Source organism: Crocuta crocuta, unplaced genomic scaffold (genome assembly GCF_008692635.1).
Source record: "Crocuta crocuta isolate KB4526 unplaced genomic scaffold, BGI_CrCroc_1.0 scaffold197, whole genome shotgun sequence".
Lineage (NCBI taxonomy): Eukaryota > Metazoa > Chordata > Mammalia > Carnivora > Hyaenidae > Crocuta > Crocuta crocuta.
In genome coordinates, this window is record NW_027532002.1 from 8,648,006 (window position 1) to 8,792,184 (window position 144,179).

A 144,179-nucleotide genomic window follows, 5' to 3' on the forward strand; every position below is an offset into this window, starting at 1 on the left:
CTCTCAGAAATAAATAAAAACACTAAAAAATTTTTTAAAAAGTTTTTCCTTCCATACGTAAGTCTTTTGTTCATCTGGAATTGATTTTTGTGGATAGTGACGTTGGGTAAAGAAAATCAGAGAGAAGAAAAAACATCTTTATTTTTTAAATGTTTTTATTTATTTCTGAGAGAGAGAGAGAGAGACAGTGTGAGTAAGGGAGGGTCAGAGAGAGAGGGAGACACAGAATCTGAAGCAGACTCCAGGCTCCGAGCCGGCAGCCAGCACAGAGCCCAATGCAGGGCTCGAACCCATGAACCATGTGATCATGACCTGAGCCAAAGTCGGAAGCTTAATCAACTGAGCCACCCAGGCGCCCCTATTTATTTATTTATTAATGTTAAAAAAAAGGGTTTTTTTGTTTTTATCTTTTAAAAATTATTTTATTTTATTTTATTTTGAGAGACAGAGAGCAAGCAGGGGAGGGGCAGAGAGAGAGGGAGACACAGAATCTGAAGCAGGCTCCAGGCTCTGAGATGTTAGCACAGAGCCCCACACGGGGCTTGAACCCACGGACTGTGAGACCATGACCTGAGCCGAAGTCGGACGCTTAACAGACTGAGCCACCCAGGTGCCCCCCAAAAAAGTTTTTTTTAAGTTAACTCTACCCATGATATGGGGCTCAAATTCATGACCCAGAGAGCAAGAGTTGAATGCTCTACTGACTGAGCCAGGCAGGCGCCCCAACCTGGTTCCTTTAAAATTATTGTTCATAATGAAAAAATAAAAAATAAAATGTTCATAATGATCCCACATACACCCATGACCTACTTTACCATCTATTAGCACATAAACTTCCAGATATGTATCTCTAAACTTGGATTCTCCATCTGGCCAATTGCCCCTGGACACATCTACCTCAAACCCAACATAACCCAGTTGCCCACATTGGGCAATGCCACTTTCATCTCTTCAGTCACCCAAGCCAAAAACCTAGGGTTCCACCTAGAATATTTCTCTTTCAAGCATGCTTCAAGTTCCGGAAGTAACTGGTAATAACAGCTTTGCCTCCCAGATATATTTCACACCTGTCTTTTTTCTCTAGCACACGGTCACTGCCAGCATGATTAGTTCCTGGGCATTTTTTATGCCTTAGTTTTACTATGGCTATGGCTCTCAAAACTCACTGTGTAGCAGCATCTTTTGAAGAAATTAAAAACAAATTTAAATGCTCTATGACTTACTCCAGAACCTACTTGTGGACAAGAAGTGACCTTTGGTATTTTGAAAACAGTTTAACATGCATTTGGGATTGCAAACCACTGATTTATACTCTTTCCAGATGATTTGGGCCAGGCGTAGAAACAAACTGAACAGGAAATATCAGAGTGATTGAAGGCTACCAAAATTACTTCATGGGCCTCTGGCAATTATATCTTTAAACAAAACCAAGCTAAGCTGAAAATTTCTATTATTTTTGTCATAATTGACATATGGCATATTGACTTTTTTTTTAATATTTTTATTTATTTCTAGGAGAGAGAGAGAGACAGAGCAGGGGAGGGTCAGAGAGAGAGGGAGTCACAGACTGAAACAGGCTCCAGGCTCTGAGCCGGCAATCAGCACACAGCCTGACGCGGGGCTCGAACCCACAAACCGCGAGATCATGACCCAAGCGAAAGTCGGACGCTCAACCGACTAAGCCACCCAGGCGCCCCGCATATTGACTTTTTTTAAAGTTCAGTTTGACATATTCCTAGTGCTTGGTATGATGAATGAATTTCAGTGGAAATAAGAATGTTTGGTATTATTATACTTTGGATCTTATGTAAACCACCTGTTAAGCTGGCTTCTCCTGACACTGCATTGGCAAAGGAATAGAAAGGGCATTGTCTTTGTCAATGTTGGGTAAGGGTAGAAGTGTAGGTTCCCTATTCTGCCCATGTAGACATTGATGGAGTAGGGGTGGGGATCCTCATTATTGGTGGGCTGGGGTAGGAATTCAACTCCCCACTAGGCTTCCACTGATACTTCCTTAGCTGGGAGGGGTGGAGGGCCTCATTACTGCTTCCTATATGGCCTCCACTGGTACCATAGTGGGGGGTGCTTGGCCTCCTTACAGGAGACAGTGGTGAAGTTCCCAACTCTTAACTCTCCATTAGGCTTCTCCTCTGACTCCATCTCAGCAGGGAGGAGGAGGGGTGTCTCATTACTGTCAGGCAGGGGTGGAAATCCAGGCTCCCCAGGTAGTCTTCAATGGCACTGTGAGGAAAGGGATGGGGACATGTGTGTGGAGGGGTACTCAGTATAATTCAGCAGTGGGGATATAAGTCCTGGCTCCCTACTTGGCCATCTCTGACACCACACCAGTGGGATTGAGATATAGGGGTGTTGGGGTGTTAAGATGTTGGGGTATTTAATTATAGCCTATAGAGTGTGCAACTCTAGGCTCCTCGCTTGCCCTTTGTAGGAATGGGTAGGCATCACAGGTTTTGACTATGTGGTGTTTGTCTCATCCCTTGCCTACAGAGAGTAGCCTTTTACTGGGGCAGTTCTGTCTGTGCCCATTGGCATTTTTGGGTTTCTAGGTTTTCGTTTTTGTTTGTTTTTTAAGTAGCCTCCACACAAAGTATAGAGCCTAACATAGGGCTTGAACTTACAACCCTGAGATCAAGACCTAAGTTGAGATCAACAGCTGGATGCTCTACAAACGAAGCCACCCAGGTGCCCCAAGGTTCTAGTTTTTGGCTTCTCTAGTAACCAGTATGGGAGCATAAGGCGAAATAAAAACCCAGGAGCTTACCTCTGTGTCCCTCTGTGGGTCCTGAGGTCCCTAGATGGTATGCTGTTTTTTCTGCACTTCTCAGAGTTTCTTAAATTTGTTTTAATGTATAATGTCCAGACTTTTTAGCTGTACTTTTTCAGAGAGATAGAGAAAAACAGACTTACTCCTTCTTCCCAGAAGTAGAAACAGAAGAGCCTGTAACATATTGAAATGCAATTTCAAACAAAATCACGTGGCAGAGATCTAGGGAGAAGGTGTAATGCCCTTCAAACAAAGATATCAGGAAGGCAATCAAATATCAGGCCAGCAATAGGCAGTAACAGCCTTTGCAAATACAATAATATCTGCAAGCACCTTCAGATGGTGATTGTTTAAAAAAATCATTAATGCTTATTAGAAACATCTACGAAAATCCCAGAGCCTTAATTTATGAATCAGTATAGGGCTCCTGGGAGGAGATATTGAACTACACGATGTAAGGATACAGAGAAACTGTGACTTATTCCCTGGTTCTGGTTGAGGAAAAAAGTCAAAATTTCAAGGCACTCATTCCCTTTTCAAAGCCATCACATTAATTTTTTAAAAAAAGAAAGCACGAATTAAAAAGACCGCATGCCCAGCTTTAGTTCTGTTTGCTCCTTTCTGAGCCCCTTCCCCCTCTCTCCCTTTTGAGTCCTAGCAAACTGCTGTTCATAGGAGGCAACCTGGTGTAAAGAAATACTCATTTTCAAGAGAAGATCCCTATAAACAACCTAGAGAAACAAAAACAGTAGCTCACAATAAAAATGACAAAAACAATCTGATTGGGTATAAAATCTCAAGAGGACTGGGATATAAACTTTAGGAGCTGGAGATCAATTGATAGATAGGTTGTCCCGTGTTGCAACTAGCTCTGCTATGTGGGTTGACATAGTTGAAAGGCAGAGCACATTTCAGCAGTTAATTATAGAAACCCGTTGGGCTACATTTATTGGTTGCAGGAGGCTTATCCCAACTAAAACCTAAATAAACTGCGAAGAGAGTATCTGATAGGACATGCTCCAGAAACCAATAAATAGATTTGGGTGGGAACCCAAATCTAGGAGACCGTCCCAGTAGCTGGAATGATTTTTCCTTCCTCTCTTCCCGGCTTCTTCTTCTTGGTTGGTGTGGGGTAGAGGGCTGGGGTAGAGAGACAGCCAAAGAAGGCAAATTGTTTTTGTACCTTTACAAATCTGAAACCTTGCACTCTATCAGTTCCTGGAAACACTGAGAGAACCTGCTTGGAAATTATTCCGTTTCTTTTCTTTCCCTGTAGGCACTTCCAACTCTTTGCTTTGGAGAGAAGCAAAAATGAAGGTCAAAGTCAAATCTGTTGATTCTGCTGCTTAGATCAAAAGGTTGGGTGAGCACAAGCTAGGCAAATGATGAAGCAGAATGAATTTGGGGTGGGGGGTGGACACCCTGGGATTTCTATTCTCCTAGCCACTCCTATTTCTCATCCTGTACTATTTTTCCAGCAAAGATTCTAAGTCTTGCTTTGAATGTCTCACAACCTTTTGCTGGGGTCAGTGGAGGTGGGAAGCTCTGCAATTACTGCCAAAGGGTTCTGAGATTCAAATAGTACACCAAACACAGAAGAATAAATCTGACACATATATGCGTTGAGACAATTTTCTGGATTTTCGTTTAACCTTAGCTATTGCTTACGAAATGCAGAATTTTCAAACATTAGAGAAATACATATTGGAATAGAGACTACACGTTCTACCCTTCAAAGAGAACAATGTTAGCAACTTGTTTTCCTACTATTTTTCATATTTACGGAGAAACTGTGTTAAATAAAAGGAAATTAATTTAAAAGTTATTACATTTATGGTGGATTTCTGTTGTTTCTCAACGAACAGACGCTAAAAGTACAAATACTAACATCAGGAGACCGACAAATGACTGAAGTTAAAAATGGGTCCCTATACTTAGAAAAGCTAGGAATTTCTGCACTTGCCTAACAATTGCAGCAGCTGCTGCGCATTAAAATGTCCCCGTCTCAGAGGAGACAACACACGTAGTTACACCCTCCGAGGGGGCGGTTCTGGGGGGGAGGGGGTGTCGAGAGCTCGTTGGAGGCGGCAGTGAGGGACAGCCACCGCCTCCCAAAACCCGCTGCGTTTCGACAAACAAGGAGACTCGCGCCCGCAGTCTGTAAGGGAGAGAGGAGATTGGGGGCGGGGCCAGGCCTTTGAGGTGGGTGGGGTTCGAAAAGGGTTCCTATTGGTAGTTAGAGAAGTGCGGGAACCTGAGAATCTGATTGGTCTGGTCCCCTGTCCATAAGGGGACTGACGACCCCTGGCTCGCCGGGCCGCGCCTCTCGGCGTCGTGCTCCTCCCCTCGCGGGTGGGTGCCGACCCCGAACTGCAGAGCGCGTGCGCGCGCGGCCCCACGCCGCGGCGTTTCCCGCCCGCTCCGCGGCGCACCCTCGCAATCAGTGGGCGAGCTGGGAGCCGCGGAGGTCACCGCAGGGAGGCGGGGCGGGGGCAGCATGGCAGCCTCCTTATGGCTCCGTGGAGCCGCCTCCGGCCTCCGGTATTGGAGCCGCCGGCAGCGCCTGGCAGTGGCCAGCCTTGCAGTGGGTAAGGACCTCGCGCCTTCTCCCCCCGTCCCTCCTCTGGCTGCCCGCTTCTCGCGCCCTGATGGCAGAAGAGGTGTCTTCACGGGAGGCGCGGCGGTTGGGTCCGGGCTTGAAACCCCCAATTTTGGCTGGTCCCAAGGCCTGCCCTCTCTGCGGCAACCTCTCGCACAGCTAGTGCTTCCCCCTACTACCTCCGCCCGGGATCCAGATGAATGGCGTTCTGCGTCTTTTCCGAGACTTAAGGGGTGGGAAGAGCTTAGGATAAGGGAGGAGAATTTGGTTCCGGGGCGTGCTTTTTTGGAGTTAGGGCCCCGAGGACAATTGGAGGGCCCAATTCCAAGGGCGACTCGGCACCTACCCCTGCGACTCCTGGGCTTAACAGCTCTGGCTGACCTTTCAACGCCCCCCTGGGTGCTCCCTGGCTGGCTTGCCCTCGGGCTGCGGGGCTTGATTTTTGTTTAACCACTTTAATCGCATAGGGTGGTCTGATACAAGTGGTTGTGTGTACAAACCAGGTGGCAAGTCCAGCGAAGTTTTAAGTCACTTTTGACCTGCAAGGCGGGCCGCCCCTCCCCAGCCCCTGTTTCTTTGCACTTCTGTCAAATTATTAACCAAGGCACTTTCAACGTCCTCAAAATTGTGAACTGAAGCTATTCTGTTACTCCCCCGCAGACCATTTTAAGTGATGGCAGCTAATCATCGACTTAGGAAGAGGCAGGTTTTAAATCCTCAGAGATTTAATCATTGTCAGTTTTCCGGTGACGAACTGGAGTGAATTAGGGTTATCCCAGCAGAATCTAGAAAGTGGTTCTTGATTCTTCCTCATTCCTTCAGTTTCTACTACACCAAGATTCTTATTTAATTGAAAAATTGGTGGTTTTGTGGGGACACTGCCATTGTCTTTCTGTACAAGTTTGAGAGTTTTAACAGTGCCTTGAGCAGTTTCATACTCGGGAATTTTTTTTTTTTAAGGCCTTGGTATTCATTTTTTCTGTTCACTTAAAAAATAGCAGGCCGGGAACTTAGTTCTTAATAGCTCCCCTTCCTCCTGCTCAGTAAACCTAAGCAGAACAGTGAATTTCCTCTCTGGCTTGAGACAGGCTGACTCCCTGTGATTCAAGAGAACAGATGTCTGATACAGAATCACGGTAACAAGATACAAACTCGCAGAATCTGCTAAACTTGAGTGTAACCACTATTTGAGCTAACATTTATTTACTGAGCCACACACAAAAAAATGCCTTCCACTTTGGGAATACTTAAAAAAATGTATACATATAATATATATGTATATTAGTCACTTCTCCACTCTACTAAATGCACCCCTTTTCACATGAATGCCATTCTTTCCGTTTTGATTAGTGAGGGAAGACATATGTGCTGTTAGTGGTTTTACAAGGTGTTCTAATGATACTTTAATGAGCCTTTGATGTACCGTTTAGAGTTATGAAAGTTCTTTCAATTCATGCTGGAGGGCCCAATGCCTAAAACTGTCATACTTGCCTCTTAAACTGGATTGGTCTACTTCACAATGCTGGCTAGGCATACAATCTTGTTCTTTGGGTTCTTTGACCCAAAGGTTTATGAATATAGATTTATGATAAATTTTAAATATTTCATTCTGTGATGATTACTTAAAACACTTCAGTTGTTTTTACTCAGTGGACTTGTTTTAAATGTTTCTGTTAACTTTACTAAATTTACTTATGCATTGATTTTTTTTGAAATTGGAGTCTTAAAAATTTTTAAGTTTTACATGCAAATTTAGAGTCTAGGGACGTAAAGAAAAACAGCGTGTTCAAATAGTAACATTATTTAGTGCCCTGAATTGTGTGGGACATGTTTCCTTATTATATGTAGAATGGTTATATCATGGAAGATACCATTATAAAGATCCATACAATTTACTTACTTTAAAAAAAAAAAAAGAACAAAAAGATCTAAAGGTTGCCAATTAATGGCATATTTTTTTTTTTTTCTTTTTTTTTTTTTTGAGAGAGAGACAGCGTGAGTAGGGGAGGGTCAGAGAGAGAGGGAGTCACAGACTGAAACAGGCTCCAGGCTCTGAGCTGGCAGTCAGCACAGAGCCCGACGCGGGGCCCGAACCCACAAACCGCGAGATCATGACCTAAGCGAAAGTCGGACGCCCAACCGACTAAGCCACCCAGGCGCCCCGATTAATGGCATATCTTAATTTAAAAATGTTTAAAGCATCAAAAAGAAAAAATAAAAGAAATATTAAGCTATACCATATATTACTATTTTACCACCATTTATTAAGGAGTTTTTTTATTTCGGTGTACCTGGGTGACTCAGTTAAGCATCTGACTTCAGCTCAGTTCGTGATCTCAGGGTTCATGGGTTTGAGCCCCACTTTGGACTCTGCACTGACAGTGCGGAGTCTGCTTGGGATTCTCTCTCTCCTTCTCTCTGCCCCTTCCCCACTTGTGCTTTCTCTCTCTCAAAATAAATAAACTTATAAACGTAAATTTAAAAAAATTTGTTAAGTTTTGTATTTTATCTTGAAAGGTAATTAGATTTATTTAGACTTCTTGAAACAAACAAAAATTTCCAGTTATAGGCCCTTTGTATTTATTGTGATTCATCAACATGTACATGGAAGAGTAATTTCTATCAGAGCATCTTGAATGACCGTTCCACCGACCTGACCAAAGGTGGAATGGGAAAATTAAACACATCATGTGCAGAAATGGGAATAAAATTTTTTAATTATTGGCCTTATTGTATGTATGAAATCTATTTTCAATTTCAAAATATTCTCTATTTTCAAAGCAACACATACTATAAATGAAATATATGGCATTTTCCCCTTTAAGCCTCTAGGATTGTACACGAAGTTCTGAAAAGCTCCATATTGTCCTTGGACCATAAATTGACCTTAAGCTTGTAAGATTACATAGGGAGGGCATGTATTTTTTAAATATCTTGACTGAGACAATAAAGGTCTTTATAGAGTAAGTCATCACTCTTAGTTTGGTAATTCTTAGTATTAAAACAAATAGAATAGTTCTGATATAATGTTAAGTGATAAAGCAGGATACGAAGTCGTATATACCATATAATCTCACAATATAATGAGGAAATGCACTTAAAAGACTGGAAGGCCTATGCAAAGTGCTAATAGTGATTATTTTTGTGTAGTGAGGTTAGCTTTTTCCCTTACCATGATACTTTTCATATTTTCCAGTTTTCTGCAATTTTTGCGTTTTGAAATTTAGACTAGCCTGGTTTGGGGGAGTACTGAATGTTACCAAGTCATGAATAGCTTTGCCCCTGTCTCATTGGAGAAAAAGAATTTACATCTGTGGATTTAGAAACTAATGTTGCCAAATTGTGTTGCTAGTTTCTTTATCATTCAACCAATGTCATCTCTCTATTGTGTTGACTGATTTTCTGCCAGCCCAATTATAGCTTTGGTCTAATTCTGCTATTTCTACACATTAATGTGTGTGGCTTAAAGGAAGATATATTATTTAAGTTTGAAAGCTTTTAGGGTAATAACTCTATGATACTCATTTGAATACCCACCTCATTGAGAGCACATTCTTTTTTAAAAAAAAAAAATGTTTATTTCCTTTGAGAGAGAGAGTGTACACGCAAACACACCGGTGCAAGTGGGTGTGGGTCAAAAAGCGAGGGAGAGAGAATCCCAAGCCCTGACTCGGGGCTTGATCCTATGAACCATGGGATCATGACCTGAGCTGAAATTAAGAGTTAGATGCTTAACCAACTGAGCCACCCAGGCACCCCAGAAGCATATTTTATATTGTCCAAGCACTCCTAATGTTTCACTTTAACTAAGAGCTTATTTCCTTAGATAGAGAGCATCCCTAAAATACACTCTATCCCTTTTTCTACGCTCTGGCTCTTCTTACCTGATAGGCAAAATGGGAATTTGGCATAGGATTTTTACCCCAGTGCTGCTGTTTGACTACTGATAGTGAAAGTAGCAGATACTTATGGACTAACATGTGCCAGGCACCATTTGACACCTTATGCGTATTATCTTAAGCGTTACATACCAAGCGTATTATACCAAGCGTTACACTTGGTCCTGTGACCCCTTTTTCTCCCCCCTAATACATAGACCTACTTTTCTGCTCCCTCATTTCATTAAGTCCCTCTCTAGGTTTGTCTGTATCCAGCCAAGACCTCAGACTTATTTATAATCAGGGATTTCAGCAATGCCTTTGATAGCATTCTGGGTATTATTTTTTCTCCACCTCCTGCTCTTACTCTGGGTAACTTCTATTGTCTGTGGTCTGTGTTCTCTTGGCTGCCACTTAAGTAGAGTTACTGACAGTCACAGAAATTTGCTGATTAGATACAATCTTTTTGCTAATTTCTAGTTCATTTCTAGTTAATTTCTCTGCTCCATATTCAGATTACCCACAACATTTCCAGATATTTTATTTAGGGCTGTCAGTCTGTGGAACCAGTCAGATGTAGAGAGATGGCGGGGCGCCTGGGTGGCTCCCTCAGTTAGCATCTGACTTCAGCACAGGTCATGATCTCATGGTTCGTGGGTTCAGGCCCCGCATCGGGCTCTGTGCTGACCGCTCGGAGCCTGGAGCCTGGAGCCTGCTTCAGATCCTGTGTCTCCTTTTCTCTTTGCCCCTCCCCTGCATGTGCTCTGTCTCTCTCTCTCTCTCTCTCTTAGAGATGGCATCACAATGATTGTTTTAGTTTATTTTTAAGCTTATTTATTTTGAGACAGAACAAGTGAGGGAGGGGCAGAACGGAGGGAGGGAGGGAAGGAGGGAGGGGGAGAGAGAGAGAGAGAGAGAGAGAGAGAGAGAACGAACCTAAAGCAGGCTCCACACCACCAGTGCAAGCCTAATGCAGGGCTTGGACTCTCACACTACAAGATCATGACCTGAGCTGAAGTTGGGATGCTTAACTGACTGAGCCACTCAGATGCCCCATGATTGGCTTAGGTTATTTGGAACTTGACCCTGGGTCTGGGAGAAAGGGATATTAGAGAGTCAACCTGCAATGTTTAATGGTTGTTGCGACACAGATTATCTTTGTTGGATCTACTTTATCACCATCTTTACACTGTAATTGCTTTAGAACTGACTTTTATCCCCATATGCCCATTTGATGAAACCTCTCTCTAGTCATTCACTAATAGAGCATTATTAAACATTCACTATATGCCAATTCATTTATTTTATTATGAAAGTAATTACAAAAGTTAAATGCAGTTGGTAAAAACTCAAAAGATTGTAAAACATAGCCTTTTATCTAACTCTGACCCATCATTCCACCTCTCTAGATGTAACTACTGTTTCTTACATATTCTTATAGAAGCTTAGTAAAAGTTAATGCCTTTGTATTTTTTTCTCTCCTTATACATGGCATGTTATTATATATAATGCTCTTTATCTTTTTTTGACTTAATAACCTATCCTGGAGAATTTTTCATTATATTTTTAGATAACACATTCTTTTGAACATCTGTATATTCTGTCACTGTATTGATTTTCTATGGATTATCAAGTGTCCTGTTAATGTATATTTAGTTTTTATGAGTCATTAAGTGTTCTCATAATGTGTATTTAGTTTACGTTTTTTCTGCTGTTACAAATAATACTATAATAAAATACATTTTTTGTTCAGAGTTTATGTATAGTAGGAATCAGCAAATTCGGGCCTATATCTGGGCCCCTGTTTTTGTAAATAAAATTGTATTAGAATACAAGCACAATCATTTGTTCATAGCTTGTCTCTGGCTGCTTTAAAAGTATAGCAGAAGAGTTGAGTAGCTGTGACATAGGCCTCTTGGCCCAGTAAGCTGAATTTCTACCGGACTCTTTAGGAAAACTGTGCTGAGCACTCAGTATAGCATAAATTCCTAGACATGGAATTATTGGGTCAGAGTATATGCTTTTTAAATTTAAATTTCATAATAAAATTCAATTGCAGATCACTTTTTTCCAATTGCCATCCAGAAGGCTAACCTAATATGTAACGCTACAGTGTATGAGTACACATTTTCATCTGTCCTTCCTTGCTGGATGAAAGGTTGTTCATTTGATAAGTGAAAAATGGTATTACATTGCTTTGTTTTATATTACAATTATGACAGAATTGAGTGTACTTTTAAAATTTTGTCATCTACGTATTTTCTGTTAACTGTTGTTTTGTGATTTTTGTCTACTTTAAAAATGAGTTATTCATATTTTTCTTCTAGATTTTAAAGTTATTTGCATATAAACTAAAGTAATGCTATTTCTATTTTGTGTTGCAACTGTTTTTCCTTGTTATTTATCTTTTGTCATGTTTGTGATATTTTTTCCGTATAGATATGCTAAGATTTTTCCCCTTTGTTTTATTATGAAAAATTTCAGGTAAAAATATTGAAAGAATAATATAATGTATAGCTACGTACTCTTTGCTTAGAGTCAACAATTATTAACATTTTGCCATATTTGCTTTATTTCTTTCCAAATATATTCATATCCTGCCTGTACCATTTAAAAGTAAAATGCAGATATCATGACACTTTAAACCTTAAATAATGCAGAGTGAATCTCCGTAGAATAAGGAGGGTCTCCTACATAACCAAACTATCACTTAAGGCAATTAGCAATTCCATGACATGCTTTTTTATCCAGTTCATATTTAAATTCCATAATTTTCTTTTTTTTAATTTTTTTTAAATTTATTTCTGAGAGAGAGAGACAGTGTGAGCAGGGGAGGGTCAGAGAGAGAGGGAGATACAGAATTTGAAATAGGCTCCAGGATCTGAGTTGGCTGTCAGCACAGAGCCTGATACGGGACTCAGACCCACAAACCGTGAGGTCATGACCTGAGCAGAAGTTGGACGCTTAACTGACTGAGCCACCCAGGTGCTCCACATGTTGGCCTTTTAAAAATAGCTTTATTGCAGGGCGCCTGGGTGGCTCAGTCAGTTAAGTGCCTGACTCTTGATATTGGCACTGGTCATGATCTCATGGTCACAGGATCAAGCCCTGTGTCAGGTTCTGTGCTGAGCATGGAATGTACTTTGGATTCTCTCCTCCCTCTCTATCTGCCTCTCCCCTGCTCATACTTTCTCTCTCTCTCTCTTTCTCTCTCAAAATAAATAAAAATAGACTTTAAAAAAGCAGCTTTATTGCAATATAGTTGAATCAGAACAGACTGTACATATTTTAAGTATACAATTTGGGACGCCTGGGTAGCTCAGTCGGTTAAGCGTCCGACTTCAGCTCAGGTCATGATCTCGCGGTTCGTGAGTTCAAACCCCATGGCTGTTCTGTGCTGACAGCTCAGAGCCTGGAGCCTGCTTCATATTCTGTGTCTCCCTGTCTCTCTGTCCCTTCCCATCTCATGCTCTCTCTGTCTCTCAATAATAAACATCAAAAAAATAAAACAAAAATAGTGTATACAATCTGGTCAGTTTTGACATAATGCATTTACCTGTGAAATCATCACCACAGTCAAGATAGTGAACATAACTGACACTCTTCCAAATTTCCTCCTGCCCCTTTCCATACACAAATACTTGTAATTATGTACTTTCACTAGATATAGATTCCTACCTTGACAGTTGTTTCAGCACTTTAAAGATGAGGCTATACTGTGTTCTCACTTGCTTTGTTTCTGACAAGAAATCTGCCTTATCTTTGTTCCTCTGTATATAATGTCTTTTCCTCTGGCTGCTTTTGAACATTTCAGTTATGAAGTGTCTTGGCATAGTTGTGTTTAAGTTTCTGGTCTTGGGAGTCATTGAGCTTCTTGGCTTTTGTGTGGTAGGGATTTATAGTTCTCAGAAAATTTGAACATTAAAATTTTTTTAAATATTTCTTTTTGAGAGAGAGAGAAACAGTGCAAACAGGGAAGGTGCAGAGAGAGAGGGAGACACAGACTCCAAAGCAGGCTCCAGGCTCTGAGCTGTCGGCACAGAACCCAACGTGGGGTACAAAATCCTGAATCGTGAAATCATGACCTGAGTCGAAGTTAGATGCTTAACTGACTGAGCCGCACAGACGCACCAATTATTTTCATCTGACACATGGTCATTTTCACCTTGCATAATTTGATTTTGAGTCTTTGTATCTTCCATGCCTCTACTTTTAGAACACGTGAACTGCATTTCTTTTAATATCCTTGTCCTCTAATTTTAACATCTTTGTGGGTTCAGGATCAGTTTCTTCTTTTTGCCTTATAAATGTTGACATTCCATCAGGCTTCATTCTGCAGCCTATTTATATATATACCTATATATAAATAGGAGAAAGAGAGAGAGCATGACAGGGGCAGAGAGAGGGAGAGAGAATCCCAGGCAGGCGCCACACTGTGAGCTCAGAATCTTGACATGGGACTCGATGACATGGGACTCGATGACATGGGACTCAATCTCACAACCATGAAAGTATAACCTGAACCAAAACGAAGAGTCACACATTTAACCAACTGAGCCATCCAGGCACCGCTGTTCTTCAGTCTCTCTTCAATACTCTCATTTGGCAATTTTATCAACTGCCACAATCTCAGTTCTCACCTTAAAGCAGATTATTACCAAATACGTCTCTTTTTTCTCATTCTATCTCTGAGATGATTATAATTGGTTATAATATTTCTAAGTCTGTGGGACATCTTTCAGCTCACTGACAGTTCACAGTTATTCCATTTAAAATGGAGATGGCTCGGGGCGCCTGGGTGGTTTAGTCAGTTAAGCGTCCGACTTTCGCTTAGGTCATGATCTCGCGGTTCGTGGGTTCGAGCCCCGCGTCGGGCTCTGTGCTGACTGCCAGCTCAGAGTCTGGAGCCTGTTTCAGTCTGTGACTCCCTCTCTCTCTGACCCTCCCCTGCTCACGCTGTCTCTCTCTCTCTCTCTCTCCTAGAAATAAATAAAACATTAAAAAAAAATAAATAAAAAAAAAATAAAATGGAGATGGCTCTTTTTCAATTTCTCCACTTAGGTTATTGATAGCACTATTTTCTTTCTGTCATCTTTGATCTTTTCCTTATTTTAGCCCATAAGCCAATCTATTGCTATGTCCTTTTACTTCTGCCTTTGAAACATTTCTCATATCTATCTTTTCTATGGCCACCATCTATTATTAACTCTGTCCTTATTTATGAACTGAATGTTTGTACCGCCACCCCACCCCTCATGTGTTGAAATCCTAATCACCCATGTGATGGTATTAGGAGTTGGGGCCTTTGGGAAGTAATTCTTCTGAGGGTGGAGTCCTCACAAATGCGATTCTCGTGTCCTTAGAGACAAGAGTGCTCATCCTCTCTGCTCTCTACCATGTGAGGATATAAGAAGATGGCCATATACAAGCCAGGAAGTGGGCTCTCCCCAGACACTGGATTTGTTGCCACCTTGATCTTGCATGTCCTGGCTTCCAGAACTGTGGAAAATAAATGTTAGATGTTTAAGCTATTCAGTCTATGGTATAATTGTTATAGCAGCTCAAATGGACAAAGACAGACCTATAGTAATATTACTATTTATGTTAGTCTTTAGTAGTATTACTATTATATTTATATTAGTCACAATAGTTTATTTTTGCTTTTGTTACCCTTCCATATCCGGGAGACATATCCAGAAAAATGTTGCTAAGGCCGACGGTATCAAAGAGATTGCTGCCTGTGGCACTACTTCTTGCTTACAAAATATAGTCAAATTGTTTAGCATGCTTCTCAGCCTTCCACATTATGGTTGCATTGTTTGTTTCAATCTTAATTTTTCTTGTTTTGTTTCTTTGTGCATCCTCCAGGAAGAATGGAGGGCAGTGTCATACAGTGGTTAAAAGTGAAGAACCTAGAGTCAGATTTGACGGGATTTGAGTCTTGGCATTGCAGTTTAGTAAGGTCTTGCGCATTTTATTTAAATTCACTAAGTGTCACCGCTTTCAACTGAAAGGCATAATGATAAGATAGGATGATAGTTCTATTTATAAAATGCTTAGTAAGTATCTGGAAAATAATCAAATTGCCAAGACTCTTAACTTTTACTGTTACTAATTTTTTCTTGGCTTTCCTATTTCCTTGCATATACTCATGTTCCTTTTTTATATGGAGTTCCCTGCCTTCGTACTCATGTTTCCATTTGAAATCCTAGAATACTTAGGTCAAATGCCATCTACGTTAAGTGCCAACCGGATGAATTCTTTATGTCAACACTTTTTTATACTTTATCCTTGACTTTCTTGTATTAGTGTTTGTGTACATAGTTTATTTCCTTTTGGATTTTAAGCTTGTTGAAAGCGAGGACTATATATCATTGTGTGTCCTGTGGCATCTGGCATGGTACATGAGAGAGTTGCTTGATATTTGTTGAATGTGTGAATGAATTGTGGTTCTACTTTGCCATACTTACTGTTTGACCTAGAGTGAGTTGCATATTAAATGAATTGTCTGTAAATCACAGTCTTCCTAATTTCTTATGTTTTTAGTAAATTATACCTTTCCAAGCTTAATACCTTTGTCTGGCACAATAGTTATTAGCATTATTAGTTATCAGTGTTAGAGTTCTCTTACAAAGTATACTTCTCATTCTGTTTAATATCAAAATAAAATTTCAGTTAGGTGTCATTTCTGTCATTGAACCTCTTGTGGACCAGAAAAAGTCAGACACAGGACCCCTATTATACCCACTGTGTTAAACTTAGTAGTACTGGTAAGATGATGTTGGACAAGAATACCACCCATATTTAATGGAAATGGTAGAGTCAGGTCATCAAGTTTAGGGATTAAATATGCTTCTCACCCAAGAAGACCTCTAGTTCTTTTTTTTTTTTAAGTTTTTATTTTTAAGTAATCTCTACAATATGGGGCTTGAACTCACAAGATCCAGATCCAGAGTCACACTTTCCACCAACTGACCCAGCCAGGTGCCCCAGAAGACCTCTATTTTTTAAGCTTTAGGGCTTCATATAATTTGCTTTTCGTCAGTCTAATTCTATTTAGATTAAATTGAAGGAAGAGCAGGGATTCATTAGTTGAGAGGAGCTGAAACTGAAAGGGAGGCTGTGATTAGTTGGTGCACTGCACAGTTTTATAATGGGAGTCTTTGAAAGACAGGAAAAATAATGCTCGGAAAGACCGGGGAAAGGGCAAGTGGAGTGATTTCTTCTCTGACTAGACTGGGAGCTTTTCAATGGCAAGGACTGTATGTGTCTTACTTCTGTCCATCTTTGAGCTCCGTGACAGTACTTCATGCAGTGAATACTTGTTGAGTGGAGTTCTAAATCTAGAAGTGAAGAAAGAGCATCTAAGGTTATTTTCATGGCAATGCAAATCTCTCTTTCAAAATGCATTACTTTGAATTGTGTGCCCCAGCATGGTTTCAAAAGGCCTTTTATGAAAAAGAAAAAAATAAAACAAAACTCGCATGCAGCTCTTTAAAAACATTTTCCCCCCTATAAATGGCAATGCCCCTTCTCTGAAAGCGCATGGACTTGTTAGCCCCAGTCACTGAGACTATTACCCTAGCCACTTAAAGCCTATGGAAGCCTCCCTGTCTTCTTTCCTAGAACCCACTTTCTAAACTGGTGACTTAGTTGAAATACATGCTCCTGGATTTAACATTTTATTAACATTTTTCTTAATACCATTGGATGGGGTGCTTTCCATAAATGTGGGTGTAGGAAGGTAAAAAAACTTTTCCATTCTCGGACCTCATCCGAGATAGGTGTTTTATTGAATATTTTCAGTTTTTCATACACATTATTAAAGGAGATAATATAGAATGGGGAATCTAGAATACTTGATATATTAGGTAAAGTACATAACATTTTAGAAACGATAACCTTATAAGATTTATTGTTAAAAATGGTAAAGGGACGTTATAGAGATAGAAAGCAGGAGAGATGGCTTAAAACTATATAGTTGTTTCCTGCAGACCTAAATAATAAGTTTGTCTGTATATGGTTGATGTCTTTATTTTTTAAAGTTTATTTATTTATTTTGAGGGAGAGAGAGAGCAAACGGGAGGGGCGGAGAGAGAAAGAGGGAGAGAGAATCCCAAGCAAGCTCCACACTCTCAGTGCAGAGCCCCATGTGGGGCTCAAACTCATGAACCATGAGATCAAGACCTGAGCTGAAATCAGGAGTCAGATGCTTAGCTGACTGAGCTACCCAGGCTCCCCCATGGTTGATGTCTTTAAATGTGATTAGATCATTAGTTTGAAACTAGCATTTTAAAGGTTTATTTTTTAATAGAAAACATCTAGGGGGCTCCTGGGTGGCTCAGGTTTAAGCGTCCAACTTCAGCCCAAGATTAAGATCTCACTGTTCGTGAGTTCGAGCCCTGCATTGGGCTTTGTGCTGACAGCTCAGAGGCTGGAGCCTGCTTCGCTTTCTGTGTCTCCTCTCTCTCTGCCCTTCCCCAGCTCGCACTCTGTCCTTCTCTCTTTCAAAAATAAATAAACATTAAAAATTAAATGAACATTAAAAAAAATAGAAAACATCTAAATAACAGTTGACTTTTTAATATTAAATGCATGTTTACCATACAAAATGTCACTGCCTCTATTGAAAGTAATTTATTGAAATCAGTGTATTCTAGGTCAATGGCATCTAAGACTCCAGTTGGATTCATTGGACTGGGCAACATGGGGAATCCAATGGCAAAAAATCTCATGAAACATGGCTATCCACTCATTATTTATGATGTGTTTCCTGATGCATGCAAAGAGTTTCAAGATGCAGGTGAACAGGTAAGGCCTTTTCTTTATATTTGTTCTAGATTTTGATGTTTAAAAATAAATCTACATTCCAATAAGTGACAACCTAGGAGTATACCGGAATTGTAAACCTATTTCACTGTTAATTTTACATGTATTATGTATTTGTTTTATATATATATACACACACACACACACACACACACACATACATACATATAGTGTTGTTACCTTTCATCCAACATCCAGGTGTGCAACAAAGGTTAAGAAAGACCTATTCCTTGGCAGGTGACTCGGAGCATTTCCCAGGTTAGGTCAAAGGGGCTTGCTTTGGCTATGGATTAATTTTCTTTTGGCAACTTTATGGACTGCGCTGTGAAACCAGAGAGTTTGGTGGAAATAGTTTCCCATGTTATTAAGAGGCACAATTTGTCTTAGGACAAGAATAGGCTCAGGCAGTATCAGCAATAGCCAAATCATGGAACGAGCCCAAATGTACATCACCTGATGAATGGATAAAGAAGATGTGGTGTTTGGGGCGCCTGGGTGGCTTAGTCGGTTAAGCATCCGACTTTCGCTTAGGTCATGATCTCGCGGTTCGTGGGTTCGAGCCCTGCGTCGGGCTCTGTGCTGACTGCCAGCTTAGAGCCTGGAGCCTGTTTCAGTCTGTGACTCCCTCTCTCTCTGACCCTCCCCTGCTCACGCTGTCTCTCTCTCTCTCTCCTAGAAATAAATAAAACATTTAAAAAAAAAAAAAAAAGAAGATGTGGTGTATATATACAATAGAAATACTAGTCAGTGATTAAATAGAATGAAATTTGCCATTTACAACAACGTGGATGGAACTGGAAGGTATTAGGCTATGCTAAGCTAAATAAGTCAGAGAAAGACAGATATCATTGTGATTTCACTTATATGTGGAATTTGAGAAACTTAACAGATGCAGGAAGGGAAAGAAAAATAAGGTAAAAACAGAGAGGGAGGCTCTTAAATTCAGAGAATAAACAGGGTTGATGGACATGGGAGTTGGGAGGGGGAGGGGAAAATGGGTGCTGGGCATTGAGGGGGCCTCTTGTTGGGATGAGCACTGGGGGTTATATGTGAGTAATAAATCATGGGAATCTACTCCTGAAGCCGAGATGACACTGCATGTTAGCTAACTTGAGAATAAATTAAAAATAATAATAATAAAATAAAATAACTTCACAATTAAAAAAAAAACGAGAATAGGCTTAGGGATAGGAAACTTGGTTTGAATCCCAGCTTAGACACTTCCCTGCTGTCTTGCTGGGGGCAAGTTATTTCACCTCTGCTGATTTCCTCCTCTGTAAAATGGGAATGCGGACAACCTATGCCATTAGATTATGAGGCTTAAATGAGAGAATATATGTGAATGTGAATAAATGTGAATATATGTGAATTCATAAATATAGTAGCAGCACTTTATGAATGAATATGTTATTGGCCATAAACCAGGAGACAACCTAGAACCGCTGTGTGCCATAATGAATTACAGAGCTGAGTTAGGACAGACCTCTCGTGTTTTGTTTTTAGGCTATCATTTCAAGAATTTTTGGACTAGAATATATCCTGTTAGATGATAGCATCCACTGGTCAGGTCATGTTTGGATCTGTTAAACTTGATCAGTAACTCACATGGCGGGAAATCATGTATTAGTAACTGAATTTGGACTTTTGTTTTTTTGAGACATGGAGGAAATTCATATACAAGTTGTAGAATGGTAACTCGGGGTTGAGTGTAATCCCAGAATGGGGAGAATCCTAAAAATTTCCTGAGAAATACAGAAAACAGTGAGAGGAAAACTAAAATTAAACAGCTCACTTCTGGATGATAGACCGGAAGTAAATACTAAAAAATGTATTGCCTATGTATAGAGCAAGTTTAGGTTTCTAGAGATTTCTACTTTAGGGCAGCACATACAGATTGAATGCCTGCTGTACGTCTGGCAGTGTACACAGGGCTGTGGAGAATGAAACAGCTTGAGTTGGATGTGGCAAGGGAATAGGTGTGTCTTAGGTGGCAAGACTAAATGATATTACAAGGGAGCTTCTTTAAAATTGTGTTTTGACTCTAATAAAGTACTGAAGCAGTTTTCGATGAGGAAAGAATAATTAACTGTGAAGAGTCCTTTCATTTCACACAGGAACAATAAAAATATTGTATGTAATCTTCGCTTACCTCCAGACAGAAATGGCCTAGTCTGAAATGAAAGTCACAGAGACAGGGTCTCTCAGAACGCTAAATAGAAATGAGAAGATTCTAGGACAGAGTGCTCAGTCATTGGATTTTCCTTCCCCCACCCCTTGATGTATAAGTGGGTGTGAGGAAGAAAAGAAAATGGACTCTGGGTAGCTGCTCCTCCCAGATTAGTGAAGAGTGAAGACTTCCCTTACTTCTTGTCTGCCCCCAGCACATGGTGGGAAAAGTCCTGTGGCTGGTTCAGACCCAGGCAGCAGCCTGGAACAGAGAATGCTTTTTTCCCACACCCTCTCTCCCTTCCATCTCTGGTTCCCTTAAGATCTTGGCTCTGTGAGGTCCTCTGAGTGTTGATTGGAAGAGCAGTGGGCAGTGGGAGAATGTAAAACTTGGGTGAATGAAGGGAGGAAAAATAAAGGCTGAGACAACTTTGGGCCCGAGAGGAAAGTACCGTGCTATAATAAAATGAAAGTGTTTGTTGATAAGTGATTTATGCTGGCAGCCTAAACAACGTTTTGAATGGTGGCAGTGTCATTTGAACAAGTGCGATTTCCTCAGAGTGTTACTTTAAAAGGTAACATTAATTTGAATGAATAAGTTCTGGGATATGGAAATGTCATTATTATTATTTCATAGCTATATTTAAATTTGCAAAATGTTGGGTAAAAGAAAAACTGAGTTTTATTCTGCTACTGAAAGACAAAGACCAGACTTGGAGTGGGATGGAAAAATGTAGGTGAAAATCTTGAAACTTCTTGCCATTGTGCACAACAGTGTAATGAAAGGTTTAACAGTTTGACAGTTCAGAGCCTGTTTGTGTTGATGCTTCCATTTTGAGGACACGTGTCCCCTACCTTTCTCCCAATATTACTATATCAGGTGAAGCTGATAAAATGGCAGCCAAAGAAAATAAGTTTTTCCACCCAAAGATTGTACAGACTGGCTTGTTGATTTCTAATGTTGACTGTGCTTTCAGTGGGAAGCATCAAAATAGGGATATCTGGATCCCTAGCAACAGTTGGTTCTGAAGATCTTTGGACATTTCCGTGAAGAAGTGCTTTTTCTTTTTTACAAAGCAAAAAGTGGGGATTTGTTTGATGTAACCGAAGAGTTGGGGAGTGGTTTGACTGAGGCACGGTCCAATTTTGGGCACAAATGTAATTGGATTCCTTTCTGTCTGCCTCTTGTCTCTACTTTGTTCAGCAGCTCCCCCACCCCCTTAAGGTGCAAAATGGATACCTGCAGTTTCAGGTGAAGAGATGTTTCAGAATATTCTGATCCTGGAGCTTTTCTTCAAGCCTTAGCTAGTAGTAGAGCATACTAAATGGGTTATGAAGGAAATAAAAACATGACATGATAAAAATCTTTGACATGTTTGATGGTATTTAATCAATATGTTTGTGCCTTTAAATGTTAATCTATTCTAGGGGTACCTGGCTGGCTCAGTCAGTAGAACATTTGACTCTTGATCTTGGGGTCATGAGTTCAAGCCCCATGTTGGGCCCAGTTTATTTAAAAAGCTTAACCTGTTTTGAAAGGGCATTTATAATTGGTTAAGTATGTTATTTGTGGTCATTTCCATAAAAAATGTGGGCATTCATCTTTCAATATCCTTTTCTTATATCCTTATTTCTGTTGGAAACTCAGGTTTAACCTACAATGATGCCTCATTTCAGCTTTTAGAATCTTTTATAAGAATGTAATCCATGGTAATTATCAAGCCTTTGTATGTCAGAAATCATGACTTGATAAGTTGTGAATGCAGTGGTATAAAAACATACACCCTGGAACCAGACTGCCTGGGCTTCAATCTCAGCTCTCCCATATGCTGACTGTGTGACTTTGGACAGATTATTTAATCTCTCTCTACTTAAATTTCCTCATTTTATAAACTGGGGTTAATAGTACTACCTTTTTAGTCCTGGAGAACCCGACACATAGAAAGTGCTGTTTTTGCTGCCATTTTTGTGATTGTTATATCCCTACCATCTCTCTCCCAAATCTTTATTCCCCAACACTACACACAGAAACACACCACTGTCATTGTATCATCACCGAGTCCAGAGTGCTTTGGAAGAGAGCTAGAGACATATTTGTAAGTTAAAGAATGATGGAAAAAATGAAAAGCAAACTAGGAGGTAAAGTGATTTGATGGCGTCCCAGTTTGAGGACGTATTCTGCACTGTCCCTTCTGTCCCACTTTTATTTTACAAAAGAACATGATTTCTCTTTTTAAGCATTAGCATCAAGGGCATACAAATTGTGCCTCATTTTCATTTTTGTTGTCTAGGAATTTCCTTGGAGATGCTGCTGGTCTATGCCAAAAGGCTTGGGGGCTTACACCATTCCTGTGTGAGTTTCTTGCTGGATGAACGAGGCTTAACTAAATGGTCTTTTCTTTTGTTTTCTCTTTAAAAACTTGGAAACTATCTTGCTGTTCCTGGGTTGTAAGGCTGAGCATGTTTGGTTAAGTAATTCTCTTGGGATCTAAGCTGGCATCCACTTGCTTCTTGTTAAATGAAGACTCTTGCTGAGTGGGCTCCATCATTGTTGACCAGATGTTTCAAGATGTAAGCACAAACTGTTTTTGTCAGTTTTTCAACTGGAGTGTAATTTTGAAGTAAGTGTGCTTTTCTACTTGGAAAGATTAAAAAAACATGGAGTGGATTGTTGTCAGCTTCCGATGGACATGTAAAAGGGAGATGCCATCCCTTCAGATTACTCTGGGCCTGGATGCTCTCATCCTCCCCCTACCCAGCAAAGCAGATTTTGCCTTTAATTCATCTGGTCGTCTTCTACTCTTCGTGTTACATACCTGCCAGTGATGAGAACTGGCATATGGATGAATCTAAACCCAGAGAAATTGGCTACAAAAATTCTTAAAGACTACGGATACTGTGATACACAAGGGAACCCCTCTCCTGTAGTTAAAATTGAGATAATGGAAAAATAGAGACATCTTAATTCATAATACTTTAAGAGTGAGGCACTTAGAATTAGCAAGAGACCCGTCTGCATGGTTATGGCGGAGCAGAGCCATGGCCCAGAGCCAGCCAGGTCAGCGACTGTCTACACACAGGGAGGTATAGAAGCATCTTGCTAATGCTGGGCCTTTGTACTGACCACTGTAGATGCAGCCTGTCCTGGGAGCCCGTTTCCACCGAGGCTGTGCCTTCCTAGAACTTAGGGTTACTAAATGTGAAAAATTACTTCAAGTAGGATTCCTTTCTACTTTGGAGATAGAAACCTTTAAAGATAACTCAGATGATTTTGTAGATTCAGAAACTGAAGCCAGAGAGGTTGAGTTGATCTGCACCAAATCACACAACAGCTTAGTGGCTGAGCTGCAACTAAACCTGGTCTCTGGCGGCCTGGGTGGCTCAGTTGGTTGAGCATCTGACGTTGGCTCAGGTCCTGGTCTCACGGTTGGTGGGTTCGAGCCCTGTGTTGGGCTCTGTGCTGACAACTCAGGGCGTGCTTCGGATTCTGTGTCTCCCTCTCTCTTTGCCCCTCTCCCGCTGGTGCTCTCTCTGTTTCTCGCTCGCTCGCTTGCTCTCTGTCTCAAAGATAAATAATAAACATTAAAAAAAAAAAGTAAACCTGGGTTTCTGACTTCCCAAATTAGTGTTCCTTTCAGTGATCCATGCTGTCTTTGCTTATCCATTCAATTAGTAAATGTAAGTGAAGGGACTCTAATTAGTTTGGCTCCTAAAGGCTTCTGTGGTTAGTGTCAGACTGGCAACAAGGTTTGTTCCCCTTCCCAACCCCCCTCCCCAAGCTTTTGAGTCGTAGCCAAATTTTGTCAGTCAATTATTTCAGAGTCTTGAAGACATCACATGGAAGTCAAAATGATTTGAATAGCTAGGCACACATGTCTGTCTGTCTGATAAGCATGCCTTCTGCAGTGCAAATTAGAGACCCTGTTATTACAATGTACCAAGTATATATAGTCATTAGATATGGAGCAGTTGTGGCCAGTTAATGGTGACATTCCAGCTATCACTATCATTGTGTGTTTTTTCCAGACCTGTGAGCTTTGACACCACTTTCCTATATAATTGTGGGGTTAGCAGGACTCTGGCAACCCAGGCATCCCAAAAAGCAGATGCTAGGGATGCAGGGGGCTGATTGGGCACCCCATGCACTTGGCAGTTGCCTGAATTGGCACTGCCAGTTCATGGGTATGAGAAGCTTGAACGTGTGAAGTACACTTAGATCTGGGAACTAATTGTCAGTGTCCCTGAGGAGTTCTCTAGGTGGAATTGCCCTTCCTTCAATGGAAGAGACTCACTGAATTCCTAAAAGAAAGTCTGAAATTGACTCTTAAACCTCAGGGCTTACCGAGGTCCCTGAAATATCAAGAGGAATGGAGTTGATAATGGAAGGAAAGGCCACTGAAAGGTATGCCATCATGCACCATGTGTGTTACTTCATTTAAGGAGGGATGAACGGATGAGGCTCTCTGTATAACCCATATTTTTGGTGCAGTCCAGGAGTAGAGGAATAGGACGCCTACAGCTTTTCCTTTTTTTATACTCGTCTTACTAAGCTCTGTTTTTCCTGAGTAAACTTGAACTGTTTGCCAGCAAATAGTCCCCTCCTTTTGAATCTCAGCAGTTATTTGGGCGTAGGAAAGGTTTTTATTGAACTGAAGTATTTCTTCGTAATTACATGGAAAAAACATTTTTTTTCAGAATTTTGGGGGCAAATCCTGATGATGTATCAAAATGTACATGTTGAATGTGCTGCACTGTAGACTCTAAAGTGCCATTTTGCCTTTAGAATGAAACATTAAAAGAGAGAATATCTGCTTTTTTTTTTTTGTCTTAGGGTCTGAGATATTTTATGTCATTTAATATTAGTACACAAAATGCTAGGATACTAATTTCGCCTGAAATTTTAAAATATGACAGGAAATTCTGTTAAAACTGTATCTAGAATTTGATTTAGGAGCTAATAGTCTTCTAGGGAAAATTGAATTGTGGTCAACTCTAGCTCGTAATATTTAAACCACACACTGTTTGCCTTCCCATTCTTTCCCCCTCGTCAACTGCACATCGAAGACGAAAGGAAGGCATTAGCTGTAATTCTGCCCTATGAAAAGCAGAGGCATTCCCATTCCCAGGATGCTTACATTTCCTAGCAGAAAATATGTCCATTGTTAACACCTATGTTCATTATTCTACAGAGAAATCTGCAGTTATCCTCCAGGTAGCCCTTTGTCTTTTTTTAAAAGAGAACAATTGGGGTGATGGAGTCTTTCTGTTAAAGGAGAGTTTGACTCAAGACGGGAGCTCCCAGTCTCTTCTGACCTCTTTGGTTGCCAGTGTATCAGGGTGCGTGTGTGAGACAGAGCAGGGGTTTGCAGGAACGTGAGTGAGGGCGTGTGCGTCCGTGCACGCACACACAAAGGATGGACCGTAACTTTCCTGTACGGTATGCTTGTGGCCATCATAAGGCAGAAATGAGGGCAGAAGTGAGAGCGTACCTTGATGCCTATTTGTATGTCTTGTTATCTGTAGTTTCTACGTGTATCCTGGGAGCTTACACACTCAGCCTTTATGGTGGGATACTTACAGCTAGTACAGTAAGTGCTCATGTCCTTGTCCTGACCTTTTCTTTTCTGTACAGGCTTAATTTTTTTTTTCTTTGGAAATGGAGACTAGAGAATGGTGGTGAACGGGACTTGAAAATTTACTAGGGGGTTTTGCTGCCTATGAAATCACCGGTGAATCCTACACTTTAGCTACCATCCCTGTTGCACAAGGATGTTTTTCTTAGTCAAGCATCTACCAAAAAGTATGCTGTTTAAGAATCCAAGTTGGAGGAATCCATGAGAAGTATGTCTGTTCCCAGGACTGTTGGGTTTTGCCCTTTTCCCCTCAACTCACTTCACACTTTTTAAAATAAACAGTGGATTTGATTCCGTAGAAACTGCATCTGTATGTATGTAAGGGATAGACTCTTTATTTTAGGCAGTAAGCTTTTTTTTTTTTTTTTTTTGGTCATTGGGCAATAAATTCGTTTTGTTCACTGTCAGTGTTGTCAGCATGGCTAAAAAGTGATCCTACTTGTGCTTTTGAAACTGCCTCCATTTTAATTTATGTGCCTTTGTGATTTCTTTTAAAGGTAGTGTCTTGCCCAGCAGATGTAGCTGAAAAAGCTGACAGAATTATTACAATGTTGCCCACCAGTATCAATGCAATAGAAGCTTATTCTGGAGCAAATGGAATTCTAAAGTATGTATCTCTCAACTATGGAAATTTTCGTGTTGTGATAGTTCATGAATTTCGTATTTGTTAACATTATAGGAAATTACAGTGATGTTTGTTAAAACTTTCTATACTGTTTTCTTATTTCTTAAAAGTGAATGGTGTGGTTTCTCTCTTATTGTAAAGGGTTTCTTTTTTCACTAAAAGCAAGTATGTGACTTTGGGGAATAATATTTTTTGCTTCTGTTTCTTTCCTTAACTCTTGCATTAAACTTATGCTTTCATTGCTAACATGTTTAAGAGACTTTTAAAGCTTGCATTTTAAACCATACAAATGTTACAAGCATAATTTTCTTATGGTTTATAGAAATTCAGGGAAAGGTTTCTATGAAAAATAAAACCAAACATTGGAAAGAACACCATTATTTAACATTTTATTATATTATAAAAAGTTATTGTATGTCCTCTGGGTTAGTACATCTGTAGTAAGAACTTTGAGAAGTTGAAATTAAAGGTTAGCAGTAGCTCTTTAAATAAAATATAATTTGGGTCAGAGTTTTCTAGCCAGTGCTTAGCTTCCCTGGCTTTGAGAATCTTTTGGTTACTTTCTGCCTATTGCCAAATCCTTGTGGTTGTGTTAGAATGACAGTGGTTGAATTTCCAATTTAATTTTCTGGTCTTCCTGATTGCTGTTTATAACTTGTTTTGTTGTTGTTGAATTTCAGCAAGGAGAGGACAAACTGGTAGGTCTTGTAGACATACGTAAGGCCAAAAGAAGGGATTTATCATTTCATAAAACTCTTATACATGAACTTTGACATGTCTGGACATTGAATTGCCTTGGAAAACTAACTTGCAAGCAAAGACACTTGGATATTAGGCAGAAAACTGATAAGATAAATGTTTAGATTTCAGGGAAGATTGAAAGACACTCATTTTGGACGGAGCCGTCAGGCCCATGGTGTGTACGGTCCTGAGGGGACTTAGTGGTCTCATTATCTAGTCTGTTCCAATTACAGCCCTGCTTAATTGCCTGCTTCTTTGCCTCTTCAGGGAAAGTCACCAAAAATTTGTGTGGAGACAAAATGTTTATTAATATTCTTTACTAAGGACTGTGGTGGCCAACTAGCAGAGCAGTTTTGTCTAGGGAGTGCTTTCATATATTGTGGCTTTAGATTGAACTATAATTTGCTTTTTACGGGTGGTTCTTTATTTTCTTCTAGGTCAGGATCATTTCCCCATACCCAGTGCATATGTAATTTTTAATACACTTTCCCATTTGCTTCAAGATTTAAGACCTTTGGGGCGCCTCGGTGGCTCAGCCAATTGAGCATCAGACTCTTAATTTCAGCTGTGGTCATGATCACAGCGTTGTGGGATCGAGCCTTGCACCAGGCTCTGTATTGAGTGTGAAACCTACTTAGGGTTCTCATTCTCTCTTCCTCTGCCCCTCTGCCCTGCTTGTGCACTCTCTGTCTCTGTCTCTCTCTCTCTCTCTCTCAAATTAAAAAAAATATATATTTAAGACCTTAAGAATGTTAATATCACATAATATTAATTATTGCTAAGTGTAATACTTATGTTTTAGGTTGTATCAAGTGAAACTGCACATATTTCAGTGACCTATAATACAACACGCTATTTCCTTTCTGTGGAATATATCATTGCATTTGGGCTAGATCGGTTCCTATGTTTAAAACGGTTTTTTATACCATTTTGCATGCTATTTTTTCTATAGAAAGATTTTTCTTTCTTTTAATAGTTTTTTAGAAATGATTTTTGACTTCTTTCTTCAGTATTTATATATCTAATTTTCCAATCATAATTATGATTACATGTCATCTGGGTTAGTTGATCTGTAGTAAGGACTTTGGGAAGTTTGAATGAAAGGTAAGCCATTGCCCTTTAAATAAATTATAATTTAAGTCAGTTTCCTAGCCAGTGAAGATAGACATAGATTATAAGGGAACCATGTAGGTAGATATAATCTGTCCTTACAATACAAACAAAATTGTCTTATTATAAGAATGCCATTTAGCATTAGTGTAAAATATGACAGAGGAAAAGACTGTTTCCCTGTTTTGCCAATGTGTGTGTATGTGTGTGTGTGTGGAACACATACATACATTTACCATAAAAAGCAAAAAAAATCTCTATTCATGAGATTTCCAGGTTCATTCCTATATTGTCCTTTCTGCCTCTTTGATGTTTTATTTTGTCTTTAAAAAGCTGTAATTATTAAAGAATATACCACCCTGGAGCAAATGGCTAAATTTCAGTGGCTTGTGTTTATTCTGCCTTGTGGAAAGGACATGGATATGTGGAATTGGCAACATGGCTTATTAAAGACAAATAAAATACTTTTTAAAGAGCCCAGCTATTTTACAAACAAAAATTCAAATCTTACCAAATAGACCTTTTAAAGTTAACAGGTGTTTTAAATTGCTTACCTATATTATTATGGTATTGTGTGTTTCACCCGAAACCAAAATTTATAGCATGCGGTTTATTAGATTATTTAAGTTTGTTTGAAAGAGTTTAGGTTTACTTTGAACTTTAATTGATCTGAAAATTAATTTGAGATTTTTAACCAGTTCTAATAATGTTTTTAATATTAAACCAAAGACCTCCTTGATACCTGGCAGCTTTTAGTAGATTCTAATTCTGTAGGTGGCTGCATGAAATGTTTATTCAGAATTATAAACGCTATTTTTAAAACGATAAACCTATAATTAAACTATTATTTTTATCTGTTTACTTAGAAAAGTGAAGAAGGGCTCACTATTAATAGACTCCAGTACTATTGATCCTGCAGTTTCGAAAGAATTGGCCAAAGAAGTGGAGAAGATGGGAGCAGTTTTCATGGATGCCCCGGTTTCCGGTGGTAAGTGGCAGCTAACATCTGTGCACACCTACTTCTGTTTGTCAGAAGAAGCGATTACAATTTTGTGGTACCCACGACACATCCAGTTATTTTTAGACCTGTTATTAGTGTCTCCATTTCCTCCCTAAAAATGAAAACAGAACAAAACTCACTTTTGTTATTTAGTACGCTCAAAATACATTGCTTGTTCTAAGTTCAGACAAAACCATGTCACAACTTTGAAGAGTTATGAATTTTTGGTCCAAACTGCTGTGGGTAGGGATAGAGCTATTCCTAGAAGATGTAACTTTTCAGAACAGATTCAAGAAGTAATTAGCTTGAATCATCTTTTAACTGTTAAAGAAGTGAAGGGAATGGTAAAAAAGAAAAAATCATTTTACAAGGGGAACTTTAGGCCCAGATGATTCTTTATAGATGAATGTTACCAGGATTTCAAGGAGCAGGTAATTTCAATTTTTACATGAACTTTTCCAGACATTAGAAAAAGAGGAGACACTGTGCAACTCATTCTGGAGACCTGAGTAACTCTGATGCTTCAACCAAAAAGAGAAATGAGAGAGGAAAAATTTTAGGTCCATATCAGTTATGAGTACAGAAGTAAAAATTTTTTTTTTTAATTTTTTTTAAATGTTTTTATTTATTTCTAGGAGAGAGAGAGACAGTGTGGGCAGGGGAGGGTCAGAGAGAGAGGGAGTTACAGACTGAAACAGGCTCCAGGCTCTGAGCTGGCAGCACAGAGCCCGACGTGGGGCTCGAACCCACGAACCGCGAGATCATGATCTAAGCGAAAGTCGTATGCTTAACCGACTAAGCCACCCAGGCGCCCCAGAAGTAAAAATTTTTAAAAAGTATATTAGCAAACTAAATCCAACCATATATAAAAGAGTTCTTTCCAATTTTAGTATATGTGCTGCCGAAGCAAGCACTAAAGGAGATCAAGCACTACTAGCAGGTTTGTTTTATCCTATACGTACACAAGTGACTTAACATTAGAAAATCTATAAATACATTTCACCACATTTGCATACTTAAAAAATCATATGATCATCTCAACCAGAGGACAAGGATTCTCACTAATAAAATTCTAAAAGCATAGTATTATATCAGGGGCGCCTCGGTGGCTCAGTCAGTTGAGCATCTGACTTTGGCTCGGGTCATGATCTTGCTGCTCGTGGGTTCGAGCCCTGTGTCAGGCTCTGTGCTGATAGCTCAGAGCCTGGAGCCTGCTTCAGTCTGTAACTCCCTCTCTCTCTGCCCCTCCCCCACTCACACTCTCTCAGAAATGAATAAATGTTAAAAAAAAAATTTTTTTTAAATAAAATAAAAGCATATTATTATATCAAATATTAATAGTGGGTATTTGGGTATTTTGGAATGATAGTATTATAGGTATTATGATTTTCCATAATTTCCAAATTTTCCAAAATTACTCTGTAATCAGATACCATATATATACATGCATGCACACACACATATATGTGTGCATATATACACATTTAATTAGTAGTTGAAGACTTGTTTCTAGTGGGAGGCTTTCTAGAAAGGCTGGACTGAAGAAACCAGTCATTTGCTCAAGACCAAGACTAGATTTTTAAAAATTATTTTCTGTAAAGTTCTAATTTAATCGAAGGAGGAAAAAAATTGCTAAATGGAAGTTTGTCCTTTAAATTGTAAAATCATCATCTCCTTACAGTGCTAAAAATACCTAACAGCTAGCGTAGTACATTGTTACAGTAATGACCTTTAATGACTCCCATCTCTGAATCTGCTCTGTGTATCCATGCATGTATCCATGTGCTGCGTTGACTCTGAACTATCTGACTTGCTTTGGCCAGTGGTGTGTTAGCAAATGTTACACAGGGATAGACCTGAAAAGCACTTTGCCCTGTCTTGCTCTTGGGGACTCTTCTGTTGTCACATAGAGAAGCCTGGATTAGCCTCCTAAAGATGCACTAACCACCAAGTATCCAAGTGAGGCCATCTTGACCATCTAGCCAGAGTCAAGTTCCCAGATGACTGCAGCTGCATTACTGAGCTCAGGCAAATGAACTGCCCAGCTACAATAGTCCAAAATGCTCACCTGCAGAACTGTGAGCAAATAAACCCACGAAGTTTGGGGTGTTATGTAGCAATGGAAAACTGATGGAGCCAATATAGTTGATATTTCCATTATTATGTAGAAGTGTGTGTTGCCTAACGTATCAATCAGTGTGCCACCTGTGCTTATGTAGTCTAAGTGTTCTAAAGCCTTCCTGAAGAATGATGGTACCACAGTTAGCATAAAGGCCAACTATAATGCCAAAGCTAAGTCTCTAAAATGAAGTTTATTATTAAGCCAGTCCAGAAGAGTTTTGTTTGCTGCCAACCGGTCCCTGACTTCTATCTGTATATTCCTGATTACAAAGGAGAATGCTTGCCTATATGCTACCAAAGTAGCCACCCTGGTGAGCTGATATGAGATACCTATATTTGGTAAGATCTGGAAAAGTAAGTTGGTAAAAATTCAGTAAATCTTGTTATGGTGTTTTCATGGACTTGCTGGAGTTAAATAGTATGTCTAGCTTTTAAGTGTCTTTTGTGCTCTTAGAATTGAGTTTTATTAGTAGAAGGGACTTCAGTAATAACTTAATTTGACTTTCTTATTTTATACATGAGAAATTGAGACCCAAAGAGGTTAAATGATTTGGCCAGGATTCTCTAGCTTCATAGCCAATCTAGAACTAGAATCTTACTCTCCCATCTCAATCTTAAGATCTTCCCACACACTGCCACACCTTTTTTCCCTTTAGTCCCACCCTGTGGTGGCCTTTCTCTTTTTCAAAGCCTGTTAACACCATTTCTTTCTTTCATCAATGTGTTGTTTTTTTTTTTTGTTTTTGTTTTTTCTGAGGGAGAGAGAGACAGCGTGAGCAGGCGAGGGTCAGAGAGAGAGGGAGACACAGAATCTGAAACAGGCTCCAGGCTCTGAGCTACCTGTCAGCACAGAGCCTGATGCGGGGCGGGGCTCAAACCCACGAACCACGAGATCATGACCTGAGCCAAAGTCAGACGCTTAACTGACTGAGCCACCTAGACGCCCCATGTTAACACCATTTCTAACAGTTTTATCTAGTGCTGGTCCTCTGTCTTCTCTCTTGCTAGCTAACTGGCACTGGCCTGTAGTGAAACCTTTGGTGGGGAAGTGAAGAGAGAATTACCTTCTTTTCTAACTCTCAGAGATTGGCTTCTAACCCGGAAGAGGCCTAACATTTCTGTTCCAGTCGTTTGAGAAGAAATGGTTAAGAAGACATAATTTTCAAACCTGGGGACCTCTGCAGGGATCAGATTAGTCCTATTGTATTGACCCCATCCCAAAATGTTTATTAGCTGGCTTATCAGTAGTCTTTTATTCTGCTGATGAGTTGGGATAGAACCAGAGTTTTGGGGGTCTTTCATGTTTTGGATCCACTGGCTGATGCTGCTTAATCTAATGTCCAGAAAAAGAGACAGTAAAGTAATATTTTGACACATCCCTGACATGTTTGAATTTGACTAGGATAGGATCTGTTCTAAGGTTTAAGGAAATGGAGTTGATAGGATTATAACTGAAGGCAGTGAAACTATTTTCCATGCCCTTCTGTGTCCCCACAGTATAGTATCTTTGCTACTGCAAGAACATGGTGTCCTTGTTTGTGCCCGTTTCTTCCACTGCTAGACTCTGAAGAGAGCAGATGCCATGTCTTTCTCTACTTTCTATCTCCAGTGTATATCTCCTGGTGAGCATGTAATAAAGTGTGATTGATCGAATTAAAGATCTTCTATATTTTTATTTTCAAGATTAATGTTAAATAATTTGAGCTTTCCTGCAGTTATTTCCTCATTCCCAGGCTGTACTCCAGTTTATTTATTTCCAGATCATTGACCTCTCTCTGAAGTTCAAGTATCTGCCCTGAATTCTAACATCAGTAATATATTAAGTAATTACGGTTTTCAAAATGCTGTATTGTAATATTAGATGCCATTGGGAAGTATGATTATGATCACAGGGGTGGGGGTAGGATAAACGAAGTAGAATAATATTCAGAACAACTTAGAGGAAGTTCTTACATTAGAAGTTTATGATTTAGGGAAGCATACAAATAAAAATGATGAGTGAATAGTTACAAACTGCAAAATAATGTAGCACAGCAGTCTTCTCGGTAATTAGCAACCAGAAAGGAAACTCTACACTAACAATTTGATCATACCAACATGTCAGGCATTGTAAAGAAATACTGTCTTTGTCCTTTCTGGGATGGCTGCTAATACTTTGACTTTTACCTGCATGGGTATGTAGAGAAAGAATAATACCAGATTAGATTTATACAGTTGATTCCGGGGCAACAGTAGAATTTTTAGTTCTGGAAATGGAAAATTTATATTAAAGATTAACGACAAACCTCATAGATGATTCCCAGTTCCATCCACGGGAATGAACCAGTGGAATTTGGAATTAGATTTTATAGTTCATTAGTGACTATTCTTTAAGCAAGGAAAAAAGGAAATTGGTTAGTTCATACAATTCTCTTATCACCTTCAGTTTCAGTTTTTGTTGTACTGTTAATAAATTCAAAATTCACTTGATATTAGGGATAGCCTAGAACTTTTAGGGAAAGAAAGGAACTCTACAAATGAAGGTTGTAAAAAAAATAAAGGTCTTCAGTGAAATGTACTTAAAATTATTATATAATCCCTGCAAGATTATATATTGTTTTCTGATTACACACTCTTTTCTTTATATTCTGCTGACAGTACCTTGATTGCAAGAGACAAACTTCCCTCTTCATTTCATGCAACAAACCTTTACTGAGTACTTTTATGTGGTGGGTATGGTCTAGGCACTGGAGTTAGTGCTTTGAAAATAGGCAGTCTTTTGCCACATGGAGTTTATGAGTTAGGAATAGAGAATAAACTAACAAAAATAATTTCAATGGTAAGTGCTATGAAGAAGGGAAAAAAAAGGCAGAGTAAACAGGCAATGAAACAGAGACTTAAGGGAGTGGACAGGATGCCTTCTTTGGGGAAGAGGCAGTTAGGCAGAGATGTGAAGGCACAAGTCTAGGGGAAGGGTGTTCAGCAGAGGAAGCTGCTCTCAGGGCCCTGAGGCATGAACAACCTCAGTATGTTTGTGGAACATTTATCTTTGTATCACTAGGATGTGGCAGGTAATTGCACTCAGTGTTTATTAAATCGACTCCCCCTATGCCTCACACCATGCCTTCATTTATCCGTTTGTGGGTATCAAAGTAAAGCTAACTAGGGTTTCTGTAAGTTAGCCCTTGACACTGGCCTCAGATAGGATGCCTTAAATCTATTATCGGTCTTGTGCAAATCACATCTTTATAAAAGCTGTAATCTTTTAATAGTCAAATGTTGTTTAGTCATACCATTTTGGATACATGCTTTTTTTTTTTTTTTTTTTGAGAGGGTCTGCTCCTGTAAGGTTAGTTCCAATTTGATCAGCAATCATGTGTAATGGATGCTAGACATAAAGCAGATTAAAAACAATTGTTTGTGACTAATGACCAAATACTATTCAGTCTGTTCCAGGGGCATAATTACAGCACTTAACTGTGCTTGAATAATTGAAGAATAAACTCACTGGCTGCCTAATATGTCTGTAGAGTTGCCCAGAGACCTTGAGCTGAAGTGACTCTGAAGTGGCATTTGTACTTAGCCCAGGGCTGTCTGAGCCGGCAAGCCTCATTGATTTACTGCGCTGTATTGCTCTGGTTAGGGATTAATGTCAAAATTAAATAATTGAACTGATGTGTATGTATTTGCCTACCAGGAAACCAAATTTTATACTCATTTGGCTGGGTTAAGTTTCAGTAATTTGTTCGAGGTGTTCTTAGAACATGGGGTAGTGAGCACAAAACCTATTAAGGGATTTCTGTTAGAGCCCTGCATTCGCTTGCTCAATTCCTCAATGAAAGTCTCACACACACTCCTTTATTGTTTTTAAAATCAAGTGTGTAGTCTTGGCCTCAACTGCTCAGTGAACTGGGTATCTACTGTTTTTCCACTAGATCTGTATCTAATTTAGGGTAAAGGGACCACAAAAACAAAAATTATTTCTGTTTTGGCACCTAACACCATTATAGTTAAGGATTTGTTGGCATTTCATTAAAACGTTTTCTTAGAGAGGTTTATAACTTGGCAGATTTACTTGCCTTTGGGCTGAAACATTGCTATTTCTGTCCAAAAGTAAATGCTTTTACCAAATTTCATACAACTGAATTTGTGTTGCTATATAATGTGTGGAGAGGGAAGGGTGTTCCCTCTTTCTTTTTTTCATGTTCTCACAAGCTGTTTGATTAAACGGTAGTATTATGTGTGGCATTTATTCTTACATTTTAGTCTTAACTCAGGAAGATTTAATTTTTTTAATGTTTTGAAATGAGTTGATTTAATATGGTTAAGATAATTCATTTTCATGAGTACTTCCCTTTAAAGAATTGTACTACTATGATTTTTATTTCTTGTTACATTATTAGCTTCTATTATATAAAATTTGAAAGCATTTTGTGGCAGGGGCGGCTGGCTGGCTTAGTCGATAGAGCATGTGACTCTTGATCTTGGGGTCGGGAGTTCAAGCCCCATGTTGAGCATAGAGATTACTTAAAAAAAAAAAAAAAAATTGAGGGGCACCTGGGTGGCTCAGTCAGTTAAGCATCTGACTTCAGCTCAGGTCATGAGCTTGCAGGTCCTGGGTTCAAACTCTGCGTTGGGCTCTATGCCTGGAGAGCCTGCTTCGGATCCTCGGTGTCCCTCTCTCTGCCCCTCCCCCACTTATTTTCTCTCACTGTCTCTCTTTCTCTTTCTGGAAAATAAACAAACATTTTTTAAAAAGTTTAAAAAAGCATTTCATGGCATTGACTTTTGTATAAGAGACTTGAATTACTCTGTCTTGAAAAATATTAGCTAAAATAAGCCTTTTTTTGGTCGGTTCTCATGTTGTTTAAAACGTTGGTAACTCAAATAATTAAAATTTTCTTTACCTTTGTTTGATGGACAAATCCATTTCCTTAAAAGTGACCTAAGATTCATCAATACCAGTGCACTAGAAATGGCTTAATTATGTCAGCTGTTCACATTTGCCTATAATTTTACTTATCACTTTGTATTCATTAACTATCCTTTTTGTCTCTGGAAGATACCTTTATTTTTGCCTAGGATTTTCTCCAGTTTGCACAAGTAGTTCAGAAATTTTTGGTAAATAAACTCCAAGGATTTCTTTGAAATTAGTCCCTAAGAAGAGGTACCCATAAAAACCTCTTTTTACATTCTTTGGCAGGCTTAAGACTCCCTACAACATGTCACGGACAGGAGCCCCTATATAAGGTGTTAATGAGTTCTTAGCACGTTTAGAGAAGGCGGCTGCCTCACTGCCCAAGGTAGCATAGTTGAGGCAGCTTTAATAATCTGTCTCTTAAGAAAATAGTAGAAGAATGGGTTCGAGAAGGCCAGGTCATCAGTTCACTTAGTGCTTGTGTTACTGTTATCATTTATTGTTAATAATAATTATTATTGCTAATAACAACCTAGTTTATTTCTAAGGATTTACTCTTGCAGTTTGCAGCTCCCCCATCTCTAAGTCTGCAGGCTAGGTTTTAATTGCGGCGCTTTTAATTGCATTGACATTTTCAGTCAGGTAACCATTACCAGGGTTGATCCTGCCAGGCTCTGTCCTGTGGTGGGGGGACACTGTGTTCTCTTCACATGGTTATGTTGGAAAGTGCATGGATAAGGCAGGGGTCCTGTCTGAAGTAATCCTAGGGTATTTTTAATGTCCTTTAATTGCCATTCAGGATGTAAGTCAGACCAGACACAATTGAGTCTGGTCACAGTTCAGAACTGCTTTGTGGTGTTTATATAAAGGTAAAGTATATTTAGCAAATAAATCCCCTGCAGCTATTACTTATATATAATTTATTTTTTATTAACATCTGTTGATTCCTAAGCAGTGTGAAATTAGTTCCAGTATACCTGGTGTTATTATGCCTTTGTTTTGTTTCACTTAAGCATTGGGGGTAAAGTGGGAGGAGGAAATGGAATTAAGAATTTGACAGGGGCCTTGCCATTGCCATCAAATCATTATCAGACTTGCTTGTGGTTTTCTAGATGTCTCATTTTATTTTCTTTCTTAGATGTCTGATTTTCTTAAAGAAATTTGATAATGTTAGCAAATGAAAAGTATAGTAAGTTGAATTTAAATCCTTCTCTCTCAGTATTTGCTGTATGATTCTATTTTGTTTTGCGTTGCTTTGGGTGGTTCAGTTGTGAAAAATGTAAATTTAGAGGCCCATTTCATAGTAAGGACCCTTCCTTAGGGCCAGTGAAGGGATGGTAGCAGTTTTACTTACCTTCTCTTCTTGCTTGCAAGTGATTTTAACTTGACCCAAAAGTAGAGGGTTTTTGTTGTTTTATATGTAGGTCAGATTACTTTTATCAATATGAGAGATGTGGACTTTTTAAGAAGAGTATTAAGAGTTTTAAGGTTTGTCCCTGACATCTTTTTTATTGAATTATTGACTGTCAGTTATGGTCATCAGAATGTTTATCCACTGTGGTCTCTGAGATGGCATCGTTTTTGGGGAAGTTTTAAAAAATGGAACATAATACGAGGCTGGGCATACAAATAGTTTTATCATTAAATGCACTTCATTTCCCTTAATTCTTATGTGTTAGGGTAAGGCTTGTTCTCAAGTGACCAACATTTTTAATGTACTGTGTACGTATATTAAACGAGTAGAAAAATAGTCTTGGCAGACACTGAAATGGTTAATTGGCTTTTCCAGCCAAGATAGGTTTGTAAAACTTTCTGAAAATTAAGAAATAGGAGGGAAAGAATTTCTCTTCTGCATTAATGCCATGTTTTATTAACCCTTTACCTATAAAGTGTATTTTTAGGCTATAAACATTTTTGTGCAGCACTTTTTCATTAGACAAGCAGCTAGAAGAAGACTAATTGATTTACTGTAATTGTCAAATATTTGCCAACATTCCAATAGTTAGAGGAATTATTTTGACATAAAATCCTAAGTAGAGATGAGATTTTTTCCTAAAAATAAATGATAAATTTGAGAAAGGAATACAAGCAACAGCATAATAATGACTTTGAGATCTGCTATCTTTAATAGCAAACTTTTAAAAACAGCATTAAGAAATACTTGATGATTTCTCATGATCTTCAGTTGGGCTTTATTTTATATTCTTATTAGTACTTGTGTAAAATCCACAGCTTTTCATGATAAGGCATTTACATCTTAAATTTTGCACGCGGCTCTATTAGGAAATAGATGGCACAACACTGGGTATTTTACAGTTATTTGGAATAGTCCATATTTGATTCAGAAAAGTTACTTTATAGAACATTCAAGGGCTAGTGGACAAGGGCAAGAGAGAGGAGAGAGAGGGAGGCAAGGCAGGAGCACATGGGGGAATGAGAGAGAGAGATGACATGTCCTTTTCCGTTTTAGCTAGGTAGTTTGGAGTAAAACCGTAAAGTTAAACTTTTTGGAATTGTTACTACCCCGAGTGGGAATATAAACTATATTGAACAAAATTTATTTAGCCTGTTAAAAAGTCCACCTAAAACTATAGTTAATTAGTTTACATTATTACATCGCTTCTAGTAGAGTCTCAAACTGGTACGGAGAAAGAGGGGCCCTATCAGGTGAGCTGACTGCTACCCATATGGGGCTTGCAGATAATGATGAGTTTAAATTTCCTCTTAGAGCTAAGTGAGAATAAAACTGGAGGCAATAAATACTCTGGGCCAAAGCCATTAAATGAAAAAGCTGGGAATTCTCCAGCTCTTGACTTAAATTGTTTGTTTATCAGCTGGCGCCTAGTCTGGAGTCAAGAGCTGGAGATTTCTATCTGTGACAGAACTTTGAAACTCTTGCAGGACACTTTCGTTTCAACTTAAGGTAACTTGAGTTTATAGCTTTGGCTTTAAAGATTACTAATGATTTACTCATTTCCTTACCATTTAACCAGAGTGGACTTTTTCCCAGGAAGGGATCTGTGTTTATTTAGGGCCTTTGTCTGCGGAGGGATTAAAAGGCAGCCCACCAGCATTGTGAACTTGATGGTAATAAAAGGTCACCAAAACACACCATAAAAACATTCTTACCATGGAATTAATTATACAGTGTAATTTTACAAAGCAGCTCGGTTACTCCATCCTTGCTGTCCCCCTACCCCCGTTCTTAAACATTTCATCTCTTAAAAATTAAAGCTTTGGTGTAATTAAGGTTTTTGAAGAAATATTTTGCTGCCTTTATGGTATTTAAACATGGAAGCGATTGTCACTTCCATTTAATTCCTTATACATTTTAAAGTGTTTTAAATAAAAATCATTGTTTTTAAACTGTAGGATGAATGACTTGTTTCGAGAGGGTAGAGTAGTCTCAGGGATGGCTGGGCTTTCAACAGCTCGGTTTCTGAAAACCTAAGACTAGTTAAGAGTTTTTTTTGTGCCACCAGGTGGCATTGCATCCAAACCTGCTTGTGATAAAGGGAGGTTTTTAAAATAAATTCTTTTTTGTTCAAGAGAGGTCTTAATAGTTTTTCTAGATTTTACCTTTGAAGTTGGCTTAAAAATAGCTCTAATATCAAGATTGATTAAATGGCTCCAAAGACCTGAAAAGATTTCTGAATGCTGCAAATGTTTGCTTTTAGGTGGTTAATATTGAAAGTAAAATGTTGAAACGTGGGCAGAGGATTGCTTTTTTTTTTTTTTTTAAATACAAAGAACATTTAACAGTTGGTTATTTTTGTTTTACTTTTCTAAACACTCGAGAGAGGATCCTGCCTATAAAAACCCTCACAAATGTTGCAGAAACCCCCTAGTCCGGCAAATCACCCCTTCCCCCAACACACACACACACACACCCGCCCCAGCCCTTATTAAAAAAAAAAAAAAGTGTCANTGAAAGGTACAAGTCGGTCCTTTTCACAAGCCTAACTATGAGATTCATTAGGCAGTTCATGCTCATGTCTTAAAAGCTGCTTTTGGGAAAGTAAATTCTTGCAGTTTCCTGTACTGGTTTTGAGGGAGTCTTTATAGTCTTTTGAAATAGCTCATTTTAAGAAAGTGATAATGTAAAAGCAAGGGAAAAAAAACCCTCATTATAAATTTCATAAAAGTATGATATTTAAATTCAAATACACATTGTTCTATTTTTATGAACCTGCACATATTAATAAACTGTACAGAAACACATTTAATACAACTTGTCCAGGTGCTATGATACGTTGTCAGAATAAATAAAGTTCAGTGTACACTCTATTGATTTCTACCCTTTTAAAAAATGTATTCACCATGGGAGATGTTTAATGCTTAGCTTTGATCATTTATCAGAAAGCTTTATGAAATTTTACTCATTTTACATTCTTGCCTCTTCTGTCGAGGCTTCTTAGAAGTGTACACAGCCTGTTTCAGAAATGTATGTTTTCAAAGTAAATGTTTGACCCCCCACCTTGATGTTCCTGCTTTTAAACACACACAGGCCCGTAACCCCTCCTTCTCTATATTTTGAATAACTTGATTGAAATGGGTGTTGTACTAAAACTAAATACATACAAACTTCGGAATTACAAAAAGAGAATTATGTTATAAAAAGTTATAAAAATTTGAAAATAGTCTAGACAAAGGTACTCAAGACATTTGACCCTGAATATTTTACTTTTAAACTTGATACAACAGTCTGTTTCTTAGCTTTGTTGTATGCTGATATTCCTACTTATTTAACATCAAAAAGCTGTAGTGGTTTCTCTTTATAGATTGTGCCTGTGTTCTGGAATTGCCTCCTGCTGTCCATGAATTGCTTCTTGGCTTGTTTTGTTAGAATTTCTCACCAGGGTTTTTGTGAGCTATGTAGCCAACATTAAAAAAAAAAAAAAAAAGAATTTGATACAGTAGGCTGGATTAGTAAAAATTATACTTATTGTTCATAATGATAACTGAGTAAACCTCTTGCATCAGTCTATCAGTTTTATGTAATGAAAGCCCATGCAAATATCATGTAATAATATGCATATATAAAACTGCCTACGATGTGTCTGTTTTTCTGTAATATGAAATGACTATTTTTTGCAGAAATTCCAGAAACCACCTTTTTCATTAAAAAAATAATAGGAAAAAAATCCTTACTCATTTCAGGGTGTGTGTAATTTGGTAACGGAGCATTTAGATTTTGGCTTCTTTCATTTCAGTTGGAAATAGTATTGGTGTAAGTGAGTGTTGCCATGGGAACCTCCACATAGATATAAAAGGCAAGACTGTCTAAGTGGAGGAGGAGGGGCGATGTACTAAAAAACCACTGACCTAAATGATCTATTTTATATGTGTGTTGGGGATGCAGGGGGAGCTAGTTTGAGAAGAGAAGAAAAAGCGATGCAGAAAGTAAATGCTAAAAAAGTTAAAATCATGTATTCATACTTAGGGAATCACATAGCAGAAGTGTTGTAAATTGGAAATGTGATTCTCAGTGATTTGCGTCATTTGCATATGCTGGAAGTCTTTGCATACCTTATTTTTAAACTGTGTTGAAAGAACATGTTTAACTTGATTTTAGGTTAAATATTTAATAATGTGAAATTTGGTTGGAAGTTTAGGATTTTGGTCCCTGGGATGGCTTTAATTATAAATTTATTAAAGATAATCATCATACTTTATTCTTTTGCAGATAGCAGAAAAAAATTTTAATTCTACAATTTTGGGGGACATTTGGCTTTCAAAGGAAAGCTGGCTTTAGAGTATTTTTAATATTCTATTTCAAAATTTAAATAATTTTAAATATTACTTGAGGAAACAGTGACTTACTGTATTTGCACGAATAATGTATGGTTTTCTACAAAAAAAAAGAATGGAAACAGCAAAAGCAAGCATCAAATCCTTTCCTATCCTTTAGGAGCACATGTGTTGCTATTAATAAAGGTGATTAGAGAAGAGCCAACTTAACTGCATATAAGATAACCTTTTTGTTTTTTGTATATTTAGGTTACAAAGAACAGTGACATGGTGCCCAACATGAGTTAGCGTGGTAGAAACGCAACATCATCATTGTACCTCTAACACCATGGATTCTGGTTGTCAGATACATGTGTAAGAAAAGACAAGACACTAACCTGAGAAAAACTGTTTAAACTTACCTTTTTAGTCAGTCCAGAGAAAAAGTAAAGCTGCCAAGGTAATAAAACGTCCGGAAGTTTTTAAAATAAAAAGAGTAATTTAAATTAAAAAAGGGAGGCGGGAGCGGGAGAAGAAAGAGGGTAAAAAAGACGGGACTCTGCTCCCCCGGCCAGGCAGCATCTGATGTAAATTAACGGCAGTGGAAGCGTATTGTTTCCAAGTCCACACAAACAATGCCGGGCGTCTCTTCCAGAGGCGGGGTGTTGGAGGGGAGAAGAAGGTGTTGAGAAGTCGAGAGTGAGAGGTTGTGGAGAGTTTAGTCATCAGGGCATTCCGTGGCGTGGAAAACAACAGGGCTGAGCGTAAAGAAAGAGAAAGTATGTTTGCATGTAAAGTTAACCAAGTTTGACCTTCAAGAGGTATGAAGTAATTCATAACTGTGAGAGAATGTTGAGTTGTGCATAATCTCTTAAAGAGACAGACCTTAAACTAAAATGTTCAGCAACCAAGACACCCACTTTGAGGTGTGCTTTGGCATAGGGGTACCTATTCAGTTTCAGACCTGACTTCTTAAAACAAACAAAAAAACATAAAAAATGTATTTCCTGGAAAAATAGATAATAAAAGCGATAAAATGTCAAGCTTCTCAACAAAATACCTTAAGAGAATTGAAAGTAGGGGCAACAACATCTGTGTTGTTTTTTCTCTTTCAGTTTCTGTCTCCCACCCTGGTCCCCCATCTTCCAACTTCCTTGGAAAAAAATGTGACCGTCTTAGAGTGGAAAACATAAAATTGTAAATGCCTTATCAATAAATGGATTCAAAATAGCATTGCTTTAATCACCTTTAAAAAGTTTCATAATATAGAATCTTCTAGAAGAAAGCAACTGATATTTATTATTAAGTACCTTTGGTGCTTCAGGCTATCATGCTGGGTAGTTTATGTACGCTAAACCATTTAATCCTTATAGCAGCCTCATGAAATGCAGATTATCCTCATTTTTCAGTGAGAACACTGAGGCTTATTTAGGAAGGGTTCACATGACAACAGGTACTTACTGTAAGAATTGGCCTGATGTAGCAAAAACAAGGCATTTTACGTAGAAGATTTTAGAGTATTGTCCTAGGACTAGTATTTTCAAGTCTAGCACTTGTTTAGTCAAGTGCTTTGATTGTTTATTTAAAAACAGAATCAGTAAAAATACTTTCTCATGCTCCATTTTGACTCCATTTCATGCTCCTTTTCAACTAAAAAAGTCCATTCAGTCCATACAGTTTTGTTTTTTGTTTTCATATGCTTGAGTCTAGTCAACCACAGAAATAAGAGACCAGAAAATGTGGAACTGGAAATAAAAACTGTTAAGTTTTAAACCAAAATAACTTCCTTGGACAGTCTTTTAGAAGTTGGGTGTTAAAAAGAGCCGAAGGGTATCTTACTTAGTTAGAGTATGAGTACACAGCATAGTTTCACAGGTGATTTCTCTTTTAAGCTGTGTTTTAAATTTTTTATTTTCCAAAATAAATGATATAGTCACAACTTTTTAAATACCAGAAGTTGGCCTTTATAAAATATCAGTTTTCAGTGTGCATGTAGCCTTTTTTGATATATTTATAGTATTCAACATTAAGACTTGGTGTTTACTGAATTATAATGTGTTGGGAATTGATGGTTTTTATCTTCTCAATATTTTTAACCCTTCTCAATATGCACAGTTCTTCACTCATATTACTAAAGAAATCCCTGTCAACTGCTTTAGGAAAAGGCCTTTAATAGTAGCGCAGGTGTGTGTGTTTGTGTGTGTTTATGGGTGTGTGCGTGTGTGCATACTTTAATAGTTTTATCCCAAAGGTAACTCTGTGAAAGATACTTTCTGTGCCTAGTTCAGATTATTTTTAAAAAAAAAATGAACAAACAAACCCATACTCATCATAGTCTAACTATACGACATAGGTTTTGTTGAAGGCTGTAAGAAGATGTGAGGTCTTGCTTTGCTAGTTTTTCTCTGAATTTTATACAAATCAAGTTTGCTTAAGTTGGAAATGCTAGTGCATATTTGGAAAATAAACAGAACCCTGAGAGTTTTAGATGTTTAAATGCTCTGATGTGTCTGATTTCATCCTGATAGATTTCTAGCTCCATTCGTGATTGGCAGTAGTTGGGAAAGAAGAATAAAGAAGAGGAGCTGTTTCCCTTATATTGGCGTGTTCAACAGGGAAAGACACATCACGACTTGTTACCATAGCTTGGGCACTAAAGAAGAGCCTCATACCAGTCCTCTGGTGTTTTTGGTAGTCATATGAAGCTTTTTTCATTTCAGTTTGTTCTCTTTATTCTTAATATTCCCAGCTTGTTATATCCAAATTGTTTCTAGAAATGCTTACTAGATAGATTGTTGTGAAAGGAAAAGGTAGAAAAGGCAGAGCAGAGAATAGTGGCAAGAAATTTCTGGAAAANCTGGGGTTAAGTTCCAAGGGAGTAAGGATTATTACTGGTCAGAAAATCATCCAACTGGATAGTAGTAAAAACTGGAGTTCAGCCAAATTTATTTTTGTGTGTTTTTCCTCTTTTCCTGTTTTTGGTTGTATTACGAGGGACCTTTGGTGGGTCATCTGATTATGACAGGATGAAGGTCAAATTTAGTGTTCCTTAACCTCAGTGATGTTATCTTTCTAACCAAAGTGGCCTACGATAATGAGATTCTTCATCAGAAAAAAAAAAATGAGCAATTCTTGCTCTTTATCATTGTATCAGTTTTAAATGATGATGTGGTTTTTGAAGACTGAGGTTGTGATTTTGAAAGGGTAAACTGTGATATTTCGGGAAGTTTGCTAATGTGAGCATACAGCAGTGTTTTCATGATGGGAAGGTGATATGGGAAAACTGAAGTAATGAGGGTAAAGAAAAGTGAGAACCCCAAAAGAAAAATGCCCATTTTGTTTTTGTTAAGGGAGAGAACTAGAGAATTTATAGGTACTAAAAATTATATGTGGATGTAAAGTTAAAAAAAAATAGGGAAAGAAAGCGCTGATTTTGATGTCCATGCTGAACACCATTATTAAGTATATTTAACAGTTGAACACCAAAATAAACTCAAAATAATTCCAAAGTAAGGAGTTGCTGATTTTTATTTTAATTTGCCATATGTGTCATGTGGATATGAGGATCACAACTGGGGAATGAGTTTTGGGAGAAGGTACTGTGGAAATGAGCTGTTTGTGGTTTCACGCTCTAACCATTTAGTATTCCCACTTATTCTCCATTGAGAATCACAGACGCGCGTCTGTGTGGATGTCGATCTTCACCTGGCACTTCTCTCTCCTGCCAAGACAAAATGCTGGCCTGTACGAAGTAGGGGGTGATTTTCCTGTTATTTCCCTCACATCCCATAGTAACTCAAGCTGAAGTTTTTTCCCCATTGATAACAAAAAGGAAGGTTGATAACTCTTTAACTTATGTCTGAATTTGAAACATTCTTGAATTTTTTAGATCCCACAATATGCACAATTACAAAGAGAGGAGCAACAAACATCTACTTACAGTTTTTCATGCAAACCTTTTGTTTTTCATGCAGACTTTTTTTTGAAGGGAGAGAAAGACCTTTCTGAATCCACCCCCCATTTTCTGAGTCATTGGTACCGTAGTTTTATTTGCATTATTTTACTTTTCCCTGCTGAATTTTAATCCTAATTTTTAAAACTTAAAAAAAAATGTAAATGTAAAGGATTCAAAATAAAGTTTAGGATGTAAAATGTATCTAATTGCTTCTGGGGGTTTTTTTGTTTCTGTTTTTTCCTACTGAAATTCCTTCCTTTCAACTCTTCTTTAAATTGGACCCGAGGAAGGCATTAGTAAACTTTTTTTTTTCTGGACCCCAAACCACAGCCTTGATCGACTCTTAAGTCATCTGCTCAAATGTGAATCCATGGCTTTGATATCATGTTTGCTTTATGATGGGCTCCTTAATTATTCTTTCCCAGTAATGCTTTAAAATGAATGAATGGAATCATTTTCCTCTTCTGTTAAGGTATTCTGTATCTGATCTTGGTTTTACAAGGATGATTGCGTTGTTGTATCTCAAGTTTGAGTCGTACTTACTTTTTCTTGGTTGTGCTTCTGAGTGGGAATACTCTTTGCTTTACTTTTCAGTGTTCACTCAATACATAATTATTGAAATGAAATGACAATAAAGCTTGTGTGGGAAAGAAGTCCCCATTTCCTGTCTTTGTTGGCACTTGTGGGTTCCTAATCTCCTAAGAGTCTCGGGATGTAGATCTGTACATCACAACTAGGGGTGGGTAGTTTTTATGGTGAGGAAGAGGGAAAAAGATAGTATTGAAGCAATTCCTGTCTAGGTCTGCAAAGTGCAGATTGCATTTCTCTTTCAGTGGTGTTAGGTTTATGGCCCTTTTTTTGGAAAGTGCCATTAAGTGTTTGGAGACCTTTATCTTTCTCTGTTTTGTTGTAGCAGATGGAGTTGTCCTCTGGTGGTTTTGCTGGGTATGATAAATGTTGTACTAAAACTGCTTGGTGGAAGTTTGATCTGGAAAGATTACTGTTGTTGTTGTTGTTGTTTTCAGTTTCCTGAAGAAAATGGAACCATAGTATTCAGACTGTTGGAGGGCAAAAAGCCCATCAGCAGATCAGCAATAATAATATGCACTTTTCATTGATGCTTGTGATTTTTTTCCTCTTCTTTTAAAAAGGTTTAGGAATAAAAATGAGAAATGACGATTGGTTTTGTCTGAAATAATGTAAATGGTAGAAATGATCAAACCTTTTTCCTCAGAGCATACAGGGAACGATGTCTACATGATGAAGAATTCTTCCTATTTTGCAAAATAAGAATGGAAGCAAAGAAGTTACCCAGTTCTCTTCTGGTCACAGAAAGATTATTCAAGAGACATGGTGTCCTTAGTTTTATTGCTAAAGAGACTTCTTTGTGCATATTTCTAATATGCTAAGAGGCATGTGTCTCTTTGCCATACTTTTTTTTAGTTTAATTCTGATTCATTTGACTAGTATAACTTTTATAATTATCTACGTCTAATAGCTTTTTTGCAGATCTGTGGTTTATCTATACTGGAGTTGAGCGATATTAGCCACCACTTAGATATTGTATTTAAACAAATGCTTGATGAAATCCTTTTTAGAAATAAACTTGTTTCCAGAAACATACAGGAGATTCTACTTGGCATTAGAAGACATTTTTTTTTTTTATTTCTTTAGGGATTCTTGTTCTAGATCAACTGAATGCAATCTGGGTATAAAGTTGTAACCTGAACTGAATCTGTGGGGTGATTTGCAAATATCATCCTCAATTTCAGTTACATTAATGGAGCATTAATTTAGGGAATTAAAAACTACTAGTTTTTGTATCTGAAACTTTCTTTCCTAACTCCTTTATCTTTTATGTTCTAGCTTTTATGTATTCCTAGCTTTCATGGAAGCAGAATAGTGAAACATAGGAGTGTCCACAGTCTTGAGCCCCTTCTTTTCACCAGTGTTGAGGAAAAGTGGTGAACCATCATTGGAATACTAGGTAGTCTCAGTGGTGTCTGAAGTGCACTCATGTCTTTGACTGTGTTAAAGCACCTGAGGGAGAGGATGCAAATGAATCTGGTTTATTCTGGCAGCACCTCCCACAGTGGGGGACAGCCTGTGTACCTGTTGGAAGGTTACTGGCTGCAGTATCGACTTGTCCTTTTTACTGATGCTGCTAGGAAATCAGAGGTAGATTTTGGCACTGACTAATCCATCATTATTCTCTCAACCTTCCCTCTTACTGTGTGGTGTCCATTCCCACTTGTAGCTTTAACTTAATCATGTATTTATTTAGTCCTTACTGTTTGCTATGCACTGGGAATACGTGGTGACTATGAAAGACCCGCTTTCCTTCCTCTTAGTGCTTATAGTCCACGTGTTTATATCATAAACTATCTCAGAATCCTTTTTTGGAAGTAAGGATATGCATTAATGTGGAGTAATATTAATTAATATGGATCCCCAAGGCCATCAGCCTTTCTTACCCCTTCTCTCTATTTAAAGAAATCTTCCTCTGTATACCTGTATTCCTCCTGCTTTTATTTTCATTTTCTTTGCTTACTTTTTCTCCAAAAATTTTTCATGAAATGAATACTCTTATCTCCCTTTTCTTCCTAAAACTTTTGTATATTCTAGTTGAAGATTGCATCTTAATATTTTAAAAATATTTTATTACACGATTATGCACATGCACACTTCTGCAAGACAAAAATGGGATTCTTTTTTTGCAACTTGTTTTTCATTTAATGTAATTTAATGGGTCATAATATATAAAGGATTTATTTTATACTTTTTAATTATTAGCATTCTATTAAGTGGACAGACTTCTGCTATTGTGAAAAGGCTACCTTGAAAAGACATACATCTTTTTATGTACAGTATATGTGAATTTATCAGTAAAAGAAATTTTAAGAAATGGAATTAGTGGGTTAAAAGTTTGTGTACCTTAAATTTTGGTCAGTGTTGCCAGTTTTTCCACCAAATTTTAATCTTCTGTTAATAGCATAGGAAACTATTAATGCTCTTGTCAACACTATCTTTACATTTCTCTTTCAGTCTGATAGTTTAAAAATAGTAAAACATGGTTTTGATTTTCTTTCTTTCCTTTTTTTTAATTCCAAATTATGAGTTTGAGCTTTTTAAGAACGATTCCTGACCATTGATTTGTATTTTTTTTTTCTTCTTACCCTTTAAATATCCTCATTCATTCAGCAGATATTTGTTGAGTACTTAGGGTGTGCTCAACACCTGAGTACTTAGAGTACTTAGAGGTACTTAGTACTCAGTACTAAGGTACCTTAAGTACCTGAGTACTTAGAGGGCACTGTGCTAGGCATTGATCTCTTCCAATTGATGTATATGAGTGTCAAATACTCATTCATTTATTCAACAATATTTATTGACCCTCTACCATGTACTATTAGTCTAGGCCTGGGAATACTCAANTATATTTTAATGAAAATGAGTGTAAGGAAATATATATGTTACAAGTTTATTCTGCCAGTTCTTTTTTCTTTATTCATTTTGTTTATAGTACTTTTTGAAATATAGAGGTCTTGAATTTTTATGTCATTGAATTTGTCAGTCAGTCTTTTTTAGGGCTTCTGACTTTTATGACTTGTTTAGAAAGGCCTTACCCTCGCCAAGATTGTAAAATTAAAAGAAAAAGATTTACACATTTTTCTTTGCTTTATGATTTCATTTTTAAACATTTAAATTTTTGATTCATTTGGGATTTATTATGGTGGAAGGAATGAGGGTAAAGATCTAGATTACTTTTTCTTTTTTCTATTTTTATTTTTCTTTTTAAAAAATGTTTATTTATTTATTTTGGAAGAAAGAGTGAGTGAGAGCTAGTGGGGGAAGGCCAGAGTCAGAGAGGGAGAGAGAGGATCCTAAGCAGGCGCAGCACTTGTCAGTACAGAGCCCGATGTGGGGCTCGATCCCATGAACTGCAAGATCATGACCTGAGCTGAAACCAAGAGTTGGCAGCTTAACTGACTGAGCCAGCTAAGCACCCCTAGATTATTTTTTTCTTTTTTAAATCAATTTATTGAAAAACCCATGTTTTGCCATTAATTTTAAAAACTCCATTAATTTCATACACTCAATTCCCATATGTATTTGGGTCTATCCTGAACTCTCTCTACTCTTGTATTTGTATCTCCTTGTTCATTCTTTCATAAGTAGGACATTTTTACTCTGTGTTGCTTTCTTTTCCTGTTTACCCTACCTGGGAGGGTGATCTTTTATTGGCCGTTTTTCCCTTTCAGAATTCTCCAGACTATTTTTGCTTGATGATTGTTCTAAATAGACATGAGAGTCATTTTATCATGTTCCTCCCCAAACATTCTACTAATATCTTGATTAGGATTACATTGAGCATATGGATTAATTTATGGAAAATTGATGTATCTACATAAGTAAGTCTAAGTGTAACATTTACTCATTTTTGGTATCTTTTATATCTCTACTAGGATTTTAGTTTTCTTCTTGTATATTGTAAACATTTCTTGTGCAGTTTATTCCAAAGTCTTTTTATCTTTATTATTGTTGTTGGTATATGTGGAGCCCTTTCTTTTCCTTTTTTAAAACAAAAAATATTTCCAGCTGTTGTTTGTAAATATGGGAAGCATTGATTTCTGCATATTAATTTGAACTCACTGTCCTTTTTGAATTCTCTTATGTTTCTAGTAGTTTTTCAGTTGGTTCTCTTGGATTTTCCAGTTCTAAAAATGATAATTTTGCTTCTTGTTTTCTAAATTTTAGATCTCTTATGTCTCTCAACTAATTACATTGGTTGATAGTTCCAGAACAATTTTAACTAATAGTAATAATAACATTTGTCATGTTCCTCATATTAATGAGAATGCTTTTATGGGTTTGGCTTTGATCATAAACACAATGGTAGCATTTGGTTTGAGAGAGATTAAAAAAGAATTATGTTAAGGAAGTATGCCGTGATTCTTACTTCATGTGTATTTACATTATTCATTTCCTCAACAGGTATTTACTGTTTCTAGTATGGGCAGACACTTGGCACTAGAAAGTGAACAAGCAGAATAGGCACAGCCCCTGCCCTAATGGAATTTATAATCTAGTTGAGGGGAGACAGATGCTAATTTTATCATGAAAAGCTGTACAGTATTTTTGTTACTATGATCCAGTGGGGATTCATTGGGCTAAAGGTGTATACAGATAGGGAGATTCTCTTGGAGGTGAGGAAGGTCTTACTGGACAAAGTAATCATTGACTTGTGACCCTCCAGAGGGGATGAATTAGGCACAAGAGAAAAATATTCCAAACAGAGGGTGGCACATTTGCGGGGAAGCATGGTGTTGGATGAGGCTAAACAGTTCGGCTGGCCTAGCAAGACCCTTTGAGTCTTGCTACTAATTTTGTTCTTCATCCTGACAACACTGGCAAACCTTGAACATTTTAAGCAGAGAGGCAGCATAATCAGATTTGGATTTTCTAAAAGAGAGTAAAAGCTGGGAGACTGACTGAGAGTCTGTCACCATAGGCCAGGCACATGAGGATGGTCGCTTGAGCTAGAGTCATGGTTTTGGGAAAAGCGGTAATACGATTGTGTATTCGGTTGTTTTCCTCAAAGTACTTCAGATTTAGGCATTACAAGGTCAGTCCATGAAATTGCCTAAGAGTAACTCCTAGCTTGGATGGAGCCAGGAAGAGGTTCAGCTTTGGGGATAAAAAATATCCAAGTTGGTCCCAGTAGTTTGCTTTATTGTTTTTATTCCTGTCCTCCATTTCTTCCCATCTTGTCTCTTTTTGTTTCCGGATAAAAATCCAATCCCTTTTCATCACATTTCTATTCTTTATTCTTCCACATCCTTTCATCCAGCAGGCATTTATTGAGCGGTTCCTGTGTGTGTCCTGTACTCTGCTGGGTACTGGGAAGGAGATGAAGGGGCCCTCAAGGTCATCATAATGTGTTATATGAGGCAGATGCATATTCATAAAGCCACACATTGTAGTAAATGTAACATATACAACATTCAAAATGAAGTTAGGGCATCTCCTGATTGACTTTTTGGAATAAATGAGGTCTAAATTACATTTTAAAAGATAAATAGAAATTTGCCAAGGGGAGAAAAGGCGGCCTGTTAGGCCCCAGGAATACAGCCTATGCAAGGACACAGAAGCATGCAGTCACATGATGTTTTTGCTGAGCTGTGGCAGTTTGATATTTCTGAATTTTGTCATTTCTGGTGGTAAGGGGAGGGGGAAGTGGCAGGAATGAGATGGGACAGGTTGGCAAGATACAGGAAGTTTCTTCCACAATCGCTGTATTCAGAAAAGCATTTACAGAGATTGGGGGGAGCGGGTAGAAAAGGATAGTATGAGAAATTAAGGGAGCAATATATTTAGTATTTGGAAGCCCACAACTCTATTTTAAAAAGGTAATGTCTCTTTTCCTAGGCTAACAAGCAAGTTGTTAGACTGTTTCAAGAAGGCAGATTTGGATATACTTTGTAGAAAAATACCATCTTTGTAAATGCCTTACATTGTGTCTTATGCAAATACTTGCAGGTAATAAAAGTAAATGGCGAATGCACTGTGTTGCTCCTGGAGGGAGTCAGAACTTGCAGGCAGTTCAGTGACATAGAAATGAGTTGGGAGGGCCCAGGTCCTCACCAAACTTATAATTTGCTTCCAGGGACAGACCTGAGATTCATGGAGAAGTGCTTAAATGATAATTGTGATTTGTGCCCAGTAGAATTCATATAGTGTCTCTGATTAGAAAAAGTTGAAAGATAAGCTTTAAATTAAAAATAGAAGACTTCGATGAGACCATTTGGTGCCAAAATATGATGGTGTTATCATTTATGTCCCTTGAAAAGAAAAACTAATTAGGTTCTCTTGCAGTATTAGCATTTTTCCTGAGAGATTTTCTCCTGTAACCATTTCTCTGATCCTTGAAGGAGATATTCTAGGATTGAAACCACTAGGCTGCCTCACCGAAAGTCAGGAAATATAATTTCATTTGGCCATTCCTGGTAGCATGTTTTAAATGTGGTAAGAAAGTGCTTTTCTAATTCCAGGTGCTAATATTATAAGCAGACTTTGAATAAAGTGGTATTTCCAGTGTGCAGAATTACGTGAGACCCTTATCTAGGACTCTGAAGGAATTAACAGATACCTTCAGAAGTATACAGCTGAGGTGTAGATGTGGAGCCCAAAAGGGCTCAGATGGGTAGTGGCTAAATAATAGCAGATGTTCCTTTTAAAATCTGTGAAGTACTGTGCTTGTTTTGGGCTGACTTTGTTCTGTGGGAACCCTTTATGTTTGTCCTTTTTGCTTGATTCTGCGAGAATCAAGAAGAAACCATCCAGAGGATTTAGAATTTGGTGAACAGCATTTTTTTGCTCTGTAAAGTGGACAAATTTACAAAGGAAGGAAGTTCTGATTAACTAATGGGGCAGCAAAGTAATTACAGTATGAAAGGAAATTGGGTATAGTAAAAAGAGAACTTTATATTAGGAATCTGAAGACAGATTTGAGCTCATTGTTCCACTACCTGTTGTGTGGCTTTGGGTAAATTATTTAACTTCTCTGAGCCTTGACTTTTCTAGGTGGAGCTAAAAATGGTTAGAATATCAATACCGAGTCTATCTGTGTTATTTTGAGGCTTAAATGAAAGAATATATGAAATAATATATAAGGTGAAAACTCTTACTGATCTGTAAAAAGATGAACATTGAATCTCCCGAGTGAGCACATTCCTTACTGTAGCGCCATTTTTAAGGCCTTTTCTTTTTGTGAAAATCAGATAATGGGATTTCTAGCTTTCCTATTCTATTTCTCACCAAAACCCCACCTTCAGGGTTGACTTTACCAGAATGTTCTGGTAATCAGAACATAATCAGGGTGGAAAAAGATCTATCAGTTAGGAATGTTGAAACCCAAATCGGAACTCTGATTCACCAAACAGGACTTTTAGAGCTTTGAGATGAGGCAACATGGTGTGATGCAAAAGGATCGTGGGATTTGGAGTCAGGACTCAAGTTTAAGTTGCTGACTAGTTGTATAGACTTGGTCAAGTTCACTCATTTCCAGAAATGAACCATAGAATCCCTGCCATAGAGAAAGCCACTGTCACAACTGTCTTCAGTTTAATTTGTATTCAGAGGCATATTTCCCAAGACTACATTTATAATCTGGTGATTGGCTTACACCAAGTGGTTGCTTTCTAGTTTTCTCTTAGTTTCTGTAATAGATTGGAGGCAGTGGAGTTCAAGTTAGTTTCCCTGCTGTAAACTGGCTGTGTGACCATGAGCAAATTATTTAACACAAACTGGCTATATGACTTGAGCAAGTTATTAACATCTCAGTTCCTCGGTTTCTTCATCTGTAAAATGGACATTATAAATCAAGACCTACTTCATAGGATTGCGTTTAGAGGAAAGGTATCTATCTGATCCATAGTATGTGCTCAATAGTGTTAATTTTATTATTTAGATCACTGTTACAATTATGAAGGAGAAAAAAATGAAGTTCTCGTTGATAAGAATTTGAGAATCTAGCAGAGTAGTTTAAGGATGAGTCCTAGATGGATTTTCTACTTTATACATAAAGATTTGGGAGAAAGGCTTTTTTCCTGTAGGGGAGAAAAAAATTTTTTTTTCCTTCCACTCTCCCTGGGGCCGAGGCCTTATAAATGAGACTGACAAAGGACAGGTTAGCAAGAGAAAAGCATCCAAGTTTATGTAATATGAGTTTTACATAATAGGGAGGCATCACAAGGAAGACACCCCCTCCCCCATGACTCAAGCTGTTTTTAGACCAAGTTTGGTAAAAAGTGGGTGGTAAAAAATATGATCGGACAAACGGTGTCAGGTGAGGGTAGTAAACTGGGGGAAGCTTCACAAGGCCTGCTCATTGGGATTCCTCTCAGAGCCCCTCTGTCTTTGGAGATAAGGATGCTCCTTTTCTCGAGGTATAGGGAGGGTACCTCTTACATAAGGGTCTCATGGTCTCATGACCTACTTCAGGGGAGAAAGGGAAGGTCAGAGATCTTTCTGCATCTGCGGTTTCTCTAATTTTGTCATATGTCAAGGTGCCATATTTTGGGAGAGTGTGTTTGGAACTCTATCACCACCATAAAATTAAACAGTTAAAATAAATCTTAGGTTTCTTCTAATGAAAGCATAAGCACTTTAGTGATTTCTAAGTGTAATAAAAGTATACTTACCCTTTTTTGTTCATTTGAATTTCTAAGTAGAAATACATAGAAATATAACCTGCAGATAAAAGTATTTCATTGGCTAAAAACACACGTTTGCATTATTACCTCATTTCCTAATATTGTCATTTCTACACTTTAAAAAAAAGTCTTACTGTGAGATAGCTATTTTTTTCTTAAAATATGAATGGTTCCTAATTTGTATACATAGTATATTTATACTTTTACATACTTGAGTGATATAATTTGCTTTCTATTTCAATTTTAACTGTGTAAATTTTATTAAACCTTCATCTCTCAAAAATTAAAAGATAATTGGTTTTTAAAATCATTACAAATGAAGCATTTGAGAAGCAATTTTTAAAAATAATTGGATTTTATGGTTTTAAGGGCACCTATACTTTTTCTTCTTTGATCAAGATCAGGGTAAGAAAGTAAAAATAATTAGAGACCATAACACCTTATGCTTTTAGAGTGTTGATTCCTTGCATGTAATTGAGGAAATGTTAATAATTTCTAGAAGGAAAATTAAATATGAATTCGTAAATTATCAGGTAACAAGATGATTTTGTGGTATAGTTGAACATACTATACATTTTATATATGTATTTAAAATACTATATATAGATACAAAAATACTGTATGTACTGATATTAAAAATATTATGCGTATATATTGACTTAACAAAATTCTTTGCCTTGTATTTATCTTGGACCACCTTTTCTTATTTATTTCCAGGTTCAGTTAGAAAATGAAGCAAACCAAAAAAAACCAGTTACCCTCCTTCCCTTGTCTTACAGGCTTTAAACCTGAAATATGTTTCAGATTTGGCTTTGCCCAGCTGTCTTCATTCTTTCACTTTTGCAGTAAAAACTGAATTGTTATTTTCAGAGTAAAGATTCTAAACATTCCTGTGCTAGAAACATTCCTGGGGGACTGAGGTCCAAATATCATTCTGTCACTCTGTAATACCTGTTTTAGCTAAATTTGTGTTGGTATTTGTATCATTGCATGATTCGTAAGCAAACATTTACTTAGACTCTTTTCCTGCTAAGCTGCACTTAGAAACAGTTAAATGCCTTTGAGTACTCATATCCGAGCAATCTCCAAATTATTTGTTGGCTAAGATGAATTATTAAAAGAGAAAGAAACCTAATTGTAGGGTGGAGGTGAAGAGGGTACACAGAAAAAAGGACAGAAAAGTGCCTGGAGGGAGTGCATGTGGGGAGTGCATGGCTGGGGAGGGCGTAAGGGAGTGGGGAATGTAGACAAGGCAGTGCGCCATCAACGTGAACTTTACCTGAAATTTCTCGTCACTTCGTTCCTTTTTATTTAAAAGTAGGTGTTAATAAAAGTACTACTAAACATTTTTCTCCTAATCTTTTTTTTTTTTTTTTGATCCAGTATAACTTGTAATACCAGATTTTCCTTTCAGTCATTAAGATTTAAATTTCCGATTTCTGGTAGTGAAACCATCTCTGTCAAGCGTGGGGAAGCTGCAGCTTTGTTTAACACCACTTCATGTCTGATTAGAAGATTTTCTTTTGTAATTAATTTTCCTCTGCGCTCTTTGTGGAGAACAGTAGCCCACTGCAGAGAGGTTAGAATACCATGGACTTTGGCTGTTCAGCTTAATGATACAAGGGAATAGCAAAGCAAGAATAAATGAGGTACTTTTTGGTGAGCAAAAAATGTGAACTGGCTGTCAGTGTGAGATTGGATCTAGGAGCAGTTAGCCAGCAGTAATAGGGCACACTTGAGTAATTGAATTTGCATAACAAGGCTCACTGAAGAGATCTGACAGGCATAGAGATTTGTCTAGCCGGAGAGCTCCAGATGGACGTGACCACGCAGCAGCTGGGTGGCACGTAGCTCAGCATGGACAGCACCGCCCAGACTGGCAGCTGGACCCTGGCGACTGCAGGCCTGTGGCAGGCCAGCTGGTGGCTTCTGACAGCCAGTGGCCCTGTTAGAGAGCCTTTTCATAACGGCCTGTCAGGGTACTGGACCTGCAGGGACCGGCAGGAGAATGTCACAAGTCACCAGTGAGGAAATCCGTCCCAAGGCAGTCGAGGTGGTCACCGTGACAGCCACAAAGCTAACACCTCCCGGTGATCCCCCTCCTCTGGAAAGGCGGTGCGCCTGTGTTTACCCATTTGCTCTGGACCCCAGTCATTCTGGATTACGTTGTATTCTTAAAACCTTGAGACCAAGTTGGCCCTCCTTCCTGAGAGCCCGTGTTGACCGTCCGTGGAGATGGAAAAGCAGATTGCTTTTCGTGTTTTTCCATGTCTTTGTGTGTTTGTAACAAGGGCATATTTGTTTTGGGGGAAACATAGGTCACAATTTAACAATTTATCTTGGATTTATGGCTCATAGGAAAAAATGAGTTGTTTAAGGACTAAACTGCAAAGAAAATAAGAGAACTGGTATGAAGTTGATGTGTTCAGGTACCCTCCCTCCCATGGCCAGGGAGTCTAGAACCACCCCATCTCTCCAGGTTAGAATAAACATGGAAGAAGGCCAGCTTTGTGATTGCTGTTAAAAAGTTTACATATGTGTTTATTTTTGTTTTTACATCTGTGTTCTTAAATTGAGAATTTTGCCATGTGATAACATTCCTACTCTAAAAAATCATGTAACTAGACAATACAACTTCTTTTAAGGGCAGGAAAACGCTACTTAGAAGCATTTTCCAGAAAAGTGAGAAACTTGCTGTTACAAGCCCCAAGCTCACTTTTAGTACAACCCAAGTCTAGTGAAACAAAACAGTTCACACTGGAGCAACTTGGACTTTATGGCAGCAAGAACAGTCCAGAAGGGTTACCATTTTTAACCTTCAAATTGGCAAAGGTACAAAAGTCTGTTTTTAGTAAAGGTAGGGGAAATATGTAGCTGCATAGACTGCTGCTGGGGATATAAATTATTTCAGCCAGTTCGGAGAACAGTTTGGCCGTGTGCATCAAAACTTAAAAACCTAGGGGCGCCTGGGTGGCTCAGTCGACTGAGTGTCCGACTTTGGCTCAGGTCATGATCTCACAGTTTGTGAGTTCAAGCCCCGCATCAGGCTCTGTGCTGACAGCTCAGAGTCTGGAGCCTGTTTTGGATTCTGTGTCTCCGTCTCTCTCTGCCCCTCCCCTCCTCATCCTCTGTCTGTCTCTCAAAAATAAATAAATATTTAAAAGAAAAAACCCAAAACTTAAAAACATATACCACTATTAAAAAAAAAATAACTCCTCTAATAATTCTACTTCTAAGACTTTATCCCCCAAATTAAGAATGTATGTAAAGGAGTAGCTCTATGAATGTACTTTGATCATTGTTGAGAACACTGGTTCTCCATGTGTTCTCGTGAACCATGTATGTTCTCTGGTTCTCATGTGTTCTCGCGGACCTCCAGGGGGGCCGTGAGGTCAGCATACTAGCATTACAGAACAGATTGGATGGTTGGTGGGTAAAACTACAAGCCCTTCACAGAATCAGGACAGTGTCAGCCTATTCTTCACTGTCTCACCCATGTAGTTTCACTGAAGGATGTCCTTGATGAAGCAGTATTTTATATAGTATTTTAAGTAAAATACTAATTTTATTAAATCTTGGCCTTTGACCTTTGCAGACATGGCTTTTTTGTTTGTTTTTCTCATGAGAGATGGACGGTATGCACAGAACACTTCTGCTACAGTAGATGCTGTGGTTGTCTTGAGCAAGTCCTTGCCAGCCGGCGCGTCATGTTTTTGTAGAACACCGCTTTTATTTTAAATCATAACCGGCAAGACTAGAAAAAGAACAAAGTGAGCCTTTTACTTCAAGGGAAGCAACTGAGCGTATTTGTTGCCAATGACAAAATTGGCTATTGTAAGCAAAAATCAGAATCTTCGAAAACTTGTATCTGATGCCTTGAGCCTGATGGCTTCCTAATGGTCAAGACTTAGGATGAGAGCTCTTATGCTCTTAAAGAATGTGAATTCCTAATGTTACATATTAGGAGTTTGGAAGATCTGTGTGACTCGCCGAACCACTAATTTCCAAAAGACGGTTGTATAATGTTACAGGATTGTGCTTGAACAAAAGATGCACTCAAAGTGCAAAATAGGCAGATTTTAATGTAACAGACTAAAACAGTTCATTGATAACAATTTTAGATTGCACATTGCACTTGTCTTTAATAAGCCACCATGTGTCAGGTTTTGGTTTATATTAAAAGATATCTACAGTTACCTGAAAACATAATGAAAATACTCCCTCATTCATCCCCATATGAAGCCAGCTTTTCCTTTATATACTGCAGCCAAAACAATGTATATCTGCTGCTGCATTCAAGCTGCTATGAAAATCCAGCTGTTTTCTATTAAGCCAGAATGAGAAAGAGTTCCAAACTTGTAAGACAGGAATACTGTTCTCAGTAAGTATTCCTTTGCTTTGGAAATGCTTATTTTTCATAAAAGTATGTTAACATGTAGTGGTTTGTTAATTTTAAGTGAATTAAGAAATATTTTTAAATTTTCTCTATTGTAGTTTCTAATACAGTAAATACTGACAGATATAATCCACATAAGCAAAACCTTTGGGGTCCTCCATAATATTTAAGACCCAAAAGTTTAAGAACCACTGATTTAAAGTAAATGATGACTTGGAAAAACCTGATGTCCAATAGGAGGGAATTAATAACTAGGGATTAAATTGCATAATAAGAATCAAAATGATAAATACTTGACATGAAAAACTTTTACAGTGTTTTGTTAGGAAAAGGAGGTTATAAAACAATATACACAATTTGATTCAATTTTTGTAAAAAATTACTATAGATACTGTGTTTATTATAAATGTATTCTATGACACTAAGGTATGAAGCAGTTTTCTCTGGGGAAGAAGGTAGAAAAACTTTTAAGAAAGTTGCTGTAAGATTACGTTGCATCACAAGATACCATTTCCTCCTGGCTCCTGGTGAAGACATCTAGTTCTTTACTAGTTTTTGTGATATTGTCCAAGTTACTTAAACTGAAAAATGTCCCCTTGTTTGTTTGTTTGTTTGTTTTTGAGAGAGCATGCACAAGCAGGGCAAGGACAAGCAGAGGGGGAGCGTGCTCAGCACGGGGCCCAACGTGGGGCTTGATCCCACAACTCTGGGTTCATGACCTGGGTTGAAACCAAGAATCAGATGAGCCACCCAGGTGCCCCTCCCCTTATTTTAAAAACTGGGACAACAGTAGCTACCTGTCAGGCTTGTTAAAAGAATTGAGGTATTCTATGCCTGAGATATAATAGTTGATCAGTATATACACTTCATTCTAACATCAGTCTCAGCTCTAAAATTCTGTATGCCAGCAGTGTGTCTGTGACATTCAGTGGTTAGTAAAGCTCCTCTTGAAGTTAAAATAAAGGTCTTTTGAAAACAAGAAAAGCATATATTATGTGAATACCACTTTATTTTGGTGAAAAAAAGTTTTTTGGAATAATAGCTGTAATACAGAAAGTAAGTAGCATCATATGCCTGCCTTACATTAAAGATATGTAAGGGAAACTCATTTCATCAGCTGCAGTTACATAATAAGTCTTCAACCAGGCACTTTTATAAAATAACTGGGCACCTTCCTGACATTATCTCATTTAATTCTCAAAATCCCAGTGAGGTAAGTACTGTTCTCCCCTGCCCCCATCCCACCCCCCATTTTGCTAATGTAAAGGTTGAACAAAGAGGTTAAGGAACATGCCTTAGCCATTTGTGAAGGTGGAACAAATTCAAACCCAAGCTTGGGTGACTGTAAAGTTTGTGCTTTTTATCCCTCTGACGAAAGAGAGATGAAAACCAGCAGATGAGCACAAGGAATGGCTGGCCCACCTCCTCACTCTGGCACACCAGCTGGATGGATTCTGAGGTGGGGAAAAGCCTGGATTAAGGTCCATAAATTCTAAGATCTCTGGGACTTAAAGACTCATTCCTCCGTGTTCAATTAAATCAAAATAACTTCTATAAAACAGAGCCTGGTACATCATAATCATTCAGTAAATGGAAGTGAGTTATTATTAACTGTGACAAAGCCAGAAGTTTGGGTTCCTGTTCCTAAAATAAGAAAAGAAAAATGACTATAGGTCTATAATCCCTTAAAACTCTTAGAGCCATGTGAGTTTTGGTTTTGAGTTTTTAGGAAAGTTGTTACATATCGTGTAGCATCCCTAGTAGTCTTCTAGCAGTAAGGTCCAGGGCAGTGCCCTGTAATCAGACATATTGATTATTTCTACAGTGAAATAAATGAATATTCTAACTAGGAATAAATGGAGACTGTAAATAACTTCACAACAGTTCAGGTGAGGTTTTGCTGTAAGATGAGTATAGAAAAAGCTTTTGCTTTTAGAGGTTTTTATATAACAGTTGTAGGAAAGGGATTGTGGACTCAGAAACCTTACAATAATTTTTCAAGGAGAGCAAGGCATGGATTACCCGCCAACTGAGGAACAGAGTCAAGTTCTGTTCAAAAGAGATTCTAGATCCTAAATCATAGTGATAAGTCTTTTTGGCCCCTAATCTCAAATACTTATTGTATCCAAAGGGGGAAAACGACTACCTCTTCTTTCATCTTCTCTCAAATAAATATGCTTCACTTCAAGGAAAGCTGGGCACAAAATCAAGTACCTTTTCTCTTTTAAAGGATAAACCTTTATCAAAGAGATCATAAGAGGCCAAATTTGTTTGAATTGGCCTCTTTCTCTAGATCTCTACTAATAATGGAGTTTTCTTTCTTTCTGGCAAAAGTGGAAAAATGATATTGTGTGTCTTGGTCTTTAAATGCTGAAAGACCTGCAAATGCTAACTTGTCCTGAACTATAAAAGAAAAAATATGATTATAGGTTATCTCTGGTCATTCCTGAACCAAAGTAAGCACGCTACCTTTTGTAAAAGAAAAAGAATTGAGTAATTTTGAAAAAAGGGAATTTCAGATGTTAACAGGATAAGCAATATAGTTAACGTCAGTGCCTGAAGGAGAATAATAAAACAGCCTCTTTATTCCTGTCTTCCCCATTTCCTTACCTTTCCATTTTATGTTCCATGGTCTGATTATACATAATTAACTCTCTTATTCCTCTTTCCTCTTGTTCAGTTTGACCCCATCCCTGACCAGTTCCAGCTATGCATTTGTCCTGTACCAGCCCTTGAGTAACTGAACATGGTGGAGGAAATGGATGACCATTTTGGCCTGGTTTCACTTGTAAATGAATGATCACTGATCTCAAGTGGGCCCCTAAGGCTGCTTGACAGTTCTTCATGTCCTTGTTCATCCACTCTTTCCACTACCTGAACGGTATTTCATGCCTTCTCTTCTCTCTTCAAGCCGCTAGAACCCTTCCCCAATGTCAGTTGATGATCTTCTTTCTTCCGTTCACACAGAGAATAGGCAGTCATGAAAGAACTTCCACATGATCTTACCAACACCGCTGCTAACCTGCATGTACTCTGCCTTCCTTCCTGTGCCTGCATGAACCATCAAGGGTTCATCTAGAGCTAATCTCTTCCTCTCTGTTTTCTACCTCTCTTGCTTTCTCCCCACTTAAATCAGAATATCTAAGAGTTGTTTCTCAGATACAGTTTGAGTCAGTAACCACTCTACTAGAGTATAAACTCCACAAAAGTAGAGATTGGTTCTGTTCTGTTCACTGTCATATTCTCGGTGCCTAGATCAGTACCTAAAAGATAGTAGTAGGCAGACGTGGGTTGAATGGGTAGATGAGTGAATGAATACATGAATCTTTCTGAAAAGAAAAGATATAACAGTATGAACTCTGAAGAGAACAAAACACTCCTAGTAAATCATCTTTCCTATATTTTACCAAAATGGAAGCTAAAACCTCTTCACCAGAAATTTGGTTTAAATATTTTGCTACTGAATTCCTACAAATATGCTTATCTGAAAGTTTTTCCTAGAATTTTTTAAGGCAGGTAATTCTAGTTATCTGCATAGTTTCTGGTTACCAGGAGCTGAGATGCTCAAGCTTTTCAGATGGCTTTCACTGGTGGCAGTTTCACAAATGAGAGGATCTGTAGAAATCCTAAGTGTTCTTTTTTACCTAGCACTGCTGCTCAGAAGACCTGGGTGCTAATGCCTTCTTTATTACTTTTTCTCATCTGTTAAGTTATGTCTCTTGTAGTCTTAGTATAATTGATTGCATTTCATTTGTTAAAATCAGGGGAAGAGTTTACACTTTTTATTATTAAAGTTTTATTTTTATTTATTTTGAGAGAGAGCGAGCGAGAGCAGAGCCCAAGTGTGGGAGGGACGGAGAGAGTGGGAGAGAGAATCCCAAGCACTGATAGTTCGAACTCATGAACTGTGAGATCATGACCTGAACCGAAGTCAGATGCTTAACCAACTGAGTCACCCGGGCACCCCACATGAAAAGTCATAGGAAAAATAACCACATATATTCTAACATATCACTTGTCACTAAACCCTAATTTATAGAAATGTGGCTATTCAAACAGACTTCTGTGTACTTTGAAAATGTACACATGCAATGTACATGCAGTATAGTTTTAGTATGAAAGTGAGCCTTATGGATTTATGCGAGCTGTAACTCAGTAGCTTGCAGTGTGTCATAGAAACAATCTGTCAGCCTTCCAGTTTTTCTTACTAATGTGACTCAGATAGTAGTAGGATAAAAATACCTCGCTTCTTTTTTTGGTGGTTGAGTTTTTATTAGGTGGAACTCAACTAGGTGATTTCCATACATGATGCCGTGGTAAATACCCAAGAACAAATACCATTAGTGCGGTTACTCATTTACTTGGGCAGTTATTGCCAGGGAAAACTCAGAGCTACTAGAGATAGAAAGCATATATATAAACTTGACTATAAAAATGGAGATACAGCAATACAATAATGTAAGTTAATGAAGAATTATTCAGTCCTCTTTGACTCAGATGTTTTAAGCAAATATCTTTTGTAAATCAAGATGCATGTATTTATCTCCAGTGGTCTTTGGGTCAGAATTTTTCTTTCTTTACCTCCTCCCTTTTTAAAAGACTGTGAAAGTAGAATTCATGGAACATTTCTAAAATTTGTTTTTAATGTTTTATTTAATTTTGAGAGAGAGACAGGGTGAGCAGGGGGTGGGGGGGGTCAGAGAGAGAGGGAGGCACAGAATCCGAAGCAGGCTCCAGGCTCTGAGCTGCTAGCACAGAGCCCAATGCGGGGCTGGAACCCACGAACGGTGAGATCATGACCTGCGCCGAAGCTGGACGTTCAACCGACTGAGCCACCCAGGTGCCCCAGAATTCATGGAACATTTCTAAAAACCAGTATATAGAGATTCCATTTATATGTGGGTCAGTGCTTTGCTATCTAATTAACTGCTCTGTTTCTAATTCAACTTACAGCCTCTCCCTTCAGCTCCTCAAACTTTTCTTTTTGGCTGAACCATTCACCCACACCCAGATACTTTTAATAAGTCTCCAGAGAACAGGGACATTCTCCTATGTAACTAACTCCAAGACTACTGTCATACCCAAGAAATTTGACAGTGATTCAGTGTCATATAATAAAGAGTCCATATTCATATTTTCTCAATTATCTTCCAAATAAGTGTGTCTTTTTTCTTTGATCCAGTGTCTAGTAAATGTTCATGCATTACATTTCATGGTCATGTTTCTTTAGCGTTCATTAATCTAGATCAATTCCCATATGCTCCCCTTTAAAAAAAATCTTTGATGTTGACACTTTTGGAGTCCAGATCAACTGTCTTCCTTATTCTGCATTTGTCTAGTTATTTCCTTAATATTAGTCTCAGGTTAAACTCTTTTAGTTACCGTAGCCTGATTTAAATAAAAACTTTAAAAGGCTGACATTCAGCTGTAGAGAATCTTGACTTGTTCTGCCTGTCGTCAGATGCTTTTCTTAGAGGCCCAACCTCTCAACCAGGTACAGAGAATCAGAAGTTGATTTACTTTTTGTAGATGCTGAAAGCCTAGTTTACTGTAATGAGGAGAACTTGGTTCTGTTTTTAGTAAAAATCAGCTGTCCATTGTGTGATCTAATGAGTTTTCCTGAAACCTGATAATAGAATGTGTGCTTGTCTCTTAACCTTATAGGAATCTTAAAATGATAGCGTTAAATCATCTCTTCTGAAATTCCAGGTTTTCAGGGTTACATACAGTCGGAAATGGCTCACTGTGTAAAACAGAAAGAGGCTGAATTACAAGTGGCTGTACTCCAGTGAGACCGAGAAAAAGGCATCTTTCATACCAACATTCTTTTACCAGTGCTCACGGAAGGAAATAGGACATTCCAAAATCTCTGTTTCTAGATCCTTCTGATCTTATCTCTGGTTATTTTTGAAACTCATGTGTAAGAAGTAAGTTTACCAGTGAGCTTTGTAACCAAAATGATATCTTACTCTAACCTTAGTTAATGCTGTCTGTTTAAAAACCTAAAGCAAATATTTTAAGTGACACAACGAACTCATAAAATCATGTATCTCCAAAAAAATGTTTTCCTTAGTTGTAACCAATGTGTGGATTTAAACGTATTGTCTTCAGTTCTACCTTTTCAGAATCTTACTAGCTCTCCTAGCAAAATTTGCATACTGAATTCTCTAAAAATACTGCTTTTACTTAAAGACTTGGTTTTTATATTTCATACTAAAGATCAGTGGACGTTAATAACATTTAGGAGTAAGCTTTTTTTTCTCTTGAGGTCAGCAGTGTTTATATTAATCAGGTTGACATTTCTTGCTGGTGGGTCATGAACTGTTGATAATAGCATTAAGTGTGATTCGGTTCTTACAGAAGGTATAACTCATTATCCAGCTACTACCTTAAATCATCACAGGAAACAACGGGCACCCCATACCCACATGTTCTGTAGAAATAGTACATGAAGCAGTATATATGTTTCTTTTGTTTACCTCTTAAACTTTTTGGAGGCTTAATCACATGATCTAAGGAAGCTACAGCATTGCCACTACTTTAGAGAACCAGGATCATTACCATGACTGATTTGAGAGGTGAAGGTATATTCATATAATTCTTTTAACAACATACCCAAAGTCTTCATTTTCATATTGTGAGCCTTTCTGAAACCTTGTTTTAACAGTGAGTATACCAGGGTAGCAAGTAATAAAATCATGTATCTTTATAGCATTCTAAGTTGGGTTTAACTTAAAGTACTAGTATAGGCATTTGAATAATTTAAAAAGATAATCATTCCAAGAGAGAGATGATGCTTGGGAGGTTTGCTTTGTAGATATCTTGAGAAGCATCATTATTATTTAAAAAACTCTAGGGGTGCCTGGGTGGCTCAGTTGGTTAAGCATCTGACTTTGACTTAGGTCATGATCTCACAGTTCGTGGGTTTGAGCCCCACGTCGGGCTTTATGCTGTCAGCTCAGAGCCTGCTTCAGATTTTGTGTCTCCCTCTCTCTCTGCCCCTCCCCCACTCATGCTCTGTCCCTGTCCCAAAAGTAAATGAACATTAAAAAAATTTTTTTAACCCTAAGAAAAATTTTAAGAAATGAGCTAGTTTTGTTTTTTTTTTACATTTATTAGTCAATTTCCTTTCAAGATAAGCCTGAGTAGTATGGTATGTGATGATCTGGAATTACCAGTGTCTTTGAATTTTAAATTAAAACGTGTTTTTAGCACATCCCGTGTGTGTAGACAGTAAGTAGATAATAGCATGACTGTTGTATTAATTTTGATTTAGTTTCTAATTAGATAATATGGAAGGAATGAAGTCAGTGTCCACGTATTAATAAAATACCCCAAACACCCAGGCTGGGGTCCTGTATACACAGTCATGATTTGTTAATGAACGTGTGGAAGCAAGAGAGCTTTTTTTAGCACTTCCTTTTTGTCACACAGAATGTATTTTAAAGAGAGAAGATTGAGTGAATGCATTTATTTCCCTTTCTAGAGGAAAGGAATATTAACACCGCCAAAGTAATGGTCTTATTTAGGGTAAACATGTTCTTGGAATGTATGCTGAACTGACTCTTCAAGAGAAACAATATAGCATTAGAAAATTATGGGCCACTAGAGGTCACTGTTTAGTAATCAACTTTTAATGAACCAGAACAGTCAGGAAAGCCAATAAATTACGGTGTGGATTTTTCTAATTATGAATTCATATTTAATCATTCAATGACAAGTTAACTGTGGCAGTGGGTCTATGTATTTTGCATATGCGGTTATGCTAATATACTCTTACATTTCTCAGGCTGATCCTCCATCATTAGAGTAGTACATTGCCTAAGGCTTTGTTATCTAGTTCTAATGACTAATTATGAGACGTAATTAACTTTGTTACCACTTCCACCCCTTTCATGGGCCAAAAGTTCTTTTAAAAATAAAGCCTTGCTATAAATGAAGGTTACATTTACGTGATCACAGGTGTAATGGTTCCGGTCCACTCCTGCCTTTTTCCCTCATCTAAAGTCTTCATGTTCCTTCTCGGTCTCTCATGCTCTTTGCTGTGTTTCACCTGATTCTTTCCTCCCTCCTTGGGTTCTTTTTCCAGTTTAATGTGAATCAGCTGCTTTGTTTTCTCAGTGACTGAATGTTTCTTTTCAGCTTCCCAGCCTTGATTCAGTGAGTAGTAGAATGTGACCCTTCCTGCACATCTTAAATCCCAGGGCAGGCAGCTCGGCCGACCAGGCAGCAAAGGGAAGATTGGATGCGTGTGAGCAAGTGCGCCGCCGTCGTTGTTCTTGCTGCTGCTGCTGCTGCTGCTACTGCTGCTGCGAGCAGATGGCTCTGCTCAGCCTGTCCCGCCTGGAATCCATTCAGGAAAAGGCAGATTTCCCTACCCATGTGATAAAAATTTGTTTTCTTCCTTAAAGGTTAGGCTGGTTGCCCAAGAGGAGGCCCTTGAAACCCAGAGAAAAGCTGAACACGTGCACATGTGTTTCCTTTTCTTGCAGACACTATTATGCATTCCGTTGAGAAAGCAGGTACATCAGCACATTGCTGCTCAGGCTTCCTCTGCTTCTTGTTGCCTTTACCACGCCTGCTGCCAGGCCTGTGCTGTGTGCGTATATCCACTCTCTGCATCAGACGCGTAGCTGACGCATTGTTTCCCCAAGCCTGCCCACCCAGTCTTCTCTGCCTGCTGTTCAAGGCCCCCTCCACAGTCGGGATCCGACTTAGTTTTCTGTTGTTTTTTACTACTTTTCTCCAGTTGCCTTAACTTCTAGTGAAACTAGACCATTCACAATTTCTGAAATGCAGATCTCATTCACTCAAGGCTCTGGTTCTTGTTTATGCTTTTCTTCTATGAGGATTTTAGTCTCTTCCTCATTTTGTATCTGCCAAACTCAGCCCAAATAGATGCCACTTCCTGTGACTTCCTCTTTAGGCAGAGGTGATCCTTCCTATAAATCACCATGACATGTAGGACACTTACCATCCCCTTGCATTGTAATGATATGTACACCTGTGTTCTCTTAGCTACATTGTATATCCATTAACTCCAGGGATTCTTGGCAAATAAGTTAAAAATACTAGAATTCCGAAACAAAAAACCCATTTGGCAGGTGTCTAGCTTTTATAATGCTAAGGTTTGTAAGTTGTGGGATCTCCTTTGCAGGAATTTTTTTTTTTTCCCACAAAATACAGGCCTTTGTCCATTAAAGTGAGTTCTTTCTGAACACATGTAAACTAATAGTCAACTTGCCCTTCTTGATTACCCACTTTTTAATATCACTGGGACTACAGTAGTTCTTTATTAAATCTCCTGGGAGAAAAATATACTTTATACTTTGAAATGATGCTCCTTATATTTGCATAATTCTGTTTTGAAGAAATTGAGGCTTCAGTTAAAAATAACCGTTTGCTTATAATTGCTACACATTCTTGTGTTTCTATAAACATAAAAAGAAATGGGGGAGAACATGTGGATTTTTAACTTGAACTATTTTTTTCCAGCTCTTTTTCAATTATTATTTCCAGTGCCTGAATGTAGTATGTAAATTCCATATGATTAGACAGAGAAGTATCTGTCGTGGAAGAGTGCTAAGTAAAAAGTGTCCCATGCCTAAATCTATGTGTGCACTTTATTATAATAAAAACTAACTTGCAGAGGTTTTGTTTGTTTATAAATCAAACACATGGAGTTACCTGTTTGAATTCAGAATGTACTTTTCCTTGGCAACATATTCTAATATATTTAGGTCCCTATTTTCAACCTCAAATATATTCCACTCCGAATATTCTGAAATTATGATGCTATTAATTTTATGTTGCTGCAGGTAATCATTTCAGAGATCCAACTTGGGAGGCCACCTAGATTGCTAGCCCTTCCTACCCTTTGAGAAAACTTACATACCCTCTTTTTCCTCCTTCTAAGCTGTAAAATTTCCTGTGGGACTCACCTACTCTTCGAATATTTCAACTGTCTCACCCCTGTATAGTTTTCTTAATTCTGTATTTTCATCATAGACTTTTCTACTTTCTAGACCTGCATTTTCTTTAATCAAAAAATGTTTATTTCTCTTGAGAGAGAGAGAGAAAGAGAGCGAGCCAGGGAGGGGCAGAGAGAGAGAGGGAGAGAGAATCCAAAGCAGGCTCCTTGCTCTTAGCACAGAGCCTGATGCTCGATCTCATGAACCGCGAGATCATGACCTGAGCTTGAAATCAAGAGAATTGGATGCTTAACTGACTGAGCCACCCAGATGCCCCTGCAACCTGCATTTTTATCTCTTGGACCCCTTAAGTAAGGCTCCTTCTCTAAGCAATCTCATCTTTTCTATAAAACCAGTTTTTCCTTTTTGATTCTCTTATTATAACGTACTACAGTTTCAGATTTTCTGATCTTTTAGGTTCGAACTCTGAGATCAGCATTATTCAAGAGAAATGTAATGTAAGCCACATGGGTAATTTAAATTTTTCTAGTAGCAACAGTAAAAAGTAGTAAGACACACAGCTGAACATAATTTTATTTATTTATTTATTTATTTCATTTATTTAAAGATTTTATGTTTAGTCTTCTGTCCTTAATATGGGGCTTGAACTCACAACCTTGAATATGGGGCTTGAACTCACAACCTTGAGATCAAGAGTCACATGCTCTACCCTCTTGAGTCAGGTACCCTGAACATCATTTTAATAATCTATTTCATTTAACCCAATATATGTAAAATATTATAATTTCCTTATGCAATCAATATAAAAATTATTGCGGTACTTTATATCCCTTTTTTCCATAATAAGTCTTTGAAATCTAGTGTGTATTTTATATCTAAAGCACATCTTATTTTGAACTAACTATATTTCAAGTTCTCAACAGTCACATGTGGCTAGTAGCTACTGTACTGGACCCTGCATAGACGTAGAGTTTGTTACATAGATTTCTCATCAGCCAGGGCAATGTAGTGGTTCTTCATTGCCTGCCGAAGTTCTTTCAGTGCTGGCATGGAAATTTACAGGGTTGTCATTGTCCTTTCTTCTGTCCTTCTTCTATTCCTGTTGTGAGGATTTTTTATATACTGTGTTAGGGTAAGTCATAGTCCTTGGTGTCAGGAGCTCACACTCTGGTAAGTGAGGTAGACGTGAAAAAGGATCCTGCATTACAGTGCAGACCGATAATTGCCATAGGAGAGGTATAAATGAGTTCCACAATAAGTTGATGCTATAGTTTGGGTTATTTGCATTTACTGCATCTGACTTCTAGGCCAGTTGCTTTCCTGAAGGACTGAGAGGTGTTCCTCATGCATTGTGGAGTTGGGTAAGGATGTTCCAAGAAAAAGGTAGTTTTTAAGGTTTAGAATTGGAAAAGCACATGACACATTTAAAGATTAAGTTAGAGTTAGTATATCTGGAGTTTTAATTGTTCCAAATCCAGCTGCTTACTATTTTCTTCCTTTTTTTAAGCAAAAAAAAATTTTTTTTTCAAATGTTTATTTTTGAGAGAGAGAGCATGAGCAGGGACAGGGCAGGGAAAGAGGACAAGAAACTGAAGTGGGCTCTATACTGACAGCAGTGACCCTGATGCGGGGCTCAAACTCACAAACTGTGAGATCATGACCTGAGCTGAAGTCGGACACTCAACTGACTAAGCCATCCAGGTGCCCCAAGTTGCTTAATATTTTCTAAACAGGTCCCAGACTTTTATACTCTTATGATTTGCTTTCACAGTTCACTTTGCCTGGAATTTCTCTCTCTGCCCTCACTCCCTCCTGTCAGCATGTCTTAATCTTACGATCTTAATCATCTTTCATGGCCCATATTGATCTGATCTTTTCAGTAAAGTTTTGCCTACTCATTTTTCCTAGTTTCAACCCACAAATGACTGTGATGTTTTCCTCCTTTGAATTTTGACCATTTTTATGGCAATTAATTTTCTTATATTAAAGTTAATTTTATAGTGCAGTAACTTGTTTGGATCACGAAACTTAATTTGAACAGGAATCCTGTCTTAATTATTTTTGTATACCCAAAGAGCCAAGAATGGGTTCCTTGTATATAGAAGATATTCAGTAAATAAGTTGATTTGTGTATAGTAAATATTTTTATGAGATGTTTAAAATAAACAAAACTAAATAAGTAAAGCACAAAATTAAAGTGATCTAGTGATTCCCAGTCCCTAATGTTCCTTTCAGATTACTTTCACAGAAAGTATTCATAAACTTGATTGACTGCTCTATCTAGTGGGATGAAATTTCTTGATTTTACTTGTAAAAGTAGATGCCATAAAAGCAACATTTCGTTGTAAATTTTTACTGTAATACAGGTACTAATGGTAAAGATGAAACCTGTTTTATTATCAGAAAAGAGTTAAAGATATCCTGGCATAAAAATAAGATGGAAATCAATCTTTCCTTTGACATTTAAGGACCCATTTTGTTTCTTTACATAACCATCGACTGCTTCTGGCAGTATGGTGGATTAGGTATGTTAAAATACCTTCCTATCATAAAACACCCAGGTGCTGGATAAAGTACAACAAGCATACTTTTAAATGGATTTTAGATTTCCTCAAAAAATAAGGGAAATCCTCAATGACCAAATAATTCAATTAGGAACCTGAAACCAGAATGATAAACCCAGAAGCCCTAGATGCTCTGGGTGCAGTGTTGATTCCAGGAACCAGGGATGTGGGGTATTAATGTTCAAGGGTGAAGAATCATGGGTTTAATGGAAAACTGGGCCTTGTGCTCACACAAAGTAAGTAGGCTGATCCCTGCATCCTGTTCTCTCCCTCCACAATCCCCAGAGGCTGTTCCCTCAGGGAAAAGGGTGGCCTGCAGATAAACTGCCTGCTGGTAAAGGAGACTAATTGGTAAATCTGTCTGTGCTGGTTATAGGTTATAGGAAATAAAATACATCAGACTCCCCTGAATTTTTGTAACAGTAGGTCAGATCTTGTGAGTGTAGAGTTCAGATTTAAACAATGCACCTAATTGGGAGAACACTCAGCCAATAAATTGAATCCTCTATCCAGCAAGACTGTCGTTCAGAATAGGAGGAGAGATAAAAGTCTTCCCAAATAAACAAAAATTGAAAGAATTCATCACCACTAAACCAGCCCTACAAGAAATCCTAAGGGTTGGGGCACTTGGGTGGCTCAGTTGGTTGAGCGTCCGACTTTGGCTCAGGTCATGACCTCATGGTTCATGGGTTTGAGCTCTGTTCTGACAGCTCAGAGCCTAGAGCCTGTCTTCAGATTCTGTGTCTCCCTCTTTCTCTGACTCTCCCCTGCTCATGCTGTCTGTCTGTCTGTCTCTCTCTCTCTCTCTCTCTCAAAAGTAAAAACATTAAAAAAAAAAAAGAAGAAGAAATCCTGAGGGGGACTCTATGAGGGAAATGTTACAAGGAACACAAGGTACCAGAGACACCACCACAAGCATGAATCCTACAAAGAACACAATGACTCTAAACCCATATTTTTCAATAATAACAGTGAACATAAATGGACTAAATGCTCTGATCAAAAGACATAGGGTAGCAAAATGGATAAAAAACAAAATCCATCTATTTCCTGTCTACAAGAGACTCATTTTAGGCCTGAGGACACCTTCACATTGAAAGTAAGGGGATGGAGAAATATCTATCATGCTACTGGAAGTCCAAAGAAAGCTGAAGTAGCCATACTTATATCAGACAAACTGGACTTTAAAATAAAGGCAGTAACAAGGGATGAAGAAGGGCATTATATAATAGCTATAGGGTCTATCCATCAGGAAGAGCTAACAATTATGAATGTCTCTGCACCCAATACAGAAGCACCTAAATACATAAAACAATCACAAACAGAAATAATCTTATGGACAGGAATGTGCTAATAGCAGGGGACTTTAATACTCCACTTAACAGCAATGGATAGATCAACTAGATGGAAGATCACTAAAGAAACAATGGACTTGAATGGCACATTGGACCAGATGGATTTGACAGATATATTTAGAACTCTGCATCCTGAGGCCATGGAATTCACTTTCTTCTCAAGTGTGCATGGCACATTCTCCAAGATAGATGACATACTGGGACATAAAGTAGCCCTCAATAAATATAAAAGAATTGAGATCATACCATGCACACTTTCAGATCACAATCCTCTGAAACTTGAAATCAGTCACAGGAAAAAGTCTGGAAAACCTCCAAAAACATGGAAGTTAAAGAACACCCTACTAAAGAATGAATGGGCCAATCAGGCAATCAGAGAAGAAATTTTAAAAATATATGGAAACAAATGAAAATGAAAATACAACTATCCAAACTCTTTGGGATGTGGCAAAGGCAGTCCTAAGAGGAAAGTACATTGCACTCCAGGCCTATTTCAAGAAACTAGAAAAAGCGCAAATTCAAATAGTACTGCAAAGACTTTGAAAACTGACCTGACATTGGGACCACAGCCCACAAAAGGCATGTTGGAATGAGTTTGACCCTCATCTGGTCAGTTGCCTGGTAAAACAAACAGACAAACCCCCAAACACAATATTCTTCATAGAACTTGACCAAGAGCCAGAGTCTCATAACATAATATTCCAAACATCTGTGTTATGATAAAAAATTACTTGACACGGGAAGAACAAGAAAAAAGTCTGGTCAATTCTCAAGTGTAAAGACAATCAAGATGCCAGCCCTGAAATGACCAGGCAGTGACTTTAAAACAGTTATTATAATTAACTGTGTTCTAAGAAGGAAAGAACTAGAAGCAATAAAAAAAGAACCAAATAGAAATTTTGTAAGTGAAACATACAGTTAACTAGAAATTTGGGGAAAAAAAAAAACACCAGATGTGTTTAAAAGCAGAATGAATATGACAGAGGAAAGAGTGAATTTGGAGGCAGAAAAGACATGAATAGAAATTATCCATTCTGGAAATACAGAGAAAAAATAACTTAAAAAATGAGCAGAGCTTCAGGATCCTTTCGGATAATATCAAAAAAGTGTAACATTTGTGCTATTGAAGTTCTAAAAGGATGTGAGAGTGTAGTGCAGAAAAAGTATTTGAAGAGAAAAATGACTGAAAGCTCACCAAATTTGACAAAAGACCAACTTATAAATCCAACAAACTCAGTGAACCTGAAAAAGGATAAACTCAAAGAAACCCATCCCCAGATATATCATAAACTGCTGAAAACCAGAGAAAAAGAAAAAAAAAATCTTGAAAGCAGTCAGAGAAAAATGATGCATTACAAGGGAACAATGATCGGAATGACTTCAGGGAAACCGTGAAGCCCAGAAGGCGGTGGAACAACCCTTTATAGTGCTGAAATTAGAATTCTGTATATGGCAAAATATCCTTCAAGAATGCAGGTGAAATCGGGATAGTCTCAGCTAAAGGAAAATTAAAAGAATTTATCTCTTGAAGACCTACTCTAAAAACATTAGGTACTGTACCGAAGAGAATAACCTCAAAAGGTATAAAGCAAAAAAGTGTGGAACCACAAGGAGAAATTGACAAATGTGGGACCCTGTCATGGTGGGGCAGTTCAGTATATCTCTCTTAAGCAACTGATGATCAAACAACTACAACAACAACATGTTAAGGAGATAGCTTTGAGTAACACAAAGACATGTAGAACCTCTTACCCAGCCATTGAGGAAGAACTATATTTCTCAAGACTTGGAAAAACTAGGGGCACCTGGCTGGCTCAGTCAGAAGAGCATGTGACTCTTGACCTTGGGGTCATGAGTTCAAGCTGCATGTTGGGTGTAGAGATTACTAAAAAAAAAAAAAAACAGTCTTGGAAAAATTATTAAAATTTAACCACCCAGTAGACCACAAAGCAAGTCTTCAACACCAATCTATATTTTATAGATTGCATTCTCTAACCACAATTCAGTTTAATTAGATACCAATAGCAAAATAAAGAAGTAGAACCTTCTGTATATTTGAAATTTAAAATCACATTTCTGAAGAATTCATATTCTTTAGTCAAAGAAATTAAATAAGAAAAAAATATTTAGAACTTAATAAAATATATATATATTAAATGGTGATGCNTTTAGGAAAAAGTAGATGCAAATTTCGAAAGGAATTTCCAAGTATATTATAAGAAAGCAAACTGAGTATAAGAAAAAGCTTCTAAAAACTAAAATTTCCTAAATAAAAATAAAATATATATTGAAGGAGTAAATCAACTCAACAACATCAGCAACAAAAACCAAATAACCCAATTAAAGAAACAAGCAAAGGACTTGAATAGACACTTCTCCAAAGAAGTATACAAATAGCCAATAAAACAGTGAAAAGATGATCAACATCACGCATCATTATAGAAATGCAAATCAAAACCACAATGAGATACCACTTTGATCTCATTAGAATCTAGACTATTATGGGGCACCTGGGTGGCTCAGTCGGTTGTGTCTGACTTCGGCTTAGGTCATCATCTCACAGCTCGTGGATTCAAGCCCCACATCGGACTCTGGGCTGACAGTTCAGAGCCTGGAGCCTCCTTCAGATTCTGTGTCTCCTCTGATCACACTCTATCTCTCTCCCTCTCCTTCAAAAATAAATAAACATAAAAAAAACAAAAGAATCTGGGGCGCCTGGGTGGCTCAGTCGGTTAAGTGTCCGACTTCGGCTCAGGTCATGATCTCACAGTTCGTGGGTTCGAGCCCCGCATCGGGCTCTGTGCTGACAGCTAGCTCAGAGCCTGGAGCCTGCTTCAGATTCTGTGTCTCCCTCTCTCTCTGACCCTCCCCTGCTCACGCTGTCTATCTCTCTCAGAAATAAACATTAAAAAAATTAAAAAAAAAAAAGAATCTGGGCTACTATGGAAATAAAAACAAAGAAAACAAGTATTGGTGAGGATATTGAGAAACTGGAGCACTTGTGCACTGCTCATGGGAAATAAAATGGTGCACCCATGTGGAAAATGGTTTGGAAAATGGTGTGGTGGTTCATTGAAAAACAGAATATCATATGATCTGGTAGTTTTACTTCTGGGTATTTACCCAAAATGAAAGAAGGGACTTGAAAAGATATTTGTATACCAATGTTAATAGCAATTTTCACAGTAGCCAGAAAGTGGAAACAACTCAAGGGTTCATTGATGGATGAATGGGTAAACAAAATATGTATACATGCAGCCAGATGTTATTCAGACTTAAAATGGAATGAAATTCTGATACATGCTATAATATGGATGAACCTTGAGGATGTTATGCTAAGTAACAGACATAAAGGTAAAATATTGTATGATTTCTCCCCACTACCACCCCCTCCCTTGGCAATCGTCAGTCTGTTCTCTGTATTTATAGATCTCATTCTGCTTTTCGTTAATTCATTTGTTTTTTAGTTTCCACATATGAATGAAATCATATGGTATTGGTTTTTCTGTGTCTGATATATTTCACTTAGCATAATACTCTAGGTCCATCCATGTTGCCCCCCATGCCAAGATCTGAACCTTTTTATGGCTTCATAATATTCCATGGTGTGTGTGTATGTGTATGTATATGTATGAGCATGTTTTTATGTGTCTGTTGGCTGTCTATATTTTGTCTTTGGAAAAGACACACACACACACACACACACACACACACACACACACGACATCTCCTTTATCCATTTGTCTATCAGTGGACACTTAGTTGCTTCTCTGTCTTGGCTATTGTTAATAATGCTGCAGTAAACATAGCGGTGTCTATACCTTTTCAGATGTGCGTTTTCATTTTCTTTGGTTAAATACACAGTAGTGGAATTATTGGATCATACTGGTATTTCTTTTTTTAACTTTTTGATGAATTTCCATACATTTTCCACAGTGGCTATACCAGTTTACATTTCTACCAACAGTGCACAAGGGTTCCTTTCTCTCCGAATCTTCACCAGCACTTATTTCTCATCTTTTTTTTTTTAGCCATTCTACCATGTGTAAGGTGATAACTCATTGTGGTTCTGATTTACTTTTGCTGGCTGATTGGTGATGTTGAGCAACTTTTTATGTGTCTGTTGGCTGTCTGTATTTTGTCTTTAGAAAATGTCTATTCAGGTCCTCTGTCAATTTTTAAATTGGAGTGTTTGGGTTTTTGGTGTTGAGTTGCAGAAGTTGTTTTTTTTTTTTTAATTTTTTATGTCTTTATTTTATTTTGAGAGACAGAGACAAAGAGCAAGCAGGGGAGGGGCAGAGAGAGAGGGAGACACAGAATCTGAAGCAGGCTCCAGGATCCGAGCTGTCAGCACAGAGCCTGACGCGGGGCTTGAACCCATGGACTATGAGATCATGACCTGAGCCGAAGTCAGATGCCCAACCAACCGAGCCACCCAGGCACCCCTAAATTCATTTTTGATGAGATTACAATTTAAAAATCCAAGCATCTACTCTTCAAGATACATGTCCAAATATCTTTCAAAAAGAAAAGAAAAGCTATGCCAAAAGGGAAAGAAAATAATCCATTGAGAAAATATTAACCAAAAAAAATTTCTCACCAGAATCAACAGAAATTAGTAGCTGGATATAGAAAGGTAGGAAAGAGTCAAAGGACTCTTTTTTTATTTAACTTTTTAAAGTCTATTTATTTTTGAGAGAGAGACAGAGTCCGAAGTAGGCTTCAGGCTCTGAGCTGTCAGCATCGGGCTCAAACTCATAGACCACGAGATCATGACCTGAAGTCAGACACTTAACTGAGTGAGCCACCCCAGCACCCCTCAAAAGACTCTAAAGGTAGCATTTCCTGAAGCAGAGCCCCAGAGATAACCAAATCTGTGGATGTTCCTTGAAAAAAGGAATTTTGTGATCAAATAAATTTGAGAAATGGTGCATTTTCCTTTCTCCTCAGAAATATTCAAGGTGTATAATTGCGTATTTACATTAAGTCCTTAAATTCTTAGACATTTGTTTAACTTGTTTAGTGAGGTGTGTATTTTACCACAAATTCTTTAATCAATTTTAGGGACTTTTGGGTGGGGGATTGGAAATACCTAGGAAAGCTCTCAAATGGAAAGAACTTCAGGAACCAGGAATTGAGCACTTGGCGCTGCTAAAAACACTATCCTTTTCCTACTGGTTTCTGCCATGCTTTGCATGTCAACTTTGTAATCTTACTGCACATGCTCTTCATGTAAGCCCTCAGCGACCATAACTTAGCAACCCAGGGCAGAACTCTTGATTTTGTTGGATTTGCTTGGCCCCATGGACTAGTCATGCTGCCCTAAAGATGGAGTGCCTTTATTATCCGTCACTACAATGCTTTGGCCAGAGGGGCAGGATTTGTTAGCAGAGGGAGGATGGGAACTGTATGGGCTGGAAACAAAACACAGCTACCCCATCACTGTAAATATCTGTCACTGTCTTGTGGCAGTCATGTTCTGGGGACCTGAACTTGAGAAATGCTGCCATGGGAATTCCTAGTGTTTGTGGATAATAGTAATGTCTTAGAGAGGACACGCAGGAGGAGGAGCCAGTTTGGGGTCTGCTTGAGGAGAGACTGGGAAGATGAAAGTTGTTTGAACATGTGGAGCTCATTAATTGGTGTGTTTTGTTTGTGTTGCTTTAGATTGGAAGATTGTTGAGCCTAGAGACTATTAAATACAGTTTTGCCTTGAAGGGCCTGGCATAGTGCTGTGTGCTGCAGTAGGAGTTCAGTAAGGTTGAATGGATGTATGAATTAGCTGAGATAAATTTATCAGTTCACAGAGTAGTGGAATTGGAGATGAGATTTATTTTATAGGTGACAGCATTGAGGCTCCAAGCCATCGATGTGCACAAAATAATATTGTTAGTGTCAGAACCGGGGCTTGAACTGAGGTCTTCCCTGTTCATCTGTGCAGGCCTTGCCTCACTGAGGAGACCTGAATTGAAGGTGAAATTCAGCTCGATCTCCACATGCCAAAATTGGTCTTCTTACCTCCTGCTTCTTGCCTGCTTAGGGCAGAGCCTTTTTCTGATTTGCTTATGCAAGGGGCTGCCTTTTTGTGGTTGGTCTACCTCGAATTGTAACATTCTACAGCTCATACAAAGGCACCACCATTTCTCATGCCTGTAGGGAAAAAGGAAATTAAATAACTGTAGCCTGTTGGCCTAAATCTGGCTTCATAATTAGGCGGACCAGCAGCCCTCACTTTGTTCCCAGGTATTATCTTGGGATTATTGCCTTCTCTTAAATCTTAGAGCCATTTCACTTAGCTTTACATCCTCTCATTTTACACTCCCACCTTTCACCCCAACCAATGCCAGGACCCTAGTTGGTATCTCATTTTTATGAATGTTGCCATGTGTATATGTAGCACATATAACATGTTGAGTTTTTTTTTCCTACTACCATATTTGTGGCTTAAGTTTAAATACCATTTCTTATGGATTTATAATCATTTGCTTCTTTCTTTAGCCGAAGCTTTTGGTTTAACCAATTCTTAATTGTAGCTCTTGTGCTTTGTTTAGTCTCTTGCTTTTTTCAACTTAACTCTTAGATGATCTCTCAGCAGAATTTGTGCAGTCTGTCTTTGGGGAAGCAACCTGGCCTAGTGAAGTGAGCATACTATTGGAAATCAGGGGATCTTAGTTTTACCTATTTGCCTAAACTGCATACATTTGTTTATTGTCTATTAACTGTTATGTTTTACTTAAAAAAATTTTTTTAATGTTTATTTTTGAGAGAGAAAGAGACAGAATCTGAAACAGGCTCTAGGCTCTGAGCTGTTAGCACATAGCCCAATGCGGGGCTCAAATTCAAGAACCACGAGATCGTGACCTGAGCCGAAGTCAGACACTTACCCGACTGAGCCACCCAGGTGCCCCATTAACTATTAATTTTTAAATGGAGGTTATAGCACTAATATAGCTTTCCTCAGTTTTCTCTAGGTAACTACATTAAGGGTTCATAGAAATCATTATAATTAGGGGCACCTGGGTGGCTCAGGGCATGATCTCATGGTTTTTGAGTTCGAGCCCTACATTGGGCTCTTTGCTGACAGCGCAAAACTTGTTTGGGATTCTCTCCCTCTCTCTTCCCCTTCCCCAACTCACACGCGTGTGCACACATTCTCTCAAAAGAACATTAAAAAAAGTCATCATCTTAACCATTTTTAGAATATAGTTCAGCTCAGTACATTAAGTACATTCACATTTTTATGCAACACTTACCACCATCTATCTCCGGAACGCTTTTTATCTTGTAAAACTGAAATTATATACTCAGCAAACAGCAACTCCATATTTCTCTCTCCTCCTGGCCCCTAACAATCAGTATTTTACTTTCTAATTTTAATTTTTTAATTTTTTTCTATTTCATCTTAGAAAAAGAGGAAGAACACATGAGCGAGGGAGATAGGCAAAGGGAGAGAGAGAGAGAGAAAGCGAATATCCTAAGCAGGCTTCATGCTCCACATGGAGCCCAGTGCAAGGCTTGGTCCCATGATCTTGGGATCATGACCTGAGCTGAAAGAGTTAGATACTCAACCAACTGAGCCACCCAGGAGCCCCAACTTTCTGTCTTTATGTGAATTTGACCATCTGGGTACCTCATGTAAGTGGAATCATGCAGTATTTCTCATTTTGTGACTGGCTTATGTCGCTTAGCATGATGTCCTCAAGGTTCATCCATGTTTACCATGTGTTAGAATTTCTTTCCTGTTTAAGGCTGAGTAATATTCCATTCTATGAACACACCACGTTTCGTTTAACCATCCATCCATCGATGGATATTTGGGTTGTCGCCACCTTTTGTCTATTGTGAGTAATGGAGCTATGAAAATTGGTATATAAATATCTCTTCAAGACCCTGCTTTTAGTTCCTTGGGGTATATATCCAGATATGGAATTGCTCGATCATATGGTGATTCTATTTATATCTTTTTTTTTTCATTATTTATATCTTTTTGAGGAACTACCATGCTGTTTTCCATAGAAGCTGCATCATTTTATATTCTCAGCAGCAGTGCTCAAGCTTTCTAATTTCTCACATTCTTGCTAATACTTGTTATAAGATCGGTTTTGCTTTAGAGTAGCCATTGTAATGGGTATGAGGTTTCCATTGGTTTACTTACAGAATAAATTCTGATTCATCTATATTGGGCTGGAGTCTAGACTTGGAATGACAAGTTGACTGTTGTCTTTGTACTTGACACACTGACCAAATTACAACTATTGGCTGTTCATGTAGACAGGAGATAGGATATATTTCAGGGTAAGGAGGGAAGGCTGTCATCTATGATAGGGTGACGCACACGGCTTACTTTTTATTTTAAAAAAAGGAGGCAAGAAATATTCCTTTTTGCTATGATTCATTCTCAAGAAACCAGATGAAGAGTTCTCCCTGCATATATTGTCAACATACAGTAGTTGCCTTTATCACGTATTTGGCTTCACAACACTTTGTAAAAGTTTTATTACTCAGGTTTTAGTACTTGAAGTCGACCACAAATAGGATGATTTTTTATTACTTCCTATAGGAGTGTTTCTCTACTCAATAAGGAAATGGTGAGGTCCAAACCCTCTTTGAACAGCAGTGTGTCCTTGATCCTCATGCAAGTCTGGTTAGTTGCCCTTCCTTAATGTTATATTGTGCAACATCAGAAATGGTTGCACAAATATATGTAATAGCTAAGGGCTTAGAAGGATGAGAGTGGATGAAGTCCGGCTTATATTTAGAAGTGCCACTTCAACTATGCCCAGTCTCAAAGCAGGAGGCCAGATTCTCACAGGCACTCGCAAGTAGTTCCCAGAGGTGGAATTCCTTGTTAGCTGAGTGGAGCTTCTTAGCCTCTCTTTAGTTTTCGCTGTCCTCAGTTTACTCCAGTGTGCCGTGAGGTTCTCATCTTGCCTTTTCTTACTCCTCCTTCCTCTCTACTCTCCCTTCTCTGTCGGCCATCACTTCTTGTGATGTAGAAGGTGTAACAGAATACAGTCTATGTGAACAGTCAGTCCTCTGTAAATAGAGGGCCTCTGATCTTAGCGCTGGTTTTTCTTCTCAAGCAGGCTGGAGGGGGACAACCCCAGAGTAGTGGTGTGGAATATGGCAACCGTTGAATTACTCAGAATTTGGTCGTTGGCCTTGGTTTACTTTGTGGTTGTTAATGCTGAATGCAAGGGGTGTATAGAAAATAGCAGATTCCTGTCACAGAAAAATGTTGCAAATTATGCAGCTCCTAAAGATTTAAGACAAAATAGAAGGACATTAAAGTTGCGAGCTACTTAGTGAAAGGTTCTTTACTTGGTTTTTTTAGAAATGATTTTTAACGCTGAAAGATACATTGTCTACAAAATGGAGTTTTTAAAATCACATTCTCCAGAGGCATTAAGTTAACTTTCTCCTTGGACTCCAGATGTTAAGCTTTTAGAAGCCTGGAGTTTCACTGCTCTCCCACACCGGGCACCATCCTCGTCTGGGGGGACTGTCAGGGAGCTGGTTTTCTCAGTGATTTTCAAAATGAAAGCAGACCGTTTTGTTCTGTCTTAGCCGACCCTTTTAAAACCCCACTGTTTCTGTCCGATGGCTTCCATACTGCACTCACTGGTCCTTCTCAAGCCAGCCCGGCTCCATGCGGAACATTCTGTTGCTCTTTCAGCATAAGCAGGTCTATTGTGATATTTATCTGAATTCAAACAAGGCTAATTAAAAGAGCTGCTGACAGTTGTTGTGATCTGACTTTGACTGCAGCTTGATGGTCATTATGGGTAAATAATGAACCAGGCCTGCAAATGTAGCAGCTGCCAACTTGGGATAGAAGAACGGCTATTGCTTCCAATTTAAGGATCTATCGACCGCTTCCCTTCTCCCTGCAGATCTTCTGCAGAAAGCTAATGTTTTCTGCTGCTGTGTATTGTGGTTTCAGCTGTTTCAGATAGAGCCTATAATTTCCTTCTTTAATATTTAACTTAGGACATTATTAGCTTTCAGAGTTAACAACTTTTCTATCTTGAAGAAGTTCAGCTTTGTCCTTATGCGTGCTAGAACTAGCTAACTGGCTGTGGCTTATTTATACATGTTTCGTTTGTATTATGCAGGAAACAGTCTTAGTAGAACAAGGGAAGAGCTTTATGAAGATGTTTCAAAACCCTACGTAGGTGTTTTGTTTTCGTTTTTTAGTTTTTAGGAGGTAGATGCGTGCCCCTTGCTTTATTTTCTTAAAGGTAGACACCTGCTGCCACACCTCAGTTTTGCATCTCGTTCACCTCACCGGTGACTTCTGAAATATTTTGGTGCAGAGCTCTGTCAGTGCACAGAAACTTCAGTGACTTTCATTACACTGTGATACTGAATGCATTGTCACTCCATCATGAGCTTTTCTGTGTCCTGTTAGCAAGTAGGGACAGGTGCATTAAAAGTAAGGGAAAAGGCACCTTGCTTTCCTAGATTAATACGCTTTACTGCAGATTTCCCACACTTATAAAATACAGCTTCAGGATTTAAAAGCCACATTCTAGAATTTAACATCAGCCAGTACTTAATGACAAGTCCATAGCATTTGTCCACCTGCCACGGAAAAGGCTATCTGCATTATGTAAAGCATGGGGTTACAGTGGCGCTTTGTGCATAATACAGCAGAGCTTCAAGATCTTGCTGGGAGGAAATGATCCCAAACATGCCCCTGAAAGACAAGTCTTACTTCGAAAAATAATGATGAAAAATTGCGTTATTTCTCCCATGTGTTTGTGTCTGTGTTTATTTCAGGAAATACTAACTAAACTTTGTTTACCCGACTCTTTAATATAGTGATGAGTGTGTTTTTGCTTTTCTGTTTCCAGCGTGGCTGATGCCAGAAATAGTGTTAACAAGGGGTTATGTTATGCTGGCTTATGTTAAACCAGATCACCCCCTAACATGTGCAGAGCCATTCATCTGTGTCACCAAAACCCAAGAGAACATCTGACACGGACTCTGAACCAGAAACAGTGATCACTTACAAATCAAACATGGCACGCTCTAAACTGATTGTACACGGCAATCTTTTCGAGAAAGGACACCTAATTGAACATGATAAAGTGTAAAGTTAATTAACACCCTTAAATTTGTTGATTACTTTCACGGGATTATATTGTTCGTTGAGTAGCAGCTTTCTGTCCCAGCTGTCGCCTTTTTGAGCGAATGTCGCCAGTAAACAATAGAGACACCATAACAAGTCGTAAATGGTCCCTGTGACAGCAGCCCCTTGTGAGGTTGCATCTGTAGAAAATGATTAGAACAATTGCATTTTAAAGACGGCTCACATTGCAGCCCAAGTCCCATTGGTCCTCTTCTTGATCTCTTTTGATGGCAGACTGGTTAAAACATTTAAGTTCTTTTGAGTAAATTAAGTGATTTACTACGTTTTGCTATATATCAAGGAGAGTGCTTTGGCGTCGGGATTTTTACAGTATCATACAAGGACATAATTTGATCGTACTTTTTAGATTTCTTCCCTCTCTGGATTTGAAGGCCTCTCTCTGATAGTTCCAGAGTTGAAAATGATCTCCTTATTTGTGACTCGTAAATGGTTATTCTAAGTTATCAGCACTTGAGTAATGGATTTTCTGTTGTAACCCTTGGTTCAGCCTCTTAGTAAGGCTAAATTCCAAATTTCACTTCTCTGCTGCTCTTAAGCCAGACTCCTTGAGGTATTCAAGCTAAGTAGATTTACTTGTTGTTATATTTAAAATTTTGTATAGCATTTGTGTGATAACCATGTAAAATACCTTTCCGAAGTATTCTTCCATTTGAGCTGCAAAGTAAGTTTGGCAGGTGGCTTTATTACCATTTTCAGATGGAGGAACCAAGATTGACAGGTGTTCTCACTTGTCCAAGCGGGGCAACCTTGAATTGTGGCCTTGCTCCAGGTCTCTTAGCTCAGAATACATGTTCTTCATTTTTTGTGTCTTCCTCGTCATGTCTCTATATATGTGCGTGTTTGCTTTTGCATGTTTGTGCAGCAGTAAGTGAACATTCCGTTAACACATACGGAGAAGAGGCCGACTCGAAAGTTGGACTTTTTTGATAAGCTAGAAGACATTGTCTTACTTAGTCTTAATTAGTATTCTTGGTTATTTTAGTAGCCATTGATTTCTTCTCTGCCTACCTCCTAAAGAGACAATGAACATTTATCACACATGTGATATATGCTGGGTGCTAAGAAGACTCAAGCAGCTCTTGACCATAAGAATCCTTACAAGACATACCAGAAAAATCATTGATTAGAGTAGTATATGTGCTTCATTACAATTATCACTAGAAATGTTATAAACATAGACAAAGGGGATTATGGTCATGCATTGCCTCTTAGAGTTCACATGAGTTGAGTCCTAAAAGATAAACAGGAGTTAGCCAGGCAAAGGAAGGCAAGGGAACTGCATACAAAGGAGTTGCCTAGGAAAGACATGGATGCATGAAAGAAAGAAATCATTGCACATTCCAGCTACTGTAAATAGTTCAGTATGCATAGCATGATGGTTTTGTTGCGGGGAGTAGATAGAAAACCAGAGAAGTGGTTAGAGTCCTTTGACAAGAAAATGAAATTTAAAAAAATCATTTAAGGACAAAAAAGAGAAAGTCATTGCTTCCTACAACTCCAGACGAAAGGGCAGATACAGTGAATTATGTAGTTCTTTTTGGTGAACACAAACATGCAAGTATTTCAGAAAGAACAACTCTTACCTACTAGAAAACAACAGTGAGGCGTCATATAGAAATGCTGAGTGATAGGGGCACCTGGGTGGCTCAGTCGGCTAAGCGTCTGACTTCAGCTTAAGTCATGATCTCACGGTTCGTGGGTTCGAGTCCCGCATCGAGCTCTGTGCTGGCAGCCAGCTCAGAGCCTGGAACCTGTCTTCGGATTCTGTGACTCCCTCTCTCTCTGACCCTCTCCTGCTCATGCTGTCTCTATTCCTCTCAAAAATAAATAAGACATTAAAAAAATAAAATAAAAAAGAAATGCTGAGTGAGAGTGAAGGATGTCTTCATCTGCTGGTTATGTTCGTGTGGATGCATAATTTGAGACTTAAGCCTGTTTTGGTTCTCATAACAAAACTGCCAAACATTGGGACACAGATAAACATAAATATTAGACAGAGGTGATTATTGTTAATATTGAGTTCTGTTGTAGGTGGGCTAAGATTAGAGATATAAAACAAGAATTGAATTACCTTGAAAAAATTACTACTGCTTTTGTTGTGAAAATGTGATGAACAGCATCTATTATTTTGTTTGCTGTCTCCTGATTGAAGTTCCAAATGAGAATTTTTTAAAAACATGTAACCCGATACAAGGTAGACTGACATTTTCCTTGAGGCTCCTTTATTCCTCTCCCAAATAGTGTTTGCCAAGACCTCGAAGATACTCAGACCCATATTTGAAATTCATTGTGAAATCTTACAGTTTCATTTTTGTATTTGTTCTTAATTCTGATTCTCAGTTTTCTGTTTTCTTCCAATAAACAAACTCATATTGGTTGTGAAGAGAGATAGACTTTTATGTGTATGAATTTAGATAGTAGCCAGAACTCAGTGTCCACATATAAATGATACAAAATTATTTGCTCAGTTCATGTTTTAAAATTTTTTTAATGTTTTATTTATTTCTGAGAGAGAGAGAAAGAGAGACAGCATGAACAGGGGAGGGGCAGAGAGGGAGGGGGACACAGAATCCGAAAAAGGCTCCAGGCTCTGAGCTAGCTGTCAGCACAGAGCCTGACACGAGTTCGAACCCACGAACCGTGAGATCATGACCTGAGCCAAAGTCGGACGCTTAACCGACTGAGCCACCCAGACGCCCTGCTCAGTTCATGTTTAAACTGCTCCGAACACAATTTGCAAACAGGTTCAGAATACCTATATTCTTATCAAAGCATTCAAGCCTACTCACAGTTGATGGCAAGACCCTTACTGTTTGAGAACAATTTGTTTCCTTTTCCACCCTTTCTCTTTCTGAGAACTCATTGTTTTTTTAATGATGGAAGTTAAAAAATGGAAGGAAAGAGACAATCAGGATATGGTGGCTATTGTTCTCATCCATGACACTTGGTATATGATGCTACCTTTTGGCATTTATTTCTGAGTATATGTCTCTTTTCCCTAATTATATTTTAGACCTTTTGAGGGCAACGACTGAGTTTTATACCTACTGTGATCTTATATTTTGGACCTTCTGGAATAGTTGTATTTCAAATATTCTCCTAAGCACAAGGGATCGAGCAAATTGTTAAAGGCACTGAACAGATCATTGCCAATATTTTTCTTCTTTGCACCTACGCATGTCTGTATATAGACCTCTCCTGGAGTAGACATCTGTCTTTTACTATTTATAATGATCTGTTTGCCTTCTGTCTTCTCCCATCTCCATGTACGCGTACTCACTCACCTCCACCACCACAAACGCTAGGTTTCAAACTCCTTGAGGACAAGGACTGTTTCTTCTTACTCCCCAGGGTTAAGGACCACACACAAATGGATCTCCAGTGGTCAGTTTTTTTTATGTCAACCATAAGTAAGAGTGGAAGGAAAGAAAGAAAATAGTTTAGGTAATGGGGACTTCCTGTGATATGTTTGAGAGAGAGAGAAAGGGAGAGGGGCTGGCTTTGAGACTTTGATTAGATTTAAAGTGTTTCTCCACTCTAACGTTGATTGAATTGAAGCAGATTCAAAGAGAAGTGGAAGACGCTTGTCCCTTTAAAGACAGGTGGTCTAAGCACCTATTTTGAATGGTTTGGGCCTTAGCCTTTTCATTTGTACAAATGAGTTCAGTTTTTCTGCTTTTGGGGTCATGGGAGAGAAGCCCTAGAGGCATCATCACAGGAAAGTGATAGCTAAAAACATTAAAGACAGCCACAAACATGTAGACTTGTTAGATTTAATTAATGTGGTTACACGAGAAAATTCATTTTCTAATTCTTTTCTCTAATTTGGAACCATTCATATGTCATATAAAATGAAACATGCCTTGGTTTTATGTATTGAAATGATAAATGTGGTGGGAAGGTAGATATATTGTGAACTTGAAAAGTTCAAACTATGGAATTTCAAAAGCTTAAAAGCAATTCAGTGATAATTTTATCTCATCATCTCACTTTCAAGATGAAACAACTTAGGGCGAGGAGCAATTAATGACTTGCTAGGGTGGCAGATGCTTTGTCTGTAATGCTTAGCCTCTTCTGTGTCTGCGAGAACACTTATCACCCAGTACTGCGCTCATTTGTTTCCTTGCTCTTCCCTCCGCCAGTGCTTCCTCCTCTCCCTCTTTTTGAACAAATGCTGTATTTTTAACTGAGCATCTGATGTAACAGACACCATGCATATGGGGTGAATAAGCCAGTAGAGCTACTGTCCTCATGAGCCAATTGTTCATGCGGGGAATACAGATCAAAAAGAGATAAATAGAAGAGTTAAAATAAATAGGTAGTAATAAGTAGTGTGAATAAAATTAAAGCAGAGAAGGGGATAGAGAACAGTAGGGTGCGTTTTTGAGTTGTCGGATCGAGTGGTCAGGGAAGGCCTCTCTAAAGAGGTAAATTTCGAGAAAAAATCTGAATGCGGTGAAGAAAACAAGTCATGAATATCTAGGGGAAGAGCATTTTAGGCAAAGCGCAAGTGCAAGGCTTTGAGATGGGAATGTATTTGTCTCATTTCAGGAACAGTAGGGGTCCAGGATGGTGCGAAAGCACTGAGCAATGAAGAGAATGGTGGCATGAGATGAGATGGGAGAGGTAGCCAAGCGCTGCATCATAGAAGGCTTTGTAGGACTTTGAATTTTATACTGAGAATGATGGGAAGCATTAGGAGGCTTGAGAGTAGGAAAGAAACGTGAACTAGATTTATGTCTTAAAAGGTTCCCTCTGGGCACACTTGGGTGGCTCAGTAGGTTAAGCATCCAGCTCTGGATTTTGGCTCTGGACATGATCTCCCAGTTCATGAGATTGAGCCCCATGTCTGGCTGTGCGCTGACAGCGTGGAATCTGCTTGGGATTCTCTCTCTCTCTCTCTCTCTCTCTCTCTCTCTCTCTCTCTGCCTCTGTCTCTCTGCACCTTCCCTATTTGCATGTGCACACACTGTTTTTCTTTCTCAAAATAAATAAACATTAAAAAAAAAGGTTCCCTCTGGCTGCCTTCTGGGGGATAGACTGTGGAGGCAGGAGCCGAAGGGAGAGCAAGTAGGAGGCTGTTGCAGTCATCCAGGTGAGCGGTGGTGATGGCTCAGTCCAGGGTGGCAGGGATGGGTGAGGAGGGAAGTGGGTGGATCACAAGTGTGTAAATTCTTAGGAGCAGGGTCATGTATTACTCCTGTGTTACTCTAGGACTCACCACAGGACCTGATTCTTAATACGTTCTCAGTTAAAAAAATTTTGTTGAATGAGTAAAACAGATGCAGCATTCCTGTCACCTTCCCACATAGCCTGCTGCCCCTGAACGGTCTTACTAGAGGTCTGCACTGTAATTTTAACAGCACGGTCCACGGGCCACTCCAGTGCCTCCTCACCTGGGCCAGCCCCTCCCACTGTTCATAGGTGTAGTGCACACCCGCTCGTGTGTAGCCAGAGAGGCCAGAATTCTCCTGGAGAAGACAGTGACTAAGATGAGAAGATAGGAGGGGACTCGAGGCGTTATGTAGGTAAAAATAAAACTCCTGCTCCACCAACCCACAGCATAAAGTAGGAAGGCCTGACATTTAAATAGTGTGTCCTGTTCTACAGCATATATGTGTTCATATAATCACAGCCGTACTGCGAAGAAGTTATTAATGCTTTTCCCATTTTATACACTGAGAATCACACAGCCAGCAAATGGTACATCCCCTAAACCAGATAGTCCATCTCCAGATTTTTCTTCTTTCTATGAACTTATGAATTACTCTTCCTATGAATTTGGGTGAATTTCTTACGATTTCTCAAACAACCGTCTGTTGAATGTATCACGCACTGTGGCAGATAATGGGAGTGCTGACAGAAACAAGACCTCAGTGCCGATCTTGTAGGAGCTTGTAGCTTAATGGAGGGGTCAGGTAAGAACATCAGACTTCGGAGGGGGCGCCGGGGGGCTCAGTCAGCTAAGCGTCCGACTTCAGCTCAGGTCATGATCTCACGGTTCGTGGGTTCGAGCCCCGCGTCGGGCTCTGTGCTGACTGCCAGCTCAGAGCCTGGAGCCTGTTTCAGTCCGTGACTCCCTCTCTCTCTGACCCTCCCCTGCTCACGCGGTCTCTCTCTGTCTCTCAAAAATAAATAAAACATTTAAAATGTAAAAAAAGAAAATCAAACATTGGAATAAGGTGTTGTAAATGCTGTGATAGAATTAAGCACAGGACATATTTTGATTCTGTATATACAATTACTAAAATGTAAGGTCAGAATAAATTCCTCTCGCAGAATTCTAGCAACTGCTTGAGTGTGTGTTGTTCTGTTTGCCTGTTTGGAGAAGTAGGTTTGAATTAAAACGGCATGGCACTATAATAGGTTTATTGTTTATTATTGATAGATCTCAAAATCTGTACAATGTCTTCTGAAATCTGTAGGATGCCTTACATACTTTAAAGTTCTGCCTTCCTAGATCTTATTTCCTAAGCTAAAATGGTTACATTTCTTTTTGGATTACTTAGGTCTTAATTTTGCCTTCGTGATGGGACTAGGCTTCACAGCGTCACACACTTAAGGGAATAAGTATGGAAAGACAGGGTTCGGTCCCAAGGAATGCCAAAGCTTTAGAATTACTCAGGCTAGTCAGACCCTTACACTGGTGCTTGGGTTATGCGAAAGTCCTAATAATTATCCCACCACATTCAGAGGAGAGTAGAAATGCCACAGACATCTGAATTAAAAGATGAATTATTCTTTTTTGTGTGTGATCTTCTCGTGCTTAAGTAACTTATTTCTTCTTTTTGAAATATGTGTTTGAACAAGTGAGGAAGTACACCTGTCAGAAGATTAACCAGCTGAGAACCATTGTCAGCATTAATTCTCCTTTAATAAATGACTCTCTGAAGCTATTTAGCAGTCTGTAATCTAGATACAAAGCTATTGACCTATGATGGATAGTGCTGGATTTGTTTGTAAGCTTTGACTCAAATCGTCTACTTAATTTTCCTAGGTCAGATCAACAGGATTAAGAGTAAAGATAGTTATGGGGTTTGAATAAAAATGGCAATAGAAATTGAGCAAGAGAATTGTAAAAGAGTAATGACCTACCATCTTGGTGAAGTAAATTAGAAACTAACAAAGTGTCTTAGACTTCAACATTATCAGAATGTTCAAAGGACACAGACCAGCTAAGTAAAAGCATTTGTTATAGTTGTGTTTTTGTACATAATCATTTCCAAAGTGTGTCTGAAAATATTGTGAAATAATGTAATTTAACCTTATGTGTGAGTATCTCAGGCTTTCATAACATGTGGGCACTTCCTNATGAGAAGATAGGAGGGGACTCGAGGCGTTATGTAGGTAAAAATAAAACTCCTGCTCCACCAACCCACAGCATAAAGTAGGAAGGCCTGACATTTAAATAGTGTGTCCTGTTCTACAGCATATATGTGTTCATATAATCACAGCCGTACTGCGAAGAAGTTATTAATGCTTTTCCCATTTTATACACTGAGAATCACACAGCCAGCAAATGGTACATCCCCTAAACCAGATAGTCCATCTCCAGATTTTTCTTCTTTCTATGAACTTATGAATTACTCTTCCTATGAATTTGGGTGAATTTCTTACGATTTCTCAAACAACCGTCTGTTGAATGTATCACGCACTGTGGCAGATAATGGGAGTGCTGACAGAAACAAGACCTCAGTGCCGATCTTGTAGGAGCTTGTAGCTTAATGGAGGGGTCAGGTAAGAACATCAGACTTCGGAGGGGGCGCCGGGGGGCTCAGTCAGCTAAGCGTCCGACTTCAGCTCAGGTCATGATCTCACGGTTCGTGGGTTCGAGCCCCGCGTCGGGCTCTGTGCTGACTGCCAGCTCAGAGCCTGGAGCCTGTTTCAGTCCGTGACTCCCTCTCTCTCTGACCCTCCCCTGCTCACGCGGTCTCTCTCTGTCTCTCAAAAATAAATAAAACATTTAAAATGTAAAAAAAGAAAATCAAACATTGGAATAAGGTGTTGTAAATGCTGTGATAGAATTAAGCACAGGACATATTTTGATTCTGTATATACAATTACTAAAATGTAAGGTCAGAATAAATTCCTCTCGCAGAATTCTAGCAACTGCTTGAGTGTGTGTTGTTCTGTTTGCCTGTTTGGAGAAGTAGGTTTGAATTAAAACGGCATGGCACTATAATAGGTTTATTGTTTATTATTGATAGATCTCAAAATCTGTACAATGTCTTCTGAAATCTGTAGGATGCCTTACATACTTTAAAGTTCTGCCTTCCTAGATCTTATTTCCTAAGCTAAAATGGTTACATTTCTTTTTGGATTACTTAGGTCTTAATTTTGCCTTCGTGATGGGACTAGGCTTCACAGCGTCACACACTTAAGGGAATAAGTATGGAAAGACAGGGTTCGGTCCCAAGGAATGCCAAAGCTTTAGAATTACTCAGGCTAGTCAGACCCTTACACTGGTGCTTGGGTTATGCGAAAGTCCTAATAATTATCCCACCACATTCAGAGGAGAGTAGAAATGCCACAGACATCTGAATTAAAAGATGAATTATTCTTTTTTGTGTGTGATCTTCTCGTGCTTAAGTAACTTATTTCTTCTTTTTGAAATATGTGTTTGAACAAGTGAGGAAGTACACCTGTCAGAAGATTAACCAGCTGAGAACCATTGTCAGCATTAATTCTCCTTTAATAAATGACTCTCTGAAGCTATTTAGCAGTCTGTAATCTAGATACAAAGCTATTGACCTATGATGGATAGTGCTGGATTTGTTTGTAAGCTTTGACTCAAATCGTCTACTTAATTTTCCTAGGTCAGATCAACAGGATTAAGAGTAAAGATAGTTATGGGGTTTGAATAAAAATGGCAATAGAAATTGAGCAAGAGAATTGTAAAAGAGTAATGACCTACCATCTTGGTGAAGTAAATTAGAAACTAACAAAGTGTCTTAGACTTCAACATTATCAGAATGTTCAAAGGACACAGACCAGCTAAGTAAAAGCATTTGTTATAGTTGTGTTTTTGTACATAATCATTTCCAAAGTGTGTCTGAAAATATTGTGAAATAATGTAATTTAACCTTATGTGTGAGTATCTCAGGCTTTCATAACATGTGGGCACTTCCTCTTCGACAGTTATTTGGCTAACATAATGCTGACCTCTTTTGTTTTTAACAATGAGTTAAAATAGCATAAACTGTAATAGAAAGGCTACTTGATTTGGCAAAGGCAAAATATTCACAATTTCAATGAAATAGGGGTCTCCTCGCTTGGGGTTTTTATATATAAAAACTGTATTTCATTGATTAAATTAAATTAAAAAGTGGGCCATTATTTGCGGTTATCTATTCTAATGGCCAGGTTTGGTAAATAGACAGAGATGGTTTCTTCATTCCCAGCTATCCTATAAAATAAAGTATAAAGGCAAAAACCATGCTAGCTCTTCCACACACTTTCCTGGTTTTGATCAACAAAGCCCAACTTGAAAATTATGAATTAAAATCTCTTTAGTACTAAAAGCAGCAATAATACTCTTGGGGTTTTTTTTTACAGTTAATAAAAAGTTAGATGAATGAAGCTTCCCCTCCTGTTTTAAGACAAGCGTAGGGCATGTTTTGTGTGCTAACCAATCATGCCAATCAAGGACCCTGGATCAGACCTTTCTAAGAGCTGTGAAGGAGTAGCCAAGCCAAAGCTCATTTCTTTTTCCTGCTCATATCACGAGGAATGAATTGCCCAAATGGTGCATAGCAGGAGGGGAAAGAAAAATCAAATAACATTGGAAAGTGCACATCAGAATAATCAGTCTAAATAAGCAACTATTTTCTTTAACTTAAAAAAAAGACTCTTACCATCTGAAATGCCTACTTGTTTGTGGGAGAAAGAGCCAGGTCTTCCTCTTTGTAGCTCTCATCTGTAGATAGCATGTGGAGAGCAAGCAAATGGGCCAAAGACCGCCCAAATCNTACTTTCAGTTACTTGAATAGGTTTCTTAGAGTAAAAGATGCATGTGAATAATAAATTGCACATTTCAAATTCCCATATGACTCTTGCCATGATTATGCCAGATCTTTGAGATGAATTGAGAATAAGAGTTTGAATCTGTATGTCCTTTTGGGCTATTATTAAACTCCACAATACTTGATTTTTAAAATATTCCAGGAGAAGGTCTGGCTCAGCCAGTAGAGCGCACAACTCTTGATCTTGGGGTGAAGCCCCACGTTGGGTGCAGACTTTACTTTAAAAAAAAAAATCTCTTCCAGGAGAGATTTAGGGCGTCTTCTACATGCCTGACATAAATACAGTTTGGAGGCAAGATGTTTTCATTTGTTTTGAGACTTTTCTCTAATTTTACTGTCTACCTAAACACTTAAAGAAATGTATCCTTTTGTTCTGTCCCTTTACCCCCAAACTATTCAGGTGTGGGAGCTGCTCGGTCTGGGAACCTCACATTTATGGTGGGAGGAGTCGAAGATGAATTTGCTGCTGCCCAGGAGCTGCTGGGGTGCATGGGCTCCAATGTGGTGTATTGTGGAGCTGTTGGGACCGGGCAGGTAACAATTTCACGTTAATGACCCTGACCTGATGATACAAAATTGGCTAAGGTTCATTTGTCTTTCCTGACCACACTATTATTCCTCCCTACTCTGTTCAATCAATGGATTCTTTGCTCAGATTTTCTTAAATTAATTGGGAATAAATTTGTTTTCCATCATTCCTGTTGGAATGAAGCAGATGTCAGCCAATTAACTTATTTTAAAAGATACTGGAAATTCCATCATTCACATTCTGATATATCCTCCTGGTGACCACTGAAATCAGCCATAATGCCGCTTCTGTAGGAAGTGTGCGTGGTGTCTGCATTGCCGTTATCCTCCATCGAATAATGTGCTGCAGCTTGCTTTGTAATACAGTCAGGAAGAAGTAATCTGTGCACTTCTATCTTTTTCTTGAAAAGCACATAATTTTCTGGGCACCTGGGTGGCTCAGTCGGTTAAGCGTCCGACTTTGGCTCAGGTCATCGTCTCACAGTTTGTGATTTTGAGCCCCATGTCGGGCTCTGTGCTGACAGCTCGGAGCCTGGAGCCTGCTTCGGATTTGGTCTCCCTCTCTCTCTGCCCCTCCCCCACTCACACTCTTGTCTCTGTATCTCAAAACTGAATAAACGTTAAAAAAATTTTTTAAAAAGGAACGCAGATAATTTTCCTTTAGAAATATATCAGTTCTCTAATCAGACAGAGGTGAATGGCAGCACTGAACTCAGAAGTCAACCTCATTGTCCCCCTCCCACCAACACACACACTCTCACTCAATCTTCCCTCCTCTTAATGCCTCGTTCTGGTCTCTGCCACCCTCTTTATTTTATTCAAGACTTCGATAGTATCTCAGATAAACCTGTTGTCTCCATTCTCTTGTCCAGTCTCCAAGTTCATGTTCCACTGATTTTTGCTTCAGTGTCTCTCCTTGTTGACAGTCTTGTCCATTCCTCACATTACCTGATCCAGTTTTCTCCCGTTGTCTCATACCTCGTGTACTTCTCGGAAAGCCTGGATGCCGGGTTTACCACTCTGCCAACGCTGTAACCAGAACCAACCTCATCAAGATGTTTGTGTCATCATAGACTTCCCCATTCTGAAACTTTGAATAGACGCCTGTTGCCTGTTGTGTCAAATTTTAACTCTCCACCCCAGCTTTCATAGCTTCTGCCCCAGGCTTAACTATCCAATTTCTTGCCATTCCTTAAAACGTACGCCCATGAGTCAGTTTTCTTACTGTTCTCCCATGCTCTGATATATTTAATCCCTCTTACGTATTTTTCTTTTCCTGTGCTCTCTTCCTTTCTCCCTCTTGCCTTTTTAAATTCCTGCCTGGCCTTCCAAGAGATGGCTTCAGGTTCTACTTCCTCTCCGCTCCTGCCCTCAAGTGATCTTGTTTCTCTGAATTCCCACCGTCTCTGTCCTACAGCCATATAGTTTCCCACCTAATTGTTGTTTGTTTGTTGCCTTTCTTTATCTTTAGTTACTCTATTGCCCCAGTTAGAATGTAAGTGCCTTTCCATAAAGGGCAGGCGTGCTGGAGACGTTATGTACAACATGACGACTGGAGCAAACACTGCCATATGGTGTGTGTGAAAGTTGTTAAGAGTAAATCCTAAGATTCTCATCACAAGGCAAAAGATACATTTTTTTCATGTATCTGCATGAAAAGATGGATTGTAACTAAACTTGTGGTAATTATTGCATGATACAAATAAGTCACATGATTGTGATGTACAGTCTAAAGTTATACAGTGCTGTAGGTCGACTATATCTCAGTGAGACCGGGGGGAGAAAGAGCAGTCATGCCACATAGGTCAGTATTCCGTATAGACTGAGCCCACAGAAGGAGCTCGGGCACCACTGTGAGTTTCTTACCATCCTGCTCCCAGGCAGCCTGGCAGGCTCAGGAGGAGGCGTGGAGCACCACCACGTTCCTTTCCCCACGTGAGAGAATCAACAGTTACACACTCTTACTTCTAGAAAGAAGCCTGTGAGGTGGGTGAAGAACAACTTCCTGTGAGTTACAGCTTGAAAATGAAGATATTTAATATGTACTTCATTTCTTTTCAGGCTGCAAAGATCTGCAACAACATGCTATTAGCCATTAGTATGATTGGGACTGCCGAAGCTATGAATCTTGGAATCAGGTTTGTCGAATGTATATTTTCATGTACTAACAATTTTTATGGGCTTGCCTATTTGATTTTCTGATGTTGGGGAAAAAAAAAAAAAACGTGTTCATGACAGATGGATGAGTTGATCCAGGAACATTCTGAAAGGACTTCATTATTGAACTTTAATAGACTTTGCTTATTTGACGACCACTGGGCCCTGGAGAGCAAGAATATTCTTTGCCACAGCCATAAAATGCATTGTCCTGTATATTTGAAGTTACATTATCCTTTTTATATGGGAGCCCCATTTCTTCTGTTGTATTGAAATGCAAGGAACACTTTTACTATAAAATTTAAACATGCTTTGGCAGTGTAGGGCACATTTTTGTAAAACACCGTTTTAATGTACAGTGAATTCAAGTGTTACAGTAGCACATGGCTGCTTTTATGTATCTATTCACTGAAAGGCCTTTTGGTTGTTTAGTCCTGGGATAAACTGGATGGCATTCATAAAGCTGCAACTCACGTACATAACTCTTCTCATCTTAACTGGCTTGTGGTTTTGTTACTTTACATTTAGGGTGTGTCTTCCCATTAAAATAAAATGGCATTCATACTTTGCTTAAAGTGATGCAGGAATTTTGTTTCTCCTATGATGACGATCATCTTTTAGAATGCTTAAGGTTAATGTCTTAATTTTAGCCTTTCATCTTTTGGGTTAGGAATGTTACATATGATTAATCACCCAATTAATTTTTTGAATGTTTTGTATTGCATGAATATCATAAGTACACATTTCTTATTTTAGAAAATGCTTCATTAGCAAGATGCTTCATTCAGGTGTTTTCTTCACATTTCCCCAAACTGCTTACCACATCTATCACAAATCAAAGTAGTGTTTCATCTCACAGCTTTTGATAAAAGCAATAAAAGAGCCAAAGTGCTTGAGATATTCTTTAAAACACAGTAATGGATTCACATTTCCTCTTAATTACCATATCAAGATGCCGTTGTTTATTGAATTGCCCTTGTCTCAGATGTTAAACTATCTTGACCTATTAAGTTGTCATGTTGTAATTGAGATAAAAGAGGAATTTGCTTTGCATCAGTGCTAATTGGTTTATCAATATCCTGTACCATTTACATTTTAAAATTGAATGTCTGTAAGATGCTAAGGCATATCTGTACGAAGCCTTAATAAAATGAGTAGTATACAGGGAGCTGTTCAGAGTGGTATGTATTGTAGCCAGTTTTAGGCTATGGGTCACTTAATCATAAATGAAAAACTTGTTACTAGTGACTTGTTTTCATGTCCATCCTCTAGACTAATTTCATGGAAGAGGAAGATGTAAATTTCTGGAACCAAAATTGCACACAGAACTAATTGGTGTTGACAGTAGGATTAGAGCATTAGTATGCATGTGCATCTTTGGAATTTTATCTTCATTCTTCTGGACATAAATGAATAATAAAAAAAAAAAAAGCAAAAGCCTAGATAACCTAGGCTATGTTGTACTGAAATTTCCCTCTTTATCTTCACTAATTTGTTTTATATTCTGCTTCTTACTCTGAGCGTCACCGGACCAGGGTATCCCTTAGACATAGTGACGTATCCTCTGGCCTTCCTCAGATACTTTTCCTAGCAAAACTCTTACCAGATGGTCATTTGCTATTCTAAAATGAACTTTTTGTGTGGTTAGTGCTGACAGAAGTCTAACTCCAAACACCAGCAAATAAAGACTAGTAGGAAAGTCACTTGAATCAAGTGAATTGAATAAAATATACACTGAAATATGTACTTTGGCTGCTACAGTGACTTCGTTATCAAAAAGAAGATGAAAAGTGAAAAAAATTCCAAAAAGAAATGTTAAGAGCAAAGGCAATAAATAGATTTTCCTGTTTTATTGGTTTTGATCCACTATGATAAAAATAATGTTTAGAAAGATTAAACTTTAAATGTTTAATTCTTCTGAAACTCTACACACATATATTACTAACATATATATATAATATTTGCATATATCATATATAAAAAATGAACACGACGTAGGAACTCCCTAATTTTACTTAACTGTTATAATAACATATAACTTTCTGGTGCTTCAGATTACACTAATGAATTGCTTGTTTTCATAATATTAGGATTTTATCAGTTTATCTTACAAAGATTCTCAGTGGTTTGAAAGTCCTAAAAATGATCGCTTCTGCTATTGTCTTTTCTCCATGGTTTACAGACATGGTTTAAAGTGACAGGATTGTTCTCTAATAGAGTATAGAGAGCGGCCACGATTTATTGAGCTTTGCAAGGTGAAAGAGAAAATTGGCATCAGCAAGCATAAATTCCCAAGTAGTAAATTCCCACAAAGTAGTACAGCATCAAAGTGGCTCAGCCACATTTATATTCTGTTCACTCCGAAGTGAATTTTTTTTAGAGCATTAATGTCAACATTTACAAATTGAGTCACCTACTCCTATGAAGTGATCATTTCTGATTAATTTCATTCTCATAAGTCAGTGTTTTTTCTAGAACACTGTTTCCCATTTTTAAAAAACTAGAAGAATAAAGTCATACAGTCTTAAACTCCTATTGACCCTATGATCTTTTACAGTGAGTCTTTATGGATATAAGGGAAGTGTTAAATGCTACTTAAAAAAAGTAAAGCATAAAAAAATACAGATATACAACTTATTTTTGAAATTCTTTTTTAAATTAGGCTGTTCTACCTTCTAATTGGGTTCTAATCAGGAGTTAGAACCTAGTTTTACTGGCACTGAAGGTGTCCTGCTTGCATCAGAGACGGTTTCGCTGCCGTGTGTCGCAAAGAAACCATGTTGATAATGGAAGCTTTGTTGTTTTGTTTTTATAAAATTTTGCTCCACTGGGAGCTGTCTTTTTTTTTGCTTCTTTTTCAGTATTGGTGGTATAACAGGTCATTTGCATTACCAGTCAGGACCTAGGCCCCTAGCGACAACCATATTATCTTCTTCCCACCTTAAAAGAAACTTCGGACAGTTGAACTTCTGGCAGGCTGTTCAAGATGAGAACTGTCCCACAAGTGTCTTTTTAGTTTCTTGGCTACTGCCCTTAGACGGTGGTGCGTTTTCATTTAGGTGATGACTTGAAGCCTCTTAGTTGTATCCCCTGATACAGATATCATAGATAACAAGTGGCACAAGGTTTATACTAAAAATTTGACCACATTTCTTTTTTTTTCTTAGGTTTATTTTTTTATTTGGAGAGAAAGAGAGAGCACACGTGCGTGAGTCAGGGAGAGGGACAGAGAGAAGAGAGAGTATTCCACGCAGGCTCCTAGCTGTCAGTCCAGAGCCCAATACAGACAGGGTTGAACCCACAAACCATGAGATCATGACTCCAGCCAAAATCAAGAGCCAGGTGCTTACCCAGGTGCCCCAACCAAATTTCTTACTAGACTGATAAAACACTATCGTACTGGCTTCTGGACTGTTAGATTCACTACCCACATGACCCAGTGAGACTGAGGGCGGTGGGAGTGTGGGTGTCTGTCAGTGCTTGCATCATAGCTCTGCCATAGACTTCAGCTTTTCTCGTCTATAATATGACAAAAATAATAGTATCTGTACACAGAGTTGTGAAGATGAAATGAGTTCATCTGCGTAAATCTTTTAAAATGGTTCCTGGCACATTGTACATGTTCAACGTGGTAGTTATCGATGTGATTGATGGTGGTGATGGTTAGTATTTGAATTGAATCGTAACTTTAACCGTGGTTTCTTCATAACACTTCTCACCAGCTGACATGTGTATTTATGCATTTGCCTTTTGCCTGTCTCCCTGGCTAGAATGCAAGCTCCATGAAGGGGATTGACTTTGTCTGCTCATTGCTGTGTCTTAAGAACATACCTAGCACATAGTAGACACTCAGTGAAGATTTGTCAAATGGATAAAGGGGGGAGGCGGGGAGGGAGGCGCTTCTCCTGCCTCAGGTAAAAGTTACCTCTGTGTGTGTATGCGTGTGTTAACTGGCTTGTTCCTAGATGGCAGGCACAGCCCCTTCTTAGCTTCCTTACTATGTCTCCTTGGCTCTAGGCATAGCACCTGCACCTGGCACATCTGTTAAACATTGATGAATAAGTGAATGATCTATTAAAACCGACTTAGTCTTAAGGTGCCTGGGTGGCTCATTCAGTTAAGCATCCAACTCTTGATCTAGGCTCACGAACAGTTCATGAGTTCAAGCCCCATGTCGGGCTCTACGCTGGCAGTGTGGGGCCTGCTTGGGATTCTTTCTCTCCCTCTCTCTGCCCCTCCCCTGCTCACGTATTCTCTCTCTCTCTCTCAAAAATAAAAAAATAAAAAACTGACATAGTCTTAGGTGTTTCATTTCCACATCCCTTCCTGTGATACAGACATCTCAGTTTAGTGACCTAATTTGCTTTGTTCTAACATAAAACCAGACAGTATAGATATTTCTATAGAATATAAAGTAAACAAAGTTTTTTGGCCCTTTAAAGGCCTTGGTTACCGTGAAGGCAAACATTTGGATTCTCTTTAGTTTTTTTTTTTTATAGTGTATGCAATCATTTTTACTTCTCTCAAAAGTTCATTTGAAATTCTTGTGTTTTAAAGGTGAGTAGATTTGACACAGTGACGTTTATTTGAGTTGCATTATATATGCGGTCAGAGCAGTGAATTCTTTCTCTGTTTATATCAGAGAACATTCCAGCAATTGTAAAGCCACATGCATGCACGCGCACACTCTCGAACCACATCCAGTGGCAAGTTATTATGGGGACTGACAGACTGTCATCCTTTTGATGGCTTGAGCTGTATATCTCCTGAACAGCAATGGGGCTCTTATGCAGAAAGTATCATATGTTCCCAGCCAATTTACAGGGAAACAGCAATAACATTTTATCATGGTTGAGAGCCCAGTAGCTGCTTCCTATTAAACTTGCCCTTTCAGATACCTGTCTTGGATTAATTTGTTGATTTCAAATGGAAACTCAGTCTTCTCCAGTGAAGCATGACGTTCTAGGATAGACTCTCTGAATGACAATTACTGTGTATTCTAGCTGGTTTCAGACCATTACAAGCCTTAGGCACAGTGGAAGACAGAGGACTTCAGTAACTGATTTTAATATTATGTCTAATTTTAACTGTCAGTTATATACGTGCCAGCGAAAGAACGCTCAGAAAGATGAAATGCAAAACACTTCTAACTTGCTCTTTTTAACGATACACTTTGCTGTAGGGTGGGGAGTCGGGGGAGGGAAAGCGGAGAGGGACCGGCGGGCCGTCTCCCAAAGGGGAGCCAGCACAGCGGGGAAGCATCAGATTTGAAAAGCCAGCACGTAGTAACAACTGCCACCAGGCTTTTTTGCGTGCCCCTCAGGATGCTTCTAAATAGTAACACGTTCGCCAAACAGGGTTCCATAAATCAGTGCCTGCATTTTTCCTTGAACACTCAAGAAAAATGAAATGCAGGGTTTTTACAAAGGATAAGAAGCTTTGCTCCCCATTCTGGTGAGTACTGTACCTAGAGTATGAATCGCGTTAGCAGTAAAGGCTGTTGTGAGGTTCTCTTGAGTATAACCAGGTAGGTTATAAAGAGAACAGTAGCTCTGCTACTTTCAATGGGATGAACCATTTTAAAAGAAAATCTAAATTCAGAAGCCCTTGGATTATACTTCAGATGGAAGGGAAGAACGATATCGAGGGATCTTAAAAATATTCCCTACTCATGGAACACATTAGACATAGAGATTCTTGAACATTTGTGCTTAGAGAATACATTTGCAGTTATAGCAGATTAATTGTTAATACATGATTTTTACTTTTTCACAGTATGCACATTGGCTTTCTCTTTCCCAAGTCATCTGCTTTAACAGCGTACTGATAGCCTCTTTGTATTCCAAAGTGGGAAGAAAGCATCAATAACAAACTGCACCTGTAACAAACTTGGAATTTGTATAAAGGAATGAATGAAACTGTTGGGTTTCTTTCTGGCAGTCTCCCATTGAACGGAATGTGTGACATCCGATTATAGTGAATCTTCTCCATCTGTTATAATCCTTAAGAAAACTCCCCATTGTAACATGGTCCACCGTATGAATTCACATATGTGGCATGCTGTATATATTCCTTGCACCGCAGCTACTTCTTGAAAACCTGATTACATAACAGCTATACTCTGTGCTATGTCCATACATATCCTGGCTGTCAGCTTTAGCCCCCTACTCCAGCATTGGAAAAATGTTTACTGGCCGTGACACTCACATTGGGGAATAAACAGACACACGTTTCAAACACACAGAGAAAACAAGAACTTAAGCCACAATGCACAGTTTGTTTCACATTAATATGTGTCTCTTTTCCATTTTTTTTTCTTCCTGGAAAAGAGGTTCTAAGGAAAAGCAGAAAGCTTTTATGACAATTGTTTTATAATGTCTCTTTGTGTGAAAGAAACCAATAAATCGCTGGGTAGGAAGCTATATTTGAACTTGATTCAGTGATACTTAGCAAACCTATGCTTCCCAGACTGCATTTAGATTCTCAGAATCAAAGTAAAATAGCATTTTGGTTCTATTTTTTTTCTGGGTCCACAGTGAACAGCCGTTGATGCCATCAGCTCGGTGATAGAACAAATGATGTTTCCGCTTGGGCAAGCTTTGTTTTATCAGGATCAGTAACCTTATCAGTAGTTGACCCAGAACTATAATGCATGTCTCTGAATAGATAGCATATGTCACAACTCTGTGCAGACTTGCTTCATAAGCAAGATCGTCTAATGAAGATTTAATAAATAAGGAAAAGTTTTGCAGCAAGAAATGTCTTCTTTTATAATGATAACTTCTCTTAAGCTCATTTTTTTTGCTCATGGCTCATCTCTTGTATTCATTCTCATAAAAGCTAGAAGAATAAACATACATATAAATGCAACCACACGGACTCCCATGATGCATAGTTTATCTGTCAATATTTCTTTCTGAAATCTATCATTTGTGAGTAAAGGATGTAGAATTCAGATTATCATATTGGTTTAAGGTTCTTATGTGACACATAAGTGCAGTAATATCCAAAAGACGAGAAAACCCATGCGTGTGATAAGCCAACAACTACGCAATTATGTGTTATTTCTTAAAAGTGGGATATAGTACAGAGGGTTTTCTCCCAGTGCAGAACATCCTGGCTCAGAAGTGCTTAATCAGGAGCTTTTAATACTCTATAATTTAAGATTGGGTTCTTTGCTGTCATCAGTCTGCTTTGATTTTTGAAGACATATAATAAATGGAGAAAGAAGATAGAGCGTCCTCATATGTAAATAAATCACGCGTGACTTGTACATTTTGACATTTAACACTGTTTTTCTTTGACCTTTGACAGGTTAGGGCTTGACCCAAAACTATTGGCTAAAATCCTAAACATGAGCTCAGGACGGTGTTGGTCAAGTGACACTTACAATCCTGTTCCTGGGGTGATGGATGGAGTTCCGTCGGCTAATAACTATCAGGGTGGATTTGGAACAACACTCATGGCTAAGGTATGTCTCTGTCCCCGAGACGGAGGGGCACAGATGTTTAATGGTCTAACCACCCATTCCCCTTTAACAGAGCATATGTCCATCCTAGACAGCAAGATTACTAAAACAGCGTTTCACTTACTCACTGGAAATTAGTTAAAACTTCGCTCAGATAAAAATCCTTATCTTGTTCATTTATGTTCATTTATATTCCTGCCCTTTCAGATGAGAATAGGCTGGGAGTTTTATTTTGTGCTTGGGTTTGTTTGTACTGTGAAGATGGGCAAAATTTTGTTCTTCGTGAGAAATTTTCATTAATTTACCAAGTCCTTAGAATGGAAGCAGTAAGAATTTTCTGATAATATGTTGACATTGGATACACCTGTCATGGAAGGGGAGACTATCTTTCTCATGATACTAGATTTCTAAATACACCTTCCTGCTTTAAAAATATGTACGTATTTATGTGTCAAGTCATTTGAAAAGCAAATAGTTGGCCTCCTCCTGTTTGTGATCTCAACTTTAGAAATACTGTTGACAGGAACAGACTTTCAGCTATTTCCCATCCCACCCTGCCCCCATAGTTGACTTTTCCCTGATTACCAAAGTAATAAAAACATACACCCGGGCATCATACTCAGTTTACTTTCCTCCATTCCCCATGGCGCCCTGTCCAGTCTATTTCTTGACGGTGCCTTGAATTCATGCAGTTCCCTTCTCTGCCACCACCAGGACCTTGGCTGAGCCTCCCTCATACCAAGTCAGCCCTTAACTGGCATCCTTGCCTTTCATAATCCTCTCCGGTTCATTTTCCACACCGTGGAGGGAGCACGCCTCCAGAGGTGCAGGAACCAGAGGGTGCCGTTTCCCCTACTCAGTCTCTTTCACAGTTTCCAGTTACTTGTAGATTAAAGTCCCTCTCTGCAAGTTGTCTCACGAAGCCCCCCATGATTTGGCCTTTGCTCGTCCTACCAGCCTGCTTCTGCCTTCCCAGCCCGTCTCTTTGCTTCAGCCATACTGAGCTCATTTCTGCCTGTCGTCGCCTCCCATGTGCAAACCTCCACGCGCGCTGTTCCCTCTGCCCGCATCGTTTGTCCTTGCCCCCCTCCATCCCAGCTTCCGGCACAGTACCTGGCCTATCGCCAGCGCACTTCACATATGTATTGGATAAAGCAGTGTTTGAAACTACGTTTCTTATTTTGCAGTTTGATTTCTCCTCATGTTTCATGTAAGAAAATACTTATTTTTATGCCAGTCTGTATCCTGTATTTAGGTTTGCATATCCTCCACACGGGCTTTTGTAATTGTGCCGTATGGCTGTTGCTAGAAACAGGAAGTAGCTCCTTAAGTGTATTGTTCTCATCGAAGCTGCAAGTGATTTATTAGGGCACACAGAAGAATGAAAGAATCGCATTTATGCTCAGTTTTCCATTTGGTGTCTATGTGAAGTGGGTTGTGAGCTGTTAGCTTATTCGGTTCCAATAATAATGCTAATAGCTCAGCCTGAGGAAGTGGCTAACACGTAGAGTATAATAAGAAGTAGGAGGCGTCTGATCAGAAGGATCAGATGAATATTCCTGGCCTCCTGGTCTTTTTGTAGTGCTGACTTTGTCTGGCGACTCCGTGCTAGCTGTCCTTCACTCTCTGGTTCACCTGTGCATTAGCCATTATCTGCAGTGGCCCTGCCCAGGAAGAATCTGCCACTGTTAAAGTCCTTCCTTTAAGATGACTTCCTGGGGGGCACCTGGGTGGCTCAGTCAGTGGAGCATCCAACTTCGGCCCAGGTCATGATCTCACAGTTTGTGAGTTCAAGCCCCATGTCAGGCTCTGCACTGATAGCGGGATTGGGATTCTCTCTCGTGCCTCACTCTCCACCCATCCCGCACGTGTACTTTTTCTCTCCCTCTCTCTCAAAATTAAATAAATGAACTTTAAAGATAAATAAAATGATTTTTTTGGATCATAAACAATTGTGTTTTCAGCTAATAGCATGAGACAGTGCAGGAGTCAAACATATGGATGCTACTGTTGTCCTTCTGTCTATGAAATGTAGTTGTGATCTCCCTTATAAAGTGGATCTCCCTTATAAAGATCTCCCTTAATTTTGCTTGGAATGAGAATACTTAGGAAGGAACTTAAAAAAATCTTTCATCATCTCAGATTGCTGTTAAAAGACACACCATATAGCTAATTAGATTTGTATAGAGAAATTGGTGGGAGATAAAGAACTTCCCATCAATGCTACGTTGATTAAAACAGTTAATACCATTGTGATTCTGCTTGGACAGGTCAAGGCTTTATTTACTAAGAGATGTTTTGTTCAGTTGTCTTAAATTTTATTCTACTAGGGGATGTTGTTGAAGTAGAGGCTTGTACATTTATTTCTAGGTCTTAACATCATAAAATTCTAACACGTTGTGTGTATATAATCAGAACACAGTCAGTATGAAAACTAGATCATTCTTCTGAACTCTTCAGCCTACATGTCTGTTTGTAATGGCCGCTAGGGAACAACATGTGGAAAATCACGATGATTCTTGGTACCCCCTCAGTATACCCACTTATGTAAAACAGAACTTGATCCTCCGTCAACTTGTTGAAACCTTACTTCAATTGTTGTATGTTTTTTCCTGAACTACCCACTTAGCTCATGGATTCATAAATAGTTTATTCGATTAGTGAAGTGGAAACTATTTATTTTATTTATTTAAAAATATTTATTTTAAATTATATATTATGAGCTTCAAGGGATGCTTTCTTTTTCTAACATTTCAAGATACAAAAGCCTCTCAGACTAAGCACTTTTCTGTTTTTAGAATGTCCATCCTTTAAGAGAGCAGCCACCAAAGCTATTTCACTTTCTGTTTTTAGGCTTAGGCAGATTTCATTTGGATATGTACTTGCCCCTTAGAAAAATTCTAGACCTTTCTTCTCGATAGTATTGTGTTCTCTTCAGTATGTTATTGTTAACTCTGAGTTCTTCTGTTCCAGTTTGTGTTCCAGTTAACTAGGTTAAAAGTTAAATGCAGTCTATGTAGATATTCTCTCTGTCATTTGAAAATAAATATATTCTGCAGATTCGCCACAAAATGATGTCAACAAGAAAGGTTGGTCTGGGTATAAGCAATAATGTAGCTGGATGTTTGTTAACTGTGGAGGTAACAGTTCAACTTGCTTTTTATTTTTAGGAAACTATGGAAGAATTTAAGGTTCAGCAGATTTTTCAGATCTATTGTCTACATGTGAAAATTATACAAATAAGCACAAAGTAATGTTTGCACCTGTACCATCATACATATTTAAGAGGCTCGAGATTTCATTCATCTTTTAAACTTGGCTTTATTTTTTCTTTGAATAATTTTCTCCTTTGAGTGGATGATATCAGTAAGTGCTCCGTTAAAAAGGATGTTCCTCAGAGACTAGAAACATTTTTGTCTTGCTTCTTGTTTTCCCCTTCCTTGTTGGGGGCATCGGTGACTTCTGCATCGGTGGGGGCAGTGAGACTGGTAACGGTGAGAAGGTCAAGTTGGTTTTGCCACTAGTTTGCAGCTCTTATAAAATCACAAATATAATGAAAAATGGGCAATATTTGCTTCTCTTATCCAAACTTCCCAGTCTTCCATCAACCCCAGATACTTTAGGTTTGGACAAGAATCCATTGTAATGGTAGTGAATGTTCATTAGCTATAGTATATGAAAGATCTATAAAGTTAACTGTGTCTATTTTTAAACAGCCCTAAGTTTTTTGAAACTCTCAGGGTGAAGCATCAGCTTGCTGAGATGTTAAAGGGTTGTCATGATGGTGGATGTCCCACTGCACTTCAGATAAAATCCAAACTCCTCACTAAACATATTAAAGCTCCCGTGTTTTATGTGTGCCCATCCCAGACTATTTCCCGCCCCAGCCCCATTGCTCACTGTCACTCAGCCTTGCTGGTCTGCTTGCTGTTTCTTGAATATCCAAGCCATGTCCCAGCACAGCGCCTTCACCTTGCTGTTCCATCTGCCTGCGACTCTATTCCCCTAGCTCTCTCCCAAGAACTCGCTGCTCCCTGACATTCAGATCATAAATCAAGTGTCTTCACCTCAGAGAAGCTTTCCCTAAACATTTCATCTGTCCGAACTCTCCTGCTTCCACTCCACGCTTGCCGTCCACCACTTCCCAACCCCTTCCCCTGCGTTAGTTTTCTTCACAGTGCTTGTCTTTGTCTCAGATTTTAGTATTTGTTGTCTGTCTTCCCCCGAGCTTCACAAGAACGGCGACTGTATCACTGGCGCTTGGAACAGTGCTAAGTACTTGTTGAATAGAGATTGCGTGGATATTCAGTAATTCCATCATGGGGTTTGTTTTCGGCTTATAGGCTTCTGTAGATTTGAAAAAGCATTTCCCTATGTGATCTCATTTCTATAGTAACCCATCCAAAGTCAAAATAGAACAGACAGGTCTGGGTGGAGGAGTAGGGAGGCCACTCAGAAATTAAGATTTCTGTCCGGAGCAGTTTTGCCCTATGTGAAAGTACTTGTAAAAGGTACTGCCGCAGTATTTGTAAGTATCTTCTTTGTTCAGGCTTCATTTCTCCTGCTTTGAAACCAAAGCTTTAGGAGCTGCATTTGCAAAGTGAGCCTTGGCCACCAGTCTCAATGTGTTCCTTCCTGCCCTTGTTTGATTTAGGATCTGGGGCTAGCACAAGACTCCGCCACCAGCACAAAGACCCCGATCCTTCTGGGCAGCCAAGCCCATCAGATCTACAGGATGATGTGCGCAAAGGGTTACTCAAAGAAAGACTTCTCTTCCATCTTCCAGTTTCTACGAGAAGAAGAGACCTTCTGAGTTTGCCCTTTGGCCATGGACACTGTTGGAAATCAACCTCCATGTTGGAGCCTCCTTACAGCTCACTCCACAAGTAAATGGGCTTAATCAAAGGTCACCTGCCTGCTTTTGATTGTCTAGGTCCCAGTAAACCTTAGGATTTTTTGCCCATTTTTAACTGCTTATTCTCTTTATCTATTTAGCAAACCTGTGTTATCTCCATTTTTTTTCCCTGCAAGCCACTGATGGTCTCTGCCAACTAGCTGATTGACCTGTCTTCAAAAGTTTCATCCTTGAGCATCTTCAACTAAATCGTTGCATACTTCAATCAGGATATGATTTATTCCACTTTGCAAATAAAACCAAATATTTTTTCAACAGGATGAAACCTGTCTGAAAGCAAAGAAAAGAAATTGGTGTGGGGAAAGGAGTTAGAAAAGGGGAAGCACAGCGCATTACTACCTGCATCCCTCGGGAAGTGTGTCCTGTTAACCAAGTGGTGCATTGCTGAGGTTACTGACTTGTTCTCCAGGGAGTTGGTAAAGCTAACGAACTCCTTGCTGCATGTTTTATCATTTGGACCCTGTTACATTATCTTACTGTATCCTTCAGGTTACAACTCCCAAAACTCAGCCAACTTGTTTTTTATATTTTTGCTTCCTTGTACATTCTTACTACATATTTTTTGACTTTAAAAGAATGACATCTTTAGAACCGTTTCGGAGCCAATGATGATATTTGCTTTAGATAATTATTACACTATTCTAAATATAACCATATTATTTTGAATTCAAATAAATTTCTATGCTGATAATACTTTCTTGGAGTTTTCGTGTCTTCCTAGCCATTTGGTGAACAATGAAATGCTCTGACAAATTGGGGTTCCAGACTGATGGGGAAAGGGTGGGCAGAAAAGGAAGGGAGGGAAAGTCAAAAGGAACTGAATCTGAATTGGCCAGTGGCAAACCAGCTTCATGCTGCTCAGTCTGAGTCATTAATGGGCATTCATTTGAATGTTTTCAGTTGTGGGTGCAATAGGAATTCAGCCTGCGTGAACTGGAATATGCCCTGGTATAGACTTTCCTTACCCCAGCTCCTAGAAATATACTTGGTGATAGACCTAGACACCAAATCTGGCAGAAGTATTACTACTTCCATCAGTTGCCTGGTGATAAAAAATTCCAGGCACTGTTGTAAGTGCTGGGGCTACCGTGACAAACAGAACAGACAAAGTCTTGCCCTTGTAGACTATGGATTCTGGTGTCTCGCGTGGGGAGGAGTGGGGAAGGGAGGAGGGATGTGAGAGACAAAAAAACAAATGTTTAATGCGTATATCAGTTAATAATAAGGGGAAAAGGCAGGACAAGGGGGATGTATGGGAGGTTCCCAGGGTATTTTGTTACAGTGGTAATGTGGCATTTGAGCAGAGATAAGAAGGAAGTGAGGGAACAAGCCATGCAGATATCTGAGGAAAGAACATTCTAGAAACGGGACAGAAAGTACAAAGGCCCAGAGGTAGAGTGATGCTGGATATGGGGAAAAGCAAGGAGGCTGTAAGTGAAGTCCCAAGGCGAGGGGGGCCAGAACTTGTTGGGCCATGTGGGCCGTTAGGACATTGGCTTTTATTCTAAGCAAGATTGGTTGTGTATCAGTTAGCCAGAGTGAAAGCTAACTGATAAATTGCACCTCAAAAGTTAGTGACTTAAAATAACAAATGTTTATTGTTTTTCAAGATTTCTCTAGGTCAGTTACATTATTCTTCTCTCCTGGGCCAGCTCTTGTGGGGATGGAGGGTCTACTTTGGCCTCACCCAGCTGGGACAGCTGGAATGGTTGGGGCTTTTCTCCACAGAGTCCAGGAGGCTAACCCGAGTTTCTTCATATGGTGGCGGAAGGGTTCTTAGTGGCCACATAGGACAAGACCAATGAGCAAATGCTTTGCTGGGTTCTGCTTGCTTCATGGTTGTACTGCCCTCTTGGCCGAGGTAAGTCACATGGCCCAGCCCAAAGTCCGAGTAGAAGGGGATGACATCAGAGCGTGGACACAAAGGCATTAGGGTGGTCATTTTGCAAACATCCTGTCACAGCCAGCCATTCGGGATTTTTTTAAGAGGGTTGATGTGGTCTGACCTTAAAAGGGATCATTGTGGCTGCTGCGTGGAGAATAGAGTGTAGGGCAAAGAGTGGAAGCAAGGAGACCAGTTGTGAGGGGATTGTAATAATCCAGATGAGAAGTCATCGGGGCTGGGACCAGAATGTTAATGAGGAGGCAATGATAATGCCTCCTCAGGCAAGAAATGGTCAGATCTGAACATAAAAGAGACAGATCCACCAACTGATGGATTGGGTGACAGAGAAACGGAGCAGTCAGGGAAGAATCCAAGGTTGGTGGGGCAAGTGGAGGAAAGGAGTTACCATTTACTCTGGGGAAGAAGTAGGAAGTTCTGGAGAAAAAAACTCCTAGGTGGCCTGGAAGCCACCCAGGGGGAGGAAAAGCAAAGGTCCAAGGCCACACCCTGCATTACTCTCAGTGGTTGGGAAAACGAGACAGAGCCAGCAAATGAGATAAGTGACAGTAAGGTGAGAAAACAATGGGAGTCGTGACCTGGCAGCCACATGAAGATTGTGTCTTGAGGAAGAATGATTATTTATATCAAAAGCTACTAATAAGTTGAATAATAAATGCAAGAGCTGAGAATTAATGATTTGGACTTGGCAAAATAAAAGTCATTGGTGACTCTGATAGGTGTTCTGGGGCATGTTGGAAATGACATTGAGCATGAGCAAGGGGAAGAGAAATTGGAGGTGTTGAACAGAGACAGCTCAAGTTTACCATGAGAGGAAAAATATGGGATAGACACTGCCAGGGATATGGGGTCAACAGAAATTTTACTTATGTTTTATAAGATAGGAGATACTATGGGGTTATGCTGATGGAATGGTCCAGTAAAGGAGAAGGAATAGTGCATGGAAGAAAGGATGCTTGCCAAGTGGTATCTTTTGATTGATTGATTGATGTTTATTTATTATTGAGAGAGAAAGAGAGAGACAGAGTACAAGTAGGAAACATGCAGAGAGAGAGGGAGACACAGAATCTGAAGCAGGCTCCAGGCTCCGAGCTGTCAGCACAGAGCCCAACATAGGGCTCAAACATGAAGCACGAGATCATGACCTGAGCCAAAGTTGGACGCTCAGCCAACTGAGCCACCCACCCAGGGTGCCTGGCCAAGTAATATCTTTTAGTGGAGAGGGAGGCAGACAGATGGGGATGGATCTCTAAAAACAAGAAAACCAGCACAAACAGATCACATGTCAGACTGCAAGCATGAAGGACAGAGGCATGTTGAAATCAATTATGCGGTTTTCTTTTTTTAATTTTTTAAAATGTTTATTTTTGAGAGAGAGAGAGAGAGGTGTGGCGAGCATGAGCGGGAGAGGGGCGGAGAGAGAGGGGGACATAGAATTTAAAGCAGGCTCCAGGCTGTGAGCTGCCAGCACAGAGTCCAACGTGGGGCTCAAACTCAGGAACTATGAGATCATGACCTGAGTCAAAATCAGATGCGTAACCAGCTGAGCCACCCAGGTGCCCCTGTGTAGATTCAGCATAAAATAATATTAGTGTTAGAAAGGAGTGTACTGGCCTCTCAGCACGTTGAAGCCCCCACTCCTCTGACTATAAATTTTCTCATCTATAAAGTTGTTATAAACAGGGGCACCTGGGTGGCTTAGTCAGTTAAGCTACTGATTCGTGATTTTGACTCAGGTCATGATCTTAAGGTTTGTGAGTTCGAGCCCTGGGTTGGGCTCTGTGCTGACAGCACAGAGCTTCTCTGGGATCCTCTCTTTCTTTTTCTTTCTCTCTCAAAACAAATAAATAAATGTAAAAATAAGCACAACTGTCATAAACAATGTAGCTGAATATTAAATGCTTACTTGGAAACTGGAAACCAAAAAGAAACCTGAGGGAAGGACCATCACAAGTGTCGGCGAGTACGCGAAGTGAAAACCCTTATACATCATTACTGCCAGGACGGTACAGTGGTGGAAAATAGTGCGGCAGTTCCTCAAAAAATCAAACACAGAGTTTCCACAGGATCCAGCAGTCCCACTCAATACTCGAGTATGGATACATACTCAAGAGAAATGAAGTCACTACGTCTGCACAGAAACTTGTACACGAATATTCATAGCAGCATTATTCACAAGAGCCAACAAGTAGAAACAGTCCAACTGTCCCCTAACTGATGAGACCATGAACTAAGTGGCGTATCCAGACCACGGAAGAGTGGCCACGAAAAGGAACGAAGTCCTGACACAGGCTACGACATGGATGAACCCTGAAAACACCATGCCAGGTAACACCATGCCAGGTAAAAGAAGCACGACACAAAGGCCACGTACCGTATGACTCTGCATGGGATGGCAGGCGGAGGCAAATGCCCAGACCCAAAGTAGATGAGTGGTTTCCAGGGACTGATGGAGAGGGGAAAGAGGGAGTGACTGCTGTTGCATATGGAGTTACTTTCTTAGGGTGATGAAAATACTCTGGAATTAGATAGTGATGGTTGCATGACTTTGTGAATGTATTAAAAACCACTGAATCGTACACTTAGAAATGGTGAATTTTATGGTGTGTGAATTGTGTCTCTACGCAAAAGAAAAACTAAGGAAAAAAATCAAGAGTTAACAGTCTCCCTGCGTAAGTGGTTCTCAACTGCGGCGATCTTGCTCTGAGGGGATGTATGGCAATGTCTGGACGTATTCGTGGGTGTCGTATGGGGGCCGTGGGGTGCTCCTGGCATTGATTGGGCAGGCACATGTCAGGGACACTGCTAAACATCCCACAGTGCACAGGCCAGCCCCCACAACAGGAATTACCCCGCCCCAAATGTCCATACTCGTGTGTATTCCACAGGTACTCAGACTTGGTGTTTGGAAACCTGAGCTCCCCGTTCTCCCACCCAGCAGACCTGCTTCTCCTATGGGTCCCTGTCCCATCCAGGTTCCCAGGAACCATCCCTGAGTCCCCTGTCCCCTCCACCTGCTCTCCGCAGTGAGGTCTATACCTCCGTTGCCTACGTCAAGCCCTCATTGGTCTTTGCCTAGGATACTTGAGTATCTTTGCAGTTGTTCCTTTTTATTTTTTTAATGTTTTTCCTAACAGCTTTCCTGAGGTATAATTTATATGCAGTAAAACTTGCTCATTTTAAATGTACAATTCAATGGCTTTTAGTAAGTTTACAGTGGTGTACAGTCACTACTACAATCCAATTTTAGAACATTTCTATCACTGCCCCGCCCAATCTCTTGTGCCCATTGACTGTCATTGACGGTTCTCACCCCGCCCCCTCCAGCCAGACACCACCACTAATCTCTGTCTCACTAGAGTCCACCTGTTCCTGGGGCACCAGTTTGGTTCTTCAGTTCACTCTTCACGACACCGCAAGAGAGATCTTTCTAAGACAAATCCAGTCCAGTCATTTCCCTGCATAAAATCATTTAGCCTCGGATGCAGTCCGAACTCTTCAGCACGGTGTTCTCGGCCCTTCACACTCTGGCTCCTATGTTACTTCATCAGCGTTGTTGCCCTTGGCTTTCTTTATGGTACCCTGAGTGCCAAAGGTTGTGAAGCACTTGCCATTTTTCAAGCATGACACATTTCTCACACCTTTGCACATGCCACTGCCTTCACCAGACGTGCCCTTCTCTACTCCTAGTTGCGTCATATCTTCTGAAAGATATCTTCCGTATCTTCCTCAGCCACCTCAGGCTGAGTCACTTACCCTCTGTTTGCAGAGATAGCTCTTTGACGGTATCTCTTGTACCACAGGACTTATCCCGTTACACTGTATTTGCTGGTTTGCCTGTCTTCTGTACCAGTCCATGAGCTGTTTGAGGGCACAGAACGTGACATATTCTGCTTTGAGTCCCTGTGTTGAGTTCTGCAGCTTGCATCGAGTAAAAGCTGAGTAAATGTGTGGCTGTGTGAATGACTGATTCGTGGAAGCTGTGGCATTGCATTTGTGAACTAACTGCGTAAACTTTTTTCTTAAAGATTCTTCCTCAGCGGGGGAACCTGGGTGGCTCAGTCGGGTAAGCATCTGATTCTTGATTTCAGCTCAGGTCACGATCTCGTGGTTTGGGAGATCAATCCCTGGATTGGGCTGTACGCTGACAGCATGAAACCTGCTTGGGATTCTCCCTCCACACCCTCACCTCCTTCCCTACCTCTCTTCAACCTCTCTCAAAATAAATTAACTTAAAAAATTTTTTTTAAAGATTCTTCCTCAGCAGGGTCAGGTTTGTTTTACTTTGTGTTATCAATGATGCAGTTTGTTACACATGGTTGCCTGAGATGTCTTGCAGAATGTGAAACTTTGATAAAGTTTTCTTAGTCGAAAGATTAGCTTACACTGTTTAAGAAACTTTTGGGGAAAAATATGCATTTTTGGTAGCAATATTTGGTCTTTTAGTTTATGTACTTTTTTGGGGGGAGAGGGCACAAGGGAATGAGGGGCAGAGGGGGGTGGAGAAAGAGAGTCCTAAGAGGGGCAGGGAGAGAGAGAGAGAGAAGCAGGGCTCACATGAAGCGGGGCTCAAGCTTACCCAATGCAGGACTCGAACTCCTAAACCCGTGAGATCATGACCTGAGCGGAAGTCAGATGCTTAACCTACTGAGTCGCCCAGGTGGCCATCTTGGTTTATGTACTTTACACACCAACTTGCTTGCACCTAAAGCATGTACGCATTCCCCTTCATGAAGCATAGCAGTTCCAAATGTCATCTTTTATAACGTGCTGCAATGGACCTGAGGCCTACAGTGAATTTCATAATGATGCAGGTTTGACTTATTCAAAGGGATTCTGTGAACAGATAGATGTTTGGGAGAATCTTTTGCTCTCCTGTTGACTTGATATTGTGACGATAAAGCATATGTCCGGCCATGGCCGAGTCCAACTTTAAGTGAACTCCGATGGACTTGGGCCAGCTCCTCGGCCACTTTTCACATTGCACGAATTTTGATCTTGACTTTTCTCTCAGGCAGTCAGAGATGTGTGTGACCCCCCACGTCCTGTGGGGGGCGGGAGGCAAGGGAGAGGGGCACACCTGAGCAGAGAATGGGCCAGCATTATCTGTGTGCCTCAGTTCTACCCAGGCTGCTGTCAGAAGCCTGCTGCTGCCCAGGAAAACAGCCCACGTTCCTGTCAGCCTCAGCTGTGGTGAGCTGCACCCTCAAGCATTCTCAAATGGCTGGCCAATGGGGAGTCGTCTGCCAAAGTGGGGTTCTTAGCCATCTTTCAGTTCCACTGAGGAGGAAGCTTAAACTAGCGTGTCCATGCTGCCGATGGGCACGTGGCAAGTCTCTTTGGGGGCTGAGAGATTGAAGATGACCTTTTACTATTTAATTGTGGCCACCATTTAATAATTCAGGAATATGTAAAAGGGATGAAGGCATCTTCATTCAGACTAGAATTAGGCTCTTTGAGAACATTAAAAGGAAAATACAGTAAAGCAGAAGCACTTTGCAACCAGCCGGCAGGGAGTGCTTTCAAGGGTCTAGGTTGCTGGAACTGTCCCTGGTTAGGAGACAGGAGATGTGTGCCCTCGGCCAACACTAACCTGTGCAACATTGTGGATGGTTTCCTTCTTTTTGAAACGAGAGCCGTGCACTGATCTCCAGAGTTTGCTTTAGGTCTGAAATTCTGATCCTCTTAGTTAAGGGTTTAAGAGAATGTGAGGCATGGGCTTCTGACAGTTTTTGGACTCTCCCTGGTTAGGTATTATTTATGGCTCATACAGCCATCTCATTTATTAGGGTTTTTTTTTATAGCCGGAATAGATTCAGAGATCAATACATTTTTATTAATGATAGTCCGTCATGCCTGGTAAAGAGACGGCAAGAGAGCTCATCTAGAATGAGCCACTTGAATAAACCTGACATACAAGCTTAGCTACGAGCTGCATTTTGGCAGGCCTCTCTGTGAAATAATGACATTGGCAGAGGGAAAGACAACGGAAACCTTCCTCACAGCCAGGCTCATAAAATCAAAGGGCAGGTTTGGGGTGTGTTTCCCCGCCCTGGCTGTATATGCAAATCCCATGACTTTTTGAGTGTAGCATTTCATCTCCAAAAGGACAAAATTTGGCATTTGCCGTAGTCATTAAAAATGATAAATGCCTTAAAACGCTTCGGAGTTGGGATTATTGTAGGTTAGAACAAATATTGCTTCAGTACCAACTGGTATCTTAAGAGTTGAGAACTTTCTCACTGACGTTGTCAAACCAGAAAATTAAAAAAAAAAAATCCTTCGTTATGTTCACATTAAATCATATGAAATTGGGCATAATTGTTGCCAGTACTTCTTATGAAAATGAATGGCCTGAGCCTTTTGGAAATGAATTACTCTTCCTGCCACCATTAAGAGATAGCCTTGTGCCTTGAAAGAGTTAATCCGCCTCCAGATGGGGCTTTTCAGCCCCTCTGAGTGGAGTTCAGATGATATCAAGTTCGCTATTGTTTTACATCTGTTTTGGGCCTGTTGAACTTAATTTTCATTCCATTTATGGATCAAATTTGAAATATCTTATGGTAATTTTAGACTACTGGAGGCCTCTCCCAGAAATTTCACCTCAGAGTTCCAATCTCAGAGACTCTAAAGAGCAAATGTAGCTTTAATCCCTGTCTCTCTCCTCCTCTTAATGACCTTCACCCTGACCCCAGGGCTACTCTCTATAAGTGCCAAACATGATTCATTCTCCTTGCTTGATTTAGTTTTGTCCCTTTAGTGAGCCAAGATGACCAGGGAGACCTGATAGCTTATTTGTGCTCATATAAGTACGCTCTCCTAGTTAACTCCTAACTCATTTATTTGGCTCGCTCTCTTGCCTAGAACTGACCCTTTGTCTCAGAGATGCCAGGTCCGCGTTTTAGACAAAGGAGAATCTGAGCGCTGAACGTTCACAGATGCCTCAGGCGTCAAGACACTGTCATGGAAGGAAGGAGAAGGCACACAGCTAGAGAACAAGAGAGACTTTATATTTTGGGCCTCAACTGCAGTAATACGGACACAGGAGACGTGTTCCCTGAGCCCATATTTTACGAGCTACGGCTTACAACTCTTCCCCTCCGGAGTTCTAGGACTCAGAATGTCTACCAGTTACAAATTGTTTTGTGGTGTGTCTCTGTAGTCTAAATGGCTTGGTTCTCCAGCCTCTGTAACCCCACTTCTGATAACTGTTTGTGCAGGGATGCATTTTCAACTTCGTGTTTAATACATCATATTCTCTGATTTTTTTTTTTCCCTCCAATGTTGCAGCGGTAGAACCGGGCCATCAAGGACGCGTAGAAGGTGATAAGCTGGAAGAGACTTTTAAAAAGAGATTTACGATAGGGTTAGTCTTCCCTGTCGTCGGACTTACCACTTTCAGCCCAACTCATTTTGGGCCGGTTAGGGATCTGACCGTGGGGCTCTGACAAATGTGTTTTTATCCTTGTGAATTTATGCTTGCCTCCGTGTCAACAACAACAAGAAAAAACTATTAAAAAGCGGTGTGACTTTGAGCAGTGGCTCGATCCTGATTATGGCCCTTGCTGGCCATCCCATTTCATTTCTGGCTGGCCCAACTAGGGACATTAACAGCTGCCCCTTCCGAGGCTGGGTGTTCCCTGCATTGCCCTGCACTCAGAGCAGTTCAGTCCGGCCCCTTCCATAGGTCGGCGACACCCTCAAGCGTGTACACACCTGTGTCACCACAAATCTTAACAGATGCAATTTTCTTGGCAGCATCAGCGCCCTCAGCTGAATAGGAGGGTGGAGGTGAAGGACAGGGCTCTCGTCTCTGTCTCTGTGAGGACCAGGAAGGGCAGGCGCCTCTGTCCTCCCTCCATGGGCCCCCAGGAGGCCGCTGGCTGCAGGGCTGTGAGAGGGGGGTTCAGTTAAGGGCTCCAGTCACATGCTGGAACTTCTGTTTTTGAAAACAACCTGCTTACCCTTTTCTGAAACACCTCATTGTGCTTCTCTGGGAACAGTTGTCCACCATACGGCTCTACCTACTCACTCTCTTCAGAAGAAATAAAACTTCAAAGAAAATTCTCCTCAAGCCGGTCAAAGAGTTATCTAATCTCCAGCTCTTCAGAGCTGGGGAATCTTTTCTTGTGTTGGCCCTGTTATGCCAGATGGCTTCCTCTCCTTAAAAAAAAAAAATCATAAATGGATTCTGCATGGTCAGGTATTGTCATCTTTGCAGAGAATTTTCTTTGCCTAATGTCCTATCTGATGGGCCATTCTATGTATTATATGCTACATAATCTCCACAAATGTACACTGTGGTCCATAAAACTGCCATACTGTTTTTAGAAACTAGTAATTCACAAAGTAAACCTGAGACAGTGCTGTTAATAAACACAAATTGCAAACAAGAAGGTAGTAAGTGGAAATAATGCACTCATTTAGGAGTAATAAAGCCTTTGATCTTACTTTGAAGGAAGGAGTCTATGTTTAAACTACCCGTTCAGGGACAGCCAGATGTCCATAAAGAGCAGTGCTTGGCTTTGATAGAAAATCACTGAGGCCTGTCTAGCAGGTCTGGTTTGTAAACAGATTAGTTAAGGGCTCATCAGGACTGATTTGCATAGGATTCAGCAAACCCCGGTCACTTTTTCAACCTTAATGAGCAATGCCATTTCCAGGTTGGAAATGATATTGTGTTGTTGTTGTTGTTGTTGTTTTTCCTAGCTAGACATCTTAGGTAATTATTTTGTGGGAAAAGGAAAGAATATTCATATAAAGTGAATCCTTGCCATCTTCGGCTAATGGGAAAATGATGACCTAAGACTTGTTTTGCTTGCGCTAAGTGGGGGAAGATATAATGAAGGAAATAGGTTACAAGTTTCAAATTAGTTTCTTCCTTTTCTCTGTTATTTGAGAGAGAAAGGAGGATTAATCCGAATTATAATAGAAGGCGGAACACGCAACTGCAGACTCAGACCGCAAATATTTATGCATCTACAGATGTTTGTGGAGGGACCTCCTTGGAGCTGGGCTGTGTTCTTTGGGCCGGGCCTCCCTGGGTGCTCAAGGCAGACAAAGGCCCTGCCTTCAAGGAGCCTACCTTCCAGAGCTCCCAGTGTGGAGACGTAGGAGCAGTAGAGGGAAGGGAATGGGCAGGGATAAGCACATGTTCTGAAATTCTCACTAGTTTGCAGCCATGTGCTTGAGAGATGGCAAGGGAGGGAAAAAAAAAACCCTCTGATCAATAGAATTCCACTTTTATTTTTGATTTTCAGAACAGTCCGTGATCGATTAGATGTCAGTGATCAAGAATATCTCCTTTTTTGTAAATTTTGGAGGAAAGAAAATAGCAAAACCTTAGCTTCCTCTGATGACTCAATAGATAACAAGAGGAGCAGCTCAGTAAGGACAAAGGGTAACTTTGAAAAGGAGCATTTTCTAAATAAAATGAGGTGATGTAGGAAGTTTTCCACTCTGACCTTCCCCAAGTGCAGGGAGTTGAGAGTGGACGGTGGTCTCTGTGTTTGGCTTTGCAGCCGCATCGTGCTTGGAAGAGATGTTCTTAAGCACTGTAGACATTGGCCACTCTAAGTTGCTCAGTTGGGAAGTTGGGTTTGAATAACAACCTTCAGCATTTGTGTCCTGCCGCGTCAAGGCCAAGGACCTCAGCCTTGTACTGCTTCCTAGAAGTGAGATCCAGTCAGCACACTTCTATAAATGTCACTTTGGATACATTCCACTCAGAAAAAAAACAACGGTCCGGCTCTGTCTGGTAAGTGTTAGCAGAGAGGCTGGGCGTGACTTCATACTGACTTGGGCAGGACTCCAGGTCCTGTCCAGGTAATTCAGATGGATAGGGGGTGTAAAGGGAGGCCATGCCCTTTGTTTCTCCAGATGGAGTTGATTAGGCTGATGAAGAAGAGGAGGCCATGCTGGGTTGCCTGCTTTGCAGACTGCTTGGGAGAGAATTCTAGTAAAATCCATTTGTCGCCAAGTAAGACACCCATACTTCTTAGGAAAGCCGAGTCATGTGATTCCTGTATCTCTCAAGGGAACATGGGTGAGGCCTTGAAGGGCCTTACAATTCCCCTTTCTGACACCCCCATTCCACTCTTTCTTAATGAGGAGATCTCCCTCCGGCTTGTCCTTTTCCACCTCTCTCTTAGCTTCCATATGGGAATAACCCGAGGACCTCTTCCAGGCAGGCACGCTTGACTGGAGGAGCCCCTTGGGTGGGCATTGACAAGAAGGCCGCAGCCTGGGTCCTCTTGGCACATGGCAGCACCTGCATCATTGACACACAAAAGTGGGAATCCGGGCTGTTTCACTTACCGCCCCTCCCCCCCTTCCTCAGAACTTGCCAGTTCTTAGGCAGCCAGGGGTGGGGCACTATGGATGGTGTCCAGCCCCAGCATTCAGAACTTTCTTGAGCTAGAAACCAAGAATGCTTAGCCCCTGTTGTTATGGGCCCCAAGGCCAATCTCAAGGCATCTGGAAAAGTTCCAGGTACACCTGTGAAGCTACTAGCACAGGCTCTGACCTAGAGTAGATACTCAATAAATGTTCCCATCTCAGTGGCCGTGGCTGAATGCTGGCAGGTGAGATCTGTGACAGGAGTCACAAGCCTGTTGCAGTGAAATGCTGCTTATACTAACCAAGCTTAGAGAACACAGAAAACCATTGTAGTGGGAAGACAGAAGCTTTGCTTCATCTTGATTTCCTGGGTTTTTGTATATGAATGAAATAGGTTTTTTTTTAAGTTTATTAATTTATTTTGAGAGAGAGAGGCTGAGGTTGAGTGGGGGAGGAGCAGAGAGAGGGGGAGAGAGAGAGAGAGAGAGAGAGAGAGAATCCCAAGCAGGCTCTAAGCTGTCAGAGCACAGCCAGATGTGGGGCTTGATTTCACAAACTGTGCAATCATGACCTAAGCCAAAATCAAGAGTTGGACTTTTAACCAACTGAGCCACCTAGGCGCCTAATGAGTGAGATGGGTTTTAAAACCATCCTTCATTTTACAAACTTGCAATCAAACTTGAAAATAATGATGAAAGCCATCCTTCTTCCCCCACTCAGCTGCTGCATCTTTTTTTAAATCCTTTTTTTTTTTTTTAAGTTTTAATTACTTTGGTAGGGGAGGGGCGGAGAGAGAGAATCCCAAGCAGGCTCTGCACTACCAGCGCAGTCCCCGATGCAGGGCTGGAACTCATGAACTATGAGATCATGACCTGAGCCGAAGTAGGACATTCAACCAACTGAGTCACCCAGGCTCCTCACAGTTGTTGCATTTTTTAACACAGCAACATGGAGACCGTGGCCTGAGGGACATCCCAGCTTTGCCATTTCTTAGTGTGTGGCCTTGGGCAGGTGACAGCCTGTCTCAGGTTATTTTCTCATCTTTTTTTTTTAAATATCTATCTATCTACCTCTCTATCTACTTATCTATCTATCTATCTATCCAATTTATTTAGAGAGAGTGAGCCCAATCAGAAGAGGGGCAGAGAGAGAGGGAGAGAGAGAATCCCAAGCAGCCTCCATGCTCAGCACAGAGCCCAACAAGGGGCTGCATCTCACAATTGTGAGATCATGACCTGAGCCAAAATCAAGAATTGTATGCTTAACCCAGGAGCCCTGTTTTCTCATTCTAAAATGGGGATGATAACAGTACCTACTTCATGGGGGAGTTGAAGAGCTTCAAAAGGACAGCCTACGTGCTGTGCACGGTACAGCGTTGGCCACATAGTAAACTCTTTGACCCAGCATTTCATTCCTAGGAATGCATCATAAAGAAATTACAAAACATTTATAACTAAACACATAGAGATATATTTATAATATATCTTTGTTTTAGCGTATTAACAAGTGGTTCAGTTTCTCTTCCAGCCCTTGGTCTCCTTATCAGGCTCTTTCCAGCTCTTTGCCAAGACCAGAGTCTGCTGGTGACAAGGTTTGGCTTTGGAAGTGGAAGAAAGGCAGGGAGAGCTACCCAAATGCTTGGAACCCCCAGAATGTTCCCTGTGTTAAATTGTCAATGGAGGCATCGCATGGCCAGTGAAAGTTATCTATCCATCCTTCCTTCTAGCCACCAGTAGCCCTCCTCACTGTTAGGGAGGGAATACAAATGGTTGTTTACAGGCAACCAAACCTGATGCTAGCATAACAGAGCCATGGGAGGTAAATAGAGCTGCTGTGCACGCCAGGAGAAGACAGGTCGGGAGTGCGGGAGGAGAGGTGATGAGGGCTGCCATTGCCTGCCTAGTATCTGGGGAGATGAAGGAAGAGGGGAGGGGCTTTGGGATACTTGTATTTGCATACCAGCCTTGCCTAGAGTTAGCAAACTATTCGTGAAGTTGAAGTTTTCTTATCTTTAAAATGGAAAAGCATTGGGGTGCCTGGGTGGCTTAGTCGGTTAGGCGTTCGACTTTCGCTTGGGTCATGATCTCGCGGTTCGTGGGTTCGAGCCCCGCGTCGGGCTCTGTGCTGCCTNGAGATAGAGACACAGCATGAGAGGGGAGGGGCAGAGAGAGAGAGAGGGAGACATAGAATCCGAAGCAGGCTGCAGGCTCTGAGCTATCAGCACAGAGCCTGATGCGGGCCTCAAACCCACTAACCGTGAGATCATGAACTGAGCTGAAGTCAGGCACTTAACCAACTGAGGCACCCAGCCGCCCCAAAATAAAGTCTTTTAAAACAAAAGTGAGTTCTGCTTTCCAGTATTTTGTCCTGTTGTCTCTTTAAGAAACCTGTGTGCTATATACAATGTGTGTTGATTTTGGATTCAGAAGAAATGATCAATGTGATATCTTTAAAATTATTTTACAGCCCAGATACGAATGGTCTGATTTGTATAGCTGGCACCATTTTCATGGCCTTAGAGGGGTTTTCAAGCATCTACCCTTGTATTAACCTTTTTGATTAAAGACGCTGTTGTTGATTGATCCAGCAAGTTGGTTGAATAATGAAGAGGTAGATTAGTAAGGCCAAGAGAAACATTTAAAATTTTTTTAATGTTTATTTATTTTTGAGAGAGAGAGAGACAGAACATGAGTGGCGGAGAGGCAGGGAGAGAGGGACACACAGAATCTGAACCAGGCTGCAGGCTCCACACCGTCAGCATAGAGCCTGACACCAGGCTCAAACCCACGAACCGCAAGATCATGACTTCAGCCAAAGTCGGATGCCCAACCAACTGAGCCACCCAGGTGCCCCCAAGAGAAACATTTTTAAAATGTGATTACATGAAATGAGGCAGTTAGCCCTCCAACAGCACCTGTGTCTATCATCGTGCAGAGTTGTGTTCGTATCTATTGCATGGCTGGCAGGGGGCTTTGAGGTTTACTCAAGATACAACTAAAAAGGCTGGACAGGGAAGGGCGGGGGATGGTATAAGCCTGCTTTTTCCTAAGTGTCCCATGCAGATAAGCACCAGGGTAGAGAAAGAATAAAGTGTGGTCCTCTAAGCCTTGGGTCCTCTGTTTCATTCACTTCCTTCTGTCCAGAGTAGTTGCTAAAGTAATTTACAGTTTGGGAAGCTGCAATTACCCTACCTGAAGCACAAGCTCATGGTCTTGCTTCTGGTTTATCACAGGCAGTAAATGCTCACAAGTTGTAATGGACTAAACGGGCCATTGCCCAAGATTTTGACCCACATGGTAACAACCACCACTGAGGCACAGCTTTTTTTTTTTTTTTTAAGATGAGTGAGTGTGTAGCCTACTGGATATTTTCAGAGCCCATCTTTTCACTCTGTGCTTTTTAATTTCATTAAACCAGATCCAGGGTTGGCTTTCAGATTTCAGATTTGTCGTAAGTTACCCCTTGTCTTCCCGTTACCTCCCATCTCACTACAACCCCTATCCCAGTGGGGCTTTTCTGGTGTTTGAAGAGAGTGTGCAGGAAGGAAAATGATGTGATAGCACTTACATTCAGTCAAGAGCGGGCTTCTACTTCCAGTAGATGTCCGCAGCGATAGAAAGCAGCGTTGCTGGAAATCGCTCAGGAGGAAACATACCTGCTGAGTTGAGAATGATCACCGATTCCATCATATTGCCTTCTAGTGAAATCTAAGTTTGTGTTAGTCCTAGAAATTATTCGGAACCAATCTGGTTAGCAAAATGAGTGGATTTATTGAGGCCAGAGGACAGATTTATGTAGAAATCCAAGAGTTCTGTTCTCAAAAACATTAAAGGAAGGCAGATTGGCTCAAGACTTTACAGTATCCTGAAACTTCAGAGGCCCTTGGTCGTGTCAGGTTTTTTTGTTTTGTTTGTTTTGGGTTTTTTTGTTTGGCCTTATGTTTTTGCATTAATGTATGTACATATGTATTTTTAGTTTTTTCAGATTTTTTAATTAAAAAAATTTTAAGCCAATCTTCTTGTTTTTTATTTTTATTTATTTTTTTCTGAGAAGGAGAGAGAGTGTGAGCAGGGAAGGGGCAGAGAGAGAGGGAAACACAGGATCCAAAGCAGGCTCCAAGCTCTGAGCTGTCAGCGCAGAGCCCAGTGCAGGGCTCAAACTCACCAACTGTGAGATCATGAACTGAGCCAAAGTCGGATGCTTAACCAACTGAGCCACCCATGCATCCCGTTTAATTTTTCGGTTTTGACCACCTACACAGAAAATGCCATAGAAAGGAAAAGAGGTCGCTAGTTTGGCCTCTCCACTGCCTATCTGTGGGACATGTTGGAAACTTAGTTTGGGTTGGCTTTGTTTGGTTTAGGTTTTTCTTTCTTTGCACGTAAGTAACAGCGGTCCCCCATCCCCTTGCTCTTGTGGGCTGGGGACCAACAGGAGTGGTCTTGTCACCCGGGAGCAGGACAGATATTCAGGATCTCAGCCCCAGCACAGACCTGCTGAATCAGGATCTGCAAAATCACAGGCTTGCCAAAGGATTCCGTCTCACGTTCAGATCTGGGAAGAGCTGAGAGCTGAGCATGGCTCATGGTGTGGAAGGTATCTTTGGCAGGTTTTTAGTTTGAACAGATGTTCTTTGGGAGCAAAAGAGGAAAGACTGAGGGCACCTCAAGAGGCAGAGGGTCTACTGAAGGGATGTACACGGACCTGATCTGGAATCTGAAAGCAAGGCCAGAGGCAGCACCAGGGACAAGCCACCCCCTGCTTCTGCTGCTTCATAACCTTGGCTTCTACTTGGCCCATCATGGCTCCCCCATCATATCCAAGAACTAGAATCTGGCCTGATATGCTGTTTTCTCCCAGGCACCCATAAATCACTGGCCAGCCTATGGACTGGGCTCTTGGGTCAGCTGGGGGCAGAGACGGGCAAGTGGTCTGCATGAAAGCTGCCCTTGAACTGGCAGGCAGGGAAAGAGCCCTGAGACAGGTTCCCGGCCACTCATAAATCTCATCGCAGCTTGTAAGAACCACAGCATGAAATTTTGAATGCACTTGGGAAAAAGCATTTCCCAAAGCCAATGTCAGTTTGAGCCAAGGAAATAGAAAATGTTTCTAAATTCGCTTATTGCCAGACCTATTCTAGGGAAGGAAACAAGGATAGGTGAGTGTGGGGAATGGAAGATTCATTTTAAGACATTCTGTGGGCCAGCTTTAGAGACTTAACCATGTTAGGATACAGAACTGTGTACATGGGGGCCTGGGGAGAGAAGGTCCCACTGGCTGACATTTGCTAGGTGATTATTCAGAAAACACCCCCTTACTTCTCTTCAAAGAGCCCAATGGCATAGCTGAGTTTATGAAGCCTGGAAGAAATTGCTAGAGAAAATTCTAGCGCTTCAACATTATTATGGAAGGATTTAAAATCTTTAAGAATTGTTAAGAGTTTGAGTATTTCTAGGAAAAAATAATGAACGCCAAAGCAGGTATCTCGGCCATCTGGGGGCCAAAAACGAACCATCTGATGATGCAACAAGGTACCCTAACATTATGGGAGCCCCATGGCCTTGTTTTACAGGTGCGGCCTGGCATCTGTTACAGCTCTAGAAAGGGGGATGATTTGGTCTGCGTGCCTTCTCTCTGCCGGCCAGGCCCCTCTATTTCTGCCACTTTCTCCCTCCTGGCTCACCCTGGGTTATGGTGGCTTCCTCCACTCCCTCCCCTCAGGCCTACGGCACCCAGGTTTCCACCTTGGCCTTCCTGGAGCGCAGCCACAGGCTCCGGCATTTGCAACGCACTGTACTTCTGCCCGTACTTCTTACTGCCTGGCCCAGGCCCCCACTCCCACCCCTGCTTCCTGTCTCCACCGGTGGTCATGGTCACCTGCCCCTTTCCAAGTGCACCCCTGATCTGCCCTCCCCCCCTCCCCCCCACCGCGGGACCTCTCGTCATTCTCCCACCTGGTGAGGGCTCCCCTCAGTGACTCTCACATGCCACTTCCCCTTTTGGTTTTGTGGTTTTCTTTCCTTTTTAATTCAAAGATGCAAATCCAGGGTGCCTGGGTGGCTCAGTCAGTTAAGTGTCTGATTGTCTGATTCTTGATTTCAGGTCAGGTCATGATCCCGGGGTCATGGGATTGAACCCCTAGTTGGGCCCTGCGGTGAACATGGAGCCTGCTTGAGATTCTCTCTCTTTCTCCCTCTGCCGCTCTCCCTAGCTTTCTCTGTCTCTCAAGGGGAGAAAAAAAAAAAGATGCCATTTCTTTCAGTTTGGGTCAGAAGTCCCTTGAGAATGGAGACTTGAAAACCTCACACTGAGAGTGTCAGATAGAAAAATCAGAGGGTTCAGAGACTTCTGACTCTGACTTCTATCATAACTCACATTCCTGGTAGACTTGCTGTGGTTTGTGTGGTCTTGAACTAGTCACTCACCTGTCCCCGCCTCAGCTTCTGCATTTGTAAACTGCAACAAGAATTGTACCCACCTCACAGGCTGGTTGGAGGACCTCCCAGGTTCACGCCTTCTACAGCGTTCTCGAACTCCGAGCGCGTGGCCAGCCTTCAGTTGCTGCTCTGGTGATTACAGTAGGTGCCCAGTAAATGCCAAGCATGGATGGGGATGCTGGAGGCTCCAGTTTTAGCCAACCGCCATTAACCTGCTCGTTCATCAAGGCTTTTATAAGAGCTGCGAACAGGCCAGAGAATTGCTCGGTTTGAGTTTCACCTCCTCCCCCCTAACCAGATCACCTTCTGGAGGAGGTGCTAATGAGCAGCGAAATGACCAAAAGGTGGGCTGTAGGGGAGGTGGAGGAGGGAGCAGCCCAGGAGCCCTGCTAGATAATCAACGCTTGAATAGGCACGGCCCCACAGTCGGCCGGGAGCCCACCGATCAGGCCCACTTGGCTCCAAGGGAGAATAACTGTGCGGGGCCCAGGGAGGCAGCTCTGGTTCCGGGGGAGACCTGGAAAGAAGCCCAGGTGGGGCCTCTCTCTGACCATAAGCCTCCAGCCCCCCAACCTCCACCACGGGCATCCCTGCTCTTTCTCTTCTTAGGCAGGTTCTATTTTCACTGATCACCATCTTGGCAGACATATTAAGCCACACGACATTCCCGGCAAGTGACAGTCTAAGAGTGCCATCAACAGTGGAGGGACACAAGTCTTCCGTTCCAGGGCCAGTGGCCAGAGCAGGCAGACCTGGGACTGGCAGTTTCCCAGATACCTAGGAAGCCAACGAGCTGGCTGTGAGTGTGGGGAAGAGCAGAAGCAGACACTGTCTCATGGGAGCCCCCTCCACACCCATCCCCATTGGGTGAGGGGTACAGGACGAAGAGGCCTAGAAGGAACAGACTAGCTGGCCCCAGTGTGCACTAGCCATCATTTGCCAAGAACCCTCACCCATGGGCAAGAGCACTCTGCTGCACATGAGAACCACACGAGGAGTTTTTTGAAGAAAAATGTGTATGCCCAAACCCATCACTAGGGTTTCTTACTGAATCGGTCTGGGGTGGGGCCTGGGCAGCCATATTTGTTAAAGCTTCCCCAAGTGATTCTAGTTCAGCCTGACCGGAGACCCGCTAACAAATGAGTAGCGAGGACCCTGCATGGTGGAAAGGAGAACACAGGCCTCAGGGTGGGAGCCCCCCATGCGACTGATTAGCTGCTGGTCGCTCAGGCAGTGAGCCAACCTCCCAGATCCTCCATTTCTTTAATTGGCAATGGAGAGGCACTTGGCACTTTAGGTAAGGTATTTCTCTTCTGTGTATTTGTAGCCCTATTTTTTACAAATAACACGTGTTGTTGTTTGTTTTCATTTTTGATTTGTTTTAAGTCAAGATATTTATAATTCAAAAATTTTCAGAAAAAATTTTGAGATCTTTATATTTACCAAAGAGGTATGGGCTATCTCTCATAATAACACATAGAAAAGTTTGGTAATGAGCTTTCAAATGGGGGAAAAATGAGTACCTAGAGGTTTACACATGGTCAAGCTTGAATTTGTTGTCTGCTCACCAGAGCCCTTGACCTGAGGCATATATAATTCTTTAATTTTGTGCTTCGAATATGTCACTGGAGGAGCGCCTGGGTGGCTCAGTCAGTTAAGTGTCCCACTCGGCTCAGGTCATGATCATACGGTTCATGGGTTCAAGCCCCGCGTCTTGCTCTGTGCTGGCAGCACAGAGTCTGGAGCCTGCTTTGGATTCTATCTCCCTCTCTCCCTGCACCTCCCCGGCTCACTCTCTGTCTCTCTTGCAAAAATAAATAAACAACAACAATAAAAAAAAAAAAAACGAGCACGCATCGGATGGGTGTCTGAATTGCACAGAAGCGGTGAAATTCACCTGAAAGGCACAGTAGCTCATTGGAATTCTCAGTCCCGTTGGGGCTCTGGTAGGTGAGAGTGAGTTCTGGCTGCAAGGCAGAACTGATGTTTGACAGGGAGGAGTCAGATGCTCTGAGGCAGTGGTGCTCATTTCAGCTGCATCCCTATCAGCTGGAGCGTTTGTTAAAACGCTGGGTTTTAGGGATCGCTGGGTCCCACCCTAAATTTGAGGCCATGAATTCGCATTTCAAATTCATTCTCTGGTGATGTTTAGGCTGTAGGTCCGGTGGCCACACTTTGAGGCCCACTTGGACTGAGAAGGAAATGCAGGGACTAGGCAAGCTTGCTTGGAGAGCATTGCAGAGTCATTGCCCCAGGGCAAGGGGGCAGGCCCGACGTGCACTCAGCTGTTGGAGTTTTTGAGGAGTCAGTCCCCTGATGTGGTCCCCATCCCTATCTCTGAGTCTTCCTGGGAATTAGGCCACCTAATAATCCTCAATAATAATTAAAAGAGCTCCTTTTTATCAAGCTCTTACAATGTATCGTGGAGGGGCTCTTTTACCTAATGTGATCCTCACAGGAACCTTACGAGACAGAGGCTGCTAGTGGCATCACCACATCTGTTCTACAGATGAGAAAGCTGAGGCTCAGACAAGTCGTCTAACTTGCTCAGCATCACCCAGCCTATAAGTGATGGAGCCAGATTCTGAACCCAGGATATCAAGAACTGTGAAGGATCTGGGGTTTTATTCTACTTGCAGGCTAACAAAGGAGCCTACCACAATTTCATGGTTGCTGGCCATGGACACGATACTCCTGGGTCAGCGACAAAGGTTTGTTGGTTTATTATTTATAGAATAGCAGTAGCCAGAGTACCAACATTTTCTTCTGCTAGTTTCCTGAACCTTAATCCCCACAGGGCAACATGAAGAGGGCCAGTTGGTCCTTGTATGTGTAGTGGGTTGAGTTACAGGAAGGGAACCTTAAGATTAGGGGACCTGAATCTTTTGCAGTGAAAAGAGAGCATGCGTAAGCTCTTCTATGGAAAAAGATACTGTATCTTCGGAGGCTGCAATGCATTAGAAAATCCTTAAAGAGATAGTATGGAACAGTGTCATTCAGCACCTCTGCTTTGCTAGATGTGCAGAAATATGAAGACCCGTGGAGAATTGTCTCTTAACAAGGCTGTGCTCTTAATACTCTACACCAGGGTCAGTAAACTACAGCCTTGCAGCCTGCAGCCTGTTTTTCTACTGCCGGTGAGCTAAGAATGGTCTTCATAGGGGCACCTGGCTGGCTCATTCAGTGAAGCGTCCAACTCTTGGTTTCAGCTCAGATCATGGTCTCACTGTTTTTGTGGGTTTGGGCCCCGTGTCAGACTCTGTGCTTGCAGCAGAGCTTGCTTGGGATTCTGTCTCCCTCTCTGCCCCACCCCTGTGTGCTCTCTCCCTCTCTCTCTCTGAAAATCAGCTTAAAAAAAAAAAAGAATGAGTTTTACGTTTTAAAGTGCTGTGAATGCACACACACACACAGAAGACTATGCAACAAGAGTTTTATGTGGCCTGCAAAGCCCTACCATCCAGCCCTTCACTGCCCTTTTAACAAGGCCAACCTCTGTGCCGTCACTAATGCCAAGCCTAGTGCTTCTGTAGTCTAGACTAATGTAGCCTAGACTAATGCCAAGAAGGAGATGAGCCTGACTTATTCGAACATTTTGGTAAACATTAGATTTTCCAGGTCCAGTGTGTCGCAGGTTGGATTTCCTAGGAAGCAGACATTGAGATGAGTTTAGTGTGCAGACTATTCACTTAGGGATGCCTTGTGTATCAGCACCTGCAGAGGATGGAGGGGGGGTCTAGTGGACAGAGCAAGAAGCCAAGCTGTGATGCAGGCCCAGCAAGAAGCCAAGCTGTGATGCAGCAGTCAGCCAGTTCCACGGGGAGCTCAGGAACCAGCACGTGACCTCACAGTGCTCCTGAGTTGGACTAAGATTTCTGGGCCCTCATACTCCTGCATCGATTGGCTACTGGATGTTGGCCACCTGGGAAGGGGCCAGACCTTGGCGAGGTGGGTCTCTGGAGCTGAGGCAACCCCCAAAGGGACTGACAACTGAAGGCTGGGCAGACAGCACATCTTTTGTTGAAAGGGCACCTGGGAAGTATGTTACTGTGGCCACAACTCAGTACAAATATCTTAGGGCCATGAGAGTGCAATCTAGTAGGTTATAAACTTCTTACCAGAAGGAGTGATTTTTAAAAATCTCTTTATTCCCTAAAGTATATCCCCTTAGCATAGGCTCCAACAAGTAGTATCTAGTGCGTATATATTCAATAAAAGGGGTAATGGATGGATGGATGGATGAGATGAATAAATTATGTAAATTTAAGCACAGGACCTTGTCTTCTAGTGTTTTGGTTTTCTTTTCATGGTTCTTTCCTGCTCTCAATTCTCTCCCCCAACCTAATCTGTTTTAACTCTAAAAATCTCCTAGTGATAAGATGCTAAGAACAATGATGTTCAAAAATATGTGTGCAATGAATGAAAAATGGATCCATGACAGAACAGAATTTTGTGTATTTTTTAAAATTTAAATCCAAGTTAGTTAACATATAGTGTAATAATGATTTCAGGAGTAGAATTTAGTGAATCATCCCTTACATATAACACCCAGTGCTCATCCCAACAAGTGTCCTCCTAAATGTCCCTCACACCTTTAGCCCATCCCCCCACTAACCATCCCACCAGCAACCCTCAGTTTCTTCTCTGTATTTAAGAGTCTCTTATGGTTTGTCCCCTGTTTTTATATTATTTTCTTCCCATCCCTTATGTTTGTCTGTTTTGTATCTTAAATTCCACATATGAGTGAAATCATAAGATATTTGTCCTTCTCTGACTTATTTAGCTTAGCATAATACACTCTAGTTCCATCCACATTGTTGCAAATGGCAAGATTTCATTCTTTTTGGTCACCAAGTAATATTCCATATTGTATATATCCCACATCTTCCTTATCCATTCATCCATTGATGGACATTTGGGCTCTTTCCATACTTTGGCTATTGTCAATAGCACTGCTATAAACATTGGAGTGCATGTGCCCCTTTGAATCAGTACTTTTGTATCCTTTGGATAAATTCCTAGTGGTGCAATTGCTGGGCTTCGGGGTAGTTCTATTTTTAATTTTTTGAGGAACCTCCACACTATTTTCCAGAGTGGCTGCACCAGTTTGCATTCCCACCGGCAGTGCAAAAGGGCAGAACAGAATTTTAAATCTAACTTAAAATTCTGAACACTCCAGTATATCTTATAATTTTATTCTTCATGAAGCTCTTCTAAAGCCTCTACTTAAAGATTTTTCAGTCTTTATTAAAAACTAATTCTTACTTGTAAGGAAAAAGAAAGCAAAGTATATAGGGGTACCTGGCTGGTTCAGTCAGTAGAGCATGTGACTCTTGATCTTAGGGTTGTAAGTTCAAGCCCCACATTGGGCATAAAGATTACTTAAGAAATGTAAAATATAAAAGAAAACACAAAAAACAAAGTGTATAAAGTAAAAAACCTAAGTCTTCCCTTCCTAATTTTATTAACAGCATGTTGTATGTCCTTTCAGATTTTTTTAAATGTAGATGCCATCATTTCATTATATGTAAATGTGTTGTTTATTTATTTGTCTAAAATGGACTCATTAACTTAGATCATTTTCCCCCCCAAAAAGCCTATGACAGACATCTTGAGGTTACTATATCAAAGACTGTTGGCATTTCAGAAATTGCCCTGGATATTTCTGATAACCTCAGCCCTATGAATTCGTTAATGGTGATTTAAATGGAATTCAATTTCTAAAGTTCACTCTCCTGGATCCCTTACTTTTTACATCTCCTGGGTTTGGAAGGTGAGTCAGGGTGGAGAAAGAGCTACCATGAACTGGCCTGAGGGAGAGAGAGTGGTAGTGTTCATAAAATCCTGCGTGAGCCAAGATCAGGAGACGGTACATTCATGCACACTTGGAGTCGGGTGGGTCTTCTTCTCATAGAAAGATGGAGGGAATGTGATAGTACAGAACGGAGCCCTCTCTGACAGACTTAGAAACCCCCGGTTCTGGAAATGTTCTAAGGCACATATCAGTCAGTCGGGTGTCCAAATGTCACTGGCTCTTGCAGGCTTTATGGAGCACAAGTATCAGTAGCCCTTGCTTCTGATACTTTCTAGGAAACCAGAGCCCAAGAAGCTCTCTGCCCTGAGGAGCCAGACCCCGAGGTCCCTGCCATTGCTGCCTCTTGAAAGACCTCTTCCCAGCATCCAGTTCTGTTCATCAGGAGCCCTGGAGAGGGAAGTACTGCTGTAGAATGCCACCTTGTCCTCCCTCCTTCCGAAGGCTGTTCTTAAAATGAGCTCAAACAGGAAAATAATAACTGTGATGGACTTGACCTTTGAAAAAGAAACATTAGGTCCTGTTTCTGGTAGCTGGGAAATTCAGCACTACCAACAAAATTGTGTAAGTCCCTGACAGCCAAGGGGCCGGGAGCTGCAACTCTCACCAATACAAATGAGATGCAGGCAAAGGCAAATTAAAATATTATCTTGTGGACGCTTCAGCTTTATTTCCTGGGGATTTGCTGTGTGGAGTTGCAGACTGTTTTCCTTCTTCTCCACGGCCACAATGCATTAGATTCTGAACAGTAGACCTGGGTCCCGACAGGCTTTTGCCCCTTGGCCAGAATTAGACTTTAGGGAGGAAGAGACAGTGTGGTCTGTCCTGGGGCCTTGGCTTGCCAGGCAACAGCACAGATCAGTTTCTGACCAGGAAAGTGGGCGAAAGTAGATGAACCACAGAAGAAAGAATCCTCGAACATTTATCTACCACTACATCCATCCCAGGCAGAAGTAATTTTCTGCACTTTTTGTTGGTAGTTCTTTTGAGATGCAAAGAAACAAAGAACAACCAATTGAATAATAATGATAAGAAACGGACAGTGACCATTTATCCCAAAACATGGGTGAAAACTAGAGGAGCCCTTTATAAACCGAGTTTCATAATAGGCAGCAGATTTCTTCCTTCCGTGGTGGCACACTAGGACAAGTGGATCACCATACTTGTTGAGGACAGTTAAAAAAGCGGGACAAAACCATTTGTAAAAATCTGCTCGAAGGCATTAGAGAGCTAATAAGGCGGGAAAGAATGACCAGGTTAAGACTCAGGAGAAGATAGAACCCAGAGCAATGGAAACCCAATGGTCCTGAGGTTCTGCCAACTGCAGAAGAAATGGATGAGAGGCTGAGAAGCTAAAGCGGGCTCTGCTACTCTTACAAGACACGGGGTGGGGGTGGGGGCAAAAATCAGAGTCTAATGCTTCCCCAGGTAAGGGAGCCCAGGAAGCCTTCAATAATTTGGGTGATACCCTTAAATATCTGTATCCTGGAAGTAAAGATGACCAGAAGTAAACTAAGTCTCTGACAGTCCGAAACCCAGCTTCATAAATCCTCTCATCCTGGATTTGGATTAAGAGGATTACAGATTTCTGATGTCCCTAGTTATCATCCAGAGGCGAAGATAAATCCTTTTGAAGGAATAACAGCATTTTTTTTTTTTCTGAGAGAGAGAGAGTGAGTGAGCGCATAAGTAGACAAGTTGAGGGAGGGCCAGAGTGGGAGAGAGAGAAAGAGAGAGAGAGAAAGAGAGAGAGAATCTTAAGCAGGCTTCACAATCAGTGCAAACCCCTATGTGGGCCTCCAGCCCATGACCCTGAGATCCTGACCTGAGCTGAAATCAAGACTCGAACATTCAACTAACTAAGCCACCCAGGCACCCCGGAATAAGATCTTCTTAAACTCCAAATTTTTCTACAATTTTTCTAACCCAGTTTCAGGCTCTCCATCAAAACTAACCAGGCACTCGAGGGAAGAAAATATACAAATACAAATTAAAAGAAACAACACACCTCCAGGGAATCCAGACCATGGAGATATTAAGAATACAACCTGAATAACTTTCTCTGTCTTTAAATATTATTATATAGTATTTGTAATGGCTGTAGAAGAGTCCATTGTGTAACTGCCTTCTAATTTATTTAGCCATTTTCCTATTGTTGGACATTTGGATTGTTTCCAAGTTTTAGAAGTAATAAGTAATTCTTATGAGCATTCCTTCACACTTGATTTTTTCCTAAGGATATTTTCCTACAGGTATAGTTGGTAGGTTAAAGGCCTGATGAAATATTACGTTTTTTGATTCATATTAGCAAATTGCCTTCCATTAAGGGTATATCTAGTTGCTTTTTAACTGACCGGTATAAGAGTATTGGGGATATGTAAAAATAGTTTTAACAGCGTGCATGCGACTGTGGTCGCACCTGGAGAATTATACTCAACGGTGAACGAGTGTGTGGAATTCACAGAAAAGAAGTAATTTTTTTTTTTAATTTCTAGAAGAGAGAGAGAGAGAGACAACGTGAGCAGGGGAGGGTCAGAGAGAGAGGGAGATACAGACTCTGAAACAGGCTCCAGGCTCCGAGCTGGCAGTCAGCACAGAGCCCGACGCGGGGCTCGAACCCACGAACCGCGAGATCATGACCTAAGCAAAAGTCGGGCGCTTAACCGACTAAGCCACCCAGGTGCCCCAGAAAAGAAGTAATCTTATGAATGTGTCTTAGGGAGAGCCTCGTGGAAGGGGTGAAGTTTGAGGGAGGCCCCAAAAGCAGGTAATTGACTGGTCCAGAGGTCAAGGAAACTTTTTATGGAGGAGGTGATGGGAAGCAGGGACCTGACTAGAGGTGTGTCCGAGTGGCTGGAGGGGAGAAGGTGCTACCCACTGCCAAGTGGTGCAGGACCAAGCTGGCTTTAGGCTGGAGGGAGAAGGGATACCCAACCCATGCTGGACTGGTAGCAGCATCGGGCTCTGCAGCAGAAGGTGGAGGCTTGAATGAAAGAGATACATCACAGCCATCAAATGTCCTCATTTGATGCCCACACGTGATTCTTCAGAAACAGACAGAAATTGGGGTTTCTCTCCTTTTCATTTTATTAAGGAAAAAAAAAACCCAACCCTGCCAATTTGCTACATTTTCTTGGAAGGATAATAAAGATAAAACTTTCTTCCTCTCTCAGCAGAATGGAATTAGACTCACCTTGTTACAGATTGTGCCGCTACCAATTAAAAAGAGAGAGAAAAGGAACTCTGCCGAAACACTCTCCACTTTCCAGCGGCTCTTAGTTAATCCCTGTAAATTCCCCAAGGGCCTTAAACTAAATCGACCACCAGATATTGAAAAATAAAAACAAACTGTTAATTAAAGGGATTGCAAAGCATGCCTTTCCTTTGCTGTNCAGGTTTAGGGAGCCTTTCTTTCTTTCTCCAGGGATTTCAGAGCCGAGATTTGTAAAGACTCCTAGAGTAGCAGGCCGGCAATGGCTCTTGTTAAAGCAGGTGAGGGGCCTCATTAGAGACGGGTGGAAGCAGGCAGTCTCCCTGCCGAGGGAAGGTGCAGTGGGGCCTGAGCGGAGCAGGTGGCGCAGAGACTTGTGCATTCAAGGACTGTCCCTGGTGCGGGATCCGCCTGGGGAGGGGAGGGGATGCTGTGCCCCAAGCGCCGGGTCCTGGATGTCCGAAGCCAGAGGGGTCACGGTGCCAGGGCACACTCACCTCCAGGATCAGGCTGCTTAGCCTGTCACCTAAACGCACAGCCACGGTCTGCCCTGAAGAAGCCACCTCTCACTCACTTTTACGGAGGCGTGAGGAAAAGGTGGCATCCGCCCGGGCAGCCGTGACCTCTCCCCTGCCTGCCCCAGGGTGCCGCACCCCGTAGCCAGGATTGTGTTCCTGATCTCTGTCCCCCTGCGCGGCCTGCATTGAGGGGAGTGTTGCTGAATCCAAAAGCAGGACTTTGTGGGGGGGGATGTCAAGAAATGGAATCTTGGATTTTTTAACTTTGGACTTGGCTGTTTTGCTTTAATTACTAAACGAACCTGAGGCTTATGAGTGACAGAGTCACACTGCCCAGGTTACTTTAGGTGATTGGCTTTTCCTCTTCAAACCTGTCTCTGTAAAATGCGGCTAAGAATAGAGTACACTTCAAAAGGGGTTGTATTAGGTCACACGATGCCCTTCACCAGGCAGTGGCCTGGCACGCAGAAAGTGCTGGCAAGTTAGGTCTCAGTCACACTTCTGAGTTCAGGAGAACTGTAGCCCTCCGTTGTAGTCAGAGGTTGAGCAAAAATTACACGCTTTTTATTAAAAGAAAAATCTTCTTTTAAAAATAGGTTTACAGCAGACGTGGCTCTTCTGGGCCACAATGCCGTGTCTGAATCCGAGCGGGAGTGGGGTTCAGAGGAAGATAGGCATGCAGTCATCTGCAAGCCTCTGGCCATGTGAGTGTCACCCAGATGAAACCAGTCCCCAAAGAAATCTGAGGAGCTGGATTTTATCACCTATTTAGTGCCCCTGCTGCTCTGTTCGGGTCTTATTTCCCTGATTTTCTCTGGCTCACTCATGTGTGCTTTGGTGGTAATCTTGACCTATGTGGGAAGCCTGAAAAATAATGATGTGGGCACCAAGATGGAATACATCTCCACAGGATTTTGGTCAAGGGCACTCTTCACTCCACCAGGCTCCACACACCAGGATTTAGAGACCTGTGCTTTCACTTTGCCTGACTCAGGATCTAGTTACTGTCCTTTAGGGGACCAGCCTTCACCATGGGTACTGCCCCGTGCTGTGGGGATGCCGACTCCGACCATCAGAGTGACTTCCACCATGGAAGGGAGTGTGGCTTCATCAAAGGGTCACCAGGAGCCCTGGCCTTGTGCACATGAGCCATCACTCAGGAGGCAGTGTGTCTTGGAGGCCATGGAGGCTCACAGGAAGGCTGGCCATCTCTGCCTGGCTCCAGGACCCAGGCTCAGCTTAAACTGCACTAGGCACAGCCCGATGGTGGAGCACACAGAGCCTCCCTCCGCCACCCTGGGGTGCAGAGGTCACTTCTGCCTGGCCAACCTTCCCCTTCAGGGGAAACGGAATGTTTGGGGTGTGTGTGGAGAGTGATCCCTGTTTCTGAGGGTCACGCAGAATCCTCTCTGACTCTCCAGTCAAGGCCATCACTTCCCAAACACTTGCCAGTCTTCCCCCAACCCCTCTTACTATCCCCTTTCTCTTTCTGCATCCTTAAGATAGTCCTATTTTGGGGCGCCTGGGTGGCTCAGTCGGTTAAGCGTCCGACTTCAGCTCAGGTCATGATCTCACGGTTCATGGGTTCGAGCCCCGCGTCGGGCTCTGTGCTGACAGCCAGCTCAGAGTCTGGAGCCTGTTTCAGAGTCTGTGACTCCCTCTCTCTCTGACCCTGCCCTGCTCACGCTGTCTCTCTCTCTCTCACACACAAATAAATAAAGACATTTAAAAAAAAGATAGTCCTATTTTGCTAAAAATATGTTAGTAACCGATATCCTAGAAAAGAATGAACAGGATAGGTCACAGTTTGATGCTCTGCATCTTAAAATTCACATCCAGTTTGCCAGGTCCCGGGGAGGGACGGGGGGAGAATGCTCTTCAATGTGGATGGTCGGCCAAGGTGCCCAGACAGAGGCCCTGGCTGAGGGAAGCCAAGGAAACGTCCACCCTGTCAGCCCACCTTCATGTAGATTATTCCCCCCTTCAATTTTTAATAATGTGCTCACATTATTCCTTCAGCCCCCAAATGTATCATTGAATTGTATACAGCATGTCTCCTCTGCTGTGTATGTATTGTATTGGGTTTTTAATTAATGAATTTTACTGAGTAATAGATGCATATAGTTAGAAACTAAAAACATCCAGGGGGGTGTCCATGAAGAGTAGGCTCCCTTCTTCCTGCCCGTGCCACCTACCCCTGAGCCCTTTGCTTCCCCCGCACAAGGAGCAACCACCATTACCAGTTTTTCTGCATCCTTTCAGAGTTAGCCTACTTCCATACCAGCATGTGTGTATGTATGTCTGCATGCGGGCACGTGTATGTGTGCATTGCATCCTTTCCAAACCGGAACAGGTGGCACACTGTAAACAGTGCACGTACTGATATTTTTTAAACATTTATTCATTTTTGAGAGACAGAGACAGAGTGCAAGCAGGGGAGGGGCAGAGAGAGAGGGAGACACAGAATCTGAAGCAGGCTCCAGGCTCTGAGCGGTCAGCACAGATCCCGACTCAGGGCTTGAACTCATGAACATTGAGATGATGACCTGAGCCAAAGTCAGCCGCTTAATGGACTGAGCCACCCAGGTGCCCCACTGATTTTTTTTTTCACTCAACACTTTATCTTGGAGCTTGTTCCATGTCAGAATAATCCACCTCATTCTGTTTGCTGTAATTTAACCAGTCCCCTGCTGATGAACAGTTGTGTTGTTCCTAATCTTTTGAAATTATAAGCAAACTGCAGAGAATATCCTTATGTATATTTCTCTGAGTAAAATACATGTACTGTGATTGTACCTGTGGGTTAAAATCCTAGTATTAGATTGCTGAATCAGAAGACATATATATGTTCTTCCTTCCTTCCTTCCTACTGAAGTATAGTGACATACAATATTACATTAGTTTCAAGTGTACAACATGGCGATTTAGTAATTCTGTGCATTTTGCAGTGCTCACCACAATAAGTGTCATCACCATCTGTCATCATATAAAGTGATTACAATATTTTTGACCATATTCCCTATGCTGTGTTTTTCATCCCCATGAATTGGAAGTTTGTATCTTTTAATCCCTTTCACCCATTTCACACACACACACACACACACACACACACACACACACACCCCTTCCCAACTGGCAACTATCAGTTTTTCCTGTGTATTTATAGGTCTAATTCTGCTTTTTGTTTGTTTTTTCATTTGTTTTGTTTTGTAGATTCTACATGAATGAAATAATATGGTATTTGTCTTTCTCAGTCTGACTTATTTCACTTCGCATAATACCCTCTAGGTTCATCCATGTTGTCACAAATGGCAAGATCTGAACCTTTTTATTGTCTTTATAATATTCCATCTTCTCTATCCATGTGTTTATCAGTGGACACTTGAGTTGCTCCCATATCTTCTCTATTGTAAATAATGCTGCAGTAAACATAGGGATGCCTGTATCTTTTTTAATTAGTGTTTTCATTTTCTTTGGGTAAATACCCAGCAGTGGAATTACTGAATCATATGCTATTTCTTTTTATTTATTTATTTATTTTGAGATTTTGAGAGAGAGAGAGAGCGCGCGAACACACGGAGGAGGGGCAGAAAGAGGGAAAGAATCACAAGCAGGCGCTGACAAGAGCCTGGCACACAAGAGTCTGACACAGGGCTGGAACCCACAAACCATGAGATTGTGACCTAAGCTGAAGCCAAGAACAGACACTTAACCAACTGAGCCATCCAGGTGCCCTGAATCATATGCCATTTCTATTTTTAGTTTTTTGAGGAACTTCCATACTGTTTCCCACAGCAACTGCACCAATTTATATTCCCACCAACAGTGCACGAGGGGTTTTTTTTCCCTTCAAATACTTGCCAACACTTATTATTGCTTGTCTTTTTTGTTTTAGCCCTTCTGACAAATGTAAGGTGATATTTCCTTGTGGTTTTGATTTGCTTTTTCCCTGATGATTTTCGTGACGTTGAGCATCTTTTCATATGTCTATTGGCCATCTGTATGTCTTCTTATGGAAAATGCCTGTTCAGGTCCTCTGCCCTGATTTTTTAATTAGATTGGATTTTTAATGGGATTGGAGGGGGTTGGGTTGTATGCATTCTTTATATATTTTGGATATTGACCCCTAATTGGATATATCATTTGCAAATATCTTCTCCCATTCAGTAGGCTGCCTTGTCATTGTGTTGACAGCTTCTTTTGCTGTGTAAACCCTTTTAGTTTAATGTAGTCCCTGTAATTTATTTTTGCTTTTGTTTCTAAGATGTCTTAAATCTTGACATCTGCTTCTTGCTCCAGGTGACTTATTCTCAGATAATTGTTTTTACAGTTTGCTCTAGGAACAGTCTTTTCAAACTGAGCCTTTTATTCCTTTGAAAAACTCTGTTTCCGCCTACTATGCTCTGCAAAATTCTGGCTTTGCCAGCAGAAGGGTCTCTGTGTCCCCAAACTGAGCGTGCATGTCTTCGTCCTCTTGGGAAGACCCTACATTTTTCTGCACACTGTGGCAAAAGAAGTTGCTTTTGGAAAACTCCTTTTGGTGAAGTACCTTCTTTTTGTAATGGGTGCACTCGCCCTCACCTTCACTTTGTACGGACAACAACAATGCCATGCAAAGCTATTCCTTAGCTCCCTCACAAAAGTTTCTCTGGATGTTACTGTCTAATCACTTCACAACAGATTATACTTTAAAATTTTTTCTTAATGTTTATTTATTTTTGAGAGAGAGAGAGCAAGCAGAGGAAGTGCAGAGAGAGAGGGAGGCACAGAATCCAAAGCAGGCTCTGAGCTGTCAGCACAGAGCCAGACGCAGGAGCTGAGCTCACAAACCATGAGATCATGACCTGAGCCAAAGTCGGATGCTTAACCGACTGAGCCACCCAGGCGCCCCATATACTTTCAAAGATGGATGTAGCAATGTCTCCCATCCCCCATGCTCTTCTGCAATGTGCCCTTGACACTCTTCCTGTTGAGAAGTAGGGTTTGTGTCCCCCTCCCCCTCCCTGGATCTTGGTGAGCTCGTGATTGCTTCTATCAAGAGTATGGCAGCAGGGATGCTATGTGACTTCTGAAACAGGGTCAGAGAAGGCCATGCAGCTCCAGCCTTGTCTTCTTGGAATGCTCACTCTCCAAAGGCCCCCTCTTGGGACCCTTCCTCTCAGAACCTAGCCACCGCCTAGAAGAAACACAAGCCATGAGGGCGTGGTCCAGCTCTCAGCTCCAGCTGAGCCACCCTTCCATTTATCCCAGCTCAGGCACCAGACCACCTAGTGAAGAACCCATCCGGGAAGTGGAACCTCCCACTCCAGCTCTTCCAGCCCCTAGCAGTCCAGCCGAGGCCCTGGACATTATAGAGCAGTGACGAACCACCACTGTGCTCTCTCCAATGCGTGATTCCTGGAATCCATGAGCATAATAAATGGTTGTTGTTTTACACCACTAAGTTTGGGATGGTTTGTTATGCCAAGTAACTGGCATATGCCCACACTTCTATCCAGTGCTGTGTAGTCACATGGTGACAGGACTGGCTGGTTCACTCAGAAATGCACAGCTCTCAGGAACCAAACTCTAAACAACAGCCCCTCTCCACCTCTATTTTAGAAGGGAGGTGGGGGGAGATAATAGAAGTTCAGATTTTTCTCTACATATCCATTTGATGATTTGAGAACAAGCATGGGTATTTCAAATAAAAAGAAAAGATACTCTAAACATTAAACATACCGCTCAGATTTGAGTGCTACTTGTACAATGTAGAGTTGCAAGTTGTCTTGCAAGCTTTAATGTAGAGGCAAGCTGTTGCCTCCAATCTTGCAGCCATCCACCCCTGCTCTGAAAGAAATAGAACACCCCGTGCCTTCTCTCCCTGGACCCAGCTCAGACTCAGCATCAGATTGAACCATATGGAATCGCCACTTTGTAGGTCATAAATGGTTAAATCTCAGCAATTTCATGTGGCTCAACCTAATATTATATATTTAACCTCCAACTCCTCAAGTCATGTACCGCTGAATTGTATTCTTAAGTCTCAGTTGAAATGGGATGTGCTCCCTGCTTCCCTTTCCTCCCCCAACCCATCTAAATTGGATTATTCTGTATCATAGCATCTTGTCCTTTCGTCCACAGCACTTATCACAATTTGTAATTATATATGTGTTTGTTATTTAATGTCTGATACTCTAACTAGACT

The 144,179-nt window shown here is 40.3% G+C and overlaps 1 protein-coding gene across 1 annotated transcript; it reads left to right on the forward strand.

The window, feature by feature from the left end:
* The first annotated feature begins 5,102 nt into the window (after nt 1-5,102).
* Nucleotides 5,103-110,469, forward strand: HIBADH (3-hydroxyisobutyrate dehydrogenase). Its single transcript, XM_077775394.1, has 8 exons — nt 5,103-5,373; nt 17,913-18,073; nt 26,388-26,497; nt 29,233-29,354; nt 95,109-95,242; nt 97,298-97,374; nt 104,708-104,864; nt 109,516-110,469. Exons 1-8 carry the CDS (start codon nt 5,283-5,285, stop codon nt 109,672-109,674), a joined length of 1,011 nt encoding a protein of 336 aa, XP_077631520.1. The 5' UTR covers nt 5,103-5,282; the 3' UTR covers nt 109,675-110,469.
* Nucleotides 110,470-144,179: the final 33,710 nt, after the last annotated feature.

What these genes read in the sequence shown, in the direction of transcription:
- HIBADH (XM_077775394.1), top strand. Translation starts at nt 5,283, where the DNA reads ATGGCAGCCTCCTTATGGCTCCGTGGAGCCGCCTCCGGCCTCCGGTAT. An exon ending in GGAGCAAATGGAATTCTAAA is followed by an intron (nt 26,498 to 29,232) that starts GTATGTATCTCT and finishes CTGTTTACTTAG; the next exon opens with AAAAGTGAAGAAGGGCTCAC. An exon ending in GGATGCCCCGGTTTCCGGTG is followed by an intron (nt 29,355 to 95,108) that starts GTAAGTGGCAGC and finishes CAAACTATTCAG; the next exon opens with GTGTGGGAGCTGCTCGGTCT.